At 49.0% G+C, this 138,241-nt stretch overlaps 1 protein-coding gene across 4 annotated transcripts; it reads right to left on the minus strand.

The window, feature by feature from the left end:
- Positions 1 to 7,545: 7,545 nt before the first annotated feature.
- Positions 7,546 to 96,073, minus strand: WHRN (whirlin). Of its 4 annotated transcripts, none has more exons than XM_022578936.2 (13): positions 94,565 to 96,073; positions 71,580 to 71,798; positions 61,862 to 61,987; positions 29,975 to 30,177; positions 28,853 to 28,889; positions 27,479 to 27,691; positions 26,452 to 26,661; positions 23,582 to 23,614; positions 13,213 to 13,284; positions 11,452 to 11,989; positions 9,377 to 9,555; positions 8,735 to 8,857; positions 7,546 to 8,446 (listed from the first exon to the last, which is right to left on the minus strand). In XM_022578936.2, the coding sequence occupies exons 1-13, from the start codon at positions 95,183 to 95,185 to the stop codon at positions 8,264 to 8,266; spliced, it is 2,757 nt and encodes a 918-aa protein (XP_022434644.1). In that variant the 5' UTR covers positions 95,186 to 96,073; the 3' UTR covers positions 7,546 to 8,263. The 4 variants fall into 4 exon arrangements, with proteins under 4 accessions (XP_022434644.1, XP_022434643.1, XP_022434646.1 ...); XM_022578935.2 differs by having other exon boundaries at positions 9,377 to 9,558; XM_022578938.2 differs by lacking the exon at positions 23,582 to 23,614.
- Between the last annotated feature and the right edge of the window lie 42,168 nt (positions 96,074 to 138,241).

The raw sequence follows: 138,241 nt of genomic DNA on the forward strand, positions 1-138,241 counted from the left end.
GCTCTCACAAAATGACACACCCCTGCAAATCCCAAAGTAATAACCGACTAATCCCAGTGAAGAGCTGTGTGACCTCAGATGAGTGACTTAACCTCTCTGAATATCAAGCTTCTCATTTGTAAAATGAAAACAACAATAGCACCCATCTTATGGCAATGAGGTGAATATTAGGTGATCAACAACAATGTACTGAGTACCTACTATGTGTAGGGCTCTGTACTAGGCACGGGGAGGGTGACTGGGGACAAGATGGACAAGAGCTCCTGCCCTCCCAGACCTCACTCGATGCAGTAAAACCCCTGGCATAGTGGCTGGAATATAGCATTCCATAACCATTAGCTATTATTATCAACGGTATTATTGTTGTTATGCCTTCCTTTCTGTGGGCCTCAGTTTCCTCATCTCCAAACTTAAAATGTAGCCTAAAAACTTTCTATGATGCCACCTCACTTGAGCCTTAAAGTGGCATTACCATTCCCATTTTACAGAGGGGAAAACTGAGGCACTCAGAACTGAAGCCAGGCTGGGGATTCAATCCAAGTTCTTCTAACTCTCAGTCTCCAGATCTGTCCCACCTCCTGGACTGAGGAAACATAAAAAGGACCTGAAATTCAACTGGTGACTCAGCAGGATGCTTAAAAAATAGTCTTTCTTCTCCATTTCATGGGGGTAAATTGAAATGTCCTTCGTGTGCACCAGTTTCCAAAACACCCTCTCAGCATGACAGCCACAGTGCCGGGGCCATTCCCAGTCTCTCTGGAAACCCTGGCACTTCTGGCGGACTCTGCAGGCTGATGAGAGCTGATGAAACCCCCTTGCAAGAAACAACCCAAATCACATGTTTCAAATGCAAACCACTGGACTTTGGGTCTTTGCCTAAAGTCCTCACATGGGCACCTTGTCCCTCTTTCTGAAGAACTGATACCGCCCTTGGGAATAAACCCAAATAATCCTCCAAAGACCATGGGGTCCACCCCTATTGGTAAGTAAGCCAGACTTAGGCCCCATCAAATGGATAGGTGGAAATTCTGTTTCTTGACAAGACAAAACCAACCGCCAAAAAATAAAACCCACCAACTCCAAAGGAGGTGCCTCGAAATTTCTCTGTGGAAGTCCCTATACGTATCTAACCTCAGTCCTTCATGCTTCAGTTTCAGTCATTTCCTTTCCTTCTGTTCTAGAGGGCAGAAACAATGTCTCTTTTCACTGCAGCCAATCTCAGCTTCTCTTCTCAGCTCCAAAACAGCCCAGGTTTGTTATCAGCAATTTTCCTTTCCAACTTTTACTGAGAAGCAGAAGCTTTCCAAACGAGGGTAATAATCCGCTCCAACCTGTCATTTCTTTCAACAAAAGCCAGGGAAAGGAACAGGGAAGAGTCTTGTCCAAAGTCACGCAGCAAGAAGGCTCTGGCTCTGCCTGTGCCAGACCCATCACACAGGGGAGAGGCCAGCTCGGCGGCCGCCCCGCTGCATGCCCCTGGTCAAGTCTCAGACCCTCTTTGGGCCTTAGTCTCCCCATCTTCGTACCAAGAAAGGCTGGCCTTATTCCTGCAGTTCGTTCCAGTTCCTACCACTGTCGGAGCTGCCCACCCTCATGCTGGCCCTTGCTCTACCTCCGTACCCCTGCCAAAAAGATGAAAAGAAACTTGCGTTAGGCGTCCGGGGAGGGCTCACGGCTCCGAGTTGTCAGGCTACGCAGGTTGTTGCCGGGTGAGCAAATATCACACAAATCCCACGACAGAGAAGGGCAACCTCCCCTGTAACCACAGCTACCCGGGCCACACCTTCAACCCAAACACAGCCCGAGGCCCAGCCAGGGACCACCTCCGGATTCCCTCGAGACCCCTCCCCTCCCGGTGACCAGCCCCAGCTGGAGAGAGAGAGAGAGAGAGAGAGAGAGACGGCCAACTCCCCCATTGCGCGGAGGTGGAAACTGAGGCCAGAGAGTAGAGACTGCGCAACCCATAGGCCGGCGGCGTTTGGACTCGGACCCTGATAGCCCGTCCAGGGCTCCCTCCTATTCCCGGGGCGGCAATCCGTCTCCTTCCCGTGCTCTGGGGTTTCCACGTGGGAGAGGCCGAAAGCTGCGCAGTCCCTGTGGATCGGAGCCCACCCATGCTGTCCACTCTCCCTCCCCATTCCGCCGACGGAGAAACTGAGACCCTGCGAGGGGCCAGGACCCGCCCCTGACCCACCGCGAACCCCTCCCCGCGTCTCACCTGCTGGCCGCCACGGCGCGCGGGTGGTTTCCCGGAGTTGAGCGGCAAACAAAGGCCTCCAATCCGGGCGCGGGGCGGGGCGGCGATATTTTGCATAATCCCGGAGGCCGGCCTGTGACGGCCAGGGCGAGGCCCTGGGAGGCGGGGCCTCTGGAAGCTCCACCAATCGCAGAAAGGCGACAGCCCACGTCCCGCCCCCAGGGGTTCGGACGTAGATCCAGGCTCCAGGACTGAAAATCTCAAATCTGGGAGATTGCGTGTCCTTCTGGAACGCGCCCAGTGGCAGACGGGAGGCCTGGAGTTACGACATTTGTGCAGGGTCGCACAGAGCCACAGTGAGGGAGAAACCACAAACTTTGATAGCCGAAACTGCTGCTTCATAACAGTAGTAATAAACTTTTCTGGAGCACTTACATGTCAGGCACTGCTGTAAACTCTTACTATGCTCTATCCTCTCGTAAAAGGTAAGTGGGTATTATCACTACCCGCCAAGTGTATTCTACTCAAAACCATCATTAGACAAGTGGGCAAACGCAGGCCTGGAGAGAGATGAGAACTTGCCCTAGGTCCTGCAGTGAGAGCAGCACGGAAATAAACCACTGTTCAGTGAAAGCGCACCGTGAAGGGTGGCAGTGTAAGGCGTCAGACTGGCCTAGGTTTTCGCCCTAGTCCTGCCAGTGGCTGCCACTGAACTTCAGGTAAATGGGATTCTTAACTCTGACCTCATAGGATTGCTGAGGGGAGTAAATAAATATGCATAGCACCAGGCCTATAAGAAATAAATCAATGACACTAATTTAAAGGGCTCCTGGACCAATCCTATTTCACAGAGGGGAGGGGGTGGAATAGGCCCAAAGACAGGAAGTGACTTGCCCAAGGTCTGGCATCCAGCTGTGTTGCAGCCCAGTTCTCTTTCCTCGTGGCAGAAAGCTCTTCCCAGTTCCCCAGGTTGCCACTGGGTCCCTACACACCCACACACTCTCCAGCGTTTATTGTTTGTAGATTTTTTAAAACAAATTTATTTATTTATTTGTTTTTATTTTTGGCTGTGTTGGGTCTTCGTAGCTGTGTGCAGGCTTTCTCTAGTTGCAGTGAGCGGGGGCTACTCTTCTTGCGGTGCACAGGCTTCTCATTGTCGTGGCTTCTCTGCTTGTTGCAGAGCACGGGCTCTAGGTGCGCAGGCTTCAGTAGTTGTGGCACGTGGGCTCAGTAGCTCTGCGGCATGTGGGATCTTCCCTGGCCGGGGCTTGAACCCGTGTCCCTTGCATTGGTAGGCAGGTTCTTAACCACTGTGCCACCAGGGAAGCCCTGTCTGTAGATTTTTGATGATGGCCATTCTGACCAGTGTGAGGTGATACCTCACTGTAGTTTTGTTTTGCATTTCTCTAATAATTAGTGATGCTGGGCATCTTTTCATGTGCCTCTTGGCCATCTGTATGTCCTCTTTGGTGAAATGTCTATTTAGGTCTTCCCCCCATTTTTTTTTTTGCAGTACGCGGGCCTCTCACTGCTGTGGCCTCTCCCGTTGCGGAGCACAGGCTCCAGACGTGCAGGCTCAGCGGCCATGGCTCACGGGCCCAGCCGCTCCGCGGCATGTGGGATCTTCCCGGACCGGGGCACGAACCCGTGTCTCCTGCATCGGCAGGCAGACTCTCAACCACTGTGCCACCAGGGAAGCCCCCCCTCATTTTTTTTAATGGGTTGTTTTTTTGATATTGAGCTCCATGAGCTGTTTGTATATGTTGGAGATTAATCCTTTGTCCGTTGCTTCATTTGCAAAAAGGAACGAAATTGGGTCATTTGTAGAGATGTGGATGGACCTAGAGTCTGTCATACAGAGTGAAGTAAACCAGAAAGAGAAAAATAAATATCGTATATTAACACATATATGTGGAATCTAGAAAAATGGTACAGATGAACCTATTTGTAGGGCAGGAATAGCGACATAGACGTAGAGAACGGACATGTGGACTCGTGGTGGGGAAGGGGAGGGTGGGACGAATTGGGAGATTAGGTTTGACATAAATACGCTACCGTGTGTAAAATAGATAGCTAGTGGGAACTTGCTGTATAGCACAGGGAGCTCAGCTTGGTGCTCTGTGATGACCTAGATTGGGGGGAAGTGGGGGAAAGAGGTCCAAGAGGGGGGGATATATGTACACATATAGCTGATTCACTTCATTGTACAGCAGAAACTAACACAACATTGTAAAGCAATTTTACTCCAATTACAAAAAATGATACAAATGAACTTATTTACAAAACAGAAATAGACTCATAGACATTGAAAACAAATTTATGGTTACCAAAGAGGAAAGTGGGGGGAGGGATAAATTAGGAGTTTGGGAGTAACAGATACACACCACTCTATAAAATAACAAGGACCTACTGTATAGCACAGGGAACTATATTCAATCTTGTAATAAGAAAGAATCTGAAAAAGAGTATATATATATATATATATATATATATATATATGTTTACATAACTGAAGCACTTTGCTGTACACCTGAAACTATCACAACATTGTAAATCAACTATACTTCAATTAAAAAAATTAAAATAGATAAATAAATATGGTGATAAAAAAAATGATGAGAAATCTGAGGCTCAGAGAAGTTAAGTGACTTGCCCAAGATCACACAGCCAGGAAGTGGTAGATGTAGAATTTGAGTCCAAATGTCAGACTCTGAGGTATGGACTCTCTGAGGTGTGCCTTGTTCTCTGTCCTTGCGATCCTCGCAGTGGTCTACTCCATCCCTCACCCTGCTTTCTTCCAAGCAGAGAGGGTGCCAAGTGATTTGAAGGCCAACTCAGCACTTGCTTGGGCAGGCCCTATTGCAAACCGAAAACTTGCCCTCTTCTGTCTTCTCCATCTAGCTGCAGACCCTGAAACCGTCTAGTCATACCTTCCGCCTGCCCCCAGCTCCAGCATTATGAGTAAAGATGTTGTGGCCAGAGGCCCCTCCCTCTCCCAATATCCAAGCTGCCTTAGGGCATTGTTTTAGGTCCCTTCAAAGGCAACAGGACAGGACACATGCTTATCTTGGGGCTTCACGTTGTGAACCTCAGGTAGCTGTGGGTCCAAATTTGTCCACTATCACTCATAAGGTATGCAACTTGGGGCAAGTAACTTGGCCTTTCTAAGCCCACTTGCAAAGGAATTTTTTTAAGCTTAAAGTTCTGGGAGGGGAACCCTCATACCCAATGGCCTACAGCCCCAGAGTCAGACCCAGGAATTTCAGAACCAACACTTCCAGAAACTCATTCTTGTCCTTTTTTCAGAGGACAAACTTGGAACGGTGGGCAGCAGCTGCCCGGGAGCTCCCTGACCCCTGGGGTTGGATGGAGTGGGGAGATGGCTGGTATAAGACACCGGAAGTCACGAGTTCATAGGGCAGGCCAGTAACTGGCCTGAAATTGACACAGCAAGTCAGTAATAGACGAAAACCTCTTGATTCAGAACAGATGCACAAGGACTTGGGCCTGGAAAAGATGTGGTGTTTATAAGGTCAGATGGCTCCTTTGTTCACCAGCATCCCAACTGCAATCGTCTCCCTGGGGCTGACTCCAAGCCTGGAGTCTGGGCCCACACACAGCATCCCAGCCTCCACCAGAAGCAAGTAGCAGTATCCCCATTGTATTTATTTCCTGTGGCTACTGTAACAGATTGCCACCAGTTCATGGTTTAAAACAACAATAATTTGTTCTTACAAAGAGAGGTCTGAAGCCCCAAATCAGTTTCACCTTGCTAAAGTCGAGGTGTTGGCAGGGCAGGTTCCATCCGCAGGCTCGGGGAGAATCCATTTCCTCGCCTTTTTCAGCTTCTTTATAAATGGCCACCTGTATTCCTGGGCTCATGGTCCCTTCCTCCATCTTTGAACTGCATCCCTCCAACCTCTGCTTCCATCATCACAACACCTTTTCCTCTGCTGTGCCAAATCTCCCTCTGCCTTCCTCTGATAAGGACCCTTGTGATTACATCGAGCCCACCAGATAATCCAGGATAACCTCCCCGTCTAAATGCCTTAATCACATCTCCCTTTGCCATCTAGGTAACACTCACACGCAACAGGAATCTGGATATGGGAGCCATTACTCAGCCAACCACGCCCATTTTCTACATTGGGAACTAGGGTTTAGAAAGGTGAAATCACCTGCCCGTGACCGCACAGGAGTTGGAGTCTGATGCCAGGAGATCTGGGGCCTGACAAAGCCCTCTTGCAGCCAGATGAGGGTTATTCCCTGCAGGGGTACGAGGGCTGGAGGGGAGCATACAGAGTCCCATGGGAGGGGCTGGGGCTTTGGGGGATACTGGCTGCTTTAGAGGTCCAGCGGAATCCAGGGCTCTGGCCTCAGGTGGTCTCCTTAAGCTGGGGAGGGGACAGGAGCAGCTAAGAGCCAGATGTGGTACAAGTCTGGGGAATCGACTGCCCCCAACCCACTTCTGGCAGATCCCTGGACACAGGGCTGGACAAAGCAGGGCTTCTCAAAGTGTTCTTGCACCACAGAAAGACTGGGGTGAAGGAAATGGGCACTGGGGCTGGCAGCGGGGCTGTGTAGCAGACCATTTTTTGGCCCCCTCCCCTCCCCGCTCCCTCCATGGGTTTTTGCTTCTAACACCCACTGCCCTTGGCTCCTGGACCAGCTTGGTCTGCACAGATAGAGGGTGGGAAGTGATTGGGAATTCACTGCCTCACCCCTCTCCCCCCAGACCTTGTCCAAAGACTGACAACTTGAAAGCCCTGTCCCCTTGCCCTGAGTGGGGACAACTCTAGGCCAAGCTTACACTCCAGTGTCCCCCGTGGGATCAGGCTGCCACTGTCCTCCCAGGACTTTGCCTGTAATCACATCCTGCTTGGCTTCTTCACGTTCCCTTCTGATTCCCCCATTGCTATACTGGACTCTCCACCACACTTCCTTAATGAATCGCAGGCACACACATCACCATCTCAGAGTCAGTTTCTGGGACCCGCCCTAAGATAGGCCACCTCTCTGTGCTTTCAAACATCCATGCACATTGCGCATTCTGCCTCGTAACATAAATGTGCGCTTAAAATATTACTATGTCAGTTTCAGGGCTACAGCGTTACAGTTTAACAACTATATATACCTGGCATTTTGAGCTAAAAATATCTGTAAATCACCTTCAAGGACGGTGTTCCAAAGATGTGGCTGTGGCTCCAGTGCCCCTGCGTACCTGCTGTATGACCCAGATTGAGCCGAGGGGGGGCAGGGAAAATGTGATATTCTGGGTGCCTCCATCTGTCCTACCATCCCCTCTCCACGTCAAGCACTCAAAACGCCAGCCACACAGACAGGCCACATAGCACACTGGGTCCTAATCTTGTTCAGATCTCTTTATTGAAAAATTAAAGTCATAAGCTCTGTATATAAATACACTGACGACGCTGGTCACCTGCAAGGCCTCTGGGATAGGCTAGGGGTGTGGTGGGAAGCTGGGGTCCTGGGGTACGCAGGGGTGTGGGATGGAAATAAATAATAAATACTATGGAGAATGAGGAGCTAGGAGGAACGGGGTGTGAATAGGGGGGTGCTCGATACTTATTTGTGGCACTGAAGGTCCTGCAAGATGCTGCCCTGGCTGGGGGCTGCGTCTACGGATTCTCATGTCACTTCACTCCAGACAAAAGCTCGGGCATCTGGGGATGGGCCAGGTCCTAGCTGGCCGGGGAGCAGCAGGGCCTCCACGCAACCCAGAGTTCCAGGCCCTGGGAGGCCTCAGGTGAAGACACAGGCGCTCTGCCCTTCCCCTTAGTTTCTTCCCTTCCTGAGGTCTCATGCTTATACTGAGTGCTTACTGTGTACTGGGCATTGCACCAGACCCCGACCTGACCTTCTGTTTGCCTTGCCCAGCTGTTTTTTCCCAGTTCTGGTCCAGTGGGCCAGGAAGGAGTGGAGGGATGTCTTCCTGCTACCCTGGCCATGCAGCCCCGGCCCCTGAAGGAGCTCAATAGTGCCAGGAGGGAGGAAGGACCAGGGCCAGGGGCTGGGCAGCGGTGGGAGGCCCTCGGGCCTTGGCCCCTAGAGCATCACATTGAACTCGGTGACCAGAAAGTCGATGTAGTCACGCTCCTTGCTCTTGAAGGCCTCTGCGATGATGCGCGCGGCCTCGCGATGCTCCTTGCCCCGAAGCGTCACCCCGTTCACTTCCAGGATCACGTGGCCCACCTTGAGCTGCCCGCAGTTGTGGGCTGAGCCGCCTCGCTGCAGGAGTGAGACACAGCGCATGAGCACATGGGGTGCCTGAGGGCTAGGCCAGCCTGGCCTTGACCACCCACCAGGGTAGGCCTGCCACCGCCAACCAGGTAGCCACAATCTGGTGTCCGCTGCCCTGATTAGGAAAACTGTGGCTCAGCGAGAGCAAAGGCGGTATGAGCCTGGGTCTGCCCTTGGGTGCTGGGGCATCTCTGGGCATGGCAAACCCCTGGGGATGCTGAGAGGGGGACCTTCAGAGGTAGGGAAACACGGTCAGGCAGGTCCGTGGGGACGTACCTGAATCGTGACGATCCTAGGCAGGGGCTGGCGGGTGTTGGCGCCGCCCTCGATGGCGATGCCCAGGGTGGCTGCACTTTTCTTCACGCGGACCAGGGTGGAGGTGGGCTCCAGGAGTCCGGGCTGCAGGTGTGAGAAAGGAAACCAGTGACAGGCCTCCTGGGTGGACAGGCCTGGCCTGGGGGCTGGACCAGCCGTGACAGGCCTCTGGGTCAGCAGGGTGCAGACTCCAGCCCCGTGTCGGGAGCCTGCAGTGCGCTCGCACTAAGTGCAGCACTTGGGGTTCTCAGCTCCCTAATTCTGAGGCTCGGGAGCTTAAGGGGCTGGCCCAAGGCCACCTGGGAGTGACGCCAGGACTTGAACGCAGCCTGACTGCCTCGCCACCACATCATGTCAGAACTGAGCTTGAAGATCCTTGAGACCCACCTTGAGCACGTGGCTTGTCTGTGTCAGTGGCCAAGGGAGGGCCTTCAGACTCTGAATACAGCGGTCTTTCCAGACACCCACATCCCCCCTCCAGTGACGGGGGACTCACTACCTCCCCTGTGGTCACTAGTCAAGTTGAACCCTGCTCAGGACGTCCTGTTCTTCACCTGGGGCCGGCCTCCCCCTCCCCCTCTGCACCCCCGGCTCCTCGCTCACCGGTTTGGCGGCCCCCTCGGTGGTTCTCTCGTTCCGAGGCGTCTCCTTGCTACTCCTACTCTTGGCGGACACCACCTGTCTGCCTCGGCCCGGGGCGCTGGCTTCTGCCTCGCCGGCGTCCACGCCACTGTCCTCACTCAGGGTCTGCCCGCTGTCCGAGAGCTGGGACAGTGTGGAGGCTGCTGGGAGTGCGGACAGGAGGAGAGGCATGCTTTACAGCTGGGGCTGGTGAGGGCTTCCTGGAGGCTGAGCGGCAGGCTGGAAGGCTGGGGATTCTCTGGGCAGAGACTCCCTGCCACCCTCCCACCTACTGAGACCTGCCCTTCCAACTGGGCCTGGCCCCAAGGCCACCACTTCCAGGACGTCCGCTTTGACTGCCCCTGGCATAATGATTAAAACAGAGCTTAGGAGGCAAACCCAGCCCACAGATACGGGCTTTGCTTTGCTTTCTTTTGTTTTGTTTCTTTTAACTCTCACAGTGTTGTCAACTTTTAATGAAGGGCCAACACATTCGAATTAGGAGATTTCACACAAAAATTAAATTCCAAGCTTCTCAGGAAAAAAAAGGAAGGTCTGCCATGCTTGGTCTGTGCCCCTGCTGACCCCACCTGGCCTGGGCTGAGTGATGGGCACACGCCCTCTGGTTTAACAGTCAAACCGAAGCCGCTTCACTATGTGTGTAACAGCTTGGCCCCTGAGATTGAGACACTCTGGAGTCTGACAGGTGGGGTTTGAATCCTCTCTGACCAGCTGTGCAATCCTGGGTGAGTTACACAGCCTCTCTGAGCCTCCATGTTCTTGTTCTAACCCAGGAGCGGCGATGCCTATCCCATGGGGTTATCATAAAGACTAATAGACACGATGTGTTGGGTGAAGCAGCCAAGAGAACAGGCTTATGCTAGATTGCCTGGCTCCACAATTACATTCTGTGTCTCAGTTTCTTCATCTGTAAAATGGGGATAATAACAGTCCAGCCTCACAGAGCTGTTGGGAGGATTAGATGAGTTACTAATATCGGCAGCGTCCCTAGAACAGTGTTTCTGGCACACAGAGAGTGCTGTACACCTGTTAGCTTTATTATCATGTGTGTCCGGCTCAGTGCCAGGTCTAGAGTGATCCATCTATGATAGCTCAGGTTTCTCTCACCGCATCCTGCCTGCTCTTCCCTTAGCTGCCTTCCGTCAGTGACCTACTGAATGCAGGGACCCCGCATTCTGCATCCTAGTCTGCCCGCTGCTTGCATACAGCAGGTGCTCAGTAAACGTCCCCTGACCTGGCTGGCCACCTTCCCTGGCCAAGGCTGCCCCGCACATCACCTTCACCACAAGATGGCAGCAGAATCCAACAAAACGTACCCAACTCACTAGGAGGGAGGGGGTCCAGGGCCTGTGGAGGGCTCAGCCTTACCGAGCGGAAAGCCAGCTCTGCCATTCCTGCCACCGCCCCAGCTGGACAACCTCTGGAAGCTCAGGGCATGCGGCCTTGGGCTGGCCTCCCAGGTGTCTGGAAGGTCGAGCCCGCACTCTGACTCTGCAGCCCCAGGTCAGGAGACCTCCAGGGGTCCAGAGACTGCAATTTCAATGTCCACCTGTCCCCCAGCACCTGCTCTGTGCCTGGCACTGGGGGACAGAGATCACAGAAGCCACCCCTGCCTTGAACAGGCTCAGTCTTCTTGGGGAGACTTGTAGGTGAGTGCAGGATGACCAGGTCTGGGGCCCCTGGAGGAGGAGCCGGACCCTCACAGCCACCTGGCAGGACTGTCACTGTTATCTCCAGTCCCCGATGGGAAAGCATGGCAGCCGGTCCACAGTCACACAGCCAGTAATGGCAGAGTGGGGACTCACATTCCCGCCTCTGCCTCCAAAGCCCCTCAGTGTGGGCTTGGGCTCGGGACCCTGTTCCTTGGCCCCCCTGACCCTGAGGGGGCAGGCCTGGGCTCGAAGGCCCCTCACTGGGTGAGCATCTGGTCCCACCTTGGCTGTGTTGATGGGCAGGTCAACGTAGGGGGAACAGGGAGCCCCTAAGATGACACAGCAGCACCCTGAGCCCAGCCCGCCAGGGTCTGCGGTACTCACTGCGTGTCTGGGGCAGCGCCCTCACTTCATTCACGTCGGGCTCGCTGTCTGGGCGGTGCACCTCCACCATGACAAAGTGCTGGTTCGTGCCCGTCTGGTCTGGGTGGCCGGAGGGGGAGGGTGGTGGAAGGCTGCCCCCCGCCAGCGTGGCCTCTGCAGGGGGGTTTTTCAGGTGAGGGGGTGACTGGACCCGCGGGAAGGGGCCAATGGGGTGCTGGTTGACCAGGGCCAGATGGGCGTCCAGCGGCCTCTTGGAGCCGGGGTTGGCCGGGGAGATGGAGGCGTAGATGGGGGAGGAGGGCGAGTCCTGTGCTGAGGAGGCCTCTGGGGCGGGGGAGGTGCCCGCCGGCGGGCTGCGGTTCCGCGGAGCAGAGAAGACGATGCCTGCGTGGGAAGACGCGGAGGAAGGCGGCTGGAGGTCCTCTCTGCCTGGCTTCCTCGTCTGGGTGATCAGGTGGTCGTGGCCTTGGGGCAAAGGTGATGGGGGAGGCGGTGGCTTGTAGCTAGGCAGTCCCTTGGAGGTGGACTTGACATCATCCTGCCAAAAGACCCAACAGGAGTAGGAGTCAGAGCCCATCGTGCCTGTTAGCGGGGAGACCTGAGCGCCCCAGTGCACCAGGCCCTGGCTGCAATTCCGTCCCTGCTCTATCAGCTCTTGGCCACGCTGCTCTGAATAATGCAACACCCGAGTGGAAAACTTCTCCCTGCATCTCAGCAGCTGATAGGCATCGGGATCTTGGCGGGCGTCTCTGGGGATGGCATCATTACCTTTGGGAACTGACGTTCTTGGCATTAGCCAGGGCTTGTCACAGGGCACGGGACTTAATTAGATGCAGGATGCAGAGATGGAAAACAAAAAAGGCCTTTCTTTGGCTTTTCTTTTTAAGGGATTATCATAGCTTCTGGAGACAGGAGGTGTGACAGGACTGATGGGAGAGAGTGGGTAGAAGGTGGACAGACGTGGGCTGGGGTGCTGTGTGGCCCTGGGCAAGACACAGCACCTCTCTGAGTGCACCTCTGGGCAACGGGGAAAACTGCACCTACCCAGCAGAGTCGTGGCGGGGGTGAGGAGCAGAGTGTGTAATGCATTAGCAAGGGGACTGTGACCCGGCAGGTGCTTGGTGAGTGGCAGATCCTGTCATCACTATGCTCCCCTCCCTATGCCAGCATCCAAAACTGGCACAGCTCTGATGGCCTTGTGGGCACTGTTCCAAATTCTTTACTTATTTTAATTAATTTACTCCTTGCCACAAACTTATGGGGTAGTACACTATTATTACCCCCATTTTTACAGATGGGAAAACCGAGGCACAGAGAAGTTAAGAAACTTGCCCAAAGTCACACAGTCAGTGGCAGAGGGTGGGATTTTAGCCCAGGCAGTCTGGCTCCAAAGCCCAGGACATTCAAGAGTTACGTGGGTCAGATCACAAGGCAACGCTACCCAGACTGCTGGTGCGCGCGCGTGGGCATGAGGTCACGTTTAACTCCCTTTTCCAGTGCAATCACAGGGCCTCCTTGAGGAGCTCTCGCCACACACTTCATGCTTCAGTACTTGCTATGACAACGTTCAGATAACACATCAAAAGTAACACCAAAGTCAAATAGCCTGACAGCCCTGCCTAAAACCCCCGGAACTAGCTGAGAGCTCACAGCTGAGGGCCTCTGTCTCCTCCCTGTGGCTTTCACCAGGGAGCCAGCCCCCAGGGTCTCAGGCACACCCGGGAGGGCAAAACACAATGAAAGGGCCAGAGAGGGTCTTACCAGGGAAACGTCTGAGAGGGTGTTCATATTGCCCTGGACGGCCTCCCCAGTCTCCTCCAGGTCCAGAGTGTTCTAGAACAGAAAAGAAAACCATGTGAGCAAATACAAACTGAGAGGGAAAAACCACTTTGCTCTCTAGGACACCAAACCTACATGCCCTGAGACAACTTTGTGCTGTGGTTTAAGTTCCTCCTGACCTGCCCCGCTCCGTGGGAATTTACTTTACACATTAAAATTAATGTCGATTTCATTTGGAAATCAATTTCAAGGATGTCAATTTCTTGGAGACTTTCCAGGCCTCTCCTGAACTACCTGCGCATGCTGTGGCATGGCTCTGGCCTGGACTGGGATTTCCTGTAGCTCAGCCTGTGCTCAACACTGTCAATGCCTCCAAAACCCAAGGGTTCTGTCTCCACTGCTCCCGTCAGGATCCCAGGGAGGTGTGAAAGTGGCAAGATGCAGATGAGAGGCGGATGGGGAAAGTCTCTCTCTCTTTTAATGGCTTTGTGCTGTGGGGGAAGGGGGAGAGGGTTACGGTTTCAATGGAGCTTATTTTGCAAAGATGCTCATTTCTTCCTTTCCTGCCTCACCGGAAGCCTAACGTTCCCTCAGGTGACACTGAGCTGCCATCTCCAGCTACCCCGGGACGCCCAGCAGTGCTCCTCTCTAAGCTGGGCTCCTGAGGGATCAGCAGAGCCACTTCTCTCCACCTCACCGGGCCCAGGATGGCAAGGAGCCTCCTCGACCATCACCCGGCTCAACTCTCAAGTTCAGCGACCGATACTGAGCAGTCTCAGTGCTCCAGACCGAGGGCCTGGGGACACAGAGGACGTGAGACACCGCCCCTGCCTTCAATAGCTTAGAGAGAGTGGGGTGGACACAAATAAGCAAGGAGGAGATTGCACAGGGTGAGGAGGGGTCATCCGGGAAGGCTTCCTGAAGGAGCGAGCACGGCTTAAAGCTGGGCAAAGGAAGGAATGATGGGTGTTTCAGAGGGAGGGGTGTGCATTAAGCAGGAAGGATAGAGGATGCTTGAGAATCTTCGGGTGGTTCCACATGAGTCAAGAGCTGCTTAGACCTAAGCCTGAGGGCAGCGGGTCACCATGGAGATGTGGTCAGGTTTGCCTCCTAAGAAGATCCCCTTTGCTTACTTCCTCTCCAGCCACGCTAGAGCCATGCAGGCATGTCAGGGCCTTTACATTTTATACTGGCTGTTCCTTCTGTCTGGAACATGCTTCCCCAGGACTACCCACAAGGCGTGATCTGTTTGCTCACCTCCTTCAAGACCTTACTCAAATACCACCTCCTCAGAAAGGTCCATGCTGACAACCCCACCTAAAATCACAACCCCCACCCCTGCCCTGCTTTATTTTCCTCCTTTGCACTGATCACTATTCTTCACCCAGCAGCCATGATGTAATCTTGAAAGGTAAATCAGACAGTGTCTCTCCCCAGCACATAATCCCTCCAGGGTCTTTCCATTTTACGCAGAGGAAATTCCAAACTCTGCCTTCACTGTGCCTGGTGACTGGGCCCTTTCTTGCTCCTCTTCCAACAGGATGGGATGGTTCCTGCCTCAGGGCCTTTGCACTCACTGCTCTGCCTGCACTACACTCCTGGCTCACCCTCTCACTTTGTTTAGTTCTGACCTTAGTGAGGCCTTCCCTGACCAGCCCTGTTTTCAAACAGCGCCCCTCTCCAACGCCCCCATACCACCTCTGTCTAACCCTTGACCCTGCTTTGTTTTCCTGTATAAGATTTATCACCACCTGATCGGATACTATTGATTTGCTTATTGTTTGTCTCCCCCCTAGGATAACTCCTCAAAGGCAGGACTTGTGACTACCTAGTCCCTACTCTATCCTCAGTGTTCAGGATGGTGGCTGCTTGGTAAATATTTACTAAGCAAATTAATCCGCGAATGAATCAATGGGTGAATGAATTAATCAGTGACCCTGGCTGTCACAGGGAGGAGGCCCGAGCAGGCAAAGAATTGAGCAAGGTGGCTACGGTAGGTCACGGAGAGCAGTAACGGTGGCTTGAATGAGGGTGAAGGCAGCAGGTGGGTGGGAGGAGCCCCCTGACCCCATACCCCTAGGGCAGAGGCTACCAAGTCACTCCACGCTGACCCCCATCTCAAATGAGCCTCCTGAAGCCTTGAACATTCTGGGTGGGCACAGGGCACGTGGTCAGCCATGGGAATCCACCAACCTACAAGATGCCCCGCCCACCCGGCCCTGAGCCTTTCTCACCCAGGGCTCCTCATCTGGTCCCGTGAAGCCTCTGGGGCAACGTCAGGCCAGGACAACTGCCTTGTTTTATCAACAAAGCTGAGGCTTACGTGCAAACCTCAGCTTCCTGACCTCTCCCGCTCTCTCCAGCACTGTCTCCCGCGCACCACCTCACGGGAAGACGCCCCGACAGCTTCGGTGATGCAAGGATGGGGGGATCCTTGAGGAGGGGAGGCTGCTCTTTCGCACACTGATTAGTGGTTCTGGCTTTTCGGAGGTCGCACCCAGCTCTGCTACTCACAGGTGAGTGACGCTGGGCAAACCACTGAACTGCTGTGTGCCTCAGTGTCCTCATCTTTAACATGGGTAAACAGCAGTTCCTCCCTCATGGAGCTGATGCATTGACACCTGAAAGATGCTCAGAACAGAGCCTGGCACAGTATAAGAGGGGAGGTTATCAGAAGCCTGGAATCTTGCAAATCTGCCCTAGGAACCAAATGGCTACACAACGTGCCCTGGCCCATGTCAGCACCCTGATGGAAAGAAGCAGTAATCCTTTCACATACCGCCCCCCTCCTCCAAAAGCGTAATGAGTCCAGTGCTCCCAGGAAACGGTCCAGCTGGGCGACACAGACCATGTACGATGAAGGTGAATGGCGAGGCAGGTTACGTGCAGTGACTTCCCAAGACTCGGCAGTTACTGCCTTGGCCTCAGCAGGAGGCCCCAAGGGGGTCATGGACCTGGAAGGTGCCTACACCAAAGACGAGAGGGGCCTCCATCACCTCAAATGTAGCTAGCCACTGCCACCTGCCCCCCAAATTCACCTTGTAGGCACCCTGGGGGCTTAGATGACAGTCCACGGTTGGACAGAAGCCATGGGATTCTGTCCTGTTCTGGCACATCAGGAGCTTTGAATATTCATTTAGTTGATCAACAAGCATTTATCAGGCAGCCTTGACTTATGAGGAAAGCTCATGGGGGTAAAATGTGAGCAGGCCACTGTGTCCCCAACACCCAGCAGAGGGCCAGGCATGAAGGAGCTGCCCACAAACTCTTGTTCGGGATCACTGATGGGGCTGGTGTTGTAATAGGGCCCATGGGAGGGGGCAAGGAAGGGTCCCGACCCTGGCAACTCAAGCATGTTTTGCCGAGCGCTACAGGGAGGGCGTGACTTTCTCTTAGAGAGGACATCGGAGAACTCCAAACTGTGGAGGGCCTACTGCATGCCAGACCCCTGCTGGATGTTTTCCTTACATGATCTCATTGATTCTCCCAACGACCCTGCAAGGCAAGCACTCCGACTGTCCCCGCTCACGTCTTTTACACTTAAGCTCAGAGAAGGCAGTGACTTGTCCAAGGCCATAGGGCCATTCTACAGCAGATCAGTTTTCTAACCCACGTCAGGGTGACCCCAAAGCCCGTCAAAGGGCCCCAGGAGGACCCTCTCTGAAACAAGAGAGGAAGCAGCCATCGCTGGCCCCTGGCCTCAGTCATTCCCTGCTGTTAGTGGCATCCTGGAGCCAAGATGGAAGGAGGGATGGAGAGGTGGGAGGGTGAGAGTGGATCAGGGACAGACATCCGGCCCTGGGAGGAAGGCCTGAAGTGGAGCAAACGGCAGACGGGCTGGAGCCCAGCCCTGCCAGCCTCCATCTGCTGAATCCAGACGCTCAGGAGCCCCGAGTCCCCGAGCCATGTTCCCTGTGCATCTGAAATAGATGCAGACAGCAGGCTAAGAACGCGGGGGATGCGTCAGCAGAAACGCTCCTGGAACAGCCTTCGAGGAGGATCAAGGTTGGAGCTCACGATGGAGCCCGTGCGTCCTAGCCTCCTCCCCACTCCCCTCAGCCCCAGCTGCTTGGGCTGCCCTCCTCCCGCACCCACTGAGGCCAGAGACTAGCTAAGGGTGTAAACCTGGCGGCTCAATTAATCCTGCCGGGTGGGACTCTTCATCAATTCTACAGCTGAGGTGACTGAGGCTCAGAGAGGGGAGGCCACCTGCCCAAGGTCACACAGCAAGGACAGAGCAGGAAGCTGAACCCTATTCAAGGTCTGAGTCTGTTATCCAGACTACTTCCCATGAGAGCCAGGATGCCCTGAAGACCTGCTGCCCTTGCTCCCCCGTCTCCTTCCTCCTCAAATCTGTGGCGGTTCAGAAAATCCCCTTCCTTTCAAAGAGAACTCCTTTTCATCTGAGTTTGCCCAGTCAGGGCTCAGATACCCCAGGGACTGGTTTGAGGGAACTGTGGGGAGAAAATGAAATGAAATCATAAGGGGCAATCACCTGTGCTTGCCTCTGCCAGATGGACTCGTGATCCTGGACAGGGAGGCCGTAAGGCCGTGCGTGGCCTGGGTGCCACCTCAGCAAAATGAAGCCCTCCCCTCCCCTCTTTCTCTCCCCTCTCTCCCCTCCCCTCTCTACAGCCCAGTTCCGGGTCTCCTCTGCCCCCACCCTCTCATTACAATGGGAGGGCTCTTACATAAAGGTGCTATTTTCAGTGCTTCATTCTTCTTGCTTCTTTACTCTGATGTCTGGACTACAGGCTCCCCCCACCTCCACCCCAGAATGCACCAGCGGCCTGAGGCTGGGAGTGCCCTCCCCTTTCTGTCAATGGGCAAACTGAGGCACAGAGTCATAAAGGCTTCTGGAAGGTCGGCAGTGGAGGCTGCTGAGAGGAAGAGGACAGCGGGAGAGACAGAAACTAGAGAGGGAGGAGTGAGAATAAGAGGGAAAAAGAGAAGGGAGAAGGCTGGGGAGAAAAGACCAAGAAGAGGAGAGCAAGGGGAGAAAGAGGAAGGGAACTTGAGAGAACAGCAAGAGGTGGTAGCCTCTCCAGAGCTGGGGAAGAGGAGCTTGTCGCAGCCGGTAGAGCCAGAAAGTCCTGGTGTTCCTGGGGGGCAGGGGGCTGCCCAGAGTGAAGGGGACAGGTCTGGGGGTCCAAAAGGATCAAGTGGCCAGACCCTGGGGTGATGGCCGTGCTGGTGGAGACAGATCCTGCAGTCCCAGCCTCTCCGAGCCGGGGCTTGGGTGGAAGTCTGGAAGCTGGAGGGGAGGGCAAAGGATAGGACAGCGAGAGAAACAATCCTCAACACAGAGGGCTGGAACCTGCACTCGCTGGCGAGGCTGAGGCCATGGGAACTGGCACTGGGCCTTTTAGCAGCTTGTCCACTCCTGCTACCATGTTTGGCCACCAAACCACAGAAGCAGAAAAGCCCCCGGGAAGATGGTGCACAAAGCCCTCCCGAGAGGCGGGTGTTACTGCCTTGTCCCAGCACAGCCCGTGCTTCCTTCTGCCTCCATGCATCTCCCTCCCAATGGTCTTAGGAAAAGGACGTCATTCAGTGGACAGAGAGGGTGACCCAGAATCTCCAGGTCAGGGACAGAAGAGCCCGTAGGACAGGCACTGGAAAGCAGGGCTCCAGGAAGGAGTCAGAAGCCGGTGAACCTGGCTGGGGGAAAACCCTGCATCTTTTATTTTCATTAACCTCTAACCGAAATGTAGCGTCTCCTTCCCTTATGAACGGAGGCAACACAGCCCAGCAGAATCAGCAGCGCCTGTGACACTGTCACGGATCTTTCGTAGCACGTGGCGGAGGCTGCGAAGTCCCATTTATGCTCATCACGGCCTGACAATTACAGCTGTTGCCGACCTGCTGTCAGACCTTGGTACTGGGCGTGATGATAAAGAAGCACACGTTTTACCATTTGTTTCCATATTTGAAAAAGGCATTTCATCATCTGATTTGTTTCCTTTGTAATCCTGTGTGTTTCCGTTTTAAACATTTAAAACTGTTACCCTGAGAGCAGGTCCCAGGGCTTTGCCAGCTTGCCAGAAGGGTCCGCGGCACAGAAAAGGTGAAGCCCCCCCCCACCCTACAGTCCTACGTCAGTGTTTAGTCCAGCTCTCCTAGGTTATAGCCGGGCAAACCTGGGCCCTGAGGGGAGCAGGGGCTGGTCATGTTCCAGCAGGCTCTGACCTCCATGGACTTCGTTCTATTTGGTGGAAACAGCTTCCAGCACTCACAAGTCCCCACACAGGGAGGAGAATGCTCCTCAAAGCACTAGGAGGAATGGTCCTTATTTCAGACACCGGCTGAGGCGAAGCTGCAGCCGCCCTGAGGGTCACTAGTGCCTCCGGTGAAACTATGGTTCTATGCTCTCGCACCACCCTCCGACCCACTTATCAAAGTGTGAATTATGGAGATGATTTGATTCGAGGCTGCCGTCCTCACTGCCCTTGCTAAGCTTCATGAGGGTGGGCGCTGTTGTCCCTTGTTCCCGGCTACCAGTGCCCCGCTCAGAGCCTGCATGCGGGAGGTGCTGAGCGAATGCTTGCCACATAAACAAGGAGCGGCAGAATGACTGAATAAATAGATGGGCTCCTTCCTGCTCCCCCGCTAGGGAAGAACTTGCCCAGAAGAGGACTCCTAAACTCACCCGGGTTGGACCAGAGGCAGATGCAGCAGGTGGGATGTGTACCTCTCATCATTTGCTCCCTGTTTCTGGAAAGAGCTGCCTTGACAGCCAGGGGTCTCTGCAGCTGTAGGTGTCTGACACAGGCCTGAGCGCCTCCGCCCTCTTTTGGCCCCGGATGAAGAGGAAGGCAAGGAGGCCATGGGGAGGAGGCTGACACTGCCAAGTGCTGACAGCCACGCCCTGCAACCCCTTCTCACCTTACCGCAGGGGAGACGGCAATGGCCTTTAGAGGCAGGGGCGCCACCTCCAGCACCCTTTAGCAAGCCTGGGGACCCCCTTTCCAGGTACATGAGAGGCCTAGAGTGCAAAACCTCTCAAATCCAGGAGGAAGAGGGCTGTGGGTAAGGCCAGGGCAAGTTCCACTGCCACCCCGACCTCAGTAGCATCTGCTCCATGGGTACAAGGCTGGCTTTGGCCTTTCAGCCCCTTTTCCTCTGCAGTGCCCTTTGCCAGCCTTTAGAGTATCAACAGAATGGGCTCCTATATAGTCCACACCTGTAAGTCCACCCCTACTCTCACTCAATCTCCACAACAACCTGTAGATAGGCGGCCTTATCAGCCCACTGTACAGATGCAGAAACTGAGGCTCCAAAAGCTTAAGTCGCCTGCCCAAGGTGACAGGGCTACTAGTTGGGAGAGCCAACCCTGGTGTGTGGGATTCCAGAGCTTGTGCACTTAAGCCCCTCTGCCACAGGCCTGCTCACACTAGATGAGGAATTCAAGAAACGTCGGGCAGGCCTTTCTTCTTTCACGCAGCTCTCCTGGCCGACATCTTTATGGGAGGGGAATGATACCGTTTGGAGGCAGCCAAAAATTCTCAGGGCTGACTCTCTATTAGACAAATGGAAAATAAACACAATTTGTTGAAGGGGGAAGGCTGCATCTGATTTCCTTTGATCGATTGTGTCTGGTTTGAGGGAAAATGGCTGCAGAATGAGCCACGTTTAACCTGGGATTGATAACCATGCAGCACGATCTAGGGAATTTGGGTTAAATGGAAACGGGGCATCCGTCTGCGGCATGTGGGTCACAAGAGCCAGCTGCCTGCCCGCTTGCCCGTCTGAACGCCAGAGCAGAGGACATTTTCCTACGATGTGGGAGGTAACTGTCCAGGAGGCTGGAACGTTAGAAGATGATCCTGGGTGGCCAGGGAATGAGGTTTCATTTCGGTTTCTGCTTCACATTTCCTTGAACTCTGCTCTGTGCCAAGCCCTGGGCTGGCAGTGGGGACACAGACAGGAGAAAAATGAGGTCCCTGTCTGACCCCACCAGCTTCCCCTGTGTCCTGGGGAAGACACTCAGGCAGAGGTTAAAGCAACGTGGCGGACATTTTAATGGAGATGTGAAAAGCACGCGTGCTCCACGAGGGAAGGGATTTTGGCCATGAGCAAGAAATGTTTTTGGTTGTTGTCCATCCAGATTGTGGGGCATGTTTGTTACTCAGCATCCCTGCAGCAAAAGCTCACTAATACATGGTGGTGTTGCAGACCAGTGCCTGGCACTTAGCAGCAAATGAATTAATATTATTTTAAGCTCTCTCTCAGGAGGAATGATGCAGCCCTTGTTCAAATACACAGATAAATGGTGGGAACACAGGGCTGCCATTCCTTGCCGTGCCTCCCCTGGAATATTTTCCAGAATCTCCTGACAAGAGGACTCTCAGAGTTGGAGGAGACTTGGGGGTCTGCCTGCATCGTACAGATGGGGAGACTGAGGCTGACGGTGAGTGAGGGGCTTTCCTGAGGGTGCACTGCGTGGTGGGGGCAGAGAGGAGGAAGGGTGTGGGCTCCTGACTCCCAGGATGGGCCTGGTGCCCTGCATTCCTGCATAGAGGGGCTTCCAGGAGGAGGTTTCTGTCCTTGGCTCCGCATGCAGGCAGCATGGGGTGTCCAGTCTGAGACCTGCTGTGGGTGTGGAGGGAGGGTGTTCCCAGGAGACACTGAGGCCAGGACTGACCAGGCAGCAGGAAGAGCTGGCGCCTGCAGAGCCCGTCATCACGTCTCTTAGCAGCTCAGGCTGCACGACCTCCCCAGGCCCTTCCTGGGAATGAACCTGTTCTTGGTTCAAACCCATCCCCATCTGTTCTCAACAATCAGCGGCATCCTGGTGAACTAAGTCAGATCATGGCAGCCCCTGCTCTAACCTGCCAACGGCTCCCATCTCACTCAGACGCGGTCAAAGTCCTCAGCACATAATCCACCACTGCCCTTCCCCTTGCTTACTGCTCCAGCCTCATGGCTTCCGGACTTTGCTCAGACACTCCAGACCTGCTCCCACCTTAGGGCCTTTACATTCGCTGTTCCCTCTGCTGGAAACACTCTTCCCCAGCTGTGGGCAGGGCCATCTTCCTCACCTTTTCCAGATCTTACGCAGGCGTCACCTCCTGACCATGCCACACCTTCCCCAAGTCCCCTTTCCTGTTTCATTTTTCTCCTTAGCACTTTTTACCACGTAACATACCGTGCATTTCAGTTATTTATGTGGTTTAGTCTGTCATTCCTGCTCTACCCTAAATTCCATAATGGAAAGAATTTCTTTGTATTTCTTTCACCACTGTATTCCCAGCACCTAGAACTGGATATAGCACATAGCAATCACTCAATTGATATTTGGTAACAGAACAGAAGGAAGAGAAAGAGGGAGAGAGGAGATAGATAGGTAGATAGATAGATAGATAGATAGATAGATAGATAGATAGATAGATAGATAGATAATGCCTAGCAAGCATCTGGTGAGCTGCTTCAGGGAAGAATCACAACCAGACTGCAGTGTTAACAGCACCAGCTCAGACGTAAGCAGGCCTGGGTTTGAATCCACATTCCACTGTTCACTAGCTGAGCAATCTTGAACAAGTCACTTCTCTCTAAGCCTGTTTTCTTTGTAAAATGAGGATCATAGCAGTACTTGCCACGCCTAGTCACTGGGCGGGTCAAAGAAGATACAGTTGGAAAGCATTATCATAGTGTCATGGAGATGCTTGACAAATGCCAGCCACTATTATAAAGGCCCAAATTATTAATATGGACCAGGCTCTATGCTGAGCACTAGGGATTTGATGGTAACTCCAGACACAGTTGTTGCCCTCAAGCAGCCCACAGTCAAGGCGGGTAACCAGCCAGTCTTGTACAAATTATTGGAATATAATGACACAAGAGCCATAACAGCAAGAAGCCCAAGGGGCTGAAGGAGCCAGAGGCTCAAAGTCACCCTCCTTGAGAGGATCAGGGAAGTCTGCTTGGAAGAGGTGGCATGTGAGCTAAGGGCTGAAGCACACACAGGAGCTAGCCAGGCCATGTGACGTGGGAAGGAGAACACTCCAGACAGATTGTGTGGCATACGCGAAGGCCGAGAGGTCTCTCAACAGCTCCACGGCACAGAAATTATCATCCTCATTTTATAAAACTGAGCTCAGAGAGGTGAAACTACTTCTTGAGGTCACACAGCAAGGAAGTGGCAGAGCTGGGATTTGAACAGAGGGCATTCTCACTCCAGAGCCTGAAAAACCTGATGAACTGGCAAACAGGAGAGACAGCACCCCGAAGAAGCCCAGCTCCCCACCAGGGCTGGGTGCGGGTGTAAGGAGGTGGGGGGAAGGACCACAGCCCCCTGCCTCTGCCCCAGCTAAGGCACTCCCACAGCCCCACTTGGCAGGAAGGACGGTACCTCCATCAGGTCTATAAGCCACAGCAGCCGCTCCTGGGGAGGAAGGGTGGGCAAAAGGCAAAAAGAAAAATACATCAAATAAATATTAGGGATGGAGTGGGCACAGCAAACCCCCTTCCCAAACACCCCCCGCCCCCGCCACACACACACAAAGGCAAAATAAACAAAGGGATTCTCCAAGTCCCTTTTTTCTTTACTTGGGATGCTGTGGGCAAGAATAAAGAAGGGGTGAGGAAACCCCACTGCTACAATCAGCATGGCCTCGTTCTAACTGCCTCCTTGAAGGAAACCAGGGGTTCCTCACTGCTCTGCAGAAATGACACGTGTCCTTAAAAAGGGCCTTCAGGAGATGGTCATGCCCCTGGAGGCAATCCTGGGGCTCTCTAGCAGTTGAGGCTAGGGTCATTATTCCCACTTGGCAGATGGGAAAACTGAGGCTAAGCAAAGAGAAGTGACTTGTCCAAGGTCACACCTGCAACTGAAAGGCAGAGCTGAAGGAGGACCCTGTTCAGAAGCCTCGATCAGAGAAGACCCAGATTTCAGGGAGGCCCAGGCCCCGTGGTGGCAGAGAAGCTCAGCGTCTGCAAACTGGAGCCCTGGGCTGTGCGTGTGGAGAGCACCCAGGGGGGATGAAGTTTGGAGGGGCAGTGGCAGGTCCTCAGCCCAGTGCTTTCCAGAAGCCACCAAGTGCCTGCAAGGCCCCGGATACAGGGTGGTTTTTCCGGCCAGGCTGGGACAGGTCAGGAAGAACAGAGGTTTCCTCTGCCCTCGGGCTGTGGGCAGCACGTCTGGGATGTTACTCATCCTTTACTCCTCCCAACCAGCTGCAGAAAGCAGCACGGCTGCCCCAACGCGAGGAGGGAGATGGAGCCACTGCGGATGGAGGCAGCCTTTCCACGTTGCCTCTCCTGCCTGTACGATGTTCTCTTAGTACCCACCTCCAAGGGCTCGCCCTGGTCTTGGTTAGCCCTGATCTGACATGCCCGAGCTATCCAGTGGGTCTCAGACTCATGGTTATTCCCACTTCAGAAGCTGGGAGACCCCTTCCATCTGTCCCATAAACTCCCTGCTCAAAATCATCCTGTGGCCTTTCTGAAGTCTGCCTTTCCCAGGGCGCTCCAATCCACAGAGAGGGTCTCTCCGGCAGGGCAGGGTCAACTGCCACAGCTGGGGCTCAGATGGCCAGGGTCAGCGCTCCCCAGGTGCAGGAGAGACCCCCGGGCTGGGACAGGGTCATGGGAAGCCAGTGCTGAGCTGGGGCCAGGACCCCTGCCCAGAGCCCTTCCTGGGTATAACAGTTGCCCTGAGGCGTCTTAGTGCTGCAGCCTGGCCTGCCATCAGGGCCTCGGGCTGCCGTGGCCAGGGCCACCCAGGGCCTCAGGTGATTTAACCTAAACCTCTTGCCTCCCAGGTTAGAACACACCCCATCCCACCCACTGGATTTCTCATCCCTGATTCTGAAGGGACCATCCCAGAATTAGAGTCGGCAACCCTCCAAGTTTTAGAGCAGTGACTGATGTGAAGCCAACACATGGCCATCATCACGCCAATCTCTGTGGAGTTGGACCCAGAGAGAAATAAACCCTCGGGCCACGGCCCCCGCAGCCTGAAACCAGCTCATCACCTGTGTGCTACATCAGAGCCAAACATGCAGCCCCAGGCAGGAGGCAGCCTCCTCCCTGCCCCAGAAGTGATCTGCTCATCCTGAAGCATGACATCGCCTCCACTGCAGCTGCGTCCAGAGCCAGGAGGAATATGTGGCAGCTTCCTGGTCGCCCCAGGAAGGACGAGGACTCTTGGGGGATGAAGGTGACTTGGGATGGTAGGGATAGGAGGTAGAGGAGTAGAAGTTTCCCCAGAAACTCAGATCCCCAGAGCTAAAAAAAAAAAAAAAAAAAGCTATATTGGGAGCTGGAGTCCCCAAGGGAAAGGCACACATGCTCCAGGGCTGTTTCCTGGTGGCTGCAAGCTCACCTGTGCCCACTTACCACCTGTGTCTGCAGGTGGACGTCACTGCACTCTCAGACCTCCTGCTCCCCCAACAGGACAACGAACACAGTCTAACAGAGATTCCACCCGTAAGAGCTCCCAGTTCAGTGTCTGGGAGTAACGGTGTTTAAGGAACTCGACTTCCCCACTCCCTTTCCGCAGCAGAGAGGTGCTGAATGACCGACAGATAGGAAAGGAGAGGATGGGGCCAAGCTGGCTCTCGTGACCTCCAGCTCCGGCTCTCCCCAAGGCACGGACCTTAATAACTGGCTGTTCCCCATGATGGATAATAAGGCATTTCCTCTGCCCTTTCCTTGCCAAGGCCTCCCGGGGTTAATCTGCCTCTGAGCATGCTGGGGGCAGAGTCACACCATGAGATGGACCAGATGCTTTTCTAGGGGCTGGCGAGTCTGGGAGAAAGTCAGGCTGGGCTCTGGGGCTCCAGAGAATCAGGAGGGTGTGTCTCAGGGAAGATCCCAGTCACCACGACCACGACCACGACTGCGCTGTGTGGTCTCTCGTGGCATCCTCGCATGGATTGGCATTATTTTTTCTATTTGTCTCCTGACCTGTGTTTTTCACCTTTCTCCCCGAGCCTGCACCCTATCCCCCAGACTCTGGACACCTGAGGCAGGGCCACAGCTGCCTTGTTCACCGGTTGTGTCCTAGAGCCCATGCGTGGCGTGCAGCAGGCACCCAACCATTAGGAGGTTTTCACAGGTGAAAAGACTGAGGCTCGGAAAGGCAAGAGCTGGCAAGGGCTCGAATCCCAGCACAGACGCCCAGTGCCGGGATTCGAACCTGGATGGGTCTCACTCCAAAGCCGTTATCTTAACGCCCCTGCTGGCCAGCAAGCCAGGGACGGGGCAGGGGCAGCTCACCCTGGCTGAGCTGACAGTGGTGGAGGTGCCGTGGCTGCCCGTGGATGAGCCTGTGTCGCTGCAGGAGACCATGGAGTAGGTGTCCCCGGCCACAGGGCTGGGGGGCTGCCGTGCCTTCATTGACTCGATCTCCCGCCTCAGCACCAGGTGGTCGAAGCGGTCCAGGTCTTGCGGGGAGATGGTACCTCTCACCTCAGACAGGAGCAAGAACTGGAGGCAGGGACAAGGCGGGCACTCAGTGGGGAGCTCCACCAGCAGGTGGGACGGCCCACTGCCACCCCAAGTGACCCGCATGCAAACCTGGCCACTGGCCTCCCCTCCTTCACCCTCGTGGCTCCCCACTGTGCTAGGAGAAAAGTCCAAGCACCTTCGCCTGGAGGCCGGGCCCAGCATCATCTGACCCCTGCCTCCATCTCACCACTTCCTCCTCAGCATCTCAGCCTGCACGTACGGCTGCAAGTCCCTGAACAGGAAGCCCCTGGCTGTCCCTTCCCCCTCCTCTCCAAATTGCGTTTCCTCTGTTAAGTCTTCCCAAATGTAACTACTCCCAGTGGATTTAATCACTTCTTCCTCCGTGCAGCTTTTGAACCTCAAACAGACTTCCACTAGAGCAGGGTTCTCAAAGAGGGCAGCACGGCACAGTCACTTGGGGGGCTCGTAAAAATTACTGGTGGCCGCCTCCCATCCACAGAGGTGTGCGGTCAGCCAGCCTGGGGTGGGGCTCGAGCTTCGCTCTTTAAGAGCGGTCCAGACGACTCTGAATGTACACTCAGCATGGCAAGCCGCTGCGTTAGGGCCCCAATCACAGGGGACCTTAACTGACAGTTTCCCCAGGAGTCTGCGGCCTCCCCCGGGGCGGGGTCTGTCTCGGTCACCAGCCTCCGCCTGGGGTTCAGTTTGGGCCTGACTCTTTGTGGGCTCTCAGGAGAGGAGTGGGGGACAGAGGGCGGCAGGGAAGGATGCGGAGACCCTGAGAGCTGAAGCCAGGCGCCCCCAGCCCCGCCTCGCCCGAGGAGGCGCGGGTCACCTTGGCATGGGTGTTGAGCAGCTCAAACAGGGCCATGACGAGGGCGTCCACGGACACGCTGCCGCCGCGGTACTCCTCCAGGTAGTAGGCCATGGTGGCATGCTCCTGCGCGCTCAGCAGGTGCCGTGCCTGCGCCTCCAGCAGCACCCGCGTCTGGTTCCCCAGGCTGCTCAGGGTCACCTGGGAGCCGGCCGGCCCCTTGTAAAACCCCAGCTGAAAGACAGCAAGACAGAGGCCTGGGAATTCGGAGCTGCTCTGGAGGCAAATGGCCAGGCCCAGCCAGCGACCCCCCTGCCGAGGGATGGGGTGGGTCCCTCTGAGGTCTCGGCCCGCATGGGAAAACTGCAGATGTTACCGGTATGTTCCCAGAGCACGCGGCCTCGTGCAGTTGCAAAGTGCTTTCACGGCTCATGTAGCACGTTTACATGTGTTATCTCTTCAGAGCCTCGTGACCATTCAGAGTCAAGCAGTATTATTATTTTGGTGCCCATTTTACTCTCTAGGTTGAAATATCTTTCTTGGTATGGGGATAATAGTAATTTTATTTCCAAAACATAGCTCAGATCTGCACCCACACACTCCACCCTTCCCGGCACTGCCTCTGCCACCGTCAGCTGTGTCTAAGACGCCATCCGGTCTCCCTCCTTGTCTTTTCTGCCTCTCTCTGTCACCTACACGGAGCTGCTGAGAGGAAAACACAGATCTCACCTTGCTCCCCTGTTTAAGCCCTTCAGAGGCAACCTATCATTTTAGGTTAGCAGGCAAACCTCTGACACGACCCACTGAGTCCTGTGTGATCTGGCTCTCCCACCAACAAGCCAAGTGTGGCACCTGCCTCAGGGCTCTGGCACATGCTGTGCCCTCTGCCTACGTCATCCCTCTCCTGCTCCTGCCCAGACTTTGATCTCACTAACCTCCACTTCTCGTTCAGTTTACGGCCCAGACACCGTGTCACTACCTCAGAGAGCCTTTGCCCTCTCCCTCTGGCCTCTCCCCCAATCTAAACTAGGTATCTCTGTCATTCTCTCTCATCAGACACAGCACCTTTCCTGGATGGCACTGAAAGTCTTTTGTGATTAGAAACATGTGCAGTTTTGTTTTGTTTTGATGTGTGTCTCCTTCACTGGGGATAACCTCCACCAGGGTGGGCACCTGATCTGTTCTGTTCGTGCCGTTAACCCAGGTGTCCAGGGCAGTACCCAGAACCCGGTGGCACTCACAGACGTGTGTAGGTTGGAGGATGGACAGTCAGCGGGCTGCCCAAATGAAATGAGATCGTGTCCGTGAGTCTCTCAGCCCACCCTGCCAGGCCCAGAGCTCCCCGCATGGGGAGCTGTGAAGAAGCTGAAGACACCCAGACAGAGAGCAGCCTACCTTGTTGGTCCCCTCTGCTGTGAGATCCCCAGGAAAGCTATGAAGAAAGAAAGCATGTTCAGCCTCATGTCTGAGCAGTTCAAACAGGCACGGGGAAGGGAACGGCTGCTTTGCTGCGGGATGAGCAAAGCTTTGGGAGAACTCTGGCCTGCACTCGCCGGGGCCACTCAAGGGAGTATCAACCCCTGGACAGACGGGCAGCTTCTGTCCTCCTGACCAACCACGTGGATGGCATTTCTAAAACCATGCAAGGTGGCCTCCTGAGTTGTTTCCAACCCTACAGGGGCCAGGGAGGTAACAAGGAGAGGAGAGACGAAATGGCAACTGCCTCGTGGCCTCGGGGTCAGGCCAACGTTAGGGAGGGTGGGGATGAGGTCAACTGGAGATGCTGAAGTGCAATGCGCAGGTGCAGCTTGGTTCCAGTCTATTTTCACAAAAAAACGGGGGCTCAAGCTGCCAGGATCCCTGATTTTCAAGAAGCAGCCAGAAATCCAGTTTTTTTTCATGGGAAACCAGATGACCTTTTAAATGTTGGTAACTAATTTTTTTAAATTATAATACTGTGCAGGTGAAAGGAAGAGAGGAAGAAGGGAGAAAGAGATGCTCTGGGTGTGTTTGGCTTGGGGGCCACCAGCCAGTCTGAGACTTCTGATGGAAGTCCAAAGGTGACACTTTACATTATTAGCAGCTGCACAGCCACCTGGCAACTGTATCTCACTTTATGACTCCCAAGGCCCTTTCACCCAAGTGACGCATGGGATCCTCAACCACACAACTGGGATGGGGGCTGGGGTTATGATTCCCACTCCTCAGACAAAGCAACTGAGGGCCAAAAAGTATATTATGTGATTTGCTGGGGGGCAAATAAAGAACGGGAGAGCCAGATCCTGTGGCTCAGCTTTCCAAGGGAAACCAAGGCCAGGAGGGGACAAGGGATGTGCTCGAGGTCCTGCCCGGCAAACGGAAGGGACCCCGGGGCTGGGACCACAGGCTCTGGGAATCAGTGCAGTCTTCACAGGTCAGGGCATGGTGCATGGCGAAGAGGTGGGAAGGGCTGTTACTGGCTTTCAGAAATGGCCCTGGCGTCCTGGGGCTCAGAGCGAGAGAGCAGGGCAGCCACACCCTATTGAGTTTGTGGCGGTGTCCCCGATCCTGGAACTGGCAATCCACTTGGTCTTGTCCACGGTGGTTCGGGCACGGGGCAGCCTCCCGACATCCTTCACTGTCAGGATGAGGTGCTGGGATGACTTGAGCAACCTGACCGCTTCGTCGTGCAGGATGTTGAGAAAGCTCTGCCCATTCACCTCCAGAATCTGGTCCCCAACCTGCCAAGACCACAACACAACACAGTCACCTGGGCTGTTTGCAGGACACCGAACATCAGGGCTTCAGAGCCCCGATCCCAATTCTCCTCCTGGGTAGCCTACCAAGGAGGTCACCGAGCCTCAGAGAGTCTATGCGGGTCATACAGCAGGAGGCTCGAAGAGGTTATGTGAATTCCTGAGGGTCACACAGCAAATCAATGGTAGAACCAACTATCCAATCCTGATCTTCAACTCATGTTCCTGTCACTGGAAAGGGCCACCTCCCCTCAACTTAGCAATGGCTTTGAGGGATGTGTCTATGAGATTCCCAAGGGTCCCCTGATCTAGAAAACAAAAGCCATTTCAGAGGCCTGGAGGGGGGTGGAATTGGGGGTAGGATGAGGTGTGAAGGCAGAGTTCCATCATTTTCCTTTCACACTTCTACATTGTTAAAATTTTTTTTACAAGCTTGTAAAATTTTTACAAGCATGCATTCTTATATTACCTTAAAGTGTAAACCTCATTTTAAGTTACTCAAGAAAAAAGCAATAAATGAGAAAACTAGCCTTCCATTAAAGGAATAATACATTGCTTGGATTCTTATGACAAGAAGGCGGTTCGGGGGCTTCCCTGGTGGCGCAGTGGTTAAGAATCCGCCTGCCAATGCAGAGGACACGGGTTCAAGCCCCTGGTCTGGGAAGATCCCACGTGCTGCGGAGCAACTAAGCCCGTGTGCCACAACTACTGAGCCTGCGCTCTAGAGCCTGTGAGCCACAACTACTGAGCCCACGTGCCACAACTACGGAGCCCACGTGCCACAACTACTGAAGCCCGCGCACCTAGAGCCCGTGCTCTGCAACAAGAGAAGCCACTGCAATGATAAGCCCACACGCAGCAATGAAGGCCCAATGCAGCCAAAAATAAATAAAATAAAATAAATAAATTTTAAAAAAGAAGGCAGTTTTATTTTGTAATATAAGAACATCTTTTTTAATGAAAGGAGTAAAAACAGAGAGAAAACACTAGCCTTCCAATAAACATAAGTATGTGACAAAACCAGAAGAGGTTGGCTGGGAAACTGCTGCAGTGTGACCTGGGGCATGTCAGAAGGACATGCAGCATGTTTAAACTCGGAGGTTCGGTGCTTTTCCTCTGTTCACCGATGGGTGACCAGAGGGGGCTGCCCAGGGTCAAAGCCCACCGTGGCCTTGAAGGGCAGCCCCATAATGCCAATTATTTTTTATTTTTTATATGTGTTTATTTATTTATTTGGCTGAGCCGGGTCTTAATTGCGGCACACTGGATCTTCATTGCCGTGTGTGGGATCTTTTAGTTGTGGCAGGCAGGCTCCTTAGTTGAGGCTCACAGGCTCCTTAGTTGCGGCTCACCAGCTCCTTAGTTGCAGCGCGCATGTGGGATCTAGTTCCCTGACCAGGGATCAAACCCGGGCCCCCTGCATTGGGAGCGTGGAGTCTTAACCGCTGGACCACCAGGGAAGTCCCCATAATGCCAATTATTCCTGGCTGCTTTTCCTTCTCCCCCCGTCCCAGCCTGCTGATGGCACATGGTCACCCCCAGGGGTGTTTTCCAGCATTTTTCAAAGCAGAATTTGGAAAAGGTGAGCCAATTGGGAATTTGGAAGAAAAAGAGAATAAGATGTGGTGATGAGGCTGAGAACTGAAACCCTGGTCCCCAGTTTCTCATCTTTTCTTTAACTCCTCACCTGCTGTTGGGGAGTTTCCAGAACAGAAAGTGGTTACAAATTCAGACTTTCCGACCCTCCTCTGCACCAGCGTTGATGTGCTCAGAGAAGGCCCACTGCATCTTTGCCTCCACAACCCCATTCAACATTTCCTGCACACCTACTGCGTGCCAGCCTCTGAGCTGGGGCACCACGCACAGCCAGACAGATCACATCCTGCTCGCAGGCTGCTCAGCGGGCTCCGTTTTGTGCTATAATTGGGTTTTCCCACCAGCCTCTCCACGCTATGTCCCCAAGGCCCGGCACACAGTGGGAATGCAATAAAAATTCATCAAATGAATGAAGAGTCAGACACCAGCCCCTCCATTCCTAGCTCCAGGACCATCTCTGCTGCAGTTCAGTGGGGACTAACACATGACACCAGCCTGGGGCCCCAAGTTTCAAACCACTTTTAACCAGACGCTGACTGTATGTCAAGAACCTTGTCTGTCCCTTTACATAGTTTTCCTTATTTAATATCTTCAGTATCCTGCCAAGTAGGTGTCATTGCTCTGCATCTCACCAGAGAGAAGACAGAGGCTCAGAGAGGTTAAGTAAATAGTTTGTGGTCACAGAGCTAGTGAAGAGGACAGCTAGGGTGTAAACCCAGGTCAGGTCCCAAGGCCCTAGTGCATTCTACTACTGGGCTGCTGTCGGGCTTCAGATCCAGCATGTCCAAAGCCTGCCATTCCTCCCTAGCCCTGCCTGCAGCATCCAGCTCTGAAAACCCACCCCCATCATAAACTCTGCCTTTATTCCCTGAGTAGACTCTCCAGGAAGTCTCACCTTCCTCCTCTCCCATCGGTCCCCTAACCTGGGTCCCCCACCTGCTCATACCTGAGCTCCTGAGCTGGCATCCTCCTCCGTGCATTAACTTCTAAACTGGCCTCAGACCTAGCATGCGATTAATGTTTCTTCAACTTTTTGCTTTCAGGATATCCTTCCCGGCTTAAAAACCTCAACAACCCCTACAATCCAGGAGGCAGCGTAACGCTATGGTTAAGGGTTTCAAAGACCATCAGATTCAGGTCCAAATCCTGGCTCTGCTACTTTCATGCCACATGAGCTCAAGCAAATTCCCCAATGAGCTTTTGTCCCTTAGTTTCCTCCGGTGTAAAATGGGGAATCCTAGCCCAGGATTGCCCTCCAAATCTCTACAGTCATCAGCATGTGTTTCCCAACGCCACCAGCAGTATCAACAAATTTTTTCTCTCTTTCTGCATCTTTGAGCTCCCTAGTTGAGAAACTGGGGTCCCTGAGAACTTAGGCAACCCCAGCTGGTTTCCTTGTAAAAGAGCTAGAGGCGAGACCCAACACCTGATTCGGGGCTTGGCACACAGCAAGTGCTCAATAAGTGCTTGTGCGCGGAGGTATGGATTTCGCCACTTCCCACTGTGCCTCTCTCCCAGCTGGTGTTCCCCAATGGTGAGAAGCAGAGCTGTGTCAAAGGAGAGCTTAGCAGGCAGGCATTCGGGCCTTACTGAGAGCGGACGGATGCTCTCAAGGCAAGGACGGCCCCCTCGGCCCACATCATCACAGTCTCCCTGAGTAGCGGCTCTACCTCTCCCCTCTGCCCCTGGTTGTCCCCCCACAGATCCGAGCTGGAGCCAGGCTGTACTTTTCATCTGCTGAAGTGCTCTGTTTCCTTAAGTATCCCTCTCAATAGCTTTGGCTTTTGTTAAGCTAAGGAAGTCAATTTTAGTCTTTCCCACACACTTTATTTCATCCCAGCAGTTTAATTAAAGGAAGTAACATCTGAGAGACCAGATAAGTGAGGGCATCCTTTCGTGAGCAAGCCTCTCCCTACAGGTCCAGGCCTGGGGGAAGCAACTCAATTCTACAAGCACCTACCTGGCCCCTCACAGCGAGGCTGGAGAAGCAGGGAATGTCCCAAATATTGCATGGGACGTATGTTCACTAAAAAAAGTATTCGCTTTTCAGCTGGAACTCAGATTTAAATGGTGGCCTGTATTTTTATTCGCTAAATCTGGCAACACTGAGGTCGGGGTGTCAGTAGCCTCTGGGGGCAATGGTTCTTGGGGGTGTGTGTACCGATTTAGTGCTCTCGTTTCCAAACTTCAGTTACTCTCCCTTCCCTGAGCTGGGCACCTGTTATTTATGCAGTGCTGTGAATCACCAGCACACATTTACTGCAGCCTCCTCGTAAACATTAACATCCATGAAATGTGCTAATCACATTTCCCCCCCAAAGTCTGCTGAATGAATCCCTACCCGATCTGTGAGTCAGTGTGGGGTTCATGTGCGATCCACTTGGGGAACAGGTGTGAAGTAGGAGTCACACTCTGGAAACCCCAACTTAATGGGGGGGGTACGTGAGCCCGTCTTCCCCATCTCTTTCCATCCTCTCCTATCTTTCTTCTTCTTCAGAGCCTGTTTTAAAACTGAAGCTCTAGACGGGGCTGTCTCCACGCAGCCCTCTGCAGCATCTGACTTGGTCTGAGTGACTCCCATTTCTGTGTCCAGCTCTCTCTCTCATTCCCTCTACTTGTTGAAAAGCTTCCCGAGGTCCGGGAGCCCTGTCAGAACAGGCGTCTGCATGTTCACTGTCATTCAGAATTCACAAGCCACGTTCAAATAAATCCAGTGTCTCACGTGCTGCTCACAGCAGCCCCAGGCCAGCAGGCTGTGGAGTCCCGTCCCTACGGTCCAACAGAAAGATGCCCGTCGTTCTGAAGCCAGGCAGCCATGACACAGTGGCTGTGCGGTCCTGCACCGCTCCAGTACACTCCTCGTCTGTAAAAGGCACATGACACTGCCCGCCTTTTCCAGGTCTCTGAGAAGCAAGTGGGACCACTCAGCACAGAGCCTGATATTCGAGAGGCTTTCGAGAGATTTTCATTCACTTCCCTTCCAAATGGCGGGGACAGGTTGACATGTCAACTTGCTCAAGGTCATGGTCACACGTGGACGGTGAGCCCGCATTGGAGCCCAGCCTCTCCCCTATTCTCCCCCAACCCTGTGCCACCTTTATCCCACACAGTGTCTGGCACGCAGAAGGCATTTAGTAAACGGGAAGGAACTGCAGAGACCCCTCCTCTCTACTCTCCCATGCCCACTTCCACTCACTTCCCCTTTTCCTTTGGTTTGTGCAACGTGAAGTCCAGGTGGAGTGTTTAAAGGTCTTCATCTGGCTCTTCTCCTAAAGCACTCCCCCCCCCCCCACACAAAAAACACCTAAGAGCTCTCCATGTTCATTCATTGAAATGTTACTCTCTCCTTCCCACGGTAGCCAGCTCTGAGTTAGATAACCCGGGCGGGGGAGGGGGAGGGGGAGGGCAGATTTAAGGCAAAAAGGAAAAAGGAAAACGTGGCTACTGTCAGGCCTCCCAAGGTCCCCTACATATGGGGAGACAGGCAGCACAGGGACGTGTCAGGGACCACAGAGCGAGGCAACAGCAAAGCCCAGACCCTGAGGCTGATTAACCAAGAAAACACCCACCAGCCCAGAGCTGTCAGGACACGACTCCCTGGAGAAGGGAGAGACAGGAGCAGAGTGGGCTGAGTGTCTAACATTTGCTCAGCTTTCCGACAGGCGCCGATGGGGAGGACGTGGAAGGATGAACAAATAAAGGAGGCTTTCTTTTATTTGTCACCACGGGCGTCCTATTCATCACCAGTGATGAAGGAGCAGAGGGTGGAGCGCGGGAGTGCCCTTCATTTTAAGGCAGAGGGAAGACTCCTCCAACATCCACAGCCATCGAGTGACAGGCTCGGGTTCGGGATGCTCCGAGGAGAGAGGAAAGGGACTTTAACGAGGACAGGACACTGATTTTCCCCTGAACTTGGCCAGCCAACCACCAGGAAGCAGGAATTCACTCCCCCTGGGTCTGAGGCCCCTGGAGCAGTGGAAAGAGCTCAGCAGGCTTAGGAGTGAGCTGGCCTTGGTAATGATCCCCTCTTACTCCTTAAGAGACTTGCGGAAAATAATGTTACCACTCTAGGCCTTGCTTCCCTCAAAACGGGATAAGACCAGCATCTGTGAAGAGTGGCACACCAACTAAATGAGAAGCCATCTGCTGTGTGGTTACTGAGCACAGACCCAGGGGTCTTGCCCTCGGGATCTAATTCCAGGCTCTGCCACTTCCCAGCTTTGTGACCAGGGGTAATTTCCCTGCCCTCTCTGTGGCTCAGTTACCTTCTCTGGAAAATGGGAAAAGCATCAGTGCCTACCTCATAGGTCTGAGGATTAAATGAGTTAATACACTCTCCACTGTATCCCCAGCACCTAAAACAGCACCTGGCACATGGTAGGCGCTCAATGAATATTTATTGAATGAACACTTACAAAGCAGATAAAACAGTATCCAGCATACAGTAAGCCCTCAATAAATGTTAGCTGCGTTTTTGAAAACCATGTTTACCCTTAAAGTGACCCTTGGTCACTCACCAACCAAATATTGCAATTCTGCCTCCTCTGAGTCTCTCAAAGCCATACCCTCCGCCTTTCCACCTTCCGTGTCAACACTCACACGTGATGGCCACACCCACGAGGCACATACTGTTATCCCCATCTTACAGATGAGGGGCTGAGGCCAGCAAGTGAAGTGACAAGAGCTGGGACTTGGCCTTCGTTCTGCCAGCCTGCCAAACCTCTGCTCGAACCGGTATTGGCTCCTCCTCGAGGAAAAACCAGCCTATCCTTCCACCTCTGACATGACCTCTCAGGCCCGGGCATTCTGCCGTGCACACAGTAGGTGCTCTGTTCTTGCCTGCTGCAAGGAACAAACGAGCCCAAAGAACCCATGGAAGGATGGCAGCAGGGCTGAGCTCTCACATCAGAGGGAGGCAGGGGAGAAACCTGCCAACCACTCGACCCCTGTGCTGAGCTGGCAGGCAGGAATCCATCCTCTCTGGATGCGCACACCAGTGGGAGCCTCGCTGGGCCAGGGCCTCCTTCTTCACCACCTTCCCAAGACTTTACTGAAATGGATTTTGCGGCTTCAAATGAGGACTCCGCTGACTGTAGCATTACCACAACGAAAATTCAAATTCTATTGAAGAGTTTTATTGCAATTATGAATCTTTAATAGTCTTCCATGTCAGGTTTAAAACTTTAATGGGCTTGTTTTCTTTCTTTCTTTTTTTTTGGTGAGCAATGCAGTTTTAATGAGATAACATTAGTTTCTTCCAACAGTTCAGAAGTCAGTAAACCTTGTCTGTATCTTTTTTTAAAAGGTCAAGGTAAATGCTCAGAAGGTTCCTAGAACAAGCAAGCTGTGGGTGAGGGCTGGGTCTGGGTGAGCTCATCACACAACCCTCTCTGGTAAACGTTGCTCTCACAAGGGCAGAACCCACTCGGACATGCCACAGATGGAACTGGCGGACCTGGTGCATTCTGACTTCCTTCTGGTTCCTTCTTCCCACACTAACACGTCCACTGTCAGTCCTTGCTTACTCTATTCAGGACATGGGCAGCCCTCAAAGAAGGCCTGCTCTAACCCCCAGGTCATCAGTGGAAAAACTGAGGCCCAGAGAGGGGAAAGGACTTGCCCAAGGTCATACTCTGAGTCAATGGTGGAACGAGGGCAGAGAAGCCACTCCTGAGCTCTTCTCACAGGACAGTTTGGCTTTCAAGTAAACACATCAGAGCAATTACAACGGTCAAACCCAGGAGGAATAACAGCTATGGAACCCCTTGAGCACCTCGCTCAGGCCAGTGGCCTCGTACAATTTGGCTCTACACTTAATAAGCACCACCTGAGGCATGGAATGGTCTAGCCTGTTCTATAGATGAGGGCAGTGAGGTTCAGAGAGGTGAAGTCACTTGCCCAAGGACACCCACCAGTCAAATAGCAGAGCAAGATATGAACCCAGCCCAACTGCTGTTCTGAGCCCCAGACTTGTACCAGCCTACTCAACATATCAACTCAGATGATGCAAAGGCACTCTAAACCAGCACTGTCCGAAAGAGCTTTCTGCAGTACCAGCCCCAAAGCTCTCATCATAGTTCGAGACCATGCTGGGCTGTAAGCACTGAGTTCAGGGCCAGAGTCCTGCACCCCCCTTGCATGGCACATGGGAGGCACCCCACCAATGCCTGACAGAATCAGTAACTTGTGAATAAACAATTAGATGAATGGATGAACAAATATACGAACAAGCAAGCTAGTCCCCTTGCCCTTTCTGGTTTCTGTAGACAGGCAAGAGACATTTTCCATTTATGTAAAGGTCTAGTTTGACAAGGCCAGGGCATGTAGGGAGGCTGGGTACTTGCAGCCTGGCTCTGCACTGCAGCAGGGAAAAAAACATCCAATTTGTCAATCACAAGTGAGGGAAAGAGGTAAAAACACAAACCACAATTTAGTTTTGGCTGGAATTTCACTCTGGGAAATGGTGCGCATTTATCCAGCCCTTCATTCTGGAAGAGAGAAAACTGGGGTGAGGGGTAGAGAAAATATGTCATGGGTCTGAGGCCTCCTGGTAAGTTGGGGTAAAGCTGGCCTGGAACTAGCCCTCTCACGTGCTTTGTGCTGTTCCACAGACCTGTAAAAATCAGTGAGTTCTCAAGTTCAAGCCTTCATATACACAGAGTGACCAATCAGAAGAGGTAGAGTATATACTCTATGCTCTATACTCTACATTTATAATGGTGACAGAAGAGAGAAAACAGGAATCAACTTAACAGGAAATGTGCAACACACATGTGAAGAAAACTTATAACACTCAAAATGGACTCAACAAATAGGAAAAGAAAAAAAAAAGAGATGGCCTGTCGTTGGAAAGGATTCAGCATCATTAGGATGTTAATTCTCTCTCATTTGAATATTTAACATTATCCCCATAAGAACACAACCAAGCTTTTGTTAGATAAGCTGACATAAAAAGTTCATGTGAAAAAATAAAACTGCACATGGAGGAACCCAATCTGAAAAGGTTACATAGTGTATGATTCCAACCACGTGACATTCTGGAAAAGGCGAAACTATAGAGACAGTAAAAAGATCAGTGGTTTGCCAGGCGTTTGGGGAAGGAATGGGGGGATGAACAGGCAGAACACAGAGGATTTTTAGGGCAGTGAAACTATTCCTATGATACTGTAATGGTGGATACATTTCAGTATACATTTGTTGAAACCCATAGAATGTACAATACCAAGAGTGAACCCTAATGTAAACTATGGGTTTTAGTTAATAATAATGTATCATAATGTGGCTCATCACTGTAATAAAAGTACCACACTAATGAAAGATGTTAATAATAAGGAAAATTGTGTGTGAAAAGGGCGGATGGAGAAGGGGTATATGAAAACTCTACACCCTCTGCTTAATTTTTTTTAATCAACCTAAAATTACTGTAAAACTGAATCTGTTAATTTTTAATAATTTTTAATTAAAAAATCAAACTACGAGAACAGCTGTGAAAACCCTGATACAGAATTGCTACAAGAGGAGGTACCAGATACTAAATCCTGCTCTAAAGCCTCTGCAATTAAACTGTGGGGGACTGACCCGTGAGCAGATGGACAGACAGGGAAACAGGCTAGAAATAGGCCCAAGGACACACAGGAATGTAGTACATGATAAAGGTGGCGTCACAAATCATTGCGGTGAAGATGGGCTTTTAATACATAGCACTAGGATAACTATGTAGCCGTTTGGAAACAGATAAAATTTGATCCATATCTTATTCTGCACACAAGAGTAAATCAGATCTGCATGGAGTTCAGGGCCAGTGTGCTAATCGGAGCTTTAAAAAGAAAAATGTATTTACAAGTGTTAAGAGAAAAAAATGGATAAAATGCTCTATATCTAAGAAAGGTTTTCTAAAGAGACCTCAAATTCAACAGAAGAAAGAATTGGTAATTAAACTAAATGATAATTAAAAAAACTTGCACATTGGGGAAAAAAAAAAACCTCTATAAGCAAAGTTGAAAGAAAATGACAACCAAGGAGAAAACATTTGTAATACATGTCACAGATAAAGGGCTAGTAAGCCTTAATATATAAAGAATTCTTAAATTTTAGGGGGAAAAGTCCAAAATCTTGACAACAGAAGGATAATAAAAGACACATCCAAGTTACAAGAAGACATAAAAATGGTCCATAAACATATTAAAAGATGTTCAATTTCACTCATAAGAAAATTACAAATTAAGCTACATCAAGATACCCTTTCTCACCTATCAGATAGGAAACAATTAAAAACTTGACAGCACCTGTCGGGCATGCTCAGACAAGGCTGGTGGGAATTCAGGATGGAACAACTCTTATGGAGTGGGATGTTGCAATATTGACCAACTATATATGTATTTACCCTTTGACACAGAAATCCCAACTCTAGAAATTTACCCTGAAGATACACTTCCCAAAGTGACAAAATACATATACATGGAGTTACCCACTGCATCATTGTTTGTAACTGTAAAATACTGAGAACAATCTAAGCGCCCAGACAGAGGACAGCAGTTGAATAAAGTACAGCAAAGCCACACCGTGGAGTACTATGCAGGTGTAAAAAAGAATGACAAAGACTTCTGTGCAATGACGTGCAGTGACTTCCAGGATGCTAAATTTTAAAAAATTAACTGAAAAAGAATATCTATCGCATACTACCTTTTATATAAGAAAGGCAAAAGAACATATACATGTATCTGCTTATTCTTGCACAAAGAAACAGAAATAAGCCAGAAATTAGCTTATTTAGTTGTCTTGCGAGGAGTGGTGGGGGTGGGTAGAAGGGATGTGGGGGAGAAGTAATACTCTGAGTACGTTTTTTAGGTAGTTTTGATGTTTTTGTTATTCAAAAAGTAAAATTAAATCAATAAAGATGTGGGGAAGCCCTACTGAATTCCAGCAGAAACAAATGAACCTATTTCAAATCAATAACAGAACTAAGGTGAAGGGGAAAACAGAAATAACCCAAGTAACACAGTATTTTGACTATAAACACTCAGTTTACAGACAAAATGTACTGCAAACAAATCAGAAACACAACTTAGTGGGTTCGTTTTCCAGTGGTATGTATGTGGCAACTGCAAAACTACTTTTGTATCTTGTGCGACTGGGCAAATGATAAATATAATGAACCATCTAGACAAGAACCAAGAACCTCCCTCAGGGCCAGCACTATGCTAGGTGTTGGGGATACAGTATGTACTGGACTGTATTAGTACCCTATAGCTGCTGTGACAAATTATCACAACCTTAGTGGCTTAAAAGGACATAAATTTATTATCTTACAGTCCTCAAGGTCAGAAATCCAGCATGGGTCTCACTGGACTAATAAGGTGTCAGCAGGGCTGAGTTCCTTTCTGGAGGCTCTAAGACACAATCCATTGCCTTGCCTTTTCCAAGCTTCTAGAGGCCACCCACATTCCTTGGCTGTGGCCCCATTCCTCCATCCTCAAAGACAGCATCTTCGGGTTAAATCCTTCTCATACAGCCATCTTCCTTGTTCTCTCTAATTATTCTCTCCTCCACTTTTTTTTTTTTGGCGGTACGCGGGCCTCTCACTGTTGTGGCCTCTCCCGTTGCGGAGCACAGGCTCCGGACGCGCAGGCTCAGCGGCCATGGCTCACGGGCCCAGCCGCTCCGCGGCATGTGGGATCTTCCCGGACCGGGGCACGAACCCGTGTTCCCTGCATCGGCAGGCGGACTCTCGACCACTGCGCCACCAGGGAAGCCCCTCTCTCTCCTCCACTTTTAAGGCCTCTTGTGATTACAGTGGGCCCACCTGGATAATCCAGAATCATCTCTCTACGTCAAAGTTAGCTGATCAGCAACCTTAATTTCATCTGTAATCTTAACTCCCCTTTGTCATATAACCTAACATATTCACAGGTTCTGGGGATTAGGATGTAGACATCTTTGGGGCTCATTATTCTGCTTACCACATGGGTGGCACTCAAAACACGGTGGCACTCATGGCTAGCCAAAAAGAACCAGACACTAAAAGGCTTTCACCACCCCATCTGGGTGAGAAAGTGTAACAGGGCATCTGGCATTTTGCCAGCTGGAGCACACTTTGGTTCAAACTTGCTAAGAAGTATTTGACAAAGTGGTACAAAACTTTTGCAACTCTACTTCTAGGAATTAACCCCAAGAAAATCATCAAGACTATGCAAAACAAAAAGTTTCAAAAATAATTTGGACCCCCCCCTCTTAAATGTCTATGAATCCATCACTCAAATACCCTATGGTATATCCATACAGTGATGCTATAAAGTCATAAACAATAACGTTGCAGAATACCTAATGACATATAATTATTTTTTCCAATTAAACTTAAAATTGCATCTAATAGAAATAGGCAAACAGTAAAACATGGGTATATACACAAATTGTAAAAATCCTGCCTCCCCAAAGCTCCCTTCCCTTAAAAACACGTCTCAGGCCCCCAGACTACTGAAGTCACAGGCCCCAGGACTGAGACTAAGAAGTAACCACCATTACACATATATAGTGGGGTACTACTCAGCCATAAAAAAGAATGAAATTTTGCCATTTGTAGCAACATGGATGGACTTGGAGGGATTTATGCTAAGTGAAATAAGTTGGACAGAGAAAGACAAATCTATGACATCACTTATATATGGAACCTAAAAGATACAACAAACTAGTAAATATAACAAAAAAGAAGCAGACCCACAGACATAGAGAACAAACTAGTGGTTACCAGTGGGGAGAGAGAGGGAGGGGCAATATAGGAGTGGAGGAGTGGAAGGTACAATCTATTAGGTATAAGATAGGCTCAAGGATGTATTGTACAACATGGGGAACATAGCCAATATTTTGTAATAACTGTAAATGGAGTGTAATCTCTAAAAATTGTATAACTGTAGGGCTTCCCTGGTGGCGCAGTGGTTGTGAGTCTGCCTGCCAATGCAGGGGACACGGGTTCATGCCCCTGTCCAGGAAGATCCCACATGCCGCGGAGCGGCTGGGCCCGTGAGCCATGGCCGCTGAGCCTGCGCGTCCGGAGCCTGTGCTCCACAACGGGAGAGGCCACAACAGCGAGAGGCCCGCGTACAGCAAAAAAAAAAATTGTATAACTGTATAAGTTTTGTAAAAAAAGTAACCACCATGAACAGTTTCTTGGGCATCCTCCCAGGAACTCTCTCCACATATGTAAGTATGTACAAATATACTTCTCTTCTTAAAAAAAAATGGAATCACATAACACCACTCTGTACCTTAATATTTTGCAAAGGTCCTTCTGAAATGGAAAGATGTTATGGAGGATGGCGGAAAGCAAATAGTCTGACCCCAACTTTGCTGAACTATTTTTGTCCACATCCTATGCCCTGTGAGCGTAACACTCTGGAAGGACAGACACCTAGACTGCTGCATGAGGTTTTCCCTTAGTGTAGGATTTTTTACATCTCCTACAGTGGTCATGCTTTACTTGTGAATTCAGGTTTTTTAATGTTATCTTAAAATTGCCCAACTAATGTGGTCTTCAAATGTGTTAAAGAGACTGGGAAGGAATATGCCAAAATGTTCACAGGAGTTGCCTCTGAGAGGTGAATTCCAGGCAATTTTAATTTCAAGCTCTTTATTCATTTTCTCTGCTTTCCAGACTGCATATGAAGACTATGTTGTTGAGGGTAAAGAAAATAAATTCAAAAAAGAAATGTAAAAATTTGCCAGGGGGGCATGATATAAAGCTAACATCTCCCTTGACATTTGGGGGTCTGGGGAAGAGCGGGCCTGGGCCCTTGGCAGATCTGCTATGCCACCCTGGAGAAGAATCTTTTTTACACCATCCAGTCCAATCCTTGTCTCTTAGTAATTTGGGATAAATCATTCTCGTCCCTCTCTGGGCTCGGCAGCTTGCTGGCACAGATAGGCTGGGAGGCGATTTAAGCTCTTCTGGAAAGATCCCCTGAGGTTTCTCTCATCTGTTGCTCCTTTTAAAATCTTACTTCAATTGGAAACAACTAAACGCCTGACTTCAAGGGAATGGTTAGGTAAATTATAATTCGGCCAGAAGACGGAGTGTTATCATGCAGCTACTACAAATTGCACTTATGAGAAGTTTTTAATCACATGGGAAAACGCAAGTGAAAATGTGGGATGCAAATTAGTATATACTGTATAATATCATTGTGTAAAAGTGTACAGAGAAAGGAATAAAAGAAGCTACATCAAGGTGCTAACAGACGGAAACAACCCAAATGTCCATCAACTCACAAATGGACAAACAAAATATGTTATAGCTACACAACAGAATATTATTTCACTATAAAAAGGAATTTACTGATATATGCTACAACACTATGTTAAGTGAAAGGAGTCAGACACCAAGGCCACATATTCTATGATTCACTGATATGAAATGCCCCAAATGGGCAAATCTTTAGAGACAGAAATGGGGAGTGACTGCTAAAAGGGTACAGGAATTTTTTGCACGGGGTGGGGGAGATGATGAAAATGTTTTAAAATTAGATGCTGGTGATGGTTGTGCAATCTTATGAATGTACTTCACTGATTTGCATACTTTGAAAGGGTGATTTTTATGGTATGCGAATTATATGTAAAAAAATAAAAGATGTTAACAAAGGTTGTCTTTGGAAGGTAGGATATCTGGGTCCTTCTACTGTCGCATGTTTTTGTGTGTGTATTACATATTGAATCTATTCCTTTAATAGCTGGAAAAAATAAACAAAAAGGAAATAAAGTCCCCCAAAGGGTGTGAGTTAATAGTTCTAGTACACAGCCCCACCCAGGCCTCTGGACTCCCCAACCTCTGAAAGCTTTGGTCTCCTTCTGTCTGCCTTACAGCAAACAGCTCCTTGATTCTGGAGTTAATGCAATCAGTCCAAGTGCTATGCGTCTCTCCAGGTTTGTCCAGCCATCGGTGAGGCCTGGGAAAAGCCAGGGTCTCCTTCCGCGCCCCATGCCCCCTCGCCCTGCCTCTCCTCTCGGTCAGTCCCCAGGTTCCCCTCAGCACACCTGTGAGCCCCAGCCCATGTCTCTGTGCCTTTGCTCTTGCTAGTACCTCCCTGAAGATCCGTTCCTTCACTTCTCTACCTGGTATAATTGTCCACAGTCAACACCCCAACCAGATTACACAAGGGCAGAAAGCACGTGTCTTTTGGCTCCTGCTTTTCCGTCAGGCACACACACACGTTTAGCAAATCTCAGGTGCCTGAGTGAATACCCTGTAAGGCCCAGCTAGGCAGCTACTTCCTCTCTGCAGCCACACTGGCTCTCCTCCCCTGGGCTGATGGCTCCCTCCCGAGGTCCCAGCCCAGGCAGGGGACTGCAGTAGTAACTGCAAGGATTTTGAACCAGCTCTGCTTGGGTTCAAGTCCTGGCTCCACCACTTCCTGGCTGTGTGACCTTGGTTAAGTCATTTAACCTCTCTGAGCCTCACATCCGTGAACAGGGACAAAAACCTTTTTAAAAGGTGGCTGTGAAGGTTTAAAGGAGCTAATATATGTCAAGTGACTGTACATAGTAGATGCTGTGTGTTATTCAAATATTACGTGGTTTTGGTATTAATATGGTACCTAGCTTGCTATTTACTCCTCCCTCCTCCTCAGTAGACTGAGATTTGAGAACAGTAGCCTGTATCTTTGTCCAGCAGTATCAACAACCTAGGAGCTTATGAGAAATGCAGAATCGCAGTCCCCATCCCAAATTTTCCAAGTCTTATATGCTCTCCTAGAACCTTGCCACTCTCCATCAGGAGCTGTAGTGGGTTGAAATGTGTCTCTCCCCCCAAAAAAGTGATGTCCAAGTCCTAACCCCCAGTACCTGTTGAATGTGACCTTATTTGGAGATAAGGTCTTTGCAGATGTAATTAAGGATCTTGAGATGGGATCATCTTGGATTTAGGGTGGGCCCTAAATCCAATGATTGGCATCCATAGAAGAGAAAGGAGAGAGAGATGTGAGACCCAGAGACATGCAGGGAAGACCAAGTGACGAAGAGGCAGACACTGCAGGGATGCTGCCACAAGCCAGGGAATGGCAGGAACACCACAAGCTGGAAAAGGCAAGGAAGGATCTTCTCCTAGAGCCTTCAGAAGGAGTATGACCCTGTCGACACCTTGATTTGTGGGAGAATAAATTTATGTTGTTTTAAGCCACTAAGGTTGTGACGATCATTTGTTACAACAGCCCTAGGAAACTGATACAGGAAGTAAGAGTTATTTCCTTCCCCTTGAACCTGCCTTCTGAGGCTGGGTCATAAAAAGAATACAGCTCTACTTGTCTCTCTCCCAGGACCCATGCCCTCAGAATCCCTTTCTAAGCCACCATGCTTAGAAGAAGCCCAAACTAGCTCTGTGAGAAGATGGCACAGGGAGGCCCGTGCAGGGAAGAGCTGGGGGCCCCCGGCCAGCAGCCTAATGCCAACCTCCAGACATGAGACAAAACAAGCCTCCCAGTGGCTCCGGTGCCCAGACTGAGTCTTCCAGCTGTAACCTGAGGATCACGGAGCCGAGACAAGCTGCCCGGCTGTGGCCTGTCCACTTCCTGATCCGCAGCAAGGCTGAGCAGAATCTGTGGCTATTGCACACCTCTTGGTTTGGGGATAGTTATGAGGCCATAATAACTGCAGCACTTGCTGAATTATACTCTGCACTTGACAAGGTCCCTGACAATTTGTATGCATGGTCAAGTGCCTGAAGCGCTGCCCAGCATGGTTACTGACCTCTCTCAAAGCCCGTCACGTGTGCCCTATCCCACAGCAGGGGCTAAGGAAATGCTCGCTGATCACTGCTTCCCTTATGAAACGGCGGAACAGGCTGACCTCAGATCCAGCGAACCATGCACATCCTCGATATACAGGCACCGAACTTGGTATGGCCACATGTGGAGCCAGAGGGCAACTGACGACCCTCCCGCGCTGGTCAGTCGCCGCCCAGCTCCTCGGGCCCTTCCCTTGGCCACCTGGGGCAGGGATGATAAGGAGAGCCAGCCCCTGGAAGCCCAGTCTGCCTCCTGTGGACAGCATGCTCATGGGGGCCATGGGCACCTGAACGAACGCTCTCCCCTTTTGCTGTGACCAGGGCGAGCCACAGCTGGGCTCCTGCTTCACAGTGGCCTCCCTGCAGAAACTAAGTGTTACTCTTTTTGGCAATAGCCTGCCTGGGAGCAATTACTACCCTAGCAGGGGCCCCTTTAAAAGTCAGGAGGTAGGACTAAGCAACTCGGAACGTTTGCAATTTACTAAACACACATTCAGAGGCTAGTTCAAAAACCGGGCTAGGAGAGCATGCTATGGAAGGACTGAGAATGTGGCACAGCCGGTGGGAGTGGGGTGGGGGGGCGGAGGCTAAAACTGTCACCCAGCACGTGCCAGGATTCTCAGGAAAGAAACCACCTTCTGGATCCTTGGAAAGGGTTCATCATCTGGGCAGATCCATCAGCTACCCGAGAGTTTTAGATGCCATCAAGGACCAGTCTCACCCACGAGCACACACACTCATGTGGATACTGAAGACCACTCACATAACCAGAGCTACCATTTGAGGGGAGCTTATCCTGTGCAGGCACTGGGCTTTACCTGCATTCGCTCATTGAGTCTTGACAACATGGTACTTAGGACACAGGTGGTGGTGGTGCTGGTATCATTATTTTGACTATTTTTAGAGAACCTGGAATCTATGGGAAGCACAACTCCTCCCGCACAGTCCTTGGAAGGGAAGCAAGATGCCAGCTGGAGGTTCACAGCTCATGGATTCCCACCCAGGAGAAAGAGGTGACCATCACACCCCAGGGAAAGGCAGCCCCAGGGAAAGGCCTGGCAGAGAAGGCCCTGCTCCGGCGAGGGGCTTGGGAAGGGAGGCAAAGCCAGTCTTCTAAGGTGGAACTTGGCAATGATGTGAAAGCTGTCATCCCACCTCTTGCTGAAAGAGCCAGGGGACTTTCAAGGCTCCAAGCAATCAGGGGCTGCTCTGCCACAATTCCTCGCAAGCAGGTTCCGTGCAGGGCCAGGGCTGGCATGCCGGCGAGGAACTGAAGGAACAGCCTGGGTTTATTCCATCCCGGTGGGGCAACGTGCCAGACTGACCCTTCACCGGGGAGGCAGGACCCACAGCGGAAAGTACATGGGTGGGCATTAGAGCTGAGAGCCAGGCCTGTGACCTTGGCCAGCCCCTTCCTGGCATGTGACCTTGGGCAAATCACTCCCACTTTCGGAGCCTCATTTTTCTCATCCACAAACAGAACCAATTCTATTTACTTACAGGCTTATACTGAAAACCAGAAATATTTTTTTTAAAGCCAGCATATTTTCTTTTTTTTTAACATCTTTATTGGAGTATAATTGCTTTTTTGTGTGTTTTCAGCCTTTTTTTTTTTAATTGGGGTATAGTTGTTTTACAGTGTTGTGTCAGATTCAGTCTTAAGGTAGAGACATAACTGCAACATGACTAATATTTTGATAATCACTTATTGTGTTGTTGGTTCTATTTACCTAGAGCATTCCTATATACATTGCAGGTTAGCAAAGCAAATGTTTCATTGGCCCCAGTCTTCTGCAAAATGTCCTATCATTAATATTGGAGTACAACTGCTTTACAATGTTGTGTTAGTTTCTGCTGTATAACAAAGTGAATCAGCTCTATGCATACGTATATCCCCATATCTCCTCCCTCTTGCGTCTCCCTCCCACCCTCCCTATCCCACCCCTCTAGGTGGTCACAAAGCACGGAGCTGATCTCCCTGTGCTATGCAAAGCCAGCATATTTTGAATACTTTTATCTGTGTTAAGTGCTTTTATAGAGATTCTCTGGCTACATCCCCACAAGTTCCTAAAGGTATTATTTTCCCAGCTTTACAGATGGGGAAACTGAGTCCAGGGAGATAAAGTGATACAGCTGGTAATTATGACTCCAAAGTGTGTGCATTTAACCACCATGTGACACTGCCTGGTAATGACTCACAGTGCCTGTCACAGTGGGTATGAGAAGTGGTTGCCATTGTTATTAGTTTTCCCCAAATAATACTTTCTTGCTGAAGTACAGCTTTAATCATAAATTCTTATTTAGATAATCTTAAAAGTTGAGCTAGGCCCGTGCTCTCCCATGGAGATGGCACACATCCAGTCATCCGGGCCCCAGGTCCCCCTTCTGTCCACAGTAGACACTACTGCGAGAGCCTTAGCTTAGCAAAGTATTCTTTCTGGCAGAACCCAGTCGCAAACACACAAGTACAAACACTTCTGCAGCTACACTAATTAAATGGCCTTGGCACACAAGATAGAGATTATTTGCTGTCCCTGCGAATGGAAAGAGCACTGGGTTTGGAAGCACAGAAACACGGACAAAGCCTTTCTCAATGTAAAATTTTAAAAACCACATTACCAGTCAGAGACATCCTGACTTCTGTGTTCAGCCATCCAGTTGGCAACGGAGGTGAGCACGTGGCCTCAGAGAGCTCTGCATTTGAATTGCCAATTCTCTGCCAGCTAAGAACACGCTTTGGGGCGAGCTGCTTAATCTCACTGAGCCTCAGTCTCTTCATCCATGAAATGGGGATGACAACAATCAGTATCTCCGCGTGGGGCTGCAATGAGGACAGGCGAGATGATCCGTCCTGGGCGGCACTGGGCTGGGAGTGGTCGGTGACTATTAGTGCTTTTGTGCTGTTGTTACTCTGCTGATTTCAGGAATATCGCTCGGTGTGTGGAGGCAGAAGCACACACACCACATACACAGAGAAACAACCCGAAGTCAAGGATTATACACTCCTCCCTCACCTCCCAGGGGCAGTAAGCGCAAGATGCCCAATTTGCGTGAGAACCATTTTACAAAGGGACGACCCTCTAAGTCCTGTAAGAGCCACTGCAGTTGGCCAGAGGAGGGGGTATGAGGGAAGGAAGAGGTGGGAACTGGATTTCTGTGACTAAGCTCCAGACTTGCCTGAGTTTCAATCCCAGCTCCTCCACCTACCAGCTGTGTGACCTTGGGCGTATTACTTAACCTCTCTGGGCCTTGATTGCCCATCTCTAAAATGAGGATGATTCTACTGCCTCCTCGCAGGGTTGCTGGGAGAATTAAATGACTCAGTGCAGGGACAGCACTCACTAAGCACGCTGGTTGGCACAGAGGGAGCACTCCCCAGATGCTGGTGATTCCTATGATTATTACTGTCAATTAGAAATACTGGAAGACTCCTCCGCCCTAACTTACTTCCTTCTATTATTATCGCTCCTTATTAACATTATTATTATTACTACCCTCACACTGCCGTACCTTCTGCCATTTCCACCATACTTTTACTTAAACATATTCTGAATGGCCAGAAGAATCCTCCAGGATCCAAATCCAAAAGCAGAGTGTGTAGAAACACTGGGCAGGTGTCACGACTGTGCTGATGTCAGAGACCTGAGCAGAAGCAGGGAGGGCTGAGGGCCTGGCTGCCAAGGGCCGTCAGTCTGTTTTTTTCCATCACACAAGCTCAGGGTTATAGGGTCTCGTGGCTAACAGGGGACGTCCTGGAGCCAATCCCTACTCCAGTTTCACCACTTCCTTGCCGTGTGATCTTGAGCAAATGACCTCTCTGAGCTTCAGTTTGATCATCTTTAATGAAGTGGATGTACAGTGTCTACGTCAAGAATTGTTTAGGGATTCATTAAGGTGGAACATAAAAGAGCACTTAGCAGGGTGCCGGCCTGGAAAAATCACTCAGTGGATGTTCACTGTCACCACTCCTCTCACTGACGTTCAGCCAGCACATCACCTGGGGACGTCAGGAGTCTTCGCTGCCTTCTGTCTCCCACTCCCACCCTCCCCATTCAACACGATTTCCATGCAGAGCACACAGGAGACACAAATCCAGATGCTGCGTCGCGCACGCCTCACTCTGGTCCCCAGATCACCAGCACCTGATGCCCACCTGAATGCCCACAGCCCTCCAACCACAAGAAAGACCCACGGGCTTGGGGTGCCCAGGGAGGGACATGGCTGCTCACCCCCTCCCTGCCACCTAGCCAGCAAGACTCTCTCCAAATCCTGCTCAAGATGAGAAAATGGACACACTCAGGAGACATTTTTTCGTTTCTCCTTCTTGTGTTTTCTCTCTAGCGGACCACAGAGAACATTACAGATACTAAATCGCAGTAGTAAAAAATGATAACAAGATGGCTAAGATACACTTGTGCTACATTTTTGTGCTTCGACTTTTGAGGAGGGCCTTCTCGTCCTCTGAAGTGGCAACAACTTAGTCAAAATCTTAGAAATCAGAGATGTCAGGTTTTGAACTGAGAAACGAAGCACTTTTCTAAGAAGCTGATGGTTGGTTCACAAAAGGAACAGAATGAACAAGGGTCCCCAAATCACTGTGTGCACAACAGGCCAGGGAGAAAAAGGTCTGGAAGGACACGCCAACGGCTGACAGTTGTCACGTCCCGGGCTGGACAGGGGCAGGGGAGGAGGGACTGTCACTGCAAACAGGAGTCAGTGCATGACCTGACTTTTCTACAACCAGCAAGTGTTATGTTTACAATTAGAAAAAAGTTAAGATTTTTTTCTTAATATGTATTACACTTGGCTAACTTGGTACCTGCCAGGATTCTCCACTGTAAACTTATTCTTTTTCCCTGCATAATTACAAAATATATTGGTAGAGATACTTTGAAACTATGCAAAACATCCTGTTTCTGCTTAAACTTCTGCCCACAATTTAGCTTCCATTGGTGCGTCTTGCCTACAGCAATTAATACTGTGACGTGATGTTCTAATGGTGATTTTCTCTTCCCTTACTCCTTCTACATTTTTTCATGGGAATTGTTCCTTAAGGAAGAGTGGTCGCTTCTCCCCCATTGATGTATTTATTCCGTTCTTTATGTAATTACATTAGTATGGATCCATGCATACTTACTGTCGTCTCCTTTGGCCATGAGGTGCTCTTTCAGGTTGGCTCTGTACACATCTGATAGGCGGATTGGTTGGTTGATTGATTTGGTAGCACATCTTTGTTTTCTGGTCCCAAAAGATACCCCAGGCTTCTCTGCCCTAGACCTGGAATCAATGACTCCTACGAAGAGCCCTGGTTCCTTTCATTTAGAGAATAGTATTTAGAAACTAAAATCTGAGTGTTAGTTGTACCTATTTTGATTGTGTACAATGCCTCTCAATGGATAGTGAGGAATTATACGTGTATGCACTAACTCACGCATATATACACGTGTATATTGATCTCTGTATCTATTTATCTGTGGGTAAATGTATACATTTTAGTGTTTTTTTGTAAATGAGTCCACACTGATACCTCTGAGGAGTCCTGCACCACAGGGTTTATTCTATTTTCCCTTTCTTTCCTTGTAACTTTCTCTGAGAGTGAGAAACCTGGCTCTCACTATCTAAAATGTACTTATTTTTTCAAATGAACCCTGTACAAATGAAGCAGTTTCAGAATTCCTAATCCATATCCCTTTGAGAAGAAGAAATCTGCCAACTGGAGCACAGTGTCTGAGTACATTTCGTCTTGCCTTGGCCTCACAGTATTGGTAGAAACAATGTTTTTCAAAATTGCTTAGGTCAGCTTCTTCCTTCTCCACTCCCTTTCAGTGTGGTCACGGGAATCACCTGTAATAGTCAGATTCCTTTGTCTTTATTTGTCTCAGTCTGCTCTCCGTCTATCCCCGCAACAACCGGGTTGATTTTTTTAAATTTATATATAACAAAATTGCTCTGTGTACAGTTCTGTGGGTTTTGACAAGCGCACAGACTCATGTGTCTATCACTACATGCAACCAGTTTTCCATACAAAACCATTTCCCAGGTCTTTTGCCCATTTTGACAGTTCTTTATACATTTCCAGTATAAGTCCTTTGTTGGAAATGGGATTAGAAAATACTGACTTCTCCAAGTCTGTGGTGTGTCTTTTCAGTTCTCTTAAAAGTGTGTCTTTCGCAGAGGGAAGTTTTTAATTTTCATAACGTCCATGTTGTCAATTTTTTCTTTTATGGGCCATGCTTTTGGTGTCACATCTAAAAACTCTTTGCCTAATGCAAGATCACACAGATTTTTCTATGTATTCCTTGAAAAAAAAAATTTTTTTTTTAATTTATTTATTTTGGCTGCACCGGGTCTTAGTTGTGGCACGCAGGATCTTTAGCTGCGGCGTTTGGACTTCTTAGTTGCGGCACGTGGACTCCCAGTTGTGGCATGCATGCTGGATCTAGTTTCCCGACCAGGGATCGAACCTGGGCTCCCTGCATCGGGAGTGTGGAGTCTTACCCACTGGACCACCAGGGAAGTCCCTCTCCTATGTATTCCTGTAGAAGTAGTGCAGTGTTATATTTTACTTTTAGGTCTACGATTTATTTTGAGTTAATTTTCATAGAAGGCGTGAGGTTGAGGTTGAGGTTCATTTGTTGGCATGCAGATGTCCAATTGTTCCAGCACCATCTGTTGAAAGGACTACCCTTTCTCCAATGAATTGCCTTTGCACTTTGCCAAGTCAGTTAAGTATGCTTTTGTGGGTTTATTTCTGAACTCTCTACTCTGTTCCACTGACCTATGTGTCTATCCTTTCACTAATACCACATCATCTTGTTTACTATAGTTTTATAGTAAGTCTTGAAATCAGGTACTAAGTCCTCTAACAGTGCTCTTTGGTTTCAGAATTGTTTTAGCTCCTCTAGTTTCTTTGCCTTTGCATCACACAATTTACAATCAGCTTGTAAATATCTACAAAAAGTCCTGCTGGGATTGGAATTGGGATTGTGTTGAATTTAGATCGAATAAGGGAGACCTGACATCTTAATAATATTCGGTCTTCCTATCCAGGAACACAGTGTATATCTCCATTTATTTATGTCTTTTTTGGAGTTTTCAGCATGCAAATACTGCACATATTTTGTTATTTATATCTACTCTAAACTGTATTGTTTTTATTAATATTGAATCCCAGTTGTGCATTGCTAGCATATAGAAATGCAATTGACTTTTGTATCCCTCCACCTTGCTAAACTCATTTATTAGTTCTAGGAGGTTTCTTTTGTAGATTCTTTGGAATTTTCTAGGCAGATGATCAGCCTCTGTAAATAGAGTTTTATTTCTTCTTTTCAGATCTGTATGCCTTTTCTTTCTTTCTATGGACTCATTGCACTGACTACAACTGCTGGTATGATACTGAATAGGAGTGGTGAGGGACGACATTTTTGCCTTATTTCAATCTTAGAGGAAACCTTTTAGTTTTTCACCATTAAATATGTTATCTACAGGTTTGTGAAGATGCCCTTCATCGGGTAATGGAATTTCTCTTGGATTCCTAATTTGATTAGAGTTTTTATCATAAATGGACATAGAATATTGTTAAGTGCTTTTTCTGATTACATGGTTTTCTCAGTAACATTGATTTTCAAATGTCGCACCAGCCTTGCATTCCTTGGATAAAACCCACTTGGTCATGGTGTATTATCCTTTTTATAGATTGCTGGATTTGTTTTTCTAAAATTTTGTTGAGGATTTTCACATCTATGCCCACGAAGAAGAGTGATGTGTAGCTTTCCTGAAATGTGTTTGTTTGTTCTTGGTATTACATAATGCTGGTTTCATAAAATGAGTTGGGAAGCATTCCCTCATCTTTTATTTTCAGGGAGAGACTGCATAATTTTCTTCCTTAACTACTTGGAAGAGTTCATTAGTGGAAGCATCTGGCCTTGAGTTTTCTTTTTTGGATGGTTTTTAATTATAAATTCAGTTTCTTTGACACACATATAGAACTTTCAGGTTACCTATTTTTCTTTCTTGAGTATTAGTGGTTTGTGTCTTTCAAGAAATTGGTTCATTCATCTAAGTTAGAGAATTCATAGGCAGAGAGTTGCTTGTAACATGCCCTTATTATCTAAGTTTTTTTTTTTTTTTTACTGTTACGAACTATATAAATGTTAAGAGGTAATTTTTGTCATCTTCATTAGGACTGCTGTAAAATCAGCCATAATCACAGATAAAAATACTTTTAAAGGATCCTTACTAAACAAGGTAGTAGCCACACCCTTTTCCCACCAAGAATACACAGACGGCAGCCTTGGAGAGTATTCCTGGCTCATTCTCTCCCAGCAGAACTATTTCAGGGACACACAGAGACAGAGTCAGCAGGCAAAGTCGAACCGCCAGATGATGGAGGGGCTCTGTCCAGAGGCGTCTGGACCCACCTCTCCATGATCCTCAGCCAGTCCTTCCCCTCCTTCTGGTCGTCAGTCTCCCCATGTGTAAAATGGGAGGGTTGGAGGCTGGGATCTATGCATATAGATGGATTCCTGTCACTTATCCTTCATCACAGAAGAGCTGAAGGTGGCACCAAATGCCCATGGGCACCTTGGATGAGCAAACCTCACTGCGGGCCATGACTGCTACTCAGCTTCTTCAACATGAAGGCAGGAGTCTCTAAGGGAAAGGGTCTGACTGCTCAGGCCCATCCCAGGTAGTTGTAAAAACCACTAACACCTCTCATCAGGATTCATCCCTTAACAAATCTGCCAGCTCTGTGCCGTGTTCAGGCCAGGATGCAAATGAAGCAGCGGTCAAGACTGGAGCTTTGGAGTCAAAAAGACTATACACTACCCAACGTAAAACAGATAGCTAGTGGGAAGCAGCCGCATAGCACAGGGAGATCAGCTCGGTGCTTTGTGACCGCCTGGAGGGGTGGGATAGGGAGGGTGGGAGGGAGGGAGATGCAAGAGGGAAGAGATATGGGAACAAATGTATATGTATAACTGATTCCCTTTGTTATAAAGCAGAAACTAACACACCGTTGTAAAGCAATTATACTCCAATAAAGATGTTAAAAAAAAAAAAGACCTGGCTTGGGGCCTGCCTCAGCTGCAGCCACTGACTCCTTCATTCAAGACACCCACGGTGTGCCAGGCACTGTGTGGGCAGGGCGATAACAGTGTGTAAAGAACACCCAGTCTCTGCCCCATGCTGCTGGGATCTCAGAAAAGAGACAGTCATTAATAAATAATCCCAAATTATGATGGGATTACAAGTTCCCACCTCATGGAGCTGTGGTGAGGGTAAGAGCTGACACGTGGAGATCACCTGCTACTGGGTGAGTGTTCTGCAAAGGATGCCATCCCAGGCTTAGTCTAGAGAGGACCCTGGCAAACGCCAGTCTGCAGAGGCCCAGTTGGCTTCTCCAATTTAGCTGACACACAGCACACACGACAGATCTGCAAAGTAGCAGTTCATCCCCATAGCCACTGAGACATCGAATGTGAAGCTGATGCTCCACGGCCGGCCCCAAGACCACAAGTAGCACAGTGGTGACCCCAAGGGTGGGGCATTCATGAGAACAGAGATCCTGCCCCAGGGAACCCCAGCCAGGATGGAAGCGTGGCTCCCACTGGCAAAAACAAAATGGGCCTCCCACCCTGCAATGACCTCAAGGGTGAAGGCCGAGGAGCTGGGCAGGGTCAGGGACAACCACTCTGGGCTTCAGAAGCTTGGTGACTTCTAAGAAGAATAAGTGGCCGTTGTTTCTTTCCTCTGCATTCTTTTGATATTTAGCCAGTTTAGGGGACCAGGGAGGTGGCAGAGAAAAGCCCATGGCTTTCAGAGGGCTTGAAGGGCTAGGGCCGGATCCCTGTGTGATCCTGAGCAAGGTACTACACCTCTCTGAGCCTCAGTTGCTCATCTATTAAATGGCATTATTAAATGCCGTAGGGTTACTGGAGGATTAAATAAGGGTGTATCTGAAGCGTTTAGCACAGTGCCCAATTCATAATAACTGGTTAATAAACTGCTACCATTATTGTTAGTTTTAAATGCCTGTCGATTCTGGCTGTCCTTAAAGGAACAAAGTTTTACGGCCCATTCTCTGGTAGGGTTTGCTGGGGGCAGGTGCAAAGGAGTAAGAGAGGCCTAGAGATCAATGCCGAAGGGGCAGTCAGCCCATGCCGGGAGGGCGGGACAGTTCCAAGTTCCATGCGGCCGCCCCCCAGGCCCCCCACCCCGCCCCGCCCCGCCGACCCCCCCCCCCCGGGTGAATACTGGGAAGTGCCTGACCTCCTCCGAGGAGCTTCTCCTCCCAGCAGTGTTGGCTGGACTCACAGGGCCCCTCAGGAGCTAAGGGAGCGGCTGGAAGCCAGGCACAAGGGGAACTATTGCCCCAGGAAAGCTCTGCACAGTGGCAAGGAGCCCTATGTCCAAATGAAGCTTGTTCTTGGCTCTACCGCCCACACGGCCAAGCCCCTTTATTCCATTTCAATATGCCTAATTCCATGGAAAGTGCGTTGGCAACAAACAGAATCAATCAGTCCCTGACGCCTGAGTGAGTGCAGGCAGGTGTTAGCATATGCGAGGGACCTTGGAGCAGAAAGTAAAACAGTGGCAGGGAATATAAAATGCTTTACTGCAGTGGGGACTGAAGATGGAGGGGACTTTACTGAAGGCGGGCATTTTATGAGCAAATAAAGCCTCTGACTGCCTACAACTGAGAAGCAAGCTAAAGTAACTGAGGAACTTCTATGGAATATTTTTCCTCTGCCTTGTTTCAAAATGGAAACTGCTTTATTGTTGCTGTTTCCGTGACTATAAAACTAGTATTTGCTCCATTCAGACACTGTATAAGGATGTAGAGAATAAAATGAAAATCATCCATAATCTTCCCACCTCGGGATAACCACGTGTAGACGTTTCTCTGGGCATATTTTTGTATATGTATACAATATGCATGCAATCCTGATAGATACATGGTTTGGCAGTCTGTTTCCCACCTAATAACATACCATGGACATCCTTCCATATTAATAACTGCAGATCTCAAGCATCATCTTTTCATGGCTGCAGTCTTGGGTGCATTATACACCCTGTGTGATCTGGCTGTTCACCTCCTCAGCATCACCTGGCACCTTCTCCCTGCCTGGCTTTCTGCGTTTGGCCAACTCTGGTCTTCCTTTGCATCCTGGAACACTTCTTTCCACTTCAGGGACTCAGCATTTTCTGTCCTTTCTGCCTTTCCTCTTTCACATAATTAATTTTCTCCTTTTAAATTTCAACTGAAATGTTTCTTTCTCCAGGAAGCCTTCCTGGATATCTACCACCAGACAGAGTTCCATGTACTTTGCCATCCTGGTATTTATCACAATTGTAATTAAAGAAACAGTTGTGGAACTTATTCCGCCCTTGTCTTCCCACTAGAAAGTAAGCTCCAGGACGTCAGGGACTGTGTCTGTCTGGCTCAGCTCAGAAGCCACAGGGCAAGTACAGTGTCTGGCACTCAGGAATCCTTAGCATATATCTGCTGATTAAATGCAAGGAAGGACAGGAGGGGCAGCCAGGGAGACCCACTGCCTGCATGTAATGCCCACTTCCTTCCTTCCTTCCACACACAAGAGGGATCTGCCGGCAGGTTACCTACTTTGGCATCTCTCAGTGGGTATGGGAACCTGCAGGTGAAGGAGAACGGATCACGTTCCTGTACCTGTGCACCCACTGGTGCTCTCAGGCCGGGAAAATGTGCAGATCTAGGAGAAAGCCTCAGAGATCCGCCTGCCCAACCGTTCAACTGCTGACTGTCTGAGCTGGGAGACTGAGGCCCAGAGAGCAGGGGACAAGTCCACCTTCACACAGCTGGTCAGGGCAGGTCCTAGGCCTCCCATTCCCCCCAAACAGGGCAAGCCTAGGCTCTGTGAGGCCTGGGTTCAAATCCCAGTTCTGACATGAAAAAGAATTTGGCCTTTATCTCCATGAGGCTTGGTTTCTGCAAGAGAAAACTGGAGATGGTAACACCCACATTATCACTGGGAGGCAGTGGAACATGGTGGTTAAGAGCATGGACTTGGATTGAGCAGGTGTGAGTCCAAATCTAGCGCTTCCTAGCTGGGCGACCTTGGGCAAGCTGCTTGCTATTGTTCTGCCACCTGTCAAAGAGGGAGAAGGACATTCCTTTTTCATACACTGTTGCAAAAGTTAGTAAGACAATGTGAAGCATTTAGCGCAGTCCTAACAGAGTAACTGCTCAGTAAGTGGCTAAAACGATAGCAAAGCTACCACCTGTCAGTAATCAGAGGGGGAAAGAGAGAGAGAGAGAGAGAGACAGAGAGACAGAGAGAGACAGAGAGATGCTCAGTCCTCTCTGGCCAGAACCTAGCATGTCATCTCTCTGGCACGCTGCCGCTCCCCGCTCCCACTTTCTCTTAACATGGATTCAGTAAGAGTGTATTCACCACCAACAAAGTATGGAACCTGCTCATGCATTTGCTGTCACTGAAGACACTGCTTACATCATCACACAACATCCTCCCTAAGAAGGACCAGAGGAAAACTGCCCTCAGGCCTCAGGAAGAGGAATAACCAGGCTTCTCCAGCACAGTTGGTCTGTTTTCATCTTACAAATGTCCCTGACCTGCTTCCCTCTTTGTGTTGGCTGCCGGGAAGCTTGGAGTCAAATCTGTGTGCTGCCTGTAGCGGTTTGCGGCCCCACGCGGCGAGTGTTCTCGGAAGGACTCTCACCTCGGCTTTCTCTCTTTCTCTCTGCCTCCACTTTTCTTCCTCCCGATTTCCTCACTTAATCTTTTAAAACAATCTTTACTGTGTGTCTAGAAACTGACTTGAATCTTTTTTGAAATTTTGGGGAAAATAAATGGAATTAAAAATGCATACAGGCTAAACACAACGTGCTATGCTGAACTGGACTGTATCCTAGAATAGAAAAGGGGCATTAGTGGGAAAACTGGTGAACTCTGAATAAAGTCTGTAGTTTGTTTAACAGTATTGTACCAATGTTAGTTTCTTAGTCTTGACAAACGCATCATGGTTATATAAAATGTTAACATTAGAGCAAGCCGGATAAAGAACAAATGGGTAATCTCTTTGCAACTTTTCAGTAAATCTAAAATTAATACAAAATAACAAATTTATTAACTATAATCTGCATGTAGAATACCATGAGGTTGTCTCCTTTCGGAGTCCCAACAAGGAATCATCTTTACTCGCTGAGAGCATAGCAAGCCGGAGACCCAGGGCATTTCAGAATCACCTAGAGCCTACCAACATTTGTGGGGCATCTACTCCTCTCCCCACCCCCGCCCAGGCTGACCTGGTAACCAGCACAGTTCTAGAACCAGAATTCTGATTCCTGGATGGGAATCCCGGCTTTGCCTCTCACAGCTGTGCAGCTCTCTGAGTCCCAGATACTGCGCCTATAAAATGGGCTAACGGAAGAACTGCTTTCGCAGGAGTGTTGGGAGGTTTAGGTGATTTTATGACATAAAGTGCTTGGGAAAGAGCAGACTGTCTCAGTCAGTCTAGGCTGTATAACAAAGCACCACGGACTGGCTAGCTTATAGACAACGGACATTTATTTCTTGGAGTTGTGGAGGCTGAATGTCTGAGATCAGGGAGCCAGTGCGGTCAGGTTTTGGGGAGGACCCTCTTCTGAGGTGCAGACTGCCAACTTCCTTCTCATTGTATCCTCCCAAGGCGGAAAGACAGCCAGGGATCTCATTGGGGTCCCTTTTCTAAGGGCACTAATTCCATTCATGAGGCTCTACCTTCATGACCCAATCACCTCCCAAAGGCCACACCTCCTAGGATCATCACTTTGGGGCTTAGGGTTTCAAGGTATGAATTTGGGAGGAACACAAACATTCAGTCCATAACACAGACCCTGAATAATTTTAACCTTTATTTTTAAGGTCACTGTGAGTTTGTTCCTCATTTTTTTCTGAGAAAGAGATGCTATATATTGTTATTATCTGGGAAAGGGAAGGGAAACTCAGAGAGGTAGAGGGATTCTCCAAGGTCACACAGCTACTAAAAGAAAAGCAGCAAAGCTGGGATCTGGACTCCAGAGCCAGAGCTCTTCCCATTACGCCGTGTTTCCTAAGAGAACCCCCCGAGCCACGGCATGGAGGATGAGGCTGCAGTCTCATTCCTGTCTCTCTGCCACTCCAGCCTCATCCTTTGTGGCTTGGTGGGGGAAGAGGTCTCCTGACCACCACTCTGATCCGCCATGACCCTTCTTCTCGTCCGCTTCCCTCCGTCAGTGGGGCATTCAAGGCCCTTTGTTAGGAAGGCACGACCTCATCTCGTGCCTTCATTCCCAGCCTCACATGTGGCTATAGTTGCCCATCCAGTCACACACGGTCAAACCACATGGCACCTTCAACCAGACAGCTCCACAGCCCAGCCCATTTACCCAACAGCCTCTCTCGTCCCACAAGATGTGGCTCAAACGCCACCTGTGCCCAGGGTCACTGCTGCTGTGGCATCCCTGCCACCAGGATTTAGCCCCAAAGCATGCTGCCATTTATCTAGGTGACTAGGTGTCCTGAGTCCAGTGCCCTTGTGGACAGTCTCTGCCTCACTCACTGTCACCTCCCCCCGCAAAGCTCTGAGCCAGTTCCTGGCCCTCCCCAGAAGGGGATACAGTGTAGCAGTTAAGACCATGGGCTTTGGAATTAAGACAATTGGGCTCAAACCCTGCTCTGCAACTGACCAGCTGCATGACCGTGAACAAGTCTGTTTAACCTCTACATGCCTCAGTCTCCCCAACTGGGAAATTCGGGTAATAACATACTACCCCACGGGATAAGGTTCAATGAGATGATATGTGTAACGTCAATTACGGATGCTGAGCGCACAGACAGCCCTCTTTAAAAGGGCAGCTAATTGCTGGTTGCTCTGGATCAAACGCCAGCCCCGAGGCTGCCCGGTGCAAACCCACCCCGGCCTGCAGCTTCCTCTCCTCTTCCCTCTCCGGGTACCGCAATCAACCCTGAAGTCGGGGCCATCACAGGCCATCAGCAGTGTTTCCAAAACACTGGGAGGCTGCCCTGCTCTGCGGACGGCTAGGAGAACTCGGGGCTCGGGAGTGGTGGCGGCTCCTGCTGCCCGCTCTGAGCTCTGAACTAGAGCCGTGCAGCCAGGGGAGGGCTCTCCGCCGGGACAGGTCCTTCGCGTGGGGTGCCGACTGCTCTGCCGGACGTCCCGTTCAAATCAGCTGCACAGGGCTCCACACACAGGTCCTTCCCTCCCTCGCCCCAGCACGTTCAGCCTGGCGCCCCATCCCCTCCCTGGGAGTCAGGGGTCTCTCACCTTGAGCCCGCTGCTTTCCGCTTCAGAGCCCGGGTCCACGCCAGTGATGTAAATGCCCAGGCCGTACTCGGCTCCCCCACGGATGGTGAGGCCCAGGGACCGGCCATCCCCCAGCACCAGGTTCACCTGCAGGAGGGAGGGAAGAGAGTATTCGAGGGCCTGGAGGGCACCAGGAACCTTGGGGGGCGGCAGGCTAAAGACACCCCCCCCCATACTCTGACGGGCACACCTATTCGGGCCTGCAAGATCTCCTGGAACATTCCAGTTTCTTCCCCAGCTCTGTCCCTGGTTTGCTGGGTGACTTGGGGAAGCCCTTCTCCCCTCCGTGGGTCACAGGTACAAGTGCGGTAAAAGGAAGGCGCTGAGGAGAGGACCTCCAGGGACCCCTCTGGCGGTAACACTCTAGACACTCCAGGTTTTCATGTGTTCCTCACAGCATGGCGGCCACAGGCTCTCTAGGCCTCCACTGGCTGCCCTTGACTACACGCCCTTCAGTCAGGGAGTACCCGTCAGGCTGCGGACCCTCCACCCAGCTCCCTCACCTCCTACCCTCCCACCTTCGGATCAAGGCTAAGTCCAGGTGCAGGGCCCCACCACCTGCCACCCCAGGGGTCTCCTGCCTCCCCAGGGGTCTCCTGCTCTGCCATCCATCCTGAGAGGCCACGGCAGTGTCGCTTCAGCAGCCCTTCATTCCACAGACACAGGGAGCGCCCACTAAGGGCAGACCCAGTGCCAGGCCAGGGGATGTGGAGATGACCCAGACACAGGCCTGCTCCCAAGGGCTCAGAGTCCTGAGGGGCAGAGAGACCAGTAAACAAACCTTCACGGTACCGCGTGATCAGAGCCGGATGGGGTGACTTGCGGGCAGTGTGGGTGCAGAGGAGGAAAAATGGTCCCGCCTGGAGGTGGGGGGATGAGTGGGGAGGGGCTTCCTGGAGAAAGTGACGTCTCTGATGAGATTGGAGGGTGGGCAGGAGTCAGCCAGGCAAGGGGAGGGCAAGGGCAAGACGGGCATTCAGGGTCATGGGACAGCAGGAGGGGAGCACACGTCGCACAGGACCGGAGAAGTGAGGCACTGTGGCCAGAGCAGGGAGCGCCGGGGGTGGGATGGGGGCCGGGGAGGTGGGTGACTGGGCAGGAGAGGCTGGGGCAGATTCAGGAAGCCTCAGAATCTATGCAGGAACATGCAGGTTAGGTGTGCCTTGCGTCTGAAAGGGGAACTTACAAAAAGAAGTGGCCAGAACAGCTGGAACCTACCCCAAAAGGACAGAAAACATCCCGCAACAAGTTAAGACCCAGTGACATGTGAGGGGCCTAAAGACAGCACAGTGTGACCACCCGCAGGAGAGGAAGGGGTGGAGGTCCCGGCGGGCATCAGGGGAGGGCAAATGTCATGGTGTCAGGGAAGCCATCCAACTAGCTTTCTACTTCCGAAAAGTCATTCATCTAAGAGTTATCAGGGGCTCTGCACCAGCCACCAGAAGAAGCTTTTTACATTTATTATCTCCCTTCTTCGACCCCCTCCCACCGCCAGAGGTCAGCGGGGTGGTGCTGAAGAGGACTGACTCAAGTCCAAACTGACCAGTGGGGGCCCGGCTGTGTGACCTTGGGCATGTTACTTCACTTCTCTGTGCCTCAGCCTCCTCACCTAGAAAATGAGGATGAAAATAGTGTCTGCCTTTTAAGATTACCAGGGAGAGGATCAAACTGAGAGACAAATGTAGGCTAGTCTCTGGCCCACAGTAAACGCTCAATAAAGGCTAGCCACTGTTGGTGCTACTTTGCACAGGACAAAACCAGACAAGGCCACAGAGCCGCAGCTGACACCTACTGGCTGGCAGGCCACTGTCGGGAGAGAGCCCTACACACAGAACGACTCTACATGGTTTGGTTCTAAGACTGTAGACTCCGCAGCATGTCAGGGAGGCCCATCCCTGTGGGAGAGTGCCAGGCCGTGCCGCCCAGTGGAGTGGCCCCAGCCCCTTTAGTCTAGAGCCAGCCCCCCATCCCCTCATCAGACACCATGGCCACATTATAAGGAGAGAGCATCCGTGAGGCCCACAGAAGCCTCAGGGGGACTTGTGAGCAGTCACCCAGAAATGTCAGAGTTCTGGGAACAGCAGGCTCTGGGGACGCTTGAAGTCGGACTTGGGAACAACTTCCTAGCCCCCTCCCTTCCCCAATGCAGCTCCAGGGCTGGGATAGGTTTGAGGTGACCGAGGTGCACCCTGGTTCACCCTGGTCCCTCATCACATCCAGGCCTGTGTGTTTGGGAGGTGACAGTGTGGTGGCTGCCTGTGTAGACTCTGAAGCCAGACTGTGGAAGTTTAATCCCGGCAATGACACTCGCTAGGTGTGTAACACTGGGCAAGTTACTTCACCTCTCTGTGCCTCAGTTTTCTCATCTATAAAATGGGGATAACAATCACAGCAACTTTACTGGGTTGTTGTGAGTGATGAACGGGTGTATCTACTTGGAGCACTCGCACAGCGTCAGCTATCATTATCATCTTCAAAATGTCCCTCTTGGGCAAGCCATGGCGCTGAGCTTGGGCAGGTATGATCTGGAAAGAATGAGGAAGCCTTCTTCATGCGAGAGAATGAACATGGGCCGCTTCTTAGACCAGGGACAGGCCGTGCGCATGTGAGCCAGTGCTGGTATTCCATCCAGTGCAAACCAAACCCCAACTCCGCACTGGACACTGATTCAGGGGAGAATCTAACTGGGTCCCTGTCCTCAGAGGAACCCCTGAGCTGGAGTATTGGCTGTTGATGGCTCACAGCTGAGTGCCTGCCAGGACCTGCCTCACCTACGGTCACAGCCTCCCTGGAGCAGCTCCCATCCAATGACTAGTTGATGCAGACGAGCGAAAGCCTGACCCCTGCCTCAATTCAGGACAACCTTGCAAGTCACCCCCAGCTCCAGAGCTCCCTTGGGACCAGCCAAGGCCTCTGCAGAGATGGTATCACAGCCTACTCCTCCCTCCGCCCAGTCCTGTATTCCTCATGCCTTTTCTGGTGGAGTTCCCGGGGCATCGCATTGCTGCTGTAATAAATGACCATGGATTTAGGGGCTTAAAACAACACAGATTTATTATCTCAAAGCTCTGGAGGTCAAAAGTCTACAGTGGGTCAACAGGACTGCATTCCTTCTAGAGGTTCTTGGGGAGAACCCATTTTCTTGCCTTTTCTAGCTTCTAGAGGCCACCTGCATTCTTGGGCTCATGGCCCCATCCTTCAACTTCAAAGCCAGCAGTGTAGCATCTTCCGATCTCTCTCTCTCTCTCTGCTCCTGGCATCACACCACCTTTTCCTGACTCTGACACTCCTGCCTTCTTCTAAGGACACTTGTGATCACATTGGGTCCATCCACATAATCCAGGATAATGTCTGTATCTCAAGATCCTCATCTTAATCACACCTGGAAAGTCCCTTTGCATGTAAAGTGACCTGTTCACAGGCTCCAGAGATTAGGAGGTAGACGTCTTTGGGGCATCATTATTCTGTCTACCACAGGCACATTCCTCTTTCAGGGAAATCTTGGTCTCAGAGTCCATTCCTGGGAGCCCGACCACAGGCAGAGCATCCCAGAAGTATGACCCCCAAGCCCTGAAGGCCGAGGGGGTCAACCAGGGCAAGGGGAGGGCAAGAACGTGTGCAAAAGCTCAGAAAAATGACAGAGAAAGGCCCCCTGGGATCACTGCAGGGTTCTGTTTGGTGGGAGAGTGGCAGGGAAGGAAGGTATGGCACTAGCCTGTGTGGGGCAGTGAGCGAGGTCAACAAGCCTGGGCTTCAAGCAGGAGAGAAAAGGCTCAGATTCGGATTTTAGGAAGGCTACTGGGGAGGGCTAGCAGCAGAGAAGGCCAAGTTCTGGAGCTCCTTTAAGATGAAGTGTGTGCCTTACGATGCTGGTGGGGTGAGGGAAGGCGAGCTTCACACCTGGGGGACGTCAGTGAGGCTGGCTGAGGACAGAGTGGCAGCGCCCGCCTCAAACCCGGATGGACCCTTCCTGCAGGCTGTGCTGGGGCATGGAACAAGCCAGGCCTGGCCTGGGGGCCTCACACCAAGGCTCCAGCCCAGTTCACTTGGTGGCGTGGGTCAGTCCCTCCCCCATTCCCACCCCCACCTGGCCTCTCCAGCTCCGGGACATGAAGATTCTGGGGGGAGAGAGCAGACAGGAACCCAGGAGCACACAGACGGCTGTGGTCCCCGCCTTTGAATACTAAAGATGAAAACAAGCCCCACTGCCTGCCAGTCACTTCCCCATAAATCCTTCACATGGGAATAAAACGGAGTCTTCACCCCAGGACTGTAATAACAGACCTACCAACAGCAGGGTATCTGCTTCAATCACCTGCTGGAAACTCCACCAGCACTTGGCAGGAAACAAAACTCACCTATGGGAAAGGGCACTAAGCTGTGAGAGGCAGCCTGGCACAGTGAAAGAATACCATTCCCACCAATAATAAAAATATAATGATAACTCCCTAAATCAACCGGTTACTAAACGTATTGAGTCCTTCCTAGATCCCAGGCACTGTGCTCGGCACTTTACGTGCCTTACTTCGTTGAGTCCTCTTTCCTCCTCTATGGTTTCTCTTATTATACCCATGTTCCAGGTGAGGAAAGTGAGGCCAGAGAGGTGAAATGACACGGCCAAGGTCAAACAGCTGGCAGAGCCCAGGCATTTAATCAGCTCACTGCACTGCCTCCCACAGGCTTGAGTTCGCATCCTGGTTCTACCCTTTACTCCTGGGCAACCCTGGGGCAGGGCCTGTTGCTTTTCTGATCTTCAGTTTCCCCATCGGTGAAATGAGAGTTGCACAGCTTGCCCGGCACGAGCACTGCCATCCCCCTTCCCATCTTCCTCTAGAACCCCAACCCTGTCCAGGAAGCAGCATGAGCAACCTCAGGAGATGACATCAATAAACATTTGGGGATAAAAATGATATGAAAGGTACCTAGCACCTAGGAAGTGGATAAATGATGGTTGTTACTGCAATGAATTACTATGCCCCAGGCACTATCCTCTGTGCACATGGTTTATTGATTCTTGAAACAGCCCCATATGGCTGCTATGACCATCCCCAAACCATGGCTAGGGAAGCTTAAGTGACTCACCCAAGGTTAAGTGACTCACCCAAGGTCACACAGTCAGGGAGTTCTGATACCAGGTGCGATACTGTGATTTATACTAAGAAATATATATTTTGTCTTTGTCTTCGTTCCTGGCACTGAGCTCCTGAAACCTTTGTAAATTCCTAGGTGATAAGAGCACTAAGCGTATCTGCTGTTCTAAAGAGGCAACTCTGATTGGGCTCCTGGAGGGTGGCTGGTCCCCAGAAAGACCAAGCCATGATTAGAAGCTTGGGATTTTCAGCCCCACCCCAATTTCTCCGGAGAGGGAAGAGGGGCTGGAAGTGGAGTTAAATAACTGATCGTGCATGGGACTTCCCTGGTGGTCCAGTGGTAAGGAATCCACCTTGCAACGCAGGGGACGCGGGTTCGATCCCGGGTCAGGGATCCCACATGCCGCAGGTAGCAACTAAGATCCCACATGTCGTGGGTAGCAACTAAGCCTGCGTGCCACAACTACTGAGCTTGAGTGCCTCAACTAGAGAGAGAAAACCCGCACACCACAACTAGAGAGAAGCCCACGTGCCACAATGAAGAGTCCGCGCACCACATTGAAGATCCCGCGTGCCGCGACTAAGACCCGTCGAGGCCAAAAAAAATAAATAAAATTTTAAAAAATTGATCATGCCTACATGATGAAGGCTCCATAAAAATCCCAATAGTATGGGGTTCAGAGAGCTTCTGGGTCAGTGAACAGGTGGAGGTACAGGGAGAGTGGTGTACCTGGAGGGGGCATGGAAGCTCTGCGCCCCTTCCCACATAACCTGCCCTACACATCCCTTCCATCTGGATGTTCATCTGTATCCTTTACCGTATCCTTTTATAATAAACTGGTGCACAGTAAGTAAACTGTTTTCCTGAGTTCTGTGAGTCACTTTAGCAAATTAATCAAAGCTAAGACGGGGTCAGGGGAACCTCTGAGTTACAGCCGATCAGTCGGAAGCACAGTTGATAACCTGGACTTGCAACTGGTATCTGAAGTGGGGACAGGTAGGGGGTTGTTTCATGGGACTGAGTCCTTAACCTGTGGGACTGGACACTCTCTCCAGGTAGACAGTGTCAGAATTGAGTTAAATTGTAAGACATCCAGCTGGTGTCACAGAGAATTGCTTGGTGGGAAACCCCACCCCCCACCCCCACATCTGGTGTCAGAAGCGCTGTGAGTGTGATGGTAAAGGAGAAACACAGGAGAACTGTAGGTTTTTCTTCAGAGCCGGTCCCAAAGGCTGCTCGCCTTCCATTCCCAGCTGGGCCCCAGCCTGAGCTAAGGGGCAGGCCCCTCCTTATCTCTGCGGCTGCTGAAGGCATGAGCTTGGGGGAGAAGCCGCTGCTGCAGGGGGTCTGCCTGCTCAGCCCGGAGCGGGGCCTTGGGACCGAGGAACCACTGAGCCTTGCTCGCTTGCTCATGGGCCAGTGACCCTGGCAGGGGGCAGTAGGGGACTTTGAGCCCTGCATTTTAATTCAGTCTTTCATGTAATAAATACTTACTGAGCACCTCCACTGTGCCAGGCACTGACCCAGGCACTTTGGGCGTACCAGGGCCCAGAACCAAGAGCCTTACACAGGGTGGGGAGAGGAGGCCCTACCACTGTCTCCATGTTATAGAAGAGGAGATTCAGGCTCAGAGAGGTTATGTAACTTATCCAAGATCACACAGCTGGCAAGTGGTGGAGCCAGGACTTGAACCCAGGCAGCCTGGTTCCAGTGTCTTACTCTCCCTGCCACGCTGATCCCATACTATCTAACTCCCACAACAGATCTGTTCCAGTTTTTTCATACAGAGGCTGGGGGTTAGCCCAGAATGGGAAGCTGGAACACTGAACAACTCTGCACCCTATTCGCCTCTGACGATGTGATGGTGACTTGAGAGCAGACAGGCTTGATTCCCAGAGGCGCTACCTGTGTCCTTCCCTTCTGTTCCTTCCTTCAGCCTCATGGGGTGGTTCTCACACTTCAGTGTGGAGAAGGGCATTCCTAGCAAGGGCTGCAAAACCAGAACCAGCTTCAGTGGACAGCTTAGGAGGTTTTCAAGGGTAATTTTGCTACATGTGATTTTTACATCACTATTGCCCTGAGAACTCATTTCCCTAGAAGGTGTGTTCCCACTGGGGTTGAGGTTAGGATTTTGGAAGTTTGGCACGGGAAGTCTGGGAGTCTGGTCGTGGCTATGTGGAATATTAGCTGAGACCAGGCTGCTGGAGAGAAGAGAGTCAGGCCAGGGGGACAGAAGAGAGGGCTCCAGAGACATTTCCCCCATGCCCTTCCTCAACAGGAAAACAGGGGCTCCATGTTGTGTCAGCAAAAGGAGGAACGGGGTCGGGGCATGTAGAAGCTTCAGCCTGGAACTATAAAATCTGTGGAGGCTTCTCTGGTGTGGTTCAGGGTATTTCTTGCCTCCTGAGGTATCTGGGTCCTCCCTGGAGCATGATTCCCTTAGCCTTTGCCCTCTACATTCCTATATACGTTACTCTAAGACTCCCCGAGGGCACCTTACACCCTCCCAATCCTCCCACCCACTCAATTCCAGTGGCAGGGTCCTTCTCTCTAAGACTTGAAGATGCCATGCTCATTCCCACCTCAGGGCCTTTGTACATGCTGTCCTTGCTGCCTGGCATTTTCAGTGCTCAGAACGGTACGTGGCGGCTCCATCTTCCTCTCTCAGTCTCTGCTCAGAAGTCATCTCCTCAGAGAGGTTTTCCCCGCCCACCTCATCTGAAGCAGAGCCTCCCTCCCCATCACTCTCTAACCCACTTCCTGATTTTATTTCCTTCCATCAATCTTCACCACCTTAATTATCTTGCTTATTTATGCTCATTTCTGAATTTTTGTCTCATGCCTCCTATGACTTCCAAACTCACTGGAAGCTTCCCCAGAGCAAGGCTTCATGCCTCTTGTTCATTTCTCCATTCCCACCTCCCATAACAGCGTCGGGCATAGGTGCTCACTAAGTGTGGGCTGACTCGCTCAATGCGTCCTAGTTGCCGCAGTGCCCCCGGAATGTCGGATTTTGCATCTGTAAAATGTGCATAAGGACACCTACCCCATGGGGAAGCCACGAGGATTCAGTGAGATGCTGTAAGCACAGAGCCAGCACATGGTGAGCTCTTACTATTCTAAGTCCATGCCCTATACAGGGAAGAGCTTGAGAAAAAGATAAAGTTCACTACCCACCCTGGAAGGCTGGCCTTGAAAACGGCTCAATGCCACAGGCTGTGCCGCTTTCTCAAGATGGCCAGGCGGGGAAGGGGATATGAGCCCACCTCTGCAACCCTGGCCACCTTGAAGAAGCCCAGGCAGGCTCTGACGGTGTGTACGAACTGGCTACCCCACTGCCTCTTGCCTGGCACAGAAGCCCCCGCCATCTCTGCCACTTCCTGCATATCGACATTTGAGCAAAGAACACGAAACACATTAAATGAATGTTACGGTCTTATGGACAGGAAAAGAGAGCTGAGAAAGAGTCTCCAGAGGGAAGGCGGTTGGCTCAGAGCCCCAAGCTGTGTCAAGGTCTTAAAACACCAGAGACCAAAGTCATGGTCATGCTTTGACCATGGTCATGGTCACACCAAAGTCATGCTTACAGGAATGACTTTCTTGGTCCCAGGAGCAACCACAGGGTGCAATGCAAACAGCACCCGGAGTGAACCTTAAACATCAGGGGGACCATCTCTCGGTCCTTTCTAAAGAAACAGTCATGGTCTCGGGGAGGAAGCTCTGCAGGGGGCATCTATTGATGCCCCTGGCCGTCTTCTTCAGGTTACAACACCCCATGGTGCTTTGGGCTACAACCCCTCCTCCACCGGCCACAGTCTTGGTGTTTCTGTCAATCAAAGGGCACCTCCCCGCCAGCCAATCAGGTGCTCCCTCCCAGGAATGTGAATCTTGAGGGGAAGGATGCAGACAACAGAAACCATGGGGATCCCTTTCTTCCTGGAGACTGCACCCTGAGTCCCTCAGCTTCAGTTCTGGGGCTGCCCACAGCCTTCCAGTAAATTCTGACTTTGTGGAAGGTGACCAGGACCGGTTTCTGGTTTCTCTTCCTTACAACCTGAGGCCCACACTGCAAAAGGCGCCCTGTGGAGCCTGGAGTCCTGGCAGCTGCGTGTGGCCATGGCCTGGGTCTGGACCACTGAGAAGTTAAATCATCTCTAGCGTAAATCATCCGAGCTCTCTCTCTTCCTCTTTCCACTCTAGGGGCTACAGGGGGACTAGGCTTCAACCGGAAGGGGGCAGTATCCCTGAGGATGGCAGACGGAGAGCAGAGCTGCCCCGTCAGCCTAGATGGTCCCCTTTACTCTGCTATGTGAGGGGCTTTAAACCACGGTATTCGGGCTCTCGTTGCAGCAGCTGTGTGTGAATTACGAAAAGTGGTGCATAGGTTAAAACGAAAAGAAGACCCTTCAGTTGGGACTTGAGGGAGAGACGAAGGCCAGAGCCCCTACAGCCCAACCCCCTTCTTCCCGCCTCTAAGAAACTTCCCTATTCTGGGCTTGGCAAGGAGAATGTGGTCTTGATGGCCAGGCCCCCATTCCCAGCCCTCCACCTCCAAGAGGCCCGGCGAGGCCAAGGCCCAGAGGCTCACCTTTTTCTCATCCCCGCCTTGCAGGAGGTGTAGGGTGCTCCTCCGGTCACCCTCGTGCTGCCGTAGGGTACTGCCATGGGGCTGGGGCAGGCCCGAGGGCGGAGAGATGCTGCGGCCTTGGGGGTCTACCCAGGTGTAGATATGGTTGGTGACGTAGCCGCCAGGGATGCGCCCCGTTGAGTACACCGACAGCACCAGCTTCTTGGAGCCCTTGAGAGCCTAGAGAGAGAGAGAGAGACACAAGTTGGCAGGAAAGGGGACGGTGAGGGATTATCCAGAACTTGCTTCCTCTCAGGCCCCCGTACATGGAGTAGGCGACCAGCTCGTAAATGTCTTCCCTTTACTAGCCCTCAATTTTGTCCTATGGAAATGAGAACACCTGTCTCACCCCACTCCGGCCCCCATCTTGAAGTAGTCCAAACACATGGAATAGGACCTCTCAGCATACCTGTGCAGAATGGAGTTAACAGAGCAGGCCTACAACTGCATCCTTACGAGGGCCTGCTGGGCGGGCCTCTGGGAACTTGGATTCTGAGCGTCCCCACCATTCCCTAACTAATAAGGGCAGCTTGCCGTGCCTGGATTACTTGTGCAAACCACGTGGGGGTGTGGGATGTGGGTACAGACGGAGGTGCCTACCTCTGGTGCTGAGTCTCTAATGAGCACCCCTGGTAGACAACGTTTCACGCGCGTTGTTACAACTCAGTGTGGGAGGAGTCAAGCCCATCCTGTGTGACTGCAGAGAGAGGACTCAGACGCTTCTGCCTGGTTTCCGGCAGACTGCCTCGCCTGCTGCTCCTGTGCTCACTGGGCTGTGTATCCTTTTGCTGTAACAAATCTTAGCCACAAGCTCAATCATATGCTGAACCCGTGAGCCCTTACGGAAACTGGGGGTGGCCTCGGTAACCCCGATAAATTACTAGACAAGAGAGTCAAGAGAGAAAAAATACCGATACTAATGGTAGCTTAACAATGATAAAGGGCCTGTATGTATGAAACCCTCGGCTCTGTACCTGCTTTATCTCCTGAGATCCTCGTGGAATCCAATTTAGTGGGAGAGGGATTCCATGATTTAGTGGAAGGAAACAAGGGAAATAACCTGCCTGCACAGCTAGTAGGGGGTTCCTCTCGTACAGCAACTAATTTTGAGTGTGCATACCACCTTGACTCAACACTTTCTAGTGTGGGGATGGAACAGCCACAGGGAGAGGTGAACCCAAACTCTGAGCCCTGGGAGCGGCCATGCTGCTTTCCCATGATGCACCTGTACTGACATGAAGCCCTTTATTCAGGGAGATGGTCACTTAGCACTGGGATTAACAGCAAACAAACCCCTAAACCTGGGACTCCTGAGCCAATGATAGATAGCACCTGCACGTGGGAAAATTCACGCTGCCATTAAAATCGCATTTTACAATCATTACAAAGTATTTGTAAGGCCACAGATGTGTGATACATTTTAATGTTAAGTGCGGTCAGAAGGATATAAATCCTGTCTTACAGTGTGGTCTCAGTTATGTTAAGAGAAAAATTACACAGGAAAAAAAAATGAAACTGAGGAGTAACGTGCCAAGATGCCAGCAGTGTTTCTCTCGGGGTGGCAGAATTCTGGGTGATTATTATTTTGTCCTTCCTGTTTCTCAATATTTTCCAAATGTTCCGGAATGAAGGTATATTGCGTTCAATGCTAGAAAACAGCAACATACATAAAAGGGTGGGGAGGCACTTAGCTCTCTGAATCCATGGAGCACTGCGTTCTACTGACCCCCCAGTTCTCTTGGCAGACAAAAGGGGTCAAGGGTGGGGCTTTCAAAGACAGTGGGGAGCCCTGGCTGGGCGGGGCTGCCAGACAAGGACACTGGGCCACAGGACTGGACATTCTGACATCTGAACCTCTTCCAGAGGAGGACGGGCAAGCTCGAGTGACCCTCGATTCCACAGCTTAATGCCAGTCCCGGGTGGAGGGATAACGAGAGGACGGCAGCTCTCCAAAATCCTGCTTGTGAAATAGATTTCTTTTTTTTTTTGGCGGTACGCGGGCCTCTCACTGCTGTGGCCTCTCCCGTTGCGGAGCACAGGCTCCGGACGCGCAGGCTCAGCGGCCATGGCTCACGGGCTCAGCCACTCCGCGGCATGTGGGATCTTCCCGGACCGGGGCACGAACCCGTGTCCCCTGCATCCGCAGGCAGACTCTCAACCACTGCGCCACCAGGGAAGCCCTGTGAAATAGATTTCTGAGAAGATGAGCAGAGAAAGATTGTACAGTGTTCTTTTCACATTCCCTGGGACTTCCCTGACAGAACAGTTGGGAAAATAAAGCCTCTGTGAAGTTTTAGATGCAGGATGGAGGAAGCCGTAGACCAAGTGGGCTTCTGCCAGAACTCAGGGCATGAACACCACCCACAGAAGCCACTGCAGCCTCTGACCAGTCTTCCCGACCCTCTGCCCTGCCCCCTGCTCCCTCCTCCGTGAAGGCACTGCTGCAGCTCTGATGCTGCTCCAACTGGCCTGCCTCTTCTTTGCTCCCTTCCCTGGACAGACGGTGAGTCTGAGCCCCATCACTCATCAACAAGGGCTGACCCATCCTACTGTGTGCTGGGCCTGGAGAGAGCAAAGTGGGCATATCCTCATGGCACCTACAGCCTGGAGAGAGACAAGGTTCCATCAGGCACACAGTAGGTCCTCAGAAAAACCTGGTTGTCCTGACTGGATGAGAAAGCACATATATGGCCTCCAAAGGAACCATAGCATGCACAGGCATCATCCTGCAGCCACCTTCCTCATCTGATCCAGAAGGCTGTGCTGGAATTAGGAACGGGGAAGGCAAGTGGAAAGAATGGACATTGTGGATTTGGATTTAAGTCGCTTCTGTCACTTGTAGGTCAGGAGCCCTGGGGCCGGCTGCTTCCTCTCTGAAAGCAGCACACGTGGGATGCAGACAATGCCCACCTCTCAGGACTGCGTGGGTTAAATGAAACAGTGTGCTTGAGGGCCGGGCCTCTGCACACAGTGGGGGATCAGCAGGTAGCAGAGCCCACTTGCCTCTCCTCCCAGGAGTGTCCGCATTGAGAAGGGAAACCAGGTGTAGATAAGCATTGTCCAAGGAGTTAAAAAAAAGAAAAGAGGTGTCTTGAGAGAATCAAAACCAACGCACAGTGCATGATTTGTATTCTGTATGGCTGGCAGTAGTGGCATTCTCTTGGTCAGTTCTATAAATAGGCAAGCAGCAACCTTGAGAACGGAGAGGATGTTAATGACATTGATGAGAACGCCACGGAGAGCTGGCGCCGGAGAGGGCCCGGGAGGTCACTGACTCTCCCAAGTGCTGCCCGTCCCCAGTGTGGTACAGAAGGGGACACTGGCAACCCGAGATGGGAAGGGACTGAGAGGGTACAGCCCAGACACAGGAGGCCAGCCCTGGACAAGCCTCTTCGCCTCTGCACCTCAGTTTGCCCATCACAAGCCTGTGGGACCAGGAAATCTGACGGCCACTCAAGCCTAGACCGTTCTGGAACCTCTGACATTGGCTCTTTGGGGGGTAAATATAGGCTTTCCTTGGGGCTTGGAGAGCACGAGTATCATCAGCCACTGTGTCGTCGTCCGTCTTTATCTCCCTGGCAAAACTGAAGGAGAAACGAGATTCCTGAGACAGCACTTTCCACATCCAAGCAGGCTCTGGGAATATGGTCTTGGTGCCGTGGCCATTAGAACCCGGAGGGAAGGCCTCCATCCACTGTGCTTTGACTAAACCTTGTGTGTCACGCGGGCAAGGTGAGGAGGGGATGGTCTAGGTATTCAGTTTCTACTTTCTCATTGCCTTCTTGTCTCCTTTTTTTACAAACAACCACTTGCTTATTTTAAAAGGGGTCACTGAACGGAGGGGTTAATTCCTAAAAAGAGCTGGCTGGTGCTTTCTTGCCCTGACGACCCTTCCACCTGCCTTCCACACTTACTCACCATTGCTACCTTGATCCCCGAGGCTCAGGCCATCTGGAGGATAGTGTGGTTAGGTGCCCAGGCCATTCATTTCACAGAACTGGTGGCTTCTCTCACTGGCGAGCCTCAGGAGCAAGCAGCCCTACGCAGTAGGGCAAAGTAGAAGGAACTCTGGCTGTGAAACCGAGACCCAGGCATGTCCCTGTTGTGCCCCTGTCCTGCTGGGTGGTTGCGGGCTACGTCCTCCTCTTGCTGGGCCTCGGTTTTGCCAACTGGCAATGAACAGGTTGGAATCTCTCATTGCTAAGGTCCTGCCCCAAGTTAAACTTCAATGTCCTCTGGTTCATTGCTGTATTTAGAAGAAAAGAAGTTGCTATCAGGTCCCTGAACCAGATCTTGAACCTGGAGGCTCTGAGGTTCCATATCAATTGGGAGGGACCAAAAGGGTTTAAGAAAACACCAGGAGAGCAGATGGAGCATCTCGGGTGTTGCAGGAGGCACACCCCAACTTGGCACAATCATGGGCACCAGAGGGACCTTCAAAGGGACCTGAGGACTGGATGGGGACACACTCCAGTGGGACTACAACTGTGTTTCCCTGCTCTTTTTTTTTTTTTTTTTTTTTTCGGTACACGGGCCTCTCACTGTTGCGGCCTCTCCCATTGCGGAGCACAGGCTCCGGACGCACAGGCTCAGCGGCCATGGCTCACGGGCCCAGCTGCTCCGCGGCATGTGGGATCTTCCTGGACCGGGGTACGAACCCGTGTCCCCTGCATCGGCAGGCGGACTCTCAACCGCTGCACAATCAGGGAAGCCTGCTCTTTGTAGGCAGCTGTTTATGTGTGGTAAATCACATCCAAAAGGTACCTTAAAGCAGCCTGCATGCTCTGCCTGTGACTGTGGGTGACTGTCAACCACACCCCTCTCCTGCTGCAGCAACCTGCAGAATCAGCCAGTCTCCTGAATCAACTGCTTATAAGCTGTGCCACCTCACACAAGTTACCAAACCTCTCTGTTCATCTGTTTCCCTCCTGTAAAATGAAGATCCCTTTTCTACTCTCTCTTTAGGTAGAGGAACCCTATTAGCACAGTGCCTGATACTTAAGAATCCAATGAGCTAAGGCTAAAAAAATCCCATGAGATCTAGGGAAAGTCCACGGCAAGCAAGAGCCGTCACCAGAGTCCTCTGCTCCCCTGCGTGTTATCACATGTACTGATGAAACTTGACCGAGGGGCTTAACCAGCATTCCGCCAGGTCAGATCACGGAAATCTCGATCTGACCCGGCAGATGGCATGGCTAAGATACGACCCATCACCAGATGACTACTCAGACTGCGTGCTATGATTGTAGAACTGTAAACTGTATGTGTATGTCTTCAAACTTAATAACTTGCTACTTGGATTAATGCTCTCAGGAAGCAAATCTGCCTCACCCATCTCTTCAGAGCTGACTCTGACACCCCAAAATCACAGTCCAGGCGATAGAATTCTCTGCTCAGCAGAGGACTGAGAAATAGACTGGAGACGGCTACAATGTGAAGGGACTGGGGGGCGGGGTGTTAGCACGGCAGATGCACACATGCTCCTGTGTTCAAAAACATGCACCAAAGTGCAAGCACAAGGTCACAAGACCATTAGACTATTGTCTGGAGGGGCAGGTACAAAAGAAGTGTTTCAGAAAAGTCTCGAGTAAGGACATATAATGGTGAGTCATCCAGCTTATTTCAGGGCAAGGTTTTCTCTTCTGGGGAACAGATCACTCAAACTCAGGAAGGGGAGCTGGTCTAAGACCCAGGTTAGTGATGGGGCAGAGAGGGAAGGATGTGCTACCCTGCTCTTCCTGACCCCACCTTGCCTAGTTGGGCTTTGGGTTCAGACTCACTGGGCACCAATCCTGGCTCTGAGGTTGACCTGCTGTGTGGCACAGAGCAAATAACTTAACCTCTCTGTGCCTGTTTCTGCATTTAAAATGCAACTGTTGTAAGGATTATTAAGATAATGTAAACTACCTATATAATACATAGCACAGAGTAGGTACTAAATGCACATGAATTCCCTTCCTAAGTCTGCCAGCTTCTTCTCCCAAACAAAAGCCCTAGAAATTCTCTAAACCTCCCATCTACATGAATACAAATACATGAGCAACTCTAGCCCCTCCCTCCCAACTTTCCTCCTCTTCAGAAACGACCTTCTTTCCTTTAATCCACACTTCCTCATATCAGCCCCGCCTTTGACACTCAGCCCCTTTCCCACCACCTCCAGGAAGCCTTCCTAGATAGTGAGTGACTCCCCTTCTCGGAGAGCACCCAGCACACTTGTATGTTTTTGTTGCCATCTATACTATAGCCTCTGCATCACCTTCATACATTCTGTCTCTAAGACTACAAGACAAGGTCCTTAAGGCACAATGCATGTTCTGTTTTCTTTATACCCTCCCCCTGTTCCTTCTCCTTCACTTACTTTCGCATTCATTCATTTGCTCATTCATTCAAGATATTCACTGGGCTTTCGAGATGCCAGGCAGCCGCCAGGAATTTGTTCAAATGAGGCCACAGAAAGAGCAGTACACTAGCCTGGGGCTCAGGCAGCCCTGGGTCACCATTCCATGCTTCTGCACACTCACGTGAGCATACACACCTCAGACACACGTGGAATTCGGAGAGAGAAGCAGAAGAGGGAATGGTTAAGAGCTGCAGCTCTGAAGCAGGGCTGCAAGGATTCCCATCCCGGCTCTGCTACCCGCCGATGGCAACCCCAGGCAAGTTACTTAGCCAGTCTGTACCCCGGTTTCCCAGGCATAAGATGGGATAATGGTAGTATTATCTCACAGGGCAGTGGTGAGGATTAAATTAGTTAATATACATAAAGTGTTTAGTGCCTGGAAGATAGGTAAGAGGTACAGACGGGTTAGGTGTTATTATTATAGAGAACCCAGAGTAGAAGTCTCAATTCACCATCCATGGTAATCACACACAGCTACATTCTGGTGTCTGTCCTTCTCGACTTCTTGTGTGCATTTTACAAACACGTGGATGTTCACACACAAAACTATTGTTGTCTGAGGTTTACACAGGTTGACTCATACTTAAGATTTCATTGATATCTTTTTTTTTTCCAGCTAAAAAATATATTTTGAAGCTCTTTCCTCAAAAGATCACCTCTTCCAACACTACATGGCATTCCCTGGCAGAGATGCACAACCACTGAATTCCCACTCCCCTATTGCTGGGCATTTATGTTGCTTCTCACTTTGCCAGCACGAGCAATCTGCGATAACACACTTTTACGTGCATCTTGGAGCACACGTGCATCTAATTCTCTACACCAGAGAAAAGAGGAATCCCAGAGGCAGTGGGCTGTCTTTTTATCATATGCAACCCTGTCCCTCTCTGTGTAGTTCCTATAACTACCTGCAGGGGGAAGCACTGTGAAACCTGGACCTATAGGAGGCCTGAATGCCCCCCACCTATGGGCGCTGTGGACGGGACTAGGTGAGGGCTGTGCAGCGATCTTTTCCCGAAGCAGAGCTCACTGTGGCGCAGGGATCCATCCTCTTTCATGCCTTCTTCCACAGGCTGCAGAAATCTCCCCGTTTAGGCAAATCTTGGCTCTATCTTCCAATCCCTTCTGGGGACCAAAGTATTATAAAGCATCAAAATAAAAAGGTGGCTGAGGGGGAGGACCCCTCGAGAGTTTTTAAGTAAAAGGTATACTCACTAGAAAACCATTCCCAGACATAGTTCCATGTCTTCCTAGCTATGAGAGTTCAGGCAAGTTCCTTAAGCCCTCCAAGCCTCAGCTTTCTCACCTGTTAAATGGGGCTACTAATGCCTACCCTTATGGAGCTACCCTATGAGGACAGACAAGATAATGTACACAAAGCATCTTGCACTGGGCATGGCATATAGCAGGTACCCAGCAAATGGTGGTTAATATTATTGACAACAGCAAAATTAGTGCAATGACCACGCGTTTTATTCTTTCCACTGCACATATGAAGAAAGAACATCTGGGTGCTGAAGTGTCTTATGTAAGGTCACAGAGAGGATAAGAGGCTGGGCTTGGACTTGAATCTTGGCTTCTCCAAACTCATGCATCTCTTACCAGTAGTTCAAGAAGGTTCAAATAACACAAGGGCAATCCTACGTCTTGGCCTCCCAAGATGGACAAGGAGAGGATCTGAAAAGGGAGCGTGGACTTACAGGCTGTAAATAAATGAGAGGCCTTGTACTCTTGAACCCTGGGCTGGTCCCAGGTGCAGCCATAGGCACTGGGAAGACCCTCCCCATTAGCCCCACTTTGAGGAAGGACAGAAATTGGTGTGTGGACTCTGCCCCTGTGTCATATTTTAATGTCAAGAGAAAGTAAAGCCCTAATTAACACTCTGTCTTCAGAGCTCCTTCCTCTGCACCACATTTTTGTCTGTGTTAATTATTACCTCTTACAGGGACCACTAACTGCAACAGCTTTACAGCCTCCTCTCTCAGCCTTCAAAATTAGTCTCTGCAGGGTGTCCGGACACCCTTTTAAAATGCAAGTGGACCATTCCCTGCCCTGCTCCAAACTCTCCCAGTGCCTCTCAGGCCTGCAGAGCTGGCCTTGCTGCCCGGCCAGCTTTATCTCCTGCCCTGCCACCTAGCCTTCCTTATAGTATCAAGTGCTCCAAGCTATTTGCACGTGCTGCTCCCTGTTCCTGAAAGTACATATCTCAGCATACTCACTTATATAAGTGATTATTTTATCCTCATCTTTCTCAATAGACAGAGAAGACAGGAAATTCTTCTGGTTTGGTCACAGATGTATCAATAAATATGAAAGATAGGAGATTGTGGGTGATTCCACATAAAATGAGAGACAATGAAAAATGCAATTGAAATTGCCTTCCTCCTGAAATTGACCTCCTTCCTCTTGAAATTGACTGCCAATGAGGAATTTTACCTCTCCTGAAGTACCAATGAGTTCTCTATAGAATCTAAAAAACATGTATTAATTTCTCTTTTTGCCTTGGTTGCTAGGAAGCTCAAAATTCCATTTGAATATGAAATATCATTCCTATAAAGGCACCACCTCACACATGCCTGTGTGCGTGAACACATGTGTGAGTATGCACGCACACACACACACACACACACACAATACACTTTTCAACATGGTTTCTGATCCCTCTCTCACGTGCCTCTTTCACGATATGCTTTTTAGGTTAAGTCACTCAGTTATTTTTGAAGTAGGAAGTAATATTAATTACAAATATATTAACAAATAAGTACATGGGATATGTAGAGTTTAAAGAGGGTGTTAAATCACACCAGTCACATAGAAGGTGCTCAGTAAAACAACTGTCAAGTGGATGAATGAATGCTAAAGGACATCTCAAGGATTAGACATCTTCTATACGCAGTTGGAAGCAGAGATATTTTTCACAGACATATGAAGCAAAAATGAAAGGAGAAAGGTAATTAAACCACTGAGGAAATGTGAATACATGGAGATAAAGGCCAGGGGAGATGGCAGAGAAGTGATGACTAGTTAAGGAGGGTGCGAATATCTGCATCTTTTCTCCTTTTCAGTTTCTTAATGATGTTTAAACTTGCCTTTAATTGGGAACTTAATAAGTAGATTTTCAAAAATCAACTGTGCATCCCCCTCATTCTCTTTTCTTTATGAGTTTGGCCTTCTCCAAAGGCTCAGTGTGAAGATGCAGAAGGAAACTTTTGCTCCAGTGCTGGGAATGTCAGGATCCCAGAGGCTGGAACGGGGACCTGAAATTTCAAAACCCCTGCTCTCCAGTATCTTTGCCCCTAAATGTCTTAGTGAGCTAAGGTTGTGCGAAAAGAAAAAACATGAAGGATCAAAGAGAGGGAAAAAAATGTTGTCCTTGGTGATACTGTCATGAGAAATTTACACGACAGTGACAGAGTGACCCTCCCTTTGCAAAACAATTCACAAGATGAGGACAGAGCCATTCCAGAAAGATATTGATTCCTTTTTAATGCAATTCTTCAATTATCCACTAAGCCTGGCTTTTAGTCTCTTATAATTTAAGTAAATTACTTTACAAATGTTCTTTTAAATTTTGTCTCTTTTTTCTTTTCTTTTTTCCTTTAAGGAGGAACTAACAAGATTCTAGGAGTCATAAATATAATCACCAGATGTGCCTCGATGGGTTTGCAATGGACTGCTTTGCTGTCTAGAATTAATGTCCATAGCGCATCCATCCATCGGGAAAATCAGTTTATATCAGTATCATTTTCTCAGTGCACGAGTGGATACATGGATGGGGAGTATTCTCCTTGCTGACTCTCCACATTCCTGTCCATCATCACTTTCTGTGCATTTTCAGTTAACACGGGGATGGGCTTCCAATTTAATTCACCCTTAGACTGAAGAATCTGAATTCAAGGTGGATGAATCAACCACCTCCTAACAATCTACCCAGGAGATATGATAAAGAAAAAGGCTAATAGATCTGACGACATGGAGATGTCAAATTCTTGTGATTCAATGGGCAAAGAACATCAAAAAGTTATACACCAAATAAATGTTTTATATAATATATGTATTATATATCTATATATGTATATAATATATGATATATTCTGTACACCATATATATGTATATACAGCTATACAAACAATAAACATGCAAAGCAGTTCAACTTCACTATTTAAATTATGCAAATCAGAGTAGGATACATTTTGTTGATCAGATTGGCAAAAATGGAAAAGAAATATAATATCCAGTGTTGGCAAGGCTGGGGAAAAATGAGGCGTCTTATACACTGCTAATGTTGGGAGAAGGGACTGTAATAAAAACAAACTCTTTCCCAAGAGCACTTTGGCAACATCTACCCAAGCCTTAAAAATCTGCCTATCCCCTGAGCCAATGCCACCTCTAGAGAGACAGTCCAAAGAATTATTAGAGATGTGCTTAAAGATTAATGTGCAAGGATGTTTAAAGCAGAAATATGGATACTGTTTTTTTAAGAAAACAGTCCAACAAGAAGAAATTAGTTAAATAAACCATGAACCCCGTTGCTATGTTATATTATGCAATCACTAAAAATCATTTTCGAGAAACATTTATCAAGGTGGGAAAACAGTCCTGATATACATTGTCTGGTGAAAGAGGCAGGATCCATGACTATGTTCAGAGTGGCAGTTTTATAGAGGGTTCCCAGCGCAAATTCACACACATAGGCACACAGGGAACTGAACAGACAGGAATCAAATTGTCCACAGTGACAATTTCTGGGTAGAGGAGATTATCAAGATCTGGGGGTTTTTTTCCTTTGTGTCTTTCTGGGGTTTCTAAGTTTTCTAAATTGACGCCGTATCTCTTAGGTCATTAACACACACACACACACACACACACACACACATTTTATTTTTAAAAGCCCAAACAGACTCCTCTACTCCTCATGTTTCCTATGAACTGAATAAAACGGTCTTTGATTTACCCAGTCTGCAATGGCCACCAGTCTTTTACACAAGGCCGAGGAGACTCTGTCCTCATCCTGCCCAGATAGCAGACAGCAAGACAGATTCAAGTCTCCACCATCCAGTGAGATGATTTCGTAAGCTACAGGTTTATCCTAATGGGGGTTGAGTTGAGGTCACAGTTATCTAGTTAGGGAATTTCCACAGACTGCACAAAATAAAATCCTGACCAAGGTCAGGGCATGGTGAGAGAGATAAGAGAGGGGGACAAGGAAAGGAGGCAAGGAGTGCCCTAAGGTTTAGTCAATGACATGCATAGAGCTTTCCCAGGAAGGGGCAGGGCGGCTGTGGCCTGGGTTGTTTGGTTCCTCATGGCTTTTCCTGCCAAATGGAAAAAATTGGGGAAGAAGTATACATTTACTAAACCCCAGGTCTGGCCAGCACCGTGGCTTACACCCCGCTTCTCAGAAGCTGTCGAGAGCAGTGGCCAAGAGCAATGTTTTGGAGGCAGAAAGACCTGGGTTCAAATCAGGTCCTGCGACCTCCCATCTGTGTGCAGGTCACTTCCTCTCCCAGATGCTCAGTTTCCTCTCCCCGGGGGCTGTGTGAAGAGTCGGTGTGTGAAGCCCGAGCAGAGTTCCTGGTGGCACACAGAATACCCTCCATGTGGCCATATTTATGAGTGTGCGTCTGGCTCTAGAGCCCAGGTTCAAGAACAGAAGGATGTTGCCTCTTTCTGGTGCTGGGGTGATGGATACATTCCCTCAAGTCAACAAAATCTGGGTTTAAATCCTGACTCTGCCACTTTCCATCGTTGTGACAACAGGCAAGTGACAAATTCTTTGTAGTTTTGCAAAATGAAGCAAATAAACGTGGTACCTACCTGACAGGGCTGTTGTGATGTTTAAGTGAATTTATATATACAAAGGTTATTACTGTCCACAGAGCAACACAAGAAAACACTAGGAAGTATATACCCTGTGTCACAACTGAGTGAAGGAGGCCACTACCCAGAGGCAGGGGAGGGGAGAAGGGAAGGTTTCTCGCAGATGGGGCAGCTGCATGTGGGCGGCAGGACTGCTGGGAGGATGCCCTGGGGCCATGGATGTCAACGGGTAAAGAGAAACAAAGCCTTGTTTCAGAGGAGGGTGCGTGTTGCTTGTCTGGCCAACTGTGAACTGCACTTGGGAACAGCCGAGAAAAGGACTGTCTGTGGGTAAAAAGGGATCGGATCATGGGCAGCCCGAACATCAGGGTGAGGAGCTCGGCCTCTGCCCCATGGGCTCCCAGCTCCGGTGCGAGGCACTAGGCAGGGCATGGCTGGACCAGACCCAAGTTTAGAAAGTTAACCCTGCTTCCAGGGTGCAGAATGGACTGGGCGGCAGGTGAGCAAGACGGGAGACAGCAAGGAGGCCTCTGAGGTTCGGCAGTGGCGATGGCGGGGGAGGAGTGAGACCTCACCGAGACCCGCTGGGGAGAGGTCAGTCCCAGAGAGTCTAACCCCGCCAGCGCTGGTGCAACCCCCAACGGGGACCATGGAGAAGAGGGGCAGGTCAAGTTACTAACTTGGGAAATGTCCACGATTTGCAGGTGAGTGGAGAGGTGCCATCAGAGGGTCAGAGATGAGCCAGGGCAAATAAAGTTGTTGTTAATACTAGAGAAGAGCTGAAATTATACATAAAAATAAATAAATAAACTAAAGGGAGGACAGATCCTGTTCAGAGACCACACTGCTAGGAGATGGGTGAAGAGACAGACATTTGGGGGAAGAGGGGAAGGAATCTGTGGGCTATCTGAACATCCTGACCTGCCCAGCAGACTTAAAAATCTCAGGATTTGGAAGGACTCTTGGAAGCGGGAGAGGGTTCAGGAGAGTTGGGGAAAATCTGGGAGAGGTTTGGGGAACCCAAAGAAGAAAGAAGAGGGAGGCGGAAGAGAGATGAAGAAAAGCATAAAGGTCATGCTGGGCCCAGACACACCAGAGGACACCACACCCTCCATCCGGGGCCAGGAGGATGGAAATGGCAGAAGGAAAGCCCCTCCCCAAGGACTTCTGGGCGGAGCTTCCCTACCTACATGGGAGGTTAACTTCTGATAGCTGGACCACTTTTCTATTCTTTTTTCTTAATCAGAAACCTCTTAATGAAGCCTAGAACACCACTGCAGAAGTGGTTCAAGTAAATTACAGGTTTTATTTTTTAAGGTGTGGATGCCCGTGTTGTCAAATCACCACTTTCACCTGCATTAATCGCTTAAATGGGTTCTGGAAACAGCTAACTCCTCGGCCTCCTCGTCAGGACCCCTGGGGCACCCAACAGGGAAGGATGCGGGGGAACAAGGTTGGGCATGCAGCTGATCGGGGGACAAGGCTGTCACACGCTGGCCTCTGGGCCATGCATCTATCTTGCCTCCCAACATTTTTAAGGGAGGTCGGGGCATACAATTCCACTCAATCCCTGGGCTTGATTACTGCTGTAAAATGAAAATGCAGATGCCAACATCCAGATAGGAGCAATTACATTTTTAAAGAAACTCTGTCTATGTGGGAATACGGATTACATTTTGTAAATGACTGTGCAATTCAAACATCTACAATGGATCACGAAAGCCCCAAGTTCCAGAGTTTTCTTCCAAATGAATTTTTCTTTGTTTTTCAACAGGCACAACGGAAAACTTTCAAAGCCAAGCAAATTCAGTCGATAGCATTTTTCGTTTCAATCCTTTCAGTGGGACCTCTACATCCTTATTTCTCAAACTTTTGATGTGCAACGGCGTCAGTGACCTATTTGTAAGGACAGGGAACCAGGCTCACCAGTGTGCGAGTCTGAGTCACAGAGAGGCAAAGGGAGTTGCTCAAGGTCCCCGCCAAGTACACTGTCACATGAACCCAGGTCCATCTCCAAAAGTTACCTCTTGGGTACAGACCTCCCTTCCCTTGATTTTCCAATATATCAGCTGACCTTGCACATCTGGAATTGTGCTCCAAAACAGCTAAGGATGGGGACAGGCTCGATCTACCTTTCTGATCAAGTCTTTATGTGGATATACATGGGGGTGGGGTGGGGGGAAGGGGTGGAATCCAAAAGAAACATGTGCTTCCCAAACCTCAGAGTGGTTAAGACTTGTCTGGGGGTGGGGGGCTTGTTAATTTGTGAATCACCACTTTTAATTTAAGGCCCCAACACCTGGGTGTCTGGAAGCATACTTTTGATGTCACTTTACTATGTTCTTCCCTGTAGCCTGCAGCTTAAAAGTACTGTAAAGAGGACAGCCTGGGACTTGTTTATGGGAGGCTCTGCTCTATTTGCTTTGCATTCAAAGTTGAGAGGATGCTGATACTATGAAAACTCAGGTAGAAGGGAAAAGTAACTATGAAACTGGCTGCCAGCTGAAGCAGTACCACAGCCAATTCAGAACAAGGAACACAAATTCTCAGAGGGGGAAGAGGCAAAGGGGCTGGGACTGGAAAAGAAGAAAAAAAACCACTTATGCATTCTCAGATAGAGCAGCTTTGAAACATACACGTGATTAGTAGGAACTTGCCCTTCACCTGAAATGCTGAGGTTTCTTGAAACCTGAAGTGCTTCTTCTTTTTTTTTTAATAATAAAAAGCCAGAAGATACATCTCACCCGAAATTGGTTCATTGATTGCTGCAGAATGCATAAATGATTCTATTTTGGAATCTCAGACACAGGCTTCTGGGAATGTGATTTTTAAATTAAAAGCAAAGTGACAAATGAAATAACTGAAGGGGTCTCTTAGGGTCAATTTGGGCTGCAGACGTTGGAAAAAGCTATTGCCCAGGGCTTCCCTGGTGGCGCAGTGGTTAGGAATCTGCCTGCCAGTGCAGGGGACACGGGTTCGAGCCCTGGTCCAGGAAGCTCCCACATGCCGCGGAGCAACTAAGCCCGTGCGCCACAAGTACTGAGCCTGTGCTCCAGAGCCCGCGAGCCACAACTACTGAGCCCACGTGCCACAACTACTGAAGCCCGTGCGCCTAGAGCCTGTGCTCCACAACAGAAGCCTGTGCACCACAACGAAGAGCAGCCCCCACTCACCACAACTAGAGAAATCCCGCGTGCAGGAACAAAGACCCAATGCAGCCAAAAATAAAAAGTAAATAAATTTTTTTTTAATGTTTTAAAAATTATTATTATTTTTTTTTGTGGTATGCGGGCCTCTCACTGCTGCAGCCCCTCCCGCCGCGGAGCACAGGCTCCAGACGCGCAGGCTCAGCAGCCACGGCTCACAGGCCCAGCCGCTCCACAGCACGTGGGATCCTCCCGGACCAGGGCACGAACCCGTGTCCCCTGCATCGGCAGGCGGACTCCCAACCACTGCGCCACCAGGGAAGCCCTAAATAAATTTATTGAAAAAAAAGAAAAAAGCTATTGCCCACCCTCACAGACCACACTTTTTTTTAAGGTCTTTCACTTAAATGGTATTAGAGGGTTTCCTATTCAGTAGGTTTTCATACCTATTAACACATTTGATCCCTACAGCCATCCCGGGAAGGAGGCAAGTGGGAGGTAGCTCTGCCCATTTCACAGTTCTGAAGCTGAGGTTCAGAGATGTCACGTGATCTGCCCACAGCCACACAAGTAGCTTCCTGGTACAGCACACAGTAGAGCCTATGGCTTTCCTTGATTTTTCTATCCAGCACCCAGTACACTGCAACCCACAGACTTTCTTAAGCAATCACACTCAAGAACCAAGGAATCCTGAAGTCACCAGCATTGTATTGGGAGTAAGATCATTCCATTCGTTCAGCAAATATTTATTTATTAAAACACCTACTGTGAGCCAGGCACTGTGGAGGTGCTGGGGGTGTTTCGGTGAGTAATGCAGGTCAAATTTCAGCTCTCATGGAGCTTACTCGAAGTGGGGAAGGCAGATGATAAACAGTAAAATGTCCTTCTGGTAGTGACAAGTGTGCTGAAGGAAATTAAAGCAGGGTACAAGGATGGAGGAGTTGGGGGTGGGGGCGATGCTGCTTTGGAGAGGGTGGCAGGGATGCAGATGCATGCAGATGTCACGGCACTTAAAACACTTGGTGGGACCTCTCTGGTGGCGCAGTGGTTGGGAATCCGCCTGCCAACGCAGGGGACGCGGGTTCAATCCCTGGTCCAGGAAGATCCCATATGCCGCGGAGCAACTAAGCCTGCGAGCCACAACTACTGAGCCCGTGCACCACAACTACTGAACCTCGCGCGCCTAGAGCCCGTGCTATGCAACACGAGAAGCCACTGCAATGAGAAGCCCGGGCACCGCAACGAAGAGTAGCCCCCACTCGCTGCAACTAGAGAAAGCCCACGCGCAGCACCGAAGACCCAATGCAGCCATAAATAAATAAATAAATAAATAAATTTAAGAAAACAAAAAACAACAACACTTGGTGACCTGTGGCCATGGATGGATCCAAGTCCCCCCTCGTGACTCCCTGAGGGCACGGGCTGTATGCTGGTCATCTCTGATTTCCGAGTACCAGCCACAGGCCTGGGTGTGGTAAGTGCTGTGTAGAGCACCAGCGGACAAATGGCTCTGCCTGATGACAGGCTGGACTAAAAGATGCCACTTTCTCTCCACATGTAAGCAGCAGACTCCCCACTTGGTAAAATGAAGCCTTTGGATAGTTTTTAAAAGGCCCCCTGAATGTCAGGCACAAAATGTGCCGTCTGCCTGCCTTCCAGCAGGACAGGTACCTAACCCTGGGGCTGGGTTCCAGGCGGGGAGGTAAGGCAAAAGGGCTACTTAACTCCTAATCCCAAAGGTAACCCTGGGCTAGTCAATTTCACCTCCTTGGGCACAACCCTCCTGACCTCCCTGCCTTCCCTGGAGAGGAGAAAGCACCCAGCATACAGTAGACACACACGAAGTCAGCCTCCTCTCTTCCCAGTAGTGTTCCGGAAAGCAAGGTTAAGACACAAGTGCACCGACCCCATGGCGCTGCCTCCTGCAGCTGATGCCCGAGTGCATGGGAAGCAAATGGAGGGGCTGATTCTTGCTCTTTGCACCCTTTCCACCTGGCCTGCTGTAAAAGTACAATGGAAAAGTCTGCAGCACAGGAATCTTGAAAAGGCGGCCCCCGCCCTGGGGCACAATTAGAAGTCTGTGTCAGCTCAACATTAACATCAGATTCTTGCTTGGGGGTTTTTAAAGAAAAAGAAAAAAGGAAGAAATAGAATCGGCTTTGAAAGATTTGTATTGCAGCCTGCAGCTACCTCTAGCCATGAAATGTCATTCCTTCTAATCAGATTCTCTGGTCCTTGCTGGGCACTAGTCCGGGGTCCCTAGGCCGTGGAGACCAAACACTGCCCTTCCAGGTCATCAAAGAACCTTGCTGGAAAGCCAGTTGGAGCCTAATCCCCAGGAACGCCTGCTTTAGTGCAAAGCCCTTTGAAGGGGGGCGGGGGGCGAGATTATGACTCAGGAGGAAATGCACATGTGCGGCAAGCACGAGCCGACAGGCAGGCAAGGGGCTGCGTGCACTTGACAGGTGCATACAGACTGGGTGTCTTGTGGCTAAAGAAAGGCGGAGGTGGGAAGCAGCACCGCGCACAAAATCCAATTGGTCGGGGGTTAAAGGATCCTACTTATCTTTGTAGCTCCATCTAAATGATGAGTCTACGGCAGGTAATAAACAACTGGGTTTGTCGGGAGGGGGAGGGGGAAAAACAAGAAGCTAGCGCTGGAGTGATTCTACACCTCTTTCCCGTCCAGTTTAAAGTCAGGAGGCAGGAATCTTCTACTATAAAAATATCAATCCTGAAAAAAACAAATAAAGGCATTCTCTTCCACCCTAGAAAATGCTTCTTTGATTTGAACCGTAAATAACCAGTTGAAAGGCACCATCATTTTCTAAAACCTTGAGGATCTGCTTGAGCCAGATAAATACACAAGACTAAATTAAAGAAATGCACCCTCTCAAGGTACTGCATCATGCTCTGGGCCCAGCAACCAAACATCTATTCAATAATGGTTTTATTAATAGTGAGCTTTCAACATGTCATTGCTGGCAGGACTCAGAGGACCCAAGAATGAGTGTGGAGCCAGAGGAAAGCCTGTGTGTCCCCACGAACACATTACCCATGGTTTCCAAATTGGAAGACAGGAATGAGACAGGGGAGGAGGAGCTGTGTTTCAGACACAAAGTTGGAAGTGGTAATAATTTGTAATGGCTTCAGCCAACCATGTACAATGGGAAGATGACAAATGTGTCATTTAGAATGTGCCAGACCAAATACAATAACTTATATTAATACAGACAGATTCTTCCCGGGGTTATTATGCAAAGGAAAGGAGGGTGTGATAACTCTAATTAAATGAAAGGGCCAGCCACTGTTTTAAACTTCTGGAACGTTTCAAATTCTAATATGCTCCTTGGATGTACCTGGGAGGATTCAGAGACTGTAATGAAGCCGTTTAATTTTTATCGAGATGAAACACACGCATCCATACACGCACATCCCGGCGGCACGTGGATACCCCGCATTCTGCTACCGGAAGAATCAGGGACTCAGAAAGCAAATTCACTCAGAAAGTGAATTTGATTTTGAATGCTCCCAGGGTGGTGCTGGGCATGCTGCAGTCCTGTTGTCGTTTTCTCAGTTACTCTGGAATGGCACAAGGGTTAGTGTTCTTGGGTTGAGGGACAGCAGTCAAGTGCTCGTCAGCACAGTGTATAAGCCATCAATTTCTTGATTTGGTAGGAGGCTACCCAAGAGTGCCAAGATTCTTGTCTCCCAATCGTTAGCCAACTTTCTTTACTCTGTGATAAACGAAATCAATTCCAAAAGAACAAGAAAACACCGGATTAGACATTCTAAACGCCTCTGTGTAGTACATACTGAGCAAATCACAGACTGTCTGAACTGGAAGGGACCTTGGGCAGCCCTGGCTCATCCACCCTAGGACCCGTAGAGAGTCAGTGACTGGCCCAAGGTCACACAACAAATGTGCAGCAGAGTCCAACATCCCTGGCCTGTGGACTTCTCGGCCAATTTATCAAGCATTTTTGGCTGAAAATCTTTGAAAGATCTACTTTTTTATTATTATTAGCTTGGCTCCTGTTCGTTCAAGATAGACTTTTCAAAAATCAAACGTTTCAACATAATGCAAATAGTAAATGGCTTGCCTTATCCGCACCTGTCCCTGCTGATTTAGCAAACAGGCTTCAAGAGACGGATGGGAGCCCCATCAGTAGAGGATAAAATCCTCACTGAACTTGCCCTAACAATGCATACTTGATTTGTCAGAAGAGAAGTGGAAGAATCCTTGTATACTCAATCTCCTCTGTTCACTGAGAGGAGGTGACTCTCTCTGATTCATCAACTCTTAAGGAATTTGATTCCTAAAATTTAATTTTCTTTATACACACACACACACACACACAATTAATCTCTCCTTTGAGAAGCTCAGAGGATCTTTCCCCACTTTCTACCTGCAGAGGAAAAATAAAGATTTCAAGATTGAAAACATATCTCCTCAATACCCAAAACATGGAAACAACCTAAGTGTCTACTGACAGATGAAGGGAGAAGGTAAAGGTGTCACATATTTATATACAATGGAATATTATTCTGCCATTTAAAAAAGGAAATCTTGCCGTTTGTGACAACACAGATGAACCTGGAGGACATTATACTAAGCAAAATAAGCCAGACACAGAAGGACAAATACTGTATGATCTCACTTATAAGTGGAATCTAAAAACGTTGACCTCATGAAAGTAGAGAGTAGCACAGTGGTTGCCAGGGTTTGGGGGTGGGGGAAAGGGGAGATATTGGTAAAAATTCCAGTTATAAGATGAGTAGGTTCTAAGGATCTAATGCACAGCACAGTGACTACAGTTAATAATTGTGAACTCTATTCTTAAAATTTGCTAAGCGAGCACATCTTAAGTGTTCTTATCATGAAAATAAAGTAACTGTGAAGTGATCGATATGTGAATTAGCTTAGTTGCAGTAATCATTTTGCGATGTAAAGGTGTATCAAATATCCCATTGTATACCTTAAATACATACAATTTTTACTTGCCAGCTATACTTCAATAAAACTGTGGGAGGAAGCAAAAAATAAACAAATGAAATAAACAAATAAAATTGAAGAAGAAAAAAGAAAACACGTCTCCTACTAAACGCAACGTGATATCCTGGAACAGAAGAAGGACAGGAGCAGAAACACTGGTGCCATTTGAATAAAATCTGAAGTTAAAATCCCTGCACCGTAGCTTATAAAGAGGGGCTGGAAGTGCAGAAATCCCGGTTAAGGGCAGTTTGTATCTCGTAGAGAAGCTGGGGCCTCTTTGGGCTTTCAGTTAAGGGACTTAACACCTTTAATTTTGTGGAAATGTGTCAACAGCGCAAGTGTTCTAAACTGTCCCTGAAACTCCCGCCCATCCTGCAAGCCCAGGCCCTCCTGAGGCCTCAGAGATGAGGTTCCGCCTCCTCCGTTTTAAATTCCATCCATGGAAAGTCCATCCCCCTTTCTCCCCGGAGTTAAGGTGACACAAAGCAGCACTCTTTTGCCTGTTGCTTCTGGAGGGTCCAAAGGGGTGTGTTCCAGGCTGGTTATGTGTCTGGCATTGGCCGGAAGGAAGAGGGTCACCCGAGAGGCAAGTGTTCCCTCAGCCTGCTCAGGAAAAGTGACAGGGGTAAGGAGCCGCCGGGATCGCACTGGCTCTCACCCATCCAAGGGCAGTTCTCTCCTATCAACACCACCCCGCCCCCGCCCCGCCCCCCCGCCCCCCCCAGCAAGGGCAGTTCGGCAGCTTCAAAAGCTGTTCCAAGAGAGTTCAGGTCTGACTCTGGAAGCAACAGGAGTAAACATAGGAGCGAAGGCCTGGTGCTGTTCTGAGTCACCGGGTAGCAGCACCTTGGTGTAGCCGAGGGACGTTCAGGGAGAAGATGCAGAGCGCCATCAACGAGATGGGGGAGGGCCAAACGGAAACTCACAACTGAGCAGCTCCAGCCTTAGAGGTGCCGCAGAGTCTGGCTGGGAACTGAAGGGAGACTCAGTGTTTTGAAAGTCCAGGTTACCTGAGGCCTTTCCCAAGTCTATCACCTTGTGATGATTAAGCTACCCGAGTCCTTTTAAACTGCCACGAAAATTGAATCCACGTTTATAAATGACCATGTGGATCAAGTATCTTTCAAGTATAAATGGATCATCTGGGAAGTCCAGACCTTTTAGGGTCAAAGGCTAATGTACTATTTCTTTATAAATAGGTGGAATGTCAGATAACAGGAAGAGATTGGCTGGGGGGAGGAGACAGAGAGGAGGATGCCCGGAAACCCACAAGGAGCTTTGTCCGCTGCACCCCTGAACAATATAAACTCATCCGTCTTTTTTCAGAAGCAGTGAAGAAGTTTCTAAAATCCTCAGGGGCCTCCCTGAGGGGCAGACAGATCAGGAAGCAAATGAGGGAAGCCAAGGTCAGAGGATGGTCATGCCCCAGGTGAACAGTCAGGAAGTGGGTTCAAGATGCACCTGGCCACAGGTCATTAACAGACACAGGAAGTAGCCTGGGGACCTCTGCTGCCTAAGCGTTCCCCGGCAGCCTGCAGGCCCTCCGCTGGAGTCCAAAACACCTGCATAGAGGGGACCTGAGGCAGGGGCGAGTGGTGGGGTGGTGAGAAGCTGGGTCACAGGCAGCCCCAATCCCCTGGGAAGCATTTTCCCTGCAGAAGCAGACTGTGTCACTGTTCCTTTTCCCCAGAACCCTTCACATCTTGCACACAAAGGTGGTGGTGGTGGTGGTGTGTGTGTGTGTACCCCTGCAAGGGATCCCTGAATCCACACATAAACCAAACGCTCTCCACCTCATACTCCAGTTGATCTGCAATAGCCCTGGGCACGAGATCAGCAAACATGTACATTCCTTTAAACAGCATGATTAAATCCCTAAGAGCTAGTTGTCAGGAGATTATTTTTCTCAATTAACAGACACAAAAAGTACAACTACTCTCAGGGGGGTGGGGGATTGATTTTTGACATTCAGGCAGATGCCTCCTTCCCAACAAGGTTAGAGACACTTACAGTCCAAGTGAGAACCAGAGGTTATGAGGGGGCAAGTGACGTGTCCCAAGATACATGGCCTGGTTCAATAAACAGCAGGGTCAGGCCAGAACTCTGTGGGTCACCAGACCAGCCTCCCTGGACCACTCTGAAGCTAACAAAACTTTCTTTCAGGGGCAAAAGCCTAGAGAATAATGAGAATAACAACAGCAGAAGGGGAGGTCACCCACTGATAACTGACTATATGCCAAGCAGAGACCTTATCTCTTTCAATGCTCATAAGAACCCATAGCCTCTTTCGCACTTTGTAATCACACATTTGCCTAAGTATTTGATAATGCCTGTCTCCCACGCACTAGCCTTTAGGCCCCATGAAGGCAGGGTCCACATCCGTTTTGCCCATCACTATACCCCAAGTGTCTGGCAACTATTTGCTCAAAAAACTAGATGTTCCTGTTTTAAAGAAATACTTTTAAGAAAAAGGGGACCCAGAAAGGTCAAGCGATTTGCCTAAGGACACACAGCATGGACTTAATGCCAATATGAGGAGCTTCGCCACTCTGTCCCGTACTCACCCCCAAACCAGAGCCCTACCTTGACGGCCTCAGCGTGGGTCACCCGGGCCAGGGATTTGTCGTTGACACGCAGAATCTGGTCCCCGACTTGCAGCCCTTCCTTCTCGGCCAGAGAGCCTGGCTCCACCAGCGACACATAGATGCCCACGCCATGCTCCGAGCCCCCGCGGATGCTGAAGCCCAAGCCCTCGTGGGCCTTGGCGCGCCGCAGGCTCACTAGGCGCACCTCCCCGGGCCCCGCGCCGTCGGGGCCGCCCCAGGTGGGTTGCCTGTAGGAGGAGGTGGCGGGCAGGTAGAGACCCTCGGCAGTGTATTGGTCGAAGAGCAGCTGGTCAGAGCGCGGGATGACCAGCCGCAGCATGGGCAGCAGACGCCGCTTGACCGGGCTGTCCAGCAGCACGCGCAGGGTGCGCACCAGGTCGAAGACGTTGCGGCGCGCGTGGTAGGCGTTCAGACAGTGCGTGAACTGCTCCCGCTCCGCCTCGCTCAGCAGCGCCGTCAGCGCCTGGTGCAGCTGGCGCACGTTGGCAGACAGCAGTCGCAGCCCCGCGCCCCCGCCGCCGCCGCCCGCCCCGGCCGCGGAGCCCAGCGAGCCGGTGGAGGACGAGCTCACCGACAGGCCGTCCAGCTGCGCGTTCATCTCCCCGCCGAGGGCCGGGCGGACTCGGGGCGCGCGGTGGGGCAGCCGCTGCGCTCGCTGGCACTGGCGCGACAGCTGGATCCCCGGGAGCGCGGAGATCGCAGCCGGAGTCTGGGTTTGGGAGCTGGGGGGACGCCGAGACAGGGGCTGGATCCGGGGAGACGCAGAGACGGCTGCCGGAGTCTGGGCTTGGGCGGGGCGGGGGGTGGGCACGGAAACAGTGCCTGAATGCTGGGGGTATCGCGCAGACCAGTGCTAGAGTCCCGGGCGCGCGAAGACGGAGGGGGTCGCGAAACTGGAGTCCTCGGGGCGCAGAGACGGAGGCTGGAGTCCAGAGGACGCGGAGACAGCGGCTGAAGTCCGGGCAAGGCGGAGACGGCGGCGGGGTTCCAAGGGACAAGGAGTTGGCGGATGGAGCCCTGAGGTCGCGGCTACTGCGGCTGGATCTGGGGGGACGCGGAGAGAGCAGCTACATTCTGGAGGGCACAGAGACGACGGGTGGCTGCAGTGGGGTGGGGGGGTGCCCAGCAAAGCTGACCGCCCCGTCACACCACGCCCGGGGCTCCCCCAGCCGGGCCGCCCGTTCCTCTCGGGCTGGGGGACCCCAAAGTCATAAGTTGGGGTGGGGGGCGCTCTAGTCCCAGAGCCCCCCGAATCGCAGCTGATGGAGCCGCACGGGCGTCCGGCAGGGGGTGCGGGGCATGGCCGGGGCAGCCCTGAGAGGCAGCAGCCCGGGGACCCCTGCGCCCCCCGAACCCCCGCGCGCAGACGGAGCCGCGCGGCCGCGAGCCGAGACTTTGAGAACTGTTGAGCAGCCCGGGGCCGATCTTCCAGCGAGTTCCGACGCCGTCGCTCTCGCCAGCCCAGTCTTGGCCCCGCCCCCTTGCCCCTCCCCCTCTCCCGCCCCCTCCCCCCCGCGGGCTCTTCAGGAAATGACGTCCGGCTTCGCGCCTGGCGGTTGCCTGGAGACGGGGTGAAACAGTCCAACCCCAGGGAAGAAAGGGGTGAAAGTGGGGGTAGGGGTGGGAGGATAATGCGAGTCCCGCCACTTCTCCAGCCGCGGGCCGGGGGGCTGGACCTCAAAAACTGTGGTTTTCCGCGATCGAAGCCTGTTCGTCAGGATCGCTTTGGTGCAGCTAGCCAACTAGCTAATTCACAACTGGGGGCGGGGGGCGGGGAATAACCAACTTTTTGACCCTAAAATACTAAATGCTTCAGGCTCAATTTTCACCTTGAAAGCTCGCGGTTCCTTTTTGCACACACTAACATTCAAGTTCCTGTGTTTACGTGGACGATTGTTGGCAAGAAACCTATCTCTTCAAGCATATACTGGTGTCTGCAGGAGCCAACTCCAGTGCAGGGATAGATCAGACTGGACCCCTGCCCGATCTCCAGTAGGTGGGAAAAACGTTTTCACAAATAAAAAGTGGACACAACACACACACATGCAGATAAAATAGAAAACTGGAGATATTGGGATAAGGTGGGTGGATTGTATCAATGTCAGGATCAGGGTTGTGATCTTGTCAACACTGGCGGAAACCGGGTGAAGGGTATATGGGATGTCTGTATTATTCCTTACAACTGCATGTGAATCTACAATTATTTCAAAATAAACATTTTTTAAAAATGTGTATGAAGTGGGTTGGGAAAAAAGTATTCTATGCCTTCCCATACCAAGACAAATGGGAAGATACTCCAAGGCTGGTTTAGAGACTCTCATCCCCGTCACCCCCCAATACAATCTAAGGGAAGCCTGTGCTTTTATTCAGAGGTGACTTTCTAAGGAGCCCAGTAGTGACCCCAACACACACACACACACACACACACACACACACACACCCCTACCTCGCACACATCCCCTCCAACCTGAATTGTCTCTCCTAATCTATCTTCTATAGAAAGACATATTTTCCCTACAAATATTCTGGAATTGCCATTCTAGAACCACCTGACTTCTATCTGGGAGAGGGAGAGATGGGGTGTCACCTGAAGGAGTAGGTTTGAGCTGGACCCAGAAGGATGGAGCATTGATTCATTCATTTACTTATTTGATCACTCTGCATTCACCATTTTCCAATCACCTATTCTGTCCTGGATCTTGTGCTGAGTGTTGGAGACCCCAATTAAAAAAATGAAATCTCTTACCTCAAGGAAGTTAGTCTAGCAGGGGAGAAAGACCACATAAATTAAGGTAAAAACCAGTATGATAAGTGTTGTAACGGCTGAGACAGCCCAGGTTTATGGGAGGAGAAAATGGTAAGGACTTTATCAATCAAAGAGGTGACACCTGAATGAAGGGAATGGATTTTCTTTTTTGGACAATGGGGAAACATGGAGGGATTTTGTACCCTGTTAGCTTAGTGCATTCCCAGAACTGAGGCTAGGAATTGAAGTTATATTATTCTCCCCAGATTGTCAATTCTCTTCTTCATTTCCCTAAAACAGAGCTTGATTAAATTAATGCCCAGTGAACATGTTTGAGAGGGTGTCTTAAACAGCCAGTGTCTTGGACATGCATCTGACAGCTCTGTTACAGCAGTTAATGATGTGTATCTTTCTTTCTCCTTCTTAACTGCCATTGAAGCCTTGACGTAACTAGCCAAAGGTATTTAAGAAAAAAAGCAATCTCCCTCACCCCCAAAATATATTAATGGCAAACCTCAAAATGCCACCGGGCAGGGCTTCATTGTATGCAGTTCAGGTTTTCTGCAAATGTATTTCATGCTAAGCTTTCGCTTACTTTGTGTTCTAATTATAATTATTGTGATTGGCTTGATAAATGCATCCCAGGAGCTAAGATCCCCATTCCCAACATTTTATTTCTGTGCAGAGGATATTTGCAAGAAGGTATTTTGCTTTAGGCAGCAGAAGCTACTGCTGAACACAGGTCTTAGTTGAAAAAGAAACGCTTTCTTCTGCAAACATCAGAGACCATCTGGGATGCTGTGCTATTGTTTAATGTCATAGAGGCCAATTTGGGGGGCAGACAAGTGCAAGAACATGGAAAAAGAACTCATTGGGGTTTCTTCTAGCCATCTTGCATGACCTCCTTCGTATCAGTTTGCACTAGGTATCCTTGGATGCGAGGCAGTGTGCAACTGTGCTCAAACCTCAAGAATCCTATTTCATGTCTGAAGATGTGTTTGTCGTTCAGAAATAAGCTCTTGGAAACCCAAGATGCCTGTGCTTCTGAGGGCTGCACTGCCTCCAGCCTTCAAGACCTGGAAGGAAACCCTGAGTACGTGAGCAGACCTGGCCTTGGTTGCATACTGCCCTCTTCAGAAGGAAAACAGAATTCTCCCGTGTCCGCTGCAGGCTTCCCGTGGCTGTCTTCACCAAAGCCACTTTTAATATAGTCCATTCTTTTTACCCAACTCTGGCAAATCAATGCCCTTCTCCTGTGGATATTCCTGGAAACTTGGACTGGAGCAGTTGAAAAGACAGAGGGAAGAAGAGTGAATTGTATTCAACTCAGAAGTGCTTTGTGTTGAACGGGATTTTTGGTTGTTTATTTCTCATGTGCTTTTGCTTTAACCAAGAGACAACATATCGAATTGCACACTGGATATTGGGCAGAAAACCATTATTCCAACCTCAGAACGTCCCTTTACTAGTTGAGAGACCCATGGCAAATGGCTTCCCTGCTCATCTGTAAAATGAAGCTTCTAAACCTTCCCTGTCTCTCCAGAGCACAGCTGTAAATACCACGTCCTGTGCAGTAAGTGAAAGCACGACACAGCGCATAGGTTCGCCTAACGTTGTTAGTTTCTCCTCTTTTCTATGGAACTTTTTGAAATCCTTTTTCTATTTCATAGTCATTTGGAGCTTCTCCCCTTCCCTCTTATCTACTGGAACGTATCCTGAGAAGACAATAGAGATTAATTTCATGGGAGATGCATTTCCCATGGGACATATAGAAAAATATAGCTAATGTTTATTGAGTGCCAGACCCTGTTTCAAACATTTGTAAAAATTTTAACTCACTCAGCCTCCCAATTATTCTGCAAAGAGAGATACTACCACCACCACTACCACAACCATCATCATCATTCTGGTAAAACAGACAGAAAGCCGAGATGTAGGGACATGACTATCCCCAAGGTTACAGCGGTAGCTGATGAAAGAGTTGGGATTCGAACCCAGGCCATCTGGCCCCAGAGTTCTTACTCAGTCACTGTGCTGTGCAGCCTCTCAAGTGTTTGGTTTGAAGACGCTGAAAGGTACCCTATGCGAGCGGCATAAAGACCACATTTCTTGCAAGGTGGGCTGGGCATGTCAGAGTTTAAAAACAAGTCACACACTAATGGCTCCTGGTTGGTCAGCTGACATTCTATGGTGGAGAGAATGAGCAGGGGGTTAATAAAAAGATATCATTGAGAGAGATGGAGATGAAGAGGATTGGGAGACCCCCAGGGCTCTCAGTCTGGACAAAGGAGGAGGACACTCAAAGCCATCTGGTGTAGGGTGTCCTAGGGAGCCTCTCCCAGCTCTGGGATCCCTAAAGAAAGAAGGTTAGCCACTGGAGTTATCACTTCTGCTCCAGTACCACAGCCTATCTCTTCCCTGAAATATCAGTGGGGATGGTATCAGCAGAGAAAAGGAATGCATTCGCCTCTATGACTAGTAGATAATGCAGACAGTATTGATGGAAGTGCAGGGAGATAAGAGAGAGGCGAGAAAAAGAGAAAGCACAAAAACCTCAGGAGAAGAAGAGAGATACAGGTATTTATCTTAGCCTGGGTATAACCTCCAAAGAGTCTGTCTCATGGTAATGGAGAATCATGTGGTGTTTGTGCTAGAAAGACGTTAGAGCACAGAGTTGATCTCCAGGTTCAAAGCCCATCTCTGATATTTGTTACCTGTGTGACCTTGGGCAAGTCATGGAGGGCTTTTGCACCTGAGTGCCCTTACCTGTAAAATGGGGCCAGTGGCACTGCCATTAGTGTTATAATGAATATCGATTGAACTCAGGTATGCAAAGTGCTTATCGCCCTGCCTGGCATGTACCAAGCACTTCTACAAGGCTTGGCATCTGTCTCGGTCAAAGCTCTTACTGCACGGGAGGCTCTCAAGAACAGGACCATAGCTCCTTCACCTCTGTGTCGGGTGCTCAGTTCCAGGACAAGCACATAGTAAGTGCTCAGTAATTACTGTTGAACGCATCCTTAGTTCTCTTCCTCTCCCACCCTTGGTTACGGATAGGACCGTCAAGGCTGGAGAAGGTCATTGTCTGGTCCACAGTCCCAGTGACAGCTAGAGGTGTCTGTCCCAGGCTTTCTGATTTGTAGCTAAAAGGAAAATTTACTGAATGCTTCCAAAGAGCTAAGCCCTTTACAGGTGTTATTTCTTTTTAATCCTCACAACGGATCCTGTGAAACGGATATTATTATGATCCCCACTTAACAGATAAGGAAACTGAGTGTCTAGGCTATGAAGTGGTTTCCCCAAAGTCTGTGTTGTTAACCACCCACCACGCTTGCCCACTACATGTTCTCACTGTACCTTGTCTTAAGACAGATGAGATTGCGGCTGACTTCTCTCACACAGCTTTGGGGAAACAGCAAACTCTGATGGCAATAATAAATGGCAGGGAGCTGATCTGTGGGCTGGAAAGAGGCAGAGCAGTGGAATTGACTTTATCAGGAGTGCTTGTGTAATCCGATTGCTACGAAGTCTGGAAGGGCTTCTTTAATCAGAGGATTATATATTAGTTACACAGGGACACTCACTCCACACATCAGCTTGGTTCAGATTAGAGAAGCCCCCAGCAAAAATGTCCTTACCATGCACACATCCACGTGGTTAACTGGGGCATCCATTCATGCCTTCACTCTGTCCATTCACTCATCATTCAAATTTTCCTTAGCTCCTCCTCTGTTCTGCCAGGCAACTGTTCTGGGGATCCAGTAAGGACAAGACCACCATGGTTCCTGCCCTCCTGGAGCAGACATTCGGGAGATGTCGTGTTGTGTGCATCAAACGTACTAATGGGTGGCTGGAGGGGAGCGTGATGAGCCCTGGTGTGAGGGTCCCAGACAAGGCTCCCCAGCTGGCATCCCCTTCTCTGAGCCTTCTTTCAGCATCACAGCAAAGGATCAGTACTGCAGACAGACTTGGTTAAATAATTCCAGCTTATATAACCCTAGAGGAATCGCGTCACCTCTCCGAGCCTCAGTTTCTTCATTTATTAAAAAAAAAAAGAGCTATAGAAAGGGCTATAAAAAAAAGGAATAGTTGGAAGGCTAGTGAATATAATGCTTGTAAAGCGGGTAGTGCAGTGCCTGGGACCAGGGGAGGTCCGGTCTGCTCTAAGAATTGCTTTCAGAAAATAACTCCTTAGCTTGCCTTGCCTGTATTGATCCTGTAAAACGTTTTGGTTTTTAATAGCCAGGTGCTTTAAATTTCGGTTAATTGCCTCATTTCCTCACTGCTCCTCAAGCAGACTTTTTGTTTTGTGTGTTTTTATTTTTAACTTCAGTCTTCCTGGATTCTGAAAAAGAACACTGTCCTTGGGATCCTCTGTATATTATTGGCCAAGTCCTTTCTCTCCGTGCCCCAGTCTTGCCATCTGTACAACGAGGGGCTTGGGAGGCAGGGATCAGCAGACTTTTCTAGCTCTAAGAATTAAGTGTTTGTTTCTAGGGCAGAAGAGGAGAAGGGGAGGGGAAGACAAGGACGAGGGGGAGGCATGAAGAGTTTTCTGGGGGTTCTGAGCAGATTTAGGTTTAGAATTCTGTCTCTGGCTCCACGGCTGAATGATGACTCTTCCTCTGACTGGTTTGAGGCTCCTAATGTCTCTTTGCCTCCGGGTTTCAAATAGCAGCTAATGGTCCTAGCTGCCTTTCAGCAGGTTTTGTGATTTTTGCCTTTGACTTTGACCATCCTCACAGACACTCGGCAGACATTGTTATTACATTTACTTGGCAAATTGTGTCAAAGAATCTATAACTGTTACAGAAGAATGCCCGCTCTCTGCATTCTTCTTTATTCCTTGGAAATTTGATATGCTTATTGACCATCTATGAAGGTAACAGTACATGGAGTTCTAATATCCTAGAATTATAGATTCCTTTTAAATCAAGTGGAGCCTTAAATCATACTCATTCATTCATTCAACAAACATGTATCAGGTGCCTACTATGTGCCAGGCACCATGTGGGGCTGAAAGAGCTGAACTCTAGTCCTTGTTTTCATGGCTCCCATCTACTTGGGAATAATATATAAAGAATAATACTGGCTATGTGTTGTAATAGAATGTATTAGTTATCTATTGCTGTGTAACAAATTATAACAAATTTGGGAGCTTAAACAATGCACATTTATTATCTCATAGTTTCCATGGGTCAGGAGTCTGGGGATCGTCTATCTGGTTCCTCAGCTCAGTATCTCAAAAGACTGCAATCAAGGTGTTGGCAGGGCTGTGTTCTCATTCGAAGGCTTGATTAGGGAGGATCCACTTTCAAACTCATTCAGTTGATGGCAAAGTTTATCTTTTATGACAGTGTCATGGAAGGCCCCACCGTTTTGCTAACTGTTGGCTAGGGGCTGCTCTCTGACTCTAGATGCCATTCACAGTTTTTCGCCATATGGCCCACACATGGCAGCTGACATCTTCAGAGCTAGCAAGGGAGTCTTTCTCTCTCCAGCCTACTAAGATGGAGTCTTCTATAATGTAAGGTAATCTTGGGAGTGCCATCCCATCATCTTTGTCATAAGAGGTAACCCAATCAAGGGAGTGACATCCTATCACTTTTCATATACTATTGGTTAGAAGCAAGTCACTGGTTCTGCCCATACTGACGGGGAGGGGATTATAAAAGGGTGTAACTCATTGTGGGGGTCACCTTAGGGTGCGGCCGTCACATAGAAAATGGACAAAGTGTAACAACTGCCCAGAGGAGGAAGCCCTGATTCTTCCAGGTGAAGTCAAGAAGGCCTCCTGAAAGAGGGGACATTTGAAGGGTAGCACTGGGAGGGTGAGTAAGGGGTCACCAGGTAGACATGCTGGGAAGGACACTCTAGGAAGAAGCAACAGCATGAACAAAGACACCGAGGCAGGAAAGAGTGCAAATTGTTCAGGGAACTGCAAGGAAGTTCTGCATAGTTGGATTCAGCAAGCTTGTGGCCAGAGATTCGGCTGGAGAAGGGGGTGGGCAGAGGCAAATCATGATGGACATGGAATGCTGAGCTCGACGATTTTCACAGTATCCTCAAAGCAACAGAGAGACATCAATTTGCCAGTGTGGATTCCGATTCTTCCTAGAGGAGCATCTGGCACCTTCTCTAACATTTCTCGAAGATTTACACACTTTTTCATAAAGAATCCTCAGTGAGGGTGGCACTCTTTCAAGGGTATGATAGACACTAGAGCTTGCTAAAAATATGTCTGCACCTCCACGGCGTACCAAACCATAGACTGTTTATATTGGAAGGGACTTTCAAACTTCATGCAGGCCACTGACTGCCCTTTCTCCTCATGTCAATCCAATGCAGAAATGTGTGGCAGGCAGCAGAGTCGGACTGAGCGAGGTTCAAATCCTGGTTCTGCCACTCACCTGCTGGTAAGACCTTGAGCAAGTGAGTCACCTCTCTGGTCTGTTTCCTCATCCATGAAATGCAGACAGTAAAGAATGCAATGAGGATCCAATGTAATTGTATATGCCAGGCACTCATCTTGCATACAGTATGTGTGTTAGTTTGTTAGGGCTACCATAACAGAGTGCCATAGACCGAGCGGCTTAAACAACAGAACTTTATTTTCTCACAGTTCTAGAGGCTGAAAGTCTGAGATCAAGGTGTCGGCAGAGTTGTTTCTTTCGTGGCCGCTCTACTTGGCTTGTAGATGGTTGTCTGCTCTGTGTGTCTTCACATGGCCTTCCCTCTGTGTGGGCATGTCTGTGTCCAAATTTCCTCTTCTTATGAGGACACAAATCGTACTGGATTAAGGCTTACCCTAAAGATCTCATTTTAACGCATTTACTTCTTCAACGACCTTGTCTCCAAATATAGTTATGTTCTGAGGTACTGGGCTTAGGACTTCAACATATGAATTTGGGTGGGGGAACACAATTCGGTTCACAATAGTATACTCTCAACTAAGGTTAGATGCTTCTTCCTCTGCGTCTGATTGGTAAAAATCCTTATGTTCCAATTTCAGCTATGATTTCTCAGCCTCTCTTAACTATTCCATGAGAACTAGTTTGTCTCATCAATAACCTTCCAGAAGGACGTGTGTTGACACCTCGCTCTGTAAATAACAATAACAGCTAGATAGTCCGTGATGCTAACCCAACACCACTGAGATGTGCCTGACGAATCAATTGAATAACCTTTCCTTAATTTAATCCGATGGCAGTAATTTTCGGGAACACGCCATTACGAGGGAGCAGTGTGATCTCCAGGGCTTCTTGATGCCTAATTAAAAGGCAGCGCAGCGAAAAGGAGGCTGCAGTTACATCTCAGAATCACGTTGTCCTGATTTGGGAGTTGGAGGAAAGGAGTTTTTTACTGAACTCTGAGGAGGATGGCAAACTGAAGCCCCAGAATGTGGCCCAGGGAGACTGTGGGAGCCTCTGCTGGTCACGTGGAGAAGGCTCTGTGCCTATGTTTTTGCTTGTCAGAATAAGCCAAGGTCATTGCTCTTTCCTTACAGGTGATGGGCCTGAAAGCCTGCCCACGGGCTGAGATGGTCATTGGCTGAGGAATTTCGGGGAAGGCTGATCCATTTTTAATATTAACTCATTCAGCAGCACCTTCTTATTGAAGATTTATGAGGTGCTGCTGACGGTGGACATAATAATAAAAATAACTGATGATTTATAAATACCTCTAAATCATGGGTTCTTAACTTGGGGCTTGTGCTTCAGCGCATCTGTGAAGTACCTGGAATTGTGCACATATTTCTTCTGTGTGTGTGTATTGATGTTTCGTTCCTCTAAATTCTCTGGTCTACGAGCCCCAAAGATTAAGACCTCCCTATTCCAAATAATATTTACTTCTATTTACTGAGCGCTTACTCTGTATCAGGTACATTATGTTGCTTTCTTCATTTAACACTCATGTCAACTCTCCCATCTTTCTGTATCATCCCTGTTTCATAGACAAGAAAACTGAGGCTGGGAGTCTAAGCCTTCAAGAGGCAGAGCCTGGATTTGGTCCATCCATGCAACACTTACTGAATACACACTAAGCGCCATACATTACTCTAAGAAGCAGGGATGCAGTGGAAAATAAAACAGAAAAAGTCTTTGTTCTCATGGATTTACATGCTAGGGAGACCTGAACAATCTGAGATTACTGCTACTCGATTGAAACATGCTGTTATACTATCTTACTTCTATCTATACGATAGCATGGAACAGTTATCAACAGCCGCGATAATGCTGCATAATAACCAGCCACAAAAGTTCAGCGGCATACAATAATAAATACTTCCTCGGGGTTAGGCGGAGGGGTTCTGCTGATCTGAGTCTGCGTGGCTGCTTTGGGCTAGGGTCACATGTGCGTCTGTCAGTCAGCTGGCAGATCACCTGGAGTCTGGCTGGCTGTGCTGACCTCAGCTGGGATGCCTCTTCTCGGCTCCATGTGGTGGCTCATCCTCCAGTTGGCTGACCTGACCTGGCTGTCTCTCAGCAACGTGAGAGAGAGAGAGAGAGTGCGGAACCACATTGCCACCATGTTCTGTTGGCAAAGCAAGTCACAAGGCCCGTCCAGATTGAAGGTGCTGGGCGGGGCGGGGGTGGGGGGTGGGGGGGGAAGGGGTTTAGACTCTGCCTCCCAATGAGAAGAACTGCAAAGTCACGTTGCAAGGGGCATGGATACAGGGAAGGGAACAACTGGGACTATTCCTGCAATTAATCTACACAAAACAGGCTGTAGTGGGGGGGATAGTGTCCCTCCCACCCCACCAAATTCATGCGCATCCGGAACTTCAGAATGTGACCTTATTTGGAACGAAGGTCTTTGCAGAAGTAATTAAGTTAAAGATCCTGAGATGGGATCATCCTGAAGGTGAGCTCTAAATCCAATAACTAGGGTCCTTATAAGAGAGAAAAGAGGGAGACTTGGCACCCAGAGACATGAAAGGAGGCCAGGAGAAGACTAAAGCAGAGGTTGGAGTTAAGCTGACAGCAGCCAAGAATACCATGGGTTGCCAGCAGCCACCAGAATCTAGGAGAAAGGCATGGAATGGATCCTCCCTCAGAGCATCCAGAAGGAACCCACCCGGCCACTGCCTTGATTTTGGGTTTCTGGCCTCCAAACCGGGAGAGAAGAAATTTCTGTCCTTTTAAGCCACTCACTTTGTGGTCATGTGTCACAGCAGGCATAGGAAACTAATACACATGGTTAATAACAATTATTTAAAGTTGCTGTGCTTCAAGTGTTATAATATTTGACTCTCCCCATTTTAGAGATGGGAAACTGAAGTTGAAAGGGTATGACGACTTGCTCAGGGTCCTTCCCTAAGACAGGTGGCGGAGGGACTCAAATTCAAGCAGCCTGGTATGGGCAGGACTTCTCACACTTCGACACGCACAGGAATCTCCCAGGCACCTGTTACAGTGCAGATCTCAGTTGATGAGATTAGATGAGATGGGACCCGGGGTTCTGTGCTTCTCACGGGCTCCCGGGTGATTCCAATGCCATGGTGCCTGGACCCTCACCTGAGCAGCAAAGGTGTAGTGGGGGATGGGCACTGGGCACTGAAGGTCCAGATTCAGGATTCCATCCTGAGTCCTGGCTCCGCTATTGCCTCACCGTGGACCAGGAGTAAGTGGCTGAATTGCTTCACTTTTCACAGTGGGAGTAAACCGAGGATGATCATTCCCACCCACCTCAGATTAAACAAGGTGAGGGGAGGATGAGGGGTGAGCAGTGGAAGTTCATGGAAGGTTTTCAGGGACAATTTCCCTTTCTCTGGGTCTTGGTCTCAGATTCATAGATGCAGTATGGCTCCACAATTAGGAGCAAAACACAGGCCATAGAGTCAGACTGACCTTGGATTAAACCCTGACTCACCTGCTTCTGAAAGCTTCAGTTTCTGTGTCTATAAAGTGGACATACACATCTTACCTGCCTTCCTTGTGTGGTCTTCTTGAGGATTCAGTCAGTCAATGCATGTAACGTGATAAGCACAGTGACTTCCACATGGTTAGTCCTCAGTAAATGCCACATAAACATAATAATTAATTCAGTTAATATGTTATTGTTATTATTGTTAAATCAAAATGAGATGATGAACTTGCAAGCCCTCTATAAACCTTCAAGACAGCAAACAGAGGTGAAGATAAATGGTCTCAAGGTATGTGAATTCACATTTGCCCTTTTGACCCCTCTCCTCAGAAAGATGTTTAGGATGGAGGCCACCCAGGGCCCAGCACTGAGCTGAGAGGGCAAGTCCTAGAAAAGGAGGCTTGGCAGTGGTTTCCTGTTCCCCTGACCTCTGCTCAAGAAGGGACTTAGACAATTACACTACAATGAGGTGTGTGTTCAGGGAGAAGGAGGTGACCGTGGCACAGAACGGGCACGTAGCCCGACATGGGGGCTGCAAGTCAGGAAAGACTTGCTACAGGAGACAGTGGCTGAGCTGAATCTTTTTTTTTTTTTTTTTTTTTTGAGCTGAATCTTAAAGGAGAAGGCAGGTGAAGAGAGTTGGGTGGAGAAGGTGCTGTGGAATCGAAGCCAAGCTCCTTCATGCAGCTTAAGGAATGAGTGGGGGTCTGCCGTATTGTGAAGGCGGAGAAATGCAAACCTGACCGAGGGTGTCATTTCTTTTGCAGAAACCCCGTTCAACCAATAAAAGTCAGAAAAGAGGTTCCGCCTCGTTTGAGAGCAGGGAATTGCTGATTAAAACAACAACAAGACATTATTTCACACCATCAGATTGGCAAAAATCAAAATATCTGACATTACCAAGTATTGGCAAGAGTATGGTGCAAGAGGTACCGCCTACAGGGCTGGTGGGAGTGTAAATTGGCACGACTACTGTGGAAAACTACTTGGCAATCTCTAGTAGACTTGAAGACATGCCCAGTCTATAATCCAGCAGCTCTACAGCTTGATACAGCATGTTCCCCAGAGGAACTCTCGAACTTTTGTACCAAAAGTGTGTCAGTTAGTTTCTGCTGCAGAACAAACCACCCTTAGACAATAATCATTTATTCAGCTCATACTTCTGTGGGTCACCTGGGCAGTTCTTCTGGTCTGGCCCACCTTGACTGATCTCTGCTGGGCTCTATCATGTAGGACTGGCAGCTCACTCACATACCTGTGGGATCACTGGCTGTTGGCTGGGGTGAAAGGTGTGGCTGGGCCACATGTCTCTTGTCCTCTGGCTCCATGCATGATTAACACCCTTGCCTGGTACAGGGGTGTCCTTAATAAATGGGAGCTGTCATCACACTTGCCTGCTGAATGAACTGATAACCTGGTTTAGGGAAAGGTAGGCTTAGAGGTTTTATTCTTTTTCTTTCTTTCTTTCTTTTTAATAACAGCTTTATTGGAATATTATTCATGTACCATACAGTTCACCCACTTAAAGTTAACAATTCAGTCATTTTGAAATGTATTCACAGAATTGTGACAGCATCACCACAATCAATTTTAGAACATATGCAATCACCCCAAAAAGAAACTCCATACACTTTGGCCACCGGACCCCCAATCCACTATCCCCCTGAGCCCTAGGCAACTCCCAATCTACTTTCTGTCCATAGAGATTTGCTTATTCTAGATATTTCATATAAATAGAATCAAACAATATGTGGCTTTTGTGACTGGCTTCTTTCACTTAGCATAACGTTTTCAAGGTTCCTCCATGTGACAGCCTATATTAGTACTTCATCCTTTTCGTAGCAGAGTAATATTCCACTGTATGGACAGACTACGTTTTTGTTTATCCATGCATCAGTTGAGGTACATTTGGGTTATTTCTACCTTTTGGCTATTATGAATGCTGCTGTTTAGAAAATTCATGTACAGGTTTTTATGTAGATATATATTTTCATTTCTTTTAGGAGTAGAACTTCTGGGTCATATGGAAACTCCGTGTCTAACAGAACTACTAGATTGTTTTCCAGAGAGGCTGCACGAAGCCTTAGAGAGTTTTATAGCTCTCAAGTCAGCCTTTTGGGTTCTTCAAGGCTAACACCTGTTCGTGTAACTTTTAGTTCCTTCTTTGCTATTCTTGTTTGTTTTGTTTCTTTGATGGCTTTTTACAAACAAGGATTCAGGTGTGATATGGCTTCAGGCTCACTTAAGTTGACAGTGTTTGGGCAGCTCTGACTATGCCTCCTGCTGGCCTCTGAGGCCCCAACAGGATTTACAGCTAGTGGCTCCCTCCCCTACATGCTTTCATAGGGCTCCTGGGGAATCTTTCTGTTCCCAGTTCTATTTCATTCCTGTTGCCTCTTCTGTAGAGCCTTCCACACCGCCACTCCTCCGCCAGGCCACCAGAGAAAGGCACGGAAGTCATCCAACCAACTCCCATTTCTCGTTGGGGACTGAGGCAGGATGAGGGGGGACAGGGAGGTTGTGATAAAAACATAAGCTGATAGCAGAATTGAAACAGAAACCTGAGGGTTTTTGTCTTTCTTATTTTTTCTTAGTATAGACGTAACGCATGTTTATTGTATAAAAATTAGAAAATAGATATAATTCAAAAACAATAAAAAACATTTTTTAAAAAGATCACCCATAGTTTTACCACCTACAGAAAACTAATGTTAATGTTTTAGTTTATAACTTTTATTCATTTCATTATTCATTACTTTACTCAGTAAATGTTTATTGCACATCTACTAATTGCCAAGTACTTTACTAAACCCTGAAGACATTTTTCTTTGCATATGTATATGTGTAAATATATACATCTTTCCCTACAAAAAACAGGATCACCCTATATATGTACTTTATCATTTGAATTTCTCTATCATTCCTACAATATGTGATAAATCCTTTTCTGTGGCAATACATTATTATTCTTAATGAACGCATAGAATATGCTATGATTTATTTAAGCAATCCCCTATTTTGTACAAGTAGATTATTTTTAACTTCCCCTATTATCAACGTAGCTATAATCATCTTTTTATTTCCTTAGTTCTCCAGATAAATTTGTAGAAATATAACTACTGGGTCAAAAGGTATATTCTTTTCTTAAGGCTGCTATTGGTACACTTTGCCAATTCATTCATCAAAAAACAAAAAAAACTGTAAACACAGTCTCCCATCATCAGTGTATGTGTGCCTATTACCCACCCCTCAGGAACATCCTACTAAATGCTGGGGAATTTATTCTCTTTATTCTTTTCCAGTGTGAAAAGTAAAAATGGTTTAATTAGTTTCCTAGGGCTGTTCTTACTACAAACCATGTGACTGAAAATAACAGAAACTTATTGTCTCATGGTTCTGGAAGCTAATGTCTAAAATCAAGGTGTTGGCAGGACCCTACTCCCTCTGAAAACTGTCGGGGAATGTTTCCTCCTCTTCCTAGCTTCTGGTGGTTTGCTGGCAATCTTTGGTGTTCCTTGGCTTGCACGGCCTAACTCCAGTCTCTGCCCTCATCATCGTGTGGCTTTCTCCCTGTGTCTCTGTCTTCACAAGGCCATCTTACTATAAGGACACTAGTCATATTGGATTAGGGACCCATCCTACTCCAGTGTGACCTCATCCTAACTGATCGCATCTGCAATGACCTTATTTCCAAATAAGATCACATTGTTATGGGTATGGGGGATTAGGAGTTTTTGGTTTTTCATTTGACATGATTTCTTTTTTTATTGAAGAATAGTTAATTTACAATGTTGCATTAGTTTCAAGTGTACAGCAAAGTGATTCAATTATACACCTCCCCACACACACACATATTCTTTCAGATTCTCTTCCATTATTTGGTTATTATAAGATATTGAGTATAGTTCCCTGTGCTCTACAGTAGATCCTTGTTGTTTACCTACTTTATATATAGTTGTGTATACATGTTAATCTCAAACTCCTAATTTATCTCTCCCTCCTCACAGACTTTTTTTGTTTTGTTTTTTGATTACTGGTAAAATTGAGCATTTTTTTTCATATGTGCCTTAGGCCATTTTTCTACAGGGGTGTTTGTCTTTTCCTTATTTATAAAACTGTTTATAGGGCTCCCCTGGTGGCGCAGTGGTTGAGAGTCCGCCTGCCGATGCAGGGCACATGGGTTCGTGCCCCGGTCCGGGAAGATCCCACATGCCGCGGAGCGGCTGGGCCCGTGAGCCATGGCCGCTGAGCCTGCGCATCCGGAGCCTGTGCTCCGCAACGGGAGAGGCCACAACAGTGAGAGGCCTGGGTACCGCAAAACAAAACAAAACAAAACAAAAAAACTGTTTATATAATAAAAATATTCATACCTAAACCACAGGTTTTTCTTTTTTACTCAAACACAGCAAGATCTGTCCAGACTCTGGGGTATTTGTAAAGTTGCCGGAGTGTGTGGCTTGCTCTGGGTGCAGCTCCCTGCCCACCAGCATGGCAAGACAATCCTCTTGATATAATTCCAACTGGAGGGCATTGTGACTTCAGGGCTTCTGTATTAGTCAAGATAAGTTAGATTGTGCCCCATCAAAAAAAATGACCTCAGGAATCTTGGCGGGTCACAGCACAAAGGTGTGTGTGTATTTCTTGCTCAGACCCCGCGTCCACTGCAGGTTGGCTCTGCCCGCAGCACTGCTCCAAGATCCAGGTTGCTGCAGGAGCTCCCATCTGGGACATCAGGATCAGAAAGCAAAAATCACTCTAATTTTAACAGCAAGAATTTAATACAGGGATTGTTTCATTGAGTACTAGTGGTATGGAAAGTCAAAGGGAACAGTGGGGTAATACAGAGAGTAACTGCAAGGGAGCAAAGACCACCTCTGGGTCTGGGGGAGCAAAGGGGAGGGATTGGGGATGGTACAGCCTGTGGCTTGGAGGTGGGGCGGGGAGTGCGTGCTGCTGCTTGCACCTCACTGGGGGTGTTATGAGGCTGGTTCTGGGAGGGCTGGAACACCTGGAAACTGGAACCAGCTCTTAGTTCAGGAACACAGGCTGTTGCTATGGCAGCACTGACAGGATCAGCAGACAAACAGGAGTGAGCAAGACGCCTCTCCCCTCCTCCAGCCTTGCATCCTCCCTTGAATGCCCATTAATAGTTTCTTAGTTTGAGCAACTATAACAGAATACCATGGACTGGGTGGCTTAAACCACGGAAACTCACTTCTCACAATTCTGGAGGCTGCGCATTCAAATCCGAAAGGCTCATCTCTACAGCACAGCATGACTGGTGGTCTCTTTTACCTGGACCAGAGGAGTGTATACCTTGCACTAAGCCTGGAGAGGTTTTTTTCCCGGTCCCTCTGCATCATCAACCCTGAATTCATGTCAGTTCCTCGCAATGGCCTTAATTTGAGAGTCCACCTTAGTTTTCCACATTGCTGGGACCTTTCTCTCTCTCTCTTTTTTTTTTTTTTTTTTTTTTTTTTGCGGCACGCGGGCCTCTCGCCGCTCCGCGGCATGTGGGATCTTCCCGGACCGGAGAACGAACCCATGTCCCCTGCATCGGCAGGCGGACTCTCAACCACTGCGCCACCAAGGAAGCCCTCTCTCTCTCTTTTTTTTCTAGTCGTAAGCATTTAGTGAAAAGTTGGAGGGACCCTATTGGGGGTTGCTAGTCAGTTGCCACTCTTCAGCAATTTCTTGACTCCTAGCCCATGGCTCTAAATTGCCTGGACCCTGGTTTGTAACTTCATTAAGACGTCCTTTCTGTAACTCTCCTAAGAGGTTTGGGGTTGTATGAGTTTCCCAGGGCAACCATCACAAACCACCACGAGCTTGTTGACGTAACACAACAGAAATGTATTCTCTTACAGTTCTGGAGGCTGGAAATCCAAAATCAAGGTGTTGGCAGGGCCATGCTCCCTTTGAAGGCTCTTGGGAAGAATCCTCCCTTGCCTCTTCCTAGCTTCTGGAGGCTACCTACAATCCTTGGCGTTCCTTGGCTGGAAACTGCAGCCTTCTGCCTCTGCCTCCATACACACATGACCTTCCTCCTCTGGTCTGAGTGTGCCCTCTCCTCTTCTCATATTAACTTTTTTTTTGGCCACACCGCACAGCACATGGGATCTTAGTTCCCAGACCAAGGATCAAACCAGTGCCCCCTACTGTGGAAGCATGGAGTCTTAACCACTGGACTGTCAGGGAAGTCCCCATATTAACCCCTCTCCTCTTCTTAAAAGGACAGCAGTGATTTGATTTAGGGCACACCCTAAATCCAGGATGATTCCTATCTAGATTTTTAACTAATTACATCTCTGCAAAGAACCTATTTCCGTGTAAAGTCGCCTTCTGAGGTTCCAAGTAGACTTGGATTGGGGGGATACTATTCAACCCATGTGTGTGCTGCTGGGGTGGGTCTCTGCACTTACTCCACGTGTGAAATCCCTTTGTTGGTTCCGTGGTTTCTTTTTGGGATGCTTCAAAACACCCTGGCCTCATACCCTAACTCTACAGGGAGGCTCCGTGGTGACAAGAGACAAATGTCTCTCCTGCAGCTGGGTTGTACTAAACCTCAAATCCAAATACTGTAGGATAAGTTAATTAAGGACAAATCTCTTTGCCTTTACAGCATACAAATCCGTGGAGGTCTGCAGCAGTTGACTGTACAAAGCCAATTATTTTAAAAAGTGCTTTTAGTTTTCCATATGCTGTGGATTTTCCTCAAAGCAGCAGCCTTGGGCAGCTTTGCGTAGCAAGTCAGTTGAGGCCGGTCAACTGAGCGCTCGGGTAAGTTGTCCTGTTCCCCAGGCTGCACCCAGAGGGAGCATGGTTATCTGCAGACAGAGGGCCCAGAACCATATGGTCCCACCAGACTGTGAGCTCTCTGAGGGCAGAGAACATGTCTTATTCCTTTCTGTATACACAGGACAGTTTCCAGCAGACAGCACTTACTCAGTTGACTCCAGTCAGATTTCCCATACACGGACCTTGAGATGAAGATTTGCGGGCGCGTAGGTAGTTCTGGAAGTATTCCCAGGGGAACCCCGTAAAGGAGCAGGGGAAGCAGATAGGGAAGAGGTGGAGGGCCAGCAAGCAGGGTGCAGGGCTGCAGGAACCAAGTGCCCAGGGTGCAAAGTGTGTGGAGGTTTGTGCACGAACCTGAGAACAAGGGTCCCCATAAATTCTGCACCCCATTGCCTCACTTGCCTCGCCCTAGCCCCAGCCCTCTGGGCAAGGATGGAATTTCAGACAAAATCTCTCAGAGGGCAGCTTCAGCCTGATCCTTTGGGGGATGCTGAAGTGTAAATTACACCTCAGTTTTCCTGATTAGAGGCCAGGGGTCTGGGGCTTTCTGATTCCTGCACTCTGCTGTCATTGGTAAAGTCACCCTGGGGGTTTCGAGGATGTAAATTCCCCAAAAGACCTACAGATGCAGAAGAGAAGGCACACCTAAGGAGAGGGTATGGGGTACAGAAAGAGTAAGAAGGGATCTGGGCAGGCCACTAATAATGTGGCTCACCAATGTTTGTTGAGTGAATGAATGAAGGAAAGAGAACATTTATGAGTAAATTAACAGTTGAACAAATGAATGAATGCACTAAAAGTTGAGAATGCTCATAAAAATCCTGTCCTTCTACTACCTCTGAGCTCCCGCCCCACTCAGCCTGTGGGCTGCGTGGAGCTAATGTTCATTTAAAGCTGGGTGGCAAGCATGGGGGTGGACGTTCTTTTTTTTTTTTTTTTTTTTTTTTTTTTGCGGTACATGGGCCTCTCACTGTTGTGGCCTCTCCCGTTGCGGCGCACAGGCTCTGGACGTGCAGGCTCAGCGGCCATGGCTCACGCGCCCAGCCGCTGTGCGGCATGTGGGATCTTCCCGGACCGGGGCACGAACCCGCGTCCCCTGCATCGGCAGGCAGACTCTCAACCACTGCGCCACCAGGGGAGCCCAGGGGTGGACGTTCTTATAGCAAAGACCAGGACATGTCCCACCACTGGTGAGTACGCAGAATACCCAGTGATGTGATCCAAAAGCTGATGGACATAACAGCCCAAAAGAGAGTAGGGCAGGGTGTCCTTCCCTTCCCTGGGAACATCCCCAAGGGAGAGGAAGGGAACAAGGAACGCAGTCGCTGGCTGATTAGTGCCCTGGACGCTGGGCTCTTGTCCTCCCATTATTAGGCCTCCCCAAAGCAGCCCGGCATATTGTATCACCGTTTAAATCCCATCACTTCTCCCTGCTGACTCTCATTCCTAAATATTTATTCATCTTATCGCTCAGAAGAATTGCTTGAGTCCCCAGCCTCTGAGGCTGGCAGTGCAGAGCGGCAGATAATTCCCATCCTTGCCTGGCTCTCCTGCTGCCAGGGGAGCAGTGGTGGCACCGACAACTCTGGGGGCAACATGAGACATGCAAGCACCCTGCCCAGCACAGCCCCCTTCACCCGAGAACCACTTTTCCTATCCACACTCTCACTTTCTGTCAGAGGCATCCTCATTGTTCTGATGACCCGGGCTTAAGACTGAGGGTCATCTATTAATTCATTCAAACACTTACTGAGCACTTCCTTTAGACCAAGCCCTGACCCTGCCCTTTAGCTATATGGTAGGTGATCTGTACATGAGTGCCCTTATAGTGCCAGGCATAGAAAAAGCTTTAAATAAATGCTTATTAGATAGAAAAATGGATGGACAGATCCATGGATGGATGGATGGATGGAAGGGTAGATAGATGGATGGATGCATGGATGGGTTGAATGGTAGAATCTGTTTGCTGTGTCTCTTCAGTATCCTGGACACATCCCTTGCGATTAGATGGCACTGAACTTGACCACTCACATTCTCCACCATGGCCACGTGTCCCAGGCCTAGCTAATCAGACTATTCCAAACTTGCAGCTACAGAAATTGGTTTCAGGCGAGGACATGTAACATGAGCTAGATCCGAGTTCTCCCTGGGATTTTTCCGTTGGGGCAAGCAGTAGACAATCTCTCTTCCCTGGGTTGCTAAGCTGCTAGGATACTTACTTAGGGCTGCTGGAGGCTCTTTTACTTGCCACAAGGAGAGAGCCTGACTGAAAGATGGAAGATGAGAGGTGGGAGAAGGGAATAAGAAAAGGAGAGGAAGAGGAAGAGGAAGACAGATCCTTGGGGACATAGCTTAAGCCCCCCGTGTGGGAAGCCAGTTGAACTCTTGGACTTTCCAGGTACATGAACCAATGGATTCCCTTCTTCTGACTTAAGACAGCGTGAGTTGTGATTCTTCAACTTGTAACCAAGAGAATCTTGTCAGTGCGGAGGGAGTGAACAAATGAGTGAATGCATGATTGAATGAATGAATGAGCTCCATAAATATCAAACTAGACAATGTTTTTTCCTCTCTTGAGAGCTAGACCTGAAAATATAAGGATTTAATTCGGTGTTCCTGGTTTCCACTGGGGCCTCTGATTGCTTCTAGTATGCCCGGTGTTGACTCTAACTCTTGAAATGTAAATGAAAAGTGAAAAGGAGAAAACAGCCCACTAAAATTAATGAATTTCTGGGGCAGGCTTTCAGCTCTGGCTACAGATTCCAGACTCTAGAAATTATTATAAAAGGAGGACTGAAACTAAAACCAATAAAATTAAAAATTCCCCCAAAGTCTTCTTCTCCGTCCTCCCACCTCCGTTCAGACCAAAGAAGTGGGAACAGGTGGGAATGCAAGTCTGTCCATACATACATTTTGTCTCTCCTTCCCCCCCCACCCCATCTTCCAGAACTCTATCTCCATCCAGAACTTTTCAAGGGCTCCTCAACGATTGACAACAAGCACAGCCTAAGGGTGCATGGAAGGCTTCCCAGGTGAGGGGATGCTTGAGCTGCATCTTGGGGACTGCATCCAGGCCCAGAAAGGTGGGAAGTGCTTCATAGACATGGAAACAGCACAAGTCAAGTCACTGAATGGGAAGTGCATGTAATGGGAGTGGCTAGAGATGACTGGAGAAGTTGCAGAGGCCAGCTCACAAAATCCCTCATCAATCCAGAATTTGTGTGTTTCCTTAATTGTCTGATTGTAACTTTCAGAATTTAGTGTTTCTCTAATTGTCCTACATGGAACATCTGTAATGGGAGCTCCCAGGGTGCTTTTAAACAATACTGGTCCCAGGGCCCCACTGCAGATCCACTTAGGAGAGAGTCCGTTGGGGTGAAGTCCTCACGCTGAATTTGCGTCAAGTGCCCCAGTGATTTGGATGCTCACTAAAGTTTACAAACTGCTCCTATAGTTGATGGGAGAGTGTATCAGTTAGGACTGAATCTGACTTCGGTAACAGAAACTGAGATGCAATTACTTAACCAAATAGAGATTTATTTTCCTTGTGTAGGAAAGGAAGTCTGGAGCTTGATGATCCTAGAGTACTACGGCCGCTCCGCGAGGTCATCAAGAAAACAGGCTTCTTCTACCTTCCTGCTCTACCAACCTTAATGCATGACCTTCACCTCCCTGATGTCAAGATGATTCCTCCTTCTCCACTCATCAATCTGTGAGTCAGACAAAAAGAGGGCGGAGAAAAAGTGCCTTGTACCACTTAAAGCTGTCCCTTTTTGATCAGGAAAACCATGGCTCCCCTAGAAACCTCAATCTATAGACTTCTGCATACATCTCTTGGACCAGAACCTGGTCATAAAGCTTTGAGAGAGTCTGGAAAGTAAGGGTTTTGTTTGTTTGTTTGTTTTAACTGAGCACATTGCTACCCCAAGCAAAATTGGGATCTGTTAGGAGAGAAGGCAATGATTGGGTGTTAGGTTAATAGAAAGAAGATTGTATAGGGATCCATGGAGGGCTTTTCAGCAGGGTAGACCCCTCTTCAGAGTAGAGAATGGGTTGACACGGACAAGGGAGAAGCAGGAGGACTGGGGAGATGGGGGTGCTGCAGCCCATCAGGTGAGAGATGACAATTATCTACACGGGGTCATGGCTGTGGATGAATTCAGGAAGTACTTGGCAGATGAAACTGACAAGACTTGATTGCAAGAGCAGAATGGGGGAATGGGCAGGGGGGCAGATGATACAGGGGAAAGGAAAGGGGAAAGGAAACATCAAGGATGTCAGTAAGGTTTTCGGCTTCAAGGCCTGGGAGGATGATGCCATTTATCAATGAGTTTGCAGCCACAGGGAGGGGAATATTTAATCTGGGACAAACTGCATTGCCCGGAAATACAAAATCTTAGCCTCTCGGGTGGGAGTTCAAACTCCCAGGGTTTGTGTGATTGTCAAGGAACATAAGGTAAGAAAAGCAGAGGACACAGAGCTTATGTACCCCATGCCGAGGCTGCTTAGGCCTCCAGACAGTAGCACCATTTTGAATTTTGTTTTGAAACATTGGGACAACAGGGAGCAGAAGCAGAATGCTGTAGCTTCCACCCTCTTTGGGGTCCAGGGAGCCACCAAGTGGCTGCCACTGCCTCTGAGGAACCATCTAAGATCTTGTCCTCTGGACTGAAAAAAACAATGAATAATAATAGCTAACACTGAGTGCTGACTTGGAGCAACGTGCTAAGTACGTTACGTATCTCACCTTGTTTCATTCACACAACTGCTCTCTCTCTCCATTTTACAAAAGAGGAAACCAATGAGGAATAAAATGCCTCAGGAAATCAAATGACTTGCCCAAGGACACACAGTCAAAGTCAAAACCAGTAGGTGAACCCAGGTCTGACTCCAACTTTCTAAATCTTAACCGCTATGCAATACAACTTCTTAAGCGTCTTCTACAACGAGTTCCAATAATTTATGTCCTTGTCTTATATCCCTATTGAACTGCAGCCATCTGAGAATAGGAGGTTATCTTAGACCTTTCTTTCATAACTGTTGAATAAAGGAATCAATGCAGGTTCCCAATGATGGGCTAGGTTTAATCGCAGACACGCTCCCTGAACATCATGGCTTCTTTCGTACCCCGTCAGCCCTAAAACAGCCTTCAGGACCAAACTTGGTCCTTTTTAGTGTACAGATATTTGTGAAAATTCTGTCTGTGACTGTATTGATTTCAGAGATGAAAAGGGGCAAATGAGAGGGGCTTCCCTGGTGGCGCAGTGGTTGCGGGTCCGCCTGCCGATGCGGGGGACGCGGGTTCGTGCCCCGGTCCGGGAGGATCCCACATGCCGCAGAGTGGCTGGGCCCGTGAGCCATGGCCGCTGGGCCCGCGCGTCCGGAGCCCGTGCTCCGCAACGGGAGAGGCCACAGCAGTGAGAGGCCCGCGTAACGCAAAAAAAAGAAAAAAAAAAAAAAAGGGGTAAATGACTGTTTGTTAATGAACTGCAGGTACCATTATGCAAAACCAGTGTACCAGTGGTCACCGCTGATTTGAGCATGAGAATTTTAGTTCTTAATGACTATAAAACCACTTTTCGTAAACAAGATAAAGCAGTACCAGTGGGCTCCTGCTTCTTAAGAACATGTGTGGGGCATTAATAAGCCCCTGAGCCATAAGTCTCTGCAACACTAGGGCAAGATGTGACGGGGGGAGCAGACCCTATTTCTGATGATTGAAGCAGGTGGGAAGGGAGCGGTCTTATAAGAACACTGAAATGTAGACCTCGTCTGAGGCATGTCCTCCTCCTTTAGGTGACACATTGTGACCTGCCTCGAACTGTTGGCTTTCCTCGGGCCTCCAGGAGGAGCCAAGAGGATGCCTGGTCCATAGAAAGTTATAAACACCACATTTGATCACACCCACGTCATCACTCAGGGAAGACGTCTGAAGGCCAGGAGCTGGAAATTAAGGGGATGGAGAGGCTAGGCCACTATTTCCTTCATTTCAACTGCATGTCCCAAATAGGTTTCTCTCCTTTTTTTTTTTTTTTAATTAATGAATTTATGTATTATTCACTTTTGGTTGCACTGGGTCTTTGTTGCTGTGCGCGGGCTTTCTCTAGTTGCGGGCGAGTGGGGGCCACTCTTCGCTGCAGTGCGCGGGCTTCTCACTGCAGTGGCCCCTCCCGTTGTGGAGCATTGGTTCTAGGTGCGTGGGCCTCAGTAGCTGTGGCACGTGGGCCCAGCAGCTGTGGCTCGCAGACTGTAGAGCGCAGGCTCAGCAGATGTGGTGCACAGTCCTAGTTGCTCCGTGGCACGTGGGATCTTCCCCGACCAGGGCTCGAACCCTTCTCCCCTGCACTGGCAGGCAGGTTCCCATGACTGCACCACCAGGGAAGCCCGGTTTCTTTCCTTTTTTAAAGAGCTGAGTTCTCTATCTCATTTGCCCATACGGTTAGCCTGGGAAGAACTGGAATCAGCTCTTTCTTTCTTGTCCTGAATTCCTCTTGCTAACTCAGAGACTGACCTCCAGACTCATGAATTAAACTCTGCTTTGCTCTTCCAAATACGCTTGTTACATTAATTTAGGGGACATAATAAATCTGGAGCAAAGTATGTTTTCTGCAAATGCTAATTTGCTCAATGAGAAAATCCATTAGATCTTTGAGGCATAGAAATGATGGCTGTTAAAGATCTCAAAGGTCATTCTAAACCTGCTCCAAAGTACGAGGCTGAGTAGCTATGTGCTGGAGAGGTCTGGGATACAGTAGTAAAGTTACAAATATTTAATACCACTGAAGTGTCAGGTACTGTGCTTGGGACTGAATATTCAAGAGTTTTACAGATCCCAGAAACCCATCCATACATAATAATAACAACAACAACAACTTTAAAAAGAAATCTATTTATTTATTTATTTTTGGCTGCCTTGGGTCTTCGTTGCTGCACGTGGGCTTTCTCTAGTTGTGGCGAGCAGGGGCTACTTTTCATTGCGGTGCGTGGGCTTCTCACTGTGGTGGCTTCTCTTGTTGCAGAGCCCGGGCTCTAGGCGTGTGGGCTTCACTAGCTGTGGCACGCAGACTTCAGTAGCTGTGGTGCACAGGCTTAGCTGGTCGGCAGCACGTGGGATCCCAGACCAGGGCTCGAACCTGTGTCCCCTGCATTGGCAGGCGGTTTCTTAACAACTGCGCCACCAGGGAAGTTCAATAACAATTATTAATACAACAAAAATGATAGCTTCTACCTATTGAGCAATTACCATGTATTAGACTCACGTATTAAAGCATTTAATCCTTGCAACAGCTCTATGACATGGGCGCTATTTTTATTTGCATTTTATAGGTAAGGAAATTGAGTCTTAGAGATAGAGAGTTTAAGTAACTTTCCTGGTTTCTACTTCTAGCCAAACTAGAGAAACAGGGATCAGATTTACTTTCCTTCTTGATTAACTGAAAAGCCAAACAACAGCTCTCAGGATATTGGCTATCAGTCAACAAAGGACAGTAATCTCTGAGAGATGGGAAACAAAGGAGGTGTCTTATGCACGCACCAGCTTTCTGCCTGGAGAAAGTTTCTAGTCTACAATGCTGATGGGGATATGGGGTAGAGCCTGATATCCCCAACTCAGGCTCCTTGAGTTGAGGATACAGAGCTGCGAGTTCAAGAAAGTCAAGGTGGCTAGTGTTTGTAAGGTAGAGTACCAGAGAGAAGGGAGCTTAACAGAGAGAGAACTCTGGTGCTTGTCAGAGGGTCACTCACAAGTCTTCCGTTTACTGACAAGTGCACGTATGTGTGGAAATTGCCAAGACTGAGGAAAGAACCACCTGAAAGAACTAGAGGAACATGGCTGAGAGTTCCCACAAGACTGGAAACAGCCAGAGTGGAAAACTCTCAGAATACATGGGGCATTAGTGAAAGGACTAAAAAGGGTATTGCCTCATTCGCAGAGAAAATTAACACTGGCTAAATATTGCTCTGGTCATGCTAAATAAAACATAAAATAAAGCCCTGAAAGGATGAAACTGCTGTCAAGTAACTGAACCACATCCCAGAAAAAACAGCTCAAAAATATATTTTAGAAATATATAACAACGACCTGGCCAGATAAAATGGTAATTGGGTGGGCTAAATGCATACAAAGTTTAAAAGCTATACATTTTATCTTTTCTGGTTATAAGTGTCCTAAATTAAAATGATCTCTATTCAGATTTGTTTGTTTGTTTAATACAACAATGTCCAGTACACAGCACGGTAAAATTTATAATGTCTGGCGTCCGATAAAAAATGACTAGGTATGCAAAAGCAGTAAAGTAAGGAGAAAAATCAATTAAACCTGACCCAGAAATGACGTAGAAGATAGAACTAGTAGATAAGGACATTGAAACCGTCGTTATAACTTTATTCCATATGTTCTGGAAGCTAGAGGAAAGAATAGACCTGTTAAGTAGATACAAGGAAGATACTTAAAAGATCAAAATACCCAAACTGAAGTTCTAAGAGATGAAAACTACAACATCAGAGATAAAAATACATCAGAGGAAATGCATGGCATATTATACATCAGAGAACTTTAGTGAACTTGATGACATAGTGATAGAAAGTATCCAAAACTAAACAAAGAAAATGCAAATCAACCTATTATGACAGAAAGCGGATCAGTAGTGTTCTGGGAATGAGGGTTACTGGGAGGGGTGGGAGGGGCAGGAGGAAACTTTTGGAGGTGATGGATGTGTTCATTACCTTGGTGGTGGTGATGGTCTCACATGTGTTTACATATGTCGAAACTTATAAAATTGTATGCTTTGAACATATGCAGTTTATTTTATGACAGTCATACCTCCATAAATCTGTTTTACAAAACAGGTTTCCAAAGGCCATACAGCTAATAAATTGCAGTCTGGCTCCAGATGCTAAACACTTAAGCACTGCTTTATACCACAAGGTAGATATTATTATTCCCATTTTATAGAAGAAAGAGACTCAAAGAGATGATGTGAATGCTCCAAGGTCATGCAGCTGGTAAGTGACAGAGCTAGAATGTAGAACCATCTCTGTTTTACTCCAAACCAAGTGCTCTTTCGGTCCCATTCTCTCCATTTTGGGTGTTTATTTGCAGTCTGTAGACACCATGCACACAGCCTCTGCTCTCCCCCAGGACTCTGGGTCATCATCTCCTCACTCCACACCTCTTCCTCCAGATACAAAGCCCCCCAGGCGTCACCCATGGATCATTCCTCAGCTGTTTACCTTCTCTACCTGGAAACACGGGAACAAATCAATTTGGAAATGCCTAGAAGAGAACAGGCTCCGAGTAATTGCCAATGCATCTTTGTGAAAGCAAGAGCTTGGTGGGCACTTGGAAGGAAGCCCCTGCCTGTTTGAAAGAAATAAGCACTCTGAATTGAGACAAACAGACCAGCATGCATGCAGCACTTAGCATCTAGAGAATCCTTTCTCCTCTCTCGAGTCTTTACAACTCAGTACTCTGTTTTCTCACTCCCCCCTCCTCCTTTTTTTTAGGTGAGGCAACTGATGGTGAAATTGGTTATGAGGCATGGAAAAACATAAGTAGCTAAGCTTGCATCGAAATTCATCCTTGTTCGGGGAGGGAATTTACTCTGAATTCTAGATCTTATTAAGGTCATGGCACAGTGAACATCTGACCACTTTTTTCAATATATGCATGAAGTTTATACAGTCAGAGCTGTTAAAAACAAAAACAAAAACACCTCCAACCACCTGGTTCCTGGAGTTGGAGGGAGGTTTCTATTCCAATTGCGGGGTTCCAACAGATGGCTGCTATCAAGAATTACACTAAGGAGACCCCTGTACAGAGCAGGGACCAGCCCTGACAACTGCTGAGGTCCCTTCCCAATCTGGTGGTCTCTGAACAACAACGGTACTACGGTCAACCTTAGAACATGAGTGCTATTTATATATGAGGTTAGGGGTGAAGAGGAATGTCTGCCTATGGCCTGCTCTGTCCCCTGATCTGACTAATTCAGCATTTCTCAACCACTGGACTGTCTTTCTGAGTGTAATGCAAAGTTTTAATCATTATGTAAAAAAATTTTTGTAATAACTAAGAAAAGATGCCATTGCATATTGCCTGCTGGATGGCATGTTGTTACAAGATGCAGGGCATAGCAGGGCATGCCTCTCCCTGAACTCCAAGGACACATTTCATGTACCTCTGAATTTTGTGAACTACAAATGTTGGATGATATAAAACATATTAATTAAGCTTTCTTTCTGTGGGCAAAATGTGAAATAAAATTCCCCTAAATTGTAAAAAAAAAGTGCATCATGTAAAGAATGATCTCCAAACTGGAAAGAGGCTGGGACGATTTGTATTCTGGGTTTATGCTATTGATTCATGGCTGTACCTCTTTAGCAGGTACAGATCCTGACCATTTCCCTTGGTCAGGATCTGTCTTGATTCACATACTATCTTCAGGAAACATGTCCCTTGCATTGTCCTGCTGAAAGGTAAGAAGCAACATCAAGCCAGCTCCGATGAAGTGTTGTATATTTTCTGGAACATGAGGGAACTTGGTCTCTGGAGCAGGTTGGTTCAATGGAAATATTATGTGAACTACATACATAATCTTATTGAGAACTTTTCTAGTAGCCATATTAAAAGAAGTTAAAAGAAACAGGTGAGGACTTCCTTGGTGGCGCAGTGGTTAAGAATCTGACTGCCAATGCAGGGGACACGGGTTCGAGCCCTGATCCGGGAAGATCTCACATGCCGCGGAGCAACTAAGCCCGTGCGCCACAACTACAGAGCCTGCGCTCTAGAGCCCTCGAGCCACAACTACTGGGCCCGTGAGCCACAACTACTGAAGCCCACGTGCCTAGAGCCCGAGCTCCGCAACAAGAGAAGCCACCGCAATGAGAAGCCCGTGCACCGCAACGAAGAGTAGCCCCCGCTCACCGCAACTAGAGAAAGCCCACACACAGCAAAGAAGACCCAACGTGGCCAAAAATCAATAAATAAAATAAATAAATTTATTAAAAAAACAAAAACAGGTGAGATAAATTTTAATAATATATTTTATTTAACCAATACATCCAGATTACGTGTGATCTTAACATGTAGTCAATAGAAAAAATGATTTTTGAGATATTTTACATTCTGTCTTTCATACTAAATTTTCAAAATCATGTGTGTATTTTAGTGATAGCACATCTCAATTCAGAATGGCCCCAAGTTCTCAGTAGCCACATGTGGCTACTGACTACTGTATTAGGCTAGAATATATAAGGGGTGGGGTCAGAGCACTAAAGAAGTTTCCTTGGTGAGGGGCATAGTTGCATGGATGGTTCCTTCCAGAAAACAGTATGTTAACTGCCTCCCTTATGCTCTAAAACGTTCTCTGACTCTGGCAACCATTGTACCGTAATTTCTGCTCCCTTCATCTTAGTAGGTCTTTTAACCCCACCAAGTGGCCTGCCCCAAACTCCAGTATTCAAAGGCATCTTCTCACACAAGAAGACTGAGAACCACTGGATATAATATTGGACAAGCTACAAGTCCATTGATTGCTTTTTGCGATAAACTCCCCATCTGTAGAATGGTGATAGGTAGGAACACGAAGAAGATAAAATGAGGCTGCTGAGGTGACGGTATAATTTAATTTTTATTATGGGTGGTTAAAGTTATATTGCTTGGCTATATTGCTGTGCGTATGTCCGTGTATCATTTTATATTTCACCCTACCTTTGAAGCAGGTATTTGAACTTAAAGCAAGCAAAAACCTAAACAAACAGAAAAACAAACAAAACCCCACATGAACTATATGTATTTATCGAACCTCTAACAAACCAAATCCAATTTTTAAAAAAAGTTTAACTGCAAATTGAACCACTCTACCCAAAACAACAACAGCGATAAAACAAACAAGACCCAGTGAGTCACTTCTAAGTAGTCTGATACATTTTTGATCTTTCCTGTTTGCTGCCCAACCTCAGTCACAGAGCCAAGTCCAGGTTTGCTACACCTATCACGGGGCTGCGCTAAGGCATGAGACACCAATACCTGTGGCTCTGGGAGAGGTACTACGGCACCAGCCTAATAACCATTATTTTCTTATGATATGCTGCAGATGCAGTAAGGCTTGTCTGTTCACTTTATAGAATGTGCAAAAAAGGAACCATTTCAGAGGAACTTCCAAGCTGCCGGGACAGGGAAGTCTGTTCCCAAACAGTTATCACAACACATCTGGGTACTCTGATTGAGTACTTGCTTAAAGGAAATTGCCCTGAGAATCCATTCAGTAGCCTGTTCCACTCTGTCTTGCTCAGAATCAGATTATTTTCCTTCCCTCTGAATGATAGGTTATGATTATGTACCTGAGAAAAGACTTGAAGCTACTGCATGTGGGTGTCATACAATATTTCACTCAATACAGTTTAATGAAGAGCAATCAGAAGAGCTATGTTTAATCTTCTTTGCTTGAACAACCAATGGGCTGTCCAAGTGCTAAGCTGTAAAGAACTGGTCTACTGCCCTCCAATGGAAAATCCATGGGCTTTGAAGTGGGGCATACCTGGTACGTATCCTAGTTTTCCTCCTTATATGGTATCTTAGTTTTTCCATCAGTAAACTAGAGATAATGCTGGCTAGCCAACAAGAGAGAAAATGAGGTCACATAAGTAACTTCTTGGCACACAGAGGTGCTCAGTAAATACTTTCCCTTTCCAATTGCCAAGCCAGAATTCTCCAGCCAAACTGATCTTTCAAGTAATTGCTGGATGTCTTTCAACTAGAACAGAAGATAATGAATTTATGGATCCTATATAAATCATGACCAACTTTATTACAGCAGCCCGAGAAAGGCTTCCCACAGGCTGGTAGCCAATGATCAAACCACTGCCAAACTAGAGAACTTTTCTGCTCTGGTTCCTGAATGAGTGGTGAGATACTATCAGCTCCTTCGACTGTAACGTCAGTGTATTCTTAGCGGCAGAGCGATCCATCGGAAAATAATGAGGAATTAATGGGAGCTGTATGTGAAGATGTGTGTGTGTTACTGTTTAATTCCTTGGAATAAAAATTCTAGTAGAATAGTTGGTTAGCAGAGCCTACACATTTAAAAGACTTTTAGAACATATTGTCAAAATGAGCTCAGGAATATTCCACCAGCCGTGGAGGAAAGTCCTCCTTTCCTCACAACCTCATTAAAACCAAATCTTGCCATTTTTCACGTTGATTAATATGAAACATGAAATGGTATAATGTTTCATGTGTAAGGCTTTATTGGGCTTTTTTTCCCATATGTTTATTGGCCATTTGTGTTCATGTTTTTAGCCTCATGTTCTTTGGAGATTAAGTGTTTCCTTATTGGTTCATAAAAGATTTTTGTAACATAGATATATTAACTCTTTATCATATATATAACAACTGTTTTTTCCCCAGTGTGTTATTTGACTTTTAAGATTTATTATTCTGTGTTTCAAAATTGTCTACAAAGTAATGAGCAACCATTTATCCATCCAATAAACGTTTGCTGTGCCAAGGCATTGGCATTAGAAGAGGAAAAAAGCTCAAACCTCTGCCCTCTAAGAGATCATAATCTAGAGGGGAACAGACTTTTTTTTTTTTTTTCGGTACGCGGGCCTCTCACTGTTGTGGCCTCTCCCGTTGCAGAGCACAGGCTCCGGATGGGCAGGCTCAGCGGTCATGGCTCACGGTCCCAGCCGCTCCACGGCATGTGGGATCTTCCCGGACCGGGGCACAAACCCGCGTCCTCTGCATCGGCAGGCGGACTCTCAACCACTGTGCCACCAGGGAAGCCCAGACATTTTTTTAAAAGTGCCATCAACCCAGTGTAATAGGTGCTACGGCCAAGGGAAGCACTAGGGTCCACAGGAGCAGAGTAAGGACATTCTAACCCAGTTGGAAGAGGAGGAGGAAAATGAGGGAAGGCTTCATGGAGGTGGTGACATTAGAGCCTGGTCTCAATCAGACACAGCATGGAGGCCATTCCAGGAAGAGGAAAGAGCACAGGCAAAGGTCCCAAGGCATTGAAGAGGCTTCATCTTTTCCGAGGCTCCAAACAATTCAGAGTGACTAAAGCACACGATATAATGGAATAAGGGGAGACTCATTCAAGGAGAGAGATTTGACAGCAACGAAGGTGGACAAGTACGTGAGGACCAGGTCCTGAAGGACTTCAGGATGAGGAGCTTGAATGTCATCCTGAGGAGCACGGGTTGCCAAGTGAAGGGTTCTGGGCTGGGAAGGGGCCAGGTCAGAGTTAGGCCTAATTGTTAAGGCGTAGGCTAGAAGCAAAAATCCAGTTAGTTGGGGAAACAAACCAAGCCAAAAGGAAACTTGGTTTCTAATGAGGCAGGTAACTCTTCAGTTTTCTCTGGGATAAGCTGATATTGGACCCCTTTACATGCATAAGTCTTTCCTGGAAAGATTAGCTGCTATTACTCATAACCTGGAATCAGAATAAGAGGCACAGGAGGAAGGCTCATAAGCCAGGGAAGTTGCAGCCCTGGTTCCTGGGATTGCCCATGACAAGGAGGCAGGAAGAGGGGTGACAAGAGGTTGAGGTCTGTTGGCTTCCATTCACCAGGCTCTTTCCAAGCACCCTCTGTATACAAAGCCACAGAGAGGAATAAGTTATGGTCCCTGCGTATAGCACAGGGATAAGAAAAGCACAGAGGATAAGATCAAAGTTGGTCTAAGCTTCCCACCATATAATAAAGACCACACAATTAAAGTCTAAGAATTAGGAAAAGCACCAAGGGACATTTAGAGGCTGGCCCTAAATGGCTGGGTCCCATTTCATTGTAAGAGGGATGGAAGAGAGAATTAAACATTTCAGGCAAAGGATATGACTTTTCAGCTTGAAAGAAGTATTCAGAAGTAAGCCTGGAAAAGAAAGTGGAGCCAATCTGGCAGTGGGAAGTCCCCGACGACTTTGATTAGGGAGCATTAGAGAGATGGTTTAGGGGGACGACTTTGGAAGCATACATGGATAGACTGGGAACCAAGAGACTAGTTAAGAGGCCATTGCAACCTTCAGGTGGCTCTGAGGGGTGGTGGTGGGGATGGAAAGGATGGAGAGATTGCAGGGCACTGTAGATGTTGAGGGACCTGAGGGATTCAGGTATGGGTTACGGTGGTGCTCTCTTACAGAGTCAGCTTAAGGAATTAGACAGTTGCTCCTGGAATCCAAGGTCAGCTTGTGGGGTCTCATACCATGGTGCATCTGAACTAGCAGAGCCCTTAGAGGTCATTGTGATCAATTGCATATGGCTGCAAATTCTCTGACATTCCTTTTATTGAGAGGTGGGAACTCTGTGAACTCTGTGACTGCTTGACCAGTAACAGCAGGTGACAGAAGCTGCACTGTGCCAGTTTCCCGACTCAGACCTCGAGACACTGACAGCTTCCACTTCTCATCTGTGGAGTACTGGCTGTTAGAACACAGCTACCATACTGTGGGGAAGCGTAAGCAGCCCTATTGCAAAAGCCCACATGAAGAAGTACCATCTTCTTTTCTTTAAAAAGAAAAAGTCTATATGAGATGATGGACGTTAACTAAATTTGTTGTTGCAATCATTTCACGATATCTATAAGTCAGTCATTATGCTTTACGCCTTAAACTTATACAGTGCTCTTTGTCAATTATATTTCAATAAAACTGGGGAAAAAATGTTATCAAGCCTCTGGCCGGCAGCCCCAGATGAATTCCCAGCTGACAGTCAGCACCAACTTGTCCACCACGTGAGTGAACAGTCTTGAAAGCGGATCCTCCAACCTCAGCTGAATTTCCCCAGCTGAAGCTGCCTGGAGCAGAGATAAACCATACCTGAAGAGTCTCGCAAATTGCAGATTCACGGGCAAAATAACTGATTCCCGTTCTTTTAAGTTGCTATACTTCCGAGTGGCCTGTCACATAGCAATAGTTAAAGGGAACAATCATCTACTAGACAGCCACATTTGGGCCATTACCTGTTTTTGTAAATCAAACGTTATTGAAACACAGCAATGCCCGTGTGTTCACATATTATCTGTCTACTTTCATGCTGCAGGGGTGGAGTTGAATGATGGTGACAGAGACCCTATGGCTCACGAAGCCTAAAATATTTACTGTCTGGCCCTCCACAGAGAAAGTTTGCCAACCCCTCATCTAGTATATTAGAAAGAGGCCCAAGCGGAAGAAGCAATATTCAGAGCTGACATACAAATTAGGGGCAGAATCAAGACAAAAACTCAGGATTTTCTAATCTGACTTCTGTGCTAGTTACATCATTCCACTCAGATTTATTAAGCACCTACTATATAGTAAGCTTTGAGCTGCTAGTGTCAAGGTGATAGGGGTCACAGTTGCTCCTCCAAAGTATATAACCAGCAGGTAAAGAAATATTCATCTAGGAAAATCGATGGTAGAAGTGAGCACAGCATAGGCAAAGCAAACACTTTTCATACCTGCTGTGGTGATCGGAAAGAGCTCCTGAGTGCCTTCTCAGCATCTGGCCCCCCTTCTTTCGACAGCAGCACCCTAATTTTCCCTTAAGACGCCATTGCCATCCTGTCAGTTCATGTGGTTTGAGTGGGGCTGACCTCACCTTTTGACTCCAGGCCTGGCCACTGTGCTTTGCTCTGCTCTGGGAATTCAGATGACACACCTGGAAATGAGATTCCACCCTCAGACTTTGGCTGGATCATCTAGACAAAGAGGAATCCTTTCTCTGGAGTGGCAAAGCTGGTGGCCTGGAGCGGCTAAGCTGGTGGCCTGGAGCCACTGGGGATCATCTCTGCCACCACAATGGGAGGGCCTAGCCAACACTAAAGGTCCCGCAGAGGAAAGCAGAACCAGAAGCTGGAGAAAGGTTCCTTATGACATTGAATCAGATATAGCTCAGGGCTCTTTCACGCGTGGTCATAAATTTCCTTTTTTCTGAAACCACATAGAGTCTGTCATTGTGACCAAACAATCCCAGGCCCTATCGTTTTTTCCCTAGGCAAGCACCACCTGGCACTCATCTGAACCCTTCCCTTCCCCACCCCATCTCAGCCGCTGGCTCTCTGCATCCCCATCTTCCGCCTAGGAATGCAAATTTCAGAAACCAGTGGTGCCAAGGGCACGTCTGAGAGGAGCGGGGCCACGTTTTCTCATGAATTCCCGCACGCTGAGTCATTCCGAGGTTGCTCAGAAACCCATTCAATGTTTTTCTCCACTGGTAATAAGTACAGTGTTCTTGGTATTGTGTCTGTCACCACCTCAGTGACAGTGATATTTCCACTCAGGATCTTCGTAGACCTGTGGCTCTGGAAATGATGCTTCTCAGAGGAGACTGGCAACACAGCACAACAGATGTGTGTGAGCAGGATGTGCTCCAAGCGGCTGACTGCCGGAGATTCACTGCCCGCGGAGGACCCGCTGAGATGTGGACCCCATTGTTTTCAGAGATTCTTGGATTCAGAAGGCTTTTTCTTTCCCTTTGAAGTGAAGACTGCCTTCTGCAATTGGCATCTCCAATGTGGGCAGCAGGGCAGCTGGGAAGGAAGTGGTTAGCGGCACTGTGGTTGGCTCAGATCCTGGATCTCCAACACCTGCTGCTTCAGGATTTCCTGGAGAGCTTTCTGAAAGTCCCCGTTCCAGTCCCCATTCCCCGCAAGATTCTGAGTCAGTAGGTATGGGAGCAATCCTCATATTTACCAAGCTCTCCGATTCTAAAGGGCAGCCATGCTGGAGAATCATAGGTATGAGATGTCCAGAGGCCAGGGTCCCTCTGTTTCCTCTTTGGGGGCCTCTTCTCCCAGCCTTTAAGACCCCTCACTGGAACCCTCCTGGAGTAACCTTTGTGCAGTCAGATGATGTAGTGCAACCCTGTAACTTCTAACCGAGAACCAGAGAGGCCAAATGAGTTTCCCAAGATCACACAGCAAGTCCAGGCATTAACCAGGGTGCACACCAGGGAGGCTGAACAGAGAAAGCTCTCCTGGGCCTGGTCTCACACACTGAATTATGGCTGGGGTGCTATCCTCCGATTAGCACACTCAGCCTCCCAAAGCAGACTCAGCAGGCTTCTCTCCAACCTGATAAGTGAGAAGAAGCTGCTCACTGAGGAAGAGGAGAAGGACTTCTCTCAATTCCCCACTCCCAAGCGAAAGCTCTGGGCTCTGCAGAGGCTGCTTAGACTTTAACAGGTATCTCACCAGCATCTATAAGTAAACTTCCCTTCCCTCTTCCAGGCTGGGGTGACTCTGTATGGTGGATACCCCCTCTACCTCCACCCCTTCTCCGTTCCTCAGCCCCTCCCCGCAGTGTTCCCTAGACCCACACAGCCACTCACGTAGAATCGGCTCTTTCCAGGGCAGTGTGTCAGCAAGAGTGAGTGATGGAGCCTGCAGACAGTTGTTCGGGGGAGGATGCTAGTGAGTCAGTGTGAGAGATGCTTTCCAGGCTGTACTGGGAGGCCGAGTAAGGGCAGCTCTGCACTGGCTTCCTAAAAAGAGAAGGGATGGAGAAGGCTGCCGTCCAGGGATAAGTCCCAGGAACTGGGTGCCCTGGCTGCTCTGATCAGTTAGGTTATAATTCACCGTAGGATGCTGGCTCCTGGTTTGCCCTCTGGTAATTGAAGAGTGTCATTTCAGGCCATTTGACGTGGGACTTTTAGGTCTCTTGAAGAGTGTCATTTCAGGCCATTCGAGGTGGGACTTTTAGGTCTCTTGGGGGTTGCAGAAACTTTCAGGATGCGACATAAACCAAGGACACTCCATACCCAAGATTCATATACACGTTTACGCTCTCCGTACAGTTTCAGGGGTTCATGGAACCCCCTGACACTCAGTCATGGGCTCCCGGCAACAAATTCCTAATCTATGTGTTCTATTGTTCATTAAGTCTATGAAACACATTTCTTCCAAATTCTCCCCCTTCCTGCTTCACTTCATAAAACCAAACCTTTTCTTCTTTTTTGTTGTCATTTATTCATAAAACATTTATTGAGTGCTCTCCAGCTCCTTGGGGGACTTTCAGCATTCCTGAGAGGGGGAAGAGAGGAGGGCTGCCTCCTGCGAGGTCTGCAAGAAGGGCCCGGGTATTGGAGGTGCAGACGCACTGAGAAACTGACTGCCAAGGGAAATGGATGGTCAACGTGGGCCGCTTCAGAGCCCAAAAGCCATTCTCCACCCTCCACCCCCTCCCCAGGATGTGGTAAGGGCAGAGATTCTCTCTCCCAGCCCCAGGAAGAATTACCGTTTGTCTAAGGCAGCCCTGGCAATCCCATGCCTCTTTGTGAGTGTTCCTGGCCCCAGCAAAGTGACTTAAGGGGACATCTGCTTGGGGGCTTCAATAGCCACAGAAAAGACAGAGCTTCAGAAGGAGAAGACGTTACTGCTCAGGCCCTTTCTTTCTTCTTTGGGAGGTTGGTATGAGGATTTATGCCTAATGGCTATGACCATCTTGTGACCCTGAGATGACAAGAGTGAAAATGAAAAAAACTAACAGCTTAGGAAGGAGGAACCAAAATGTCAGAAGAGGCTGGTTCTCATTGGACCTCTGACCGGATTTCACTGGATCCTCGGACTCCTAGTCTTCTTATGAAGTGAGATAGTAAGTGTCTGCTTTATGTAAGCCACTGCTGGATGAGCCTGTTGCTTGTAGCCAAAAACATTCGTAAGTGATGCAAGCGAGCATTCCCGGCTCTCCAGCAGGCGTATGAACCTGGTCAAACACCAGGGCTCAGAGAAGGAAGTGATCTACTCTAGTTGGAGGTGAAGGAGGGGATTAAGGAAGACTTGAAGTGGTAGCCTTGGGTTGGGTCAAAAAAGATGGCTTCTTCTTTCTCTTTTATTGGATTAGATTGAAATGACCAGTGGCAGATGAAGAGGTGTATAAGTGAGGTCCTGAAGTGTCCAGAGTGCAGTAGCCTCTGTCCCCATGGAGATGGGATGAGCCACCCTCTCAGCACATAGATATGTTCATCAACTGGGAAGCTCCCCAAACCCCACTGTTTAGGGTTTTAACGGAAGTTTTATTATGTAGGCTTGATTGATAAATCATTTTCCATTGGTGATTGAACTCAACTGGCAGCCCCTCTCACCTCCCCAGAGATGAAGTGAGGCTGAAAATTCTGATCCTATAATCACAGGGTTGGTTCCTCTGGGGACAAGTCTCCATTCTAAGCTGTCTAAGGGCTCAGCAAGGGTCACCTTATTAGCATAAACTCAGGTATGGTTGAAAGGGTTCATTACAAATAACAAAAGACACTCCTATCGCTTAGAAAATTCCAAGCATTTTAGAATCCTTTTAGAATCTAGGATTGCCAGAAACCGGGGACAAAAAATTACACCACAGGCTTTTTCACCAAATATTTATTAAGGCGTCTCAACTTTGGGAGAATAAATAGGGTGAGCAGGACCCTTTTGAGAATAAAGGGGGCACGTTCACCAAGACTGTACTGGGTACATTGGGATGTGTGGTCACCTTAATACAGAAATAGCTTTAATTTTCCAGTAGATGGTTCAACTGGCACATATCTTTTCTCCTTCCCCCAACCCCTCCCCTCTTTTCTATTGAGTAATGGTCCCATTATATCATTTTGGTGAGAACCTTTTGGTGAGAACCTCAAAGCTCTGCATGGCACCCTGGAGTCTGAAGGTGTAGGGATGTTGCATCCCTTGAGCCCTCAGAGCAGCCTGGGTGGGGCCCTGGGCAGTCAGAGCTCCTGGCCAGTTGCCTTGGGCCGTGAGTGTTCAATACACAGCATCCTTTTCTAGAAGATCTAGAAGCACTTCTTTAGGTTATTAGTAGAGTCTCATTTTGGGGTTTCAGACACAATCTTGTTCACTTAATTAACTCACTCCAATTCCAAACGCAACTAAAAACTCTTTTCCTCCTCTTTCCTGTGCAAGTTAAGAACAGGAGCTCCCTCCGAACCAGCAGAGCCAAGAGCTTGGCAAGCAGAGCAAGCTGTGGATCCCAGCCCCACTCCCCACCTCCGCTGGGTACCACCTTCCCGGCGCCATGGAGCACAACCCCGCAGAACACACACCGCAGAGATCAGCGATCCTGCACTAGTATGGGGTTGTCGCTCCAGGTCCTTTCTCTCCAAAGAGGCTGCTCGTCCTGTAGCCAGTACAGTCAGCTCTGCTATCACATGACTATATTACGTGCTGCTGAGAATCACCGTGCTGTGCCAAACCGTGCAGTTACAGACCACAGGGCTTATGGGGAAAATGGGCTAAGGGCACAACCCTGGAAAATGTTTTCAGTGACGCATTTTTAAAAAAAAAGGTAAGAACCTAATAAAAATAGTGCCGTAGTCTTACACATATTAAATGGTTAAGAAATACATAACTACCGCGATAAATATGGCACCTTTCCTTGAGAAAGAACTGAAGTTTGCTTGTGGAAGTTGGGGAGGGGTTACAGCTTGTGAGTCATGGTGAAATGGTGGAAGAATGTCATGTGAAATCTGAGAGCCAGCTGTGACACCAGATGGGGGTAGGTGTGCCCGTAACACAGGTGGAGAACCGAGGCAGGTGCGGGTGTTTGAAGTGCCCCCGTGTGGGCGTGTTTGCATATTCCCAGGGACAATGCTGAATTTAACTGGAGTCCTGTAATCCTGGGAAACAGCGATGGCTAAAGAAACCCTCTCACCTTTTTGTGTTCCAGAAACAGGCAAAAAAATACCCCCCAAAACCCAAAAAACCCACGTTTCCCATGTGACTTAGATAAGACTCTAGATGACCCCCTTATTAACCTAAGACAAGGCCAACCACACAGCTTGCAAATACCCATTCTTCACCGTGTAAATGAGTAGCTGAATTGTTTTGTCCCACTGATCAATCGGAACAAAATTCCTGTCAGCCAAAGTTTGGTTTAAGGCTCTCTCCTCCCCCCAGGCCCCTGAGCTTTGGCCCACCGTGACCCTGAGGCAACATCCAGCACGCCCCGCCCCCTCCCGGGGCCACCTGAGAGTGGGCTGACATTCTCTGAGTTACTCTGTCCAGTCCATCATACCAGACTCTCATCCTTCTCTCCACAGCTGGTTCTTTCTGGCTTTGATTACTTCTCTCCATCAAAGAACCTCCTGGCCTAAACCTTGAAAAGGTGCAGATCTATGGCGGACGTTTCTCCCCATTGCAACTGTACCTTGTCCCCTTCCCCTCCTTGCAATAAACACTTCAAATAAAGTCTCTCCTTGCTTCGGTCCAGATTTGTTTTTTTATTTGCCACTGCAAAGTTGGGTCAGAAGGGTGCTGTTTTCTTTTTTCATCTAGTGTTTCTTGTGGATGAAATTAAAATTTGCATTACACCCAAGTTATTTTCTGATGTGTCAATTGCATTGGGACAAATTCACATCTACAAAACAAGCATTAAAACAGAACTGGCTGTAGAGGTCTGGCCCAGACATTCTGAATCTCAGAGGTGGACACAGCTTATCCATGTGACAGGGTCCCAGTTACGTGACGGTCCTTTTAGACTCATGGAAAGAGAGATGCTGGGTTCGTATTTTGGTAGCACTTTGGAGCCTTTGCAAAAATCTACGACATTTCAATCATCTCCCATCCTTATCTTTATCTCCAAGCAAAGCCTTTCTTCACAGGGCTTCCTCCTAGAATTGACCTCGTGTTCTTAAAAATCATACAATTTCAACGTAAGAATGGATTTAAAAATCACTTCTTCCAATGCCTTCATTTCACAAAGGAGGAAAATGATGTTGCTGACGGTGAGCTCCTCAGGGTAGGTCCTGGGCCAGATTCTTATCTGAGACCCTCAGGCTTAGCTCAGGACCTGGTGTGATCAGGTACTCAGGAGGAATCGAAATGAATTACAAACCTGAAGGGAAGGTGGGATAAAAGTCAGTGGAGCAGGGCGTCTTACTTGGTGTTCTCTCAAATTACACCAACTGGCTGAAGGCTGCTCTTCCTTCCAAAGCCAACCAACAATTGTTCTCAGTCTTACCCTCTAGATGTTCCCTAAGCCACCAAAAACATAGAGGCAACTTTGGGCTCAGGGAAGACTGAATTGAACCTTTTCGATTTTTCCTGTTTGATGATTTTTGCCCGTATCACAGTAGATGATGTGGGTTGTAAATGGTCAGACCACATACTCTAAAATGACTCCTCTGGGAGTTTTTAATCTATGCAAGACGCAGACAAGCACAGCAGGGAAAAACGAAAATATCTCAGCTTCATTAGAGGAAATTTATGAGGTTGCCTAGGCTCGCCATGGTGACCAAAAGACAGGAACTTTTTGTAGATGCTAGTACCTGTAGATGATCTCAGGTAAGGGACCGAGCTACATTTACTGATCACACACTATGTCCCAGGTTGTCTAGCACATATTCCTTTATTTAATCCTTACAAATTCCTATGAGGTGGTTAGTCTTTTCCCGCTTAGAACTGGGGAAACTGAGGCTCAGAAGCGCTAAGCTGTATTTGCTGAAGACCACCCAGAACTGATCTGAACTCAAGTCTGATCCTGAAGCCTCTGTGAGTTGGACTTTTTAAGACTGTGCTTAGGTTGACTCAGTGGTGGAAGCTGTTATAAAACTGCACGGAAGGAGTTCCTTGGTTGCCTTATGGTTAGGATTTTGGGCTTTCACTGCCATGGCCCAGGTTCAATCCCTGGTCAGGGAACTGAGATCCTGCAAGCCATGCGGTGGGGCCAAAACAAAACAAAACTGCACAGAGACATACACACGCCCGGGGAAGCACATCAATGGGGGTGCCAGGATCCAACTCATCTGTTGCTTTTTCCTTTTTCTCACTTTAGTTTCTTTCTTCTCTGCTCCCTGAGAAAAAGAATCAGGTTGCTTTGTTTAACCATAATCATTCACAGAGTGCAGTTCTGGCCCACCATGGGGGGCTGTCTTGGATTAAGGCTCAATCTTTGTCTAATCAGTTGAGCCTGGTGGTACGTGTGGCTTCTCTGGGAAGCAGACCCTGAATCATGGACTTGAGCACAAGTGTTTATGTGGAAGGTGCAGGAAGTGCAGAAGTGACCCAAGAAAGGGGCAGTGCGTTATTAAGCCAGTAGAGAGTAGAGTTAATTCCCTGGAGAAAACCTAGCACAAAACATATGTCTCAGAATTTTCCCACCCAAGAGTTGAGGGAACAGAGATACTTAACACCAACTCCCTAGTGTCACTGGTTGAGGACTGCTCCTTGGAGAGTGCCCCTGGTCACTTTCAGCTGGATCTGTACCTGGGAAGAACAACCTTCCTCGATTCTGGGGAGAAAAAAAACCAAAAAGAGCCTTCAGGCTGAGAGAAGCAGAT

This window comes from Delphinapterus leucas, chromosome 6 (assembly GCF_059928025.1).
Source record: "Delphinapterus leucas isolate spDelLeu-1000000601 "Yukka" chromosome 6, BTC_Dleu_Yukka2, whole genome shotgun sequence".
Lineage (NCBI taxonomy): Eukaryota > Metazoa > Chordata > Mammalia > Artiodactyla > Monodontidae > Delphinapterus > Delphinapterus leucas.

Excerpts from the sequence above, each read along its gene's own strand:
- WHRN (XM_022578935.2), bottom strand. The coding sequence starts at position 95,185 with ATGAACGCGCAGCTGGACGGCCTGTCGGTGAGCTCGTCCTCCACCGGC. Across the intron at positions 23,615-26,451 it reads CCACTGTCAGCTCAGCCAGG|GAGCGGCTGCTGTGGCTTAT; the intron begins GTGAGCTGCCCC and ends CTTCCTCCCCAG. Across the intron at positions 9,559-11,451 it reads GGCGCTGCCCCAGACACGCA|CAGCCTCCACACTGTCCCAG; the intron begins GTGAGTACCGCA and ends CCGCACTCCCAG.